The sequence below is a fragment of the Jaculus jaculus genome, chromosome 3 (genome assembly GCF_020740685.1).
Source record: "Jaculus jaculus isolate mJacJac1 chromosome 3, mJacJac1.mat.Y.cur, whole genome shotgun sequence".
Taxonomy (NCBI): Eukaryota; Metazoa; Chordata; class Mammalia; order Rodentia; family Dipodidae; genus Jaculus; species Jaculus jaculus.
The window spans coordinates 81,370,887-81,515,065 of NC_059104.1; the positions used below are offsets into that span (position 1 = coordinate 81,370,887).

The 144,179-nt window shown below is 41.3% G+C and overlaps 2 protein-coding genes and 1 pseudogene across 12 annotated transcripts; 1 reads left to right on the forward strand and 2 right to left on the reverse strand.

The window, feature by feature from the left end:
- The first annotated feature begins 214 nt into the window (after positions 1-214).
- Nfrkb (nuclear factor related to kappaB binding protein) lies at positions 215-72,274 on the forward strand. 9 transcript variants are annotated; one of them, XM_045145677.1, is made up of 27 exons: positions 233-286; positions 1,260-1,283; positions 3,321-3,493; positions 14,037-14,238; positions 18,504-18,631; positions 19,782-19,956; positions 20,472-20,609; positions 21,348-21,421; positions 23,123-23,207; positions 23,681-23,861; positions 24,117-24,225; positions 24,457-24,583; positions 24,776-24,841; positions 39,887-39,966; positions 40,266-40,312; positions 40,745-40,805; positions 41,384-41,558; positions 48,185-48,291; positions 49,272-49,395; positions 50,792-50,871; positions 51,023-51,243; positions 51,341-51,611; positions 52,328-52,540; positions 54,713-55,480; positions 69,459-69,565; positions 70,797-70,932; positions 71,036-72,274. In XM_045145677.1, the coding sequence occupies exons 3-27, from the start codon at positions 3,359-3,361 to the stop codon at positions 71,159-71,161; spliced, it is 3,936 nt and encodes a 1,311-aa protein (XP_045001612.1). In that variant the 5' UTR covers positions 233-286; positions 1,260-1,283; positions 3,321-3,358; the 3' UTR covers positions 71,162-72,274. The 9 variants fall into 9 exon arrangements, with proteins under 9 accessions (XP_004665544.1, XP_045001615.1, XP_045001612.1 ...); XM_045145679.1 differs by lacking the exon at positions 1,260-1,283 and adding an exon at positions 499-625 and having other exon boundaries at positions 244-286; positions 40,748-40,805; XM_045145676.1 differs by lacking the exon at positions 1,260-1,283 and adding an exon at positions 499-625 and having other exon boundaries at positions 245-286.
- Positions 72,275-75,426: 3,152 nt separating this feature from the next.
- Positions 75,427-129,901, reverse strand: Tmem45b (transmembrane protein 45B). 3 transcript variants are annotated; one of them, XM_004665485.2, is made up of 6 exons: positions 129,812-129,901; positions 87,282-87,478; positions 84,473-84,682; positions 77,986-78,170; positions 77,399-77,544; positions 75,427-76,453 (listed from the first exon to the last, which is right to left on the reverse strand). In XM_004665485.2, exons 2-6 carry the CDS (start codon positions 87,460-87,462, stop codon positions 76,342-76,344), a joined length of 834 nt encoding a protein of 277 aa, XP_004665542.1. In that variant the 5' UTR covers positions 87,463-87,478; positions 129,812-129,901; the 3' UTR covers positions 75,427-76,341. The 3 variants fall into 3 exon arrangements, with proteins under 3 accessions (XP_004665542.1, XP_045002202.1, XP_045002201.1); XM_045146267.1 differs by lacking the exon at positions 129,812-129,901 and adding an exon at positions 118,903-118,958 and having other exon boundaries at positions 84,473-84,568; XM_045146266.1 differs by lacking the exon at positions 129,812-129,901 and adding an exon at positions 118,903-118,958.
- An 11,733-nt stretch (positions 129,902-141,634) lies between these two features.
- On the reverse strand, positions 141,635-141,982 carry LOC123459570 (annotated as a pseudogene).
- Positions 141,983-144,179: the final 2,197 nt, after the last annotated feature.

A 144,179-nucleotide genomic window follows, 5' to 3' on the forward strand; every position in this document is an offset into this window, starting at 1 on the left:
TCTGGCACAGCCTCCAGGTCCCGGCCCGCCTAACTAAATCCGCCTTCAGGCCCCGCCTCCTGGCCCCGGCTCGCTCAAACTCCGCCTCCAGGCCCAGACCCCGCCTCCAAGCGCCGGCCCCGCCTCCTCCAGGCCGGGTTGCCCAACCCCTGTCCTTGAAGCCCCGCCCCTTCCGCCCCAGAGCCCGGAGCGTGCACGCACCCCGACGCCTTGCGGGAGCGAGCGCGCCCAGGAGCCCACGGCCCGAGGAGCGCAGCGGGTGGCGACCCCTGCGTCCGCGGCTGAGGTGAGGGCGGGCCTTGGCGTCTGGGCGCTGAGGGTTGGAGGAAGGAAGTGGGCCCCGGGGGCTCGGGGCTGGAGCCTGGCGTTGGCCTAGGGCCGGGCAGGGTGAGGTTAGGGTTAGGCGGTGTGGGGGAGGGGTCCAGTAGGGGCTGTGAGGCTCGACGGGGTTGGAGCCGGCGACTGCTGCGGGGAGGGTTGAACTTGTGCCTCGGGAAGGTCCGGGAGAGAAGGTTAGTCCAGATGCAGAAGAAAGGCCTGTGGGAGACGCCTTCCTGGGTCAGTTAGGAAGTCCAGAACACCTCAAGATTTAGAAATCCATGACTTCCGGGGATCCAGCTCTCGGGTAACTGCCTGCTTTTTATATTTTGAGATCCTGGGTAGAACAGTGTAAGTTCATATGTACTCACTGGACAATATAAATGTGATCTTTAAATAACCATTGTAATTGGAAGAAGCCTATGAGCGAGTTGGGTTAAGTTGTGTACACGTCAGATAGGGTACTGACTGCGTTGTGTTCTCTTTTGTTGGAGGAGTGCATTCTATGCATCAGGTTGCTTTGGCCTTTTGCTTTCCTGTTTTAAAGTATGCTATTAAGCTCGTGGACCATATTCCTTTGTCACCTGCCTCAGCTATATTGGCATCAGGTGCATTCAGAATGTCCTTATTTCACCATGTGCTAAAGGATGTGATCAGTTTGGGGACTGCCCAGCTTCCTCAGTGTAATAATACTAATCTTTCTGCTGTATCTTTCAGAGATCTGAAATCTCTTCAAGAGAACTTGAACTAATCTATTGGAAAGGGGCTTCTTTTCTAGATGTACCACAGGTCTGCTCGGTATGGTTTGAGAATGTTGAGACTGGAAAGTACCTCACTTTTATATGAACTCATTTGTTAGCTAGACATTATTTATTGTAAGATTGCACGGTTGGAAACAGTGGTAGGGAGGCCATATCCAACTCCTCTTTATTATCTTACAGGTAAGGAAACGGACACTTCATGAGGTAAGATTTGGCAAAAGTCATAGAATTAGTGGCAGACCACGGCTAAAAGTCTGGTGTTTTGACTTAGTTCAGTTTTTCTTTTTCTTTTTGTGAGCTTGTAGGTAGGAATAATAGGTACCAGAATACTTGTAGAGTGATGGAGTTCAAGTTCCCTGTGGTATTGATTGGTACTGTTCAGACCTGTGGCCTCCACTTCACACCTAATTCCTGGAGCCAGCTTTGAGATTTCTCTGCAAATGGTTTAGTATTCTAAGGGTATCAGTCCTGTGTAGGTATCACCTGAAAGAGAAAGATACCATTAGTTTACATGGTTATAAACATCCGATTAGCCACTGACTACTAGTTGTCATGGTTAGGTACTTGGAACTTAAAAAAGAGTTTATGTGGACAAATAAATCCTATCAATAAGTTTTCATGATTTAAACTGAGAGTATACACCGAGGTACTGTATACAGTGTTAAGAACATGGTTGTGCAGGCACATAGACATGAGGATTGCCATGGGGGTTGGGCAAGTGACTTAACCTACTTCAATCTTCAGTTTTAGTATATGTAGAATAAGTATAATCAGCACAGTTGTAAGAATGAAATGAAATCAGCTGGGCCTGGTGGTGCAAGCCTGTAATCTCAGCTACCCAGAAGGGTAAGAGGCCGGAGGATTGCAGATTCAAAGCTTGCCTGGACTACAGACTGAATTCAAGTTTCACTTGGGCAAGTTAGTGAGATTTTTTACCTCAAAATAAAAAGTATAAAGAGGGCTGGAGGTGTAGCTCACTTGTTATGTACTTACCTAGCATATGTGAGATGCTGAGTTCAATCACCAGTGTGAAAGCCTTGCACTTGGTAAGTCCTCATGAGGTAACTGTCATATAAGTTAGTGGATGAACTTTACTAAGTTTGTGGATTTCTAATGAACTTTCTAACAATTGCTAAAACATTTATTATTGAAGAAATTATGTTCTAGTAGAGATACTATTTTTAAATTGTTTATTTATTTATTTTAGGAAGAGAGAGAGACAAAGAGACAGAGTGTATGAGCATGTTAGGGCTTCCTGCCACTGCAAACAAACTCCAAATGCATGTACCACTTTGTGCATATGGCATTTAGTGGGTACTGGGAGAATCAAACCCAGGCCATCAAGCTTTGTAAGCTAGTGCCTTTAACTGCTGAGCCATATCTCCAGCCCTTAGAGTTACTATTGACTTTGGAACTCTTCATGGAATATGATCTGTTATTTATTTATTATTATTATTATTATTATTATTATTATTATTATTTTTTGAGGTAGGGACTCATTGTAGCTCAGGCTGACCTGGAATTCACTATGTAGTTTCAGAGTAGCCTCAAGCTCACGGCGATCCTCCTACCTCTGCCTCCCAAGTGTTGGGATTAAAGGCGTGCACCACCACGCCCAGTTTTTCTATTTATTTTTAATTTTTTTTGTTCATTTTTTATTTATTTGAGAGCGACAGGCATAGAGAGAAAGACAGATAGAGGGAGAGAGAGAGAATGGGTACGCCAGGGCTTCCAGCCACTGCAAACGAACTCCAAACGCGTGTGCCCCCTTGTGCATCTGGCTAATGTGGGACCTGGGGAACCGAGCCTTGAACCGGGGTCCTTAGACTTCACAGGCAAGCGCTTAACCGCTAAGCCATCTCTCCAGCCCTGTATTTATTTTTAATTAAAATATTTTGTTTTGTTTTGTTTTTGAGGCAGGATCTCATGCTGTAGCCTAGGCTGGCCTGGAACTCACAGTGGTCCTCCTGCCTCAGCCTCCCAAGTGCTGGGATTACAGGCATGAACTATCATCAAACAATTCAAAACAAGATTTGAAGCTAGGCGTAGTGGTGCATGTTTTTAGTCCCAGCACTCTGGAAGCAAAGGTAGAAGGATCTCTGTGAGTTTGAGTTAGTTAGCCTGGGGCTGCAGAGAGTGTCAGGTCAACCTGGGCTAGAGTGAAACCCTGCTTCAAACAAACAGACAAACAAGGTTTGAGATTGATTATTAGTATTAAATAAAGTTCTGCTTTTGTCTCAGGGTACCTACTGTTCTAGAATAGCTGTGGAGAAGAAACAATGGATTCCCTGGATCACATGCTGACAGATCCCCTGGAACTTGGTCCATGTGGAGATGGTCATGGTTCAGGAATTATGGAGGACTGCCTCTTGGGAGGCACCAGAGTTAGTTTGCCTGAGGACCTTCTGGAGGATGTGAGTAGTACCATTAATAGAAACATTTTCACTCCCAAGGCAGCTGTTCTGAACTTCTGCAAGTATTCAGACCTCATTGCTCCTAGTTAGTGCTCCCTTTTGCTTTGCTGGTTACAAAGCAGAAAGGGTGGGTGATCCCTTTTGTTTTGCTTTGTTTTAATCCCTCCTTTTTTAAAGGTGTGAAATCTAGTTAGTGTTCTGATTAGGGAGGACAGTACATACTACATGTTTAATTACATGTAAGAATAACTTAATAGAATATCAGTCAACTCAATTCTAACAAGATTAATTCTCATTAATTAAAAAAATGCATATTTTAGCCAGGCATGGTGGGCATGCCTTTAATCCCAGCACTTGGGAGGTAGAGGTAGGAGACTCGCCATTAGTTTGAGGCCAGCCTGGGCTAGAGTGAGACCTTACCTCGAGAGAGAAAAAAACAGAAAAAGAAAAAGAAGTGCATCTTTTAAGAGCAGAATTACGTATGTGTTTATCTTAAAATGGTTACCCTGTTGTGAGTCATTAAGCACTCCTTATGTGTCCATAAGGTCAGATAATATGTGCTCAGATAGAACAGCATGCTTCTGACTACTTTAACAGGCCAAAAGTGCAAGTTGTTGAGGTGGCTTTCTTTTTTTTTCATAATTATTTTTGGTTTTTCCTTATTAAGATTTTATTTTCATTCATTTATTTGAGAGAGAGAGAGAGAGAAAGAGAGAGGGAGGGAGGGAGAGGAATGAATGAATATGGGCACACTAGGGCCTCTAGCCACTGCAGATGAACTCCAGGTGCATGTGCCACCTTGTGCATCTGACTTATGTGGGACCTGGAGAATTGAACCCAGGACCTTAGGCTTCACAGGCATGTACCTTAACCACTAAGCCATCTCTCCAGCTCCCCCTTTTTTTTTAAAAAAAAATTTATTGTTCATTTTTATTTATTTATTTGAGACCAACAGAGAATGATGCAGAGAGAGAGACAGAGGCAGAATGGGCGCGCCAGGGCTTCCAGCCACTGCAAACGAATTCCAGACGCGTGCGCCCCCTTGTGCATCTGGCTAATGTGGGTCCTGGGGAATCGAGCTTCGAACCGGGGTCTTTAGGCTTGACAGGCAAGCGCTTAACCGCTAAGCCATCTCTCTAGCCCCAGCTCCCCCTTTTAAAAAAATATTTACTTTTTTGCAAGTAGAGAGAGAGAGAAAGAATGGGCTTCCTAGGGCCTCTAGCTGCTGCAAACAACCTCCAGATACATGTGCCACCTTGGGCATCCAGCTTTATGTGGGTACTGGGGAATTGAACTTGGGTCACCCAGGTCATTATTAGGCTTTTCAAGCTAAGGCCTTAACTGCTAAGCCATCTCTGTAGTCCTGGCTTTCTTCTTTTTAGTGCTTATGTGCATGGCACTGTAATATATTCACTTAAGCAAATTTTTTGTTTGATTTGCCATTTTTTCTAGCATATAGACAGGTGTAAAGTATGGTAAACAAAGGCCTACCTTCACTTTTGCTTTAGGATATAATTTTATTTCATTTTTTTTTTGGGGGGGGGAGTGTGTGTGTGTCCACGCATGCACGTATATACTGTTCCTGTATGTAAGTGCAGGCATGTCTATGGAGGACAGAGGAAAACTCTCAGGTGTCAGTCCTCACCTTGTTAGAGGCAGGATCTCTTGTTCATTCTTTACCATGTTAGTTGGCCTGCAGGCTTCCTGTGGGTTCTCCTGTCTCCACTTCCCCCCTCCTTTTTTTTTTTTTTTTTTTAAATTAATTTGTTAGAGAGAGAGAGGGAGGGAGGGCCGGTGTGTGGGCGGGTGTGTGCATGGGCATGCCAGGGACTCTAGCTACCACAAATGAATGTAGACACATGTGCCACCTTATACATATGGCTTTATGTGGGTACTGGGGAATCAAACCTGGTCCTTAGGCTTTGCAGGCAATGCCTTAACTGCTGAGCTATCTCTACAGCCACTCTGCCTCTCTTCTTGGTGTCGGTTACAATGTTGGCTTTACATGAGTTCTGGTGTTCCAAATTCAGGTTCTCACACTTGTGTGGCAAGTGTTTTATCCATTGGGCTATTTGCTCCTCCCAGGTTCTTATATTTCTTTAAGATTCTTCTTTCATAATATGTCAAACATGATGATAGATAAAATAAGAACCTAGGCTGGGGAAATGGCTCAGCAGTTAAAGGCAATTGCTTGCAAAATAAGAACCACCATTGTACCTCTCTGAGATTCCTCCTGTAGTATCAGCAACTGTATTGCAATTGATTGGGTGTGTGTATGTATGTATATATATTTCCCATTTTCTTTTGTGAGGCGGTCTATGTTATCTAATCTTATCCATATTAAATATATATATGTGTGTGTATATAGATTAAATATATTTAATATGTTAAATATATTTAAAATATTTATTTATTTGAGAGAGAGGAGGGAGAAAGAGGCAGGTAGAGAATGGGCACACCAGGGTCTCTAGCCACTGCAAACAAACTCCAGATGCATGCACCCCCTGTGCATCTGGCTTACATGGGTCATGGGGAGTTGATCCTGCATCCTTTGCAGGCAAATGCATTAACTTCTAAGCCATCAGTCCAGCCCTAAAATGTATATTTTTATTTATTTACTTGAGATAGAAAGAATGGGCATGCCAGGGCCTGTAGCCACTGCAAATGAACTCCAGACACATGCACCACCTTGTGCAACTGGCTTATGTGGGTACTGGAGAATCAAACCTGGGTCTTTAGGCTTCGTAGGCAAGTGCCTTAATTGCTAAACCATCTCTCCAGTCCCTCATCAATATTTTCTTCTTCTTCTTTTTTTTTTTAATAGCTCTCCTTTTTTGTTTTATTGTTTTTTGGTGAGAGAGAGAGAGAGGGAGGGAGGGAGAGAATTGGTGTGTCAGGGCCTCTAGCTGCTGTGATTGAACTCCAGATGTGTGTACTACCTTGTGTATATGTACCACCTTGCACATGTGTTATCTTGTGTGACTGGCTTATGTGGGATGAGGAGTTGAACATGGGTCCTTAGGCTTTGCTGGCAAGTGCCCTAACTGCAGAGTCATCTCTCCAGCTCTTTTCTTTCTTTTTTAGACTGGGCTCATGTTGTTCAGGTTTTCCTTGAATGTCTGATCTGCCTGCCTACAATTCCCAAGTGCTAAGATAATAATGTTAGGATTACATGCTCAGTTTATGCTACGCTGGTGATTGAAGCCAGAGTATCACACATTCTAGTCAAGCACTCTAACAATTGAGCTGCATCTAGAGCCCTCATCCATATTTTCTCTTAATATGCTCTTTTGTCTTTCCTTTTATTTTTACTTTTTATTTTTTTATTAACAACTTCCAAGATTGTAAACAATATCCCATGGTAATTCCTTCCCTCCCCCCACTTTCCCTTTCACATCTCCACTGTCCATCATATCCCATCCCCCTCTCAATTAGTCTCTCTCTTATTTTGATGTCATGATCTTTTCCTTCTATTATGATGGTCTTGTGTAGGTAGTGTCAGGAACTGTGAGGTCATGGATAACAAGGCCATTTTGTTTCTGGAAGAGCACACTGTATGGAGTCCTACCGTTCCTTTAGCTCTTATATTCTTTCTGCCACCTCTTCCACAATGGACTCTGAGCCTTGGAAGGTGTGATAGAGATAGTTCAGTGCTGAGCTCTCCTCTGTCACTTCTCAGCACCATGGTACCTTCTGAATCATCCCAAGGTCACTGCCATCTGAAAAGAAAAGGTTCTCTAACCAAAAGTGAGAGTAAAAAAAAAAAAAGTGAGAGTAGATTAATATATGGGTATGAACATTAAGAGAAGCGCTTACTGGGCAGTTTAATGAGCATAGTACATGCATTTAGCCAGACAGCAGCAGACGTTACACCCCTAGGGCTCATGACTACCCCTATTGTAGGTTTTCAGGATCAGGGATGTATTCCCTCCCATGGAGCGGGCCTCTAGTCCAATTAGAGGGCAGTTGGATTCCCCTGTAACAGATGTGCCACTAATGTACCAGTTGGCTCCTTTGGCCTGGCTGGCAAAATTTAAGGCTTTCAGTGTCCACTGTGGAGTATCTTCACTGGTGATTTCTCTCTCTCTCCCATTGAGCTGCATGCAGAATGGCTTCTTCCAGCTTTCTGTCAGTTGGTCTACATGGAGGAGGTTATCAGCTCAGGTCCAGCAGGATTTCTCAGTGACCTTGCAGCCCAAGTATGTGGAGTCTTTAGCAATAGGGTCTTATCATCTATTCCTGGTGGGAAACCAAGGGCCTTGGCAATGGTCTATAATGTTTTGGGGGCAATAGGGACCTCCCTGGCCAACAACTGACTGGAAGGTATCCCATCCCTGGCACTGAAAATTTGCTAGTAACAATCTATGGCTCCTGAGAGTTACATTGTCCAAAAAAGTAGGTTTCCGTATGACTTATTTATATCTTCTTAGATTTTTTTTTTAAAACAAATACTTTTTAAATTTTATTATTTATTTGAGAGAGAAGCAGAGAGAGAGGAGAGAGAGGAAGAGTGGGCACACCAGAGCCTCCAGCTACTGTAAATAAACTCCAGACACATGCACCGCCGCCTTGTGCATCTGGCTTACATGGATTTTGGGGATCTTCTTAGATTTTGATTAGCCCTCCCTCTACTTTTCCTTTATTTAATATCTTCCCCTGACCTCACTTTGGGCCTTTTCACCCCATTAATCTGTTATTCTACTTATATATATACAATTACATCCTATTAAGTCCCCCCTCCCTCCCTTTCTATTCCCTTTATATCTCCTTTCTAGCTTACTGACCTCTGCTACTGAGTTTTCTTTCTGCTTACACAGAAGTCTTCATATACTTTTAAGGAAATCTTATTTTGATAGTCAGTATATCCTTATCAAGCACCTGCTTCATGTTATAAATGGGTGTTAGAAATAAAATGGAATTCAAAAATAAATTTACAGAATGCTGGGCGTGGTGGCGCACACCTTTAATCCCAGCACTCAGGAGGCAGAGTTAGGAGGCTCACCAGGAGTTCGAGGCCACCCTGAGACTAATTCCAGGTCAGCCTGAGCCAGAGTGAGACCCTGCCTTGGGAAACAAACAAACAAATTTAAAAAAGATTTACAGGGAGCTTGAAGTGGTGTAGTCCCATCACCTAGGAGGCTGAGGTAGGATTTCCATGAGTTAGGGGTCAGCCTGGGGCTACAAAGTGAATTCCTGGTCAGCCTGGGATAGAGTGAAACTCTGCCTTGAAAACACTAAAAACAAATAGATTTACAGGGGAACACACCTCTTGGATAGTTAATCTGAGATATTTTGAAGTACCTATTAGGTACTTTTGAATAGTCTCAAGTACCTAATAGGTTTCTAAGTTCTTTGCTTTTCTCTACTGTCTACTGTTGCACCTACCTTCCTTAGGCTCTAGACAAACATTGTCTGAACTTGTTATTTAAGAAAAAAAGGGATCACACATAAGATTACACAAAATGTATACAACATACATATAAATTGGATGTGAGGGCATGGCAGACATCATCCTATTAAGTATGCCCCTCCCTTTTTTCTCTTCCCTTTATATCTCTTCTAGCTTACTGGTTTTTGCTACTGAGTTTTTATTAGTATTTCTTTGTAATACAGGTTAAAATCAGGTATGGTGATACTATCAGCCTTATTTTTATTGCTCAAAATTGTTTTATATATTTGAGGTTTTTTTGTGCTTCCATTTAGTATTATGTTGGCTGAAGGCTTGTCATACATAGCTTTTATTATGTTGAGATGTGTTCCTTTTAATCCCCAGTCTCTGAAGGACTTATTATTTGTTTATTTATTTATTTTTTTGGTTTTTCGAGGTAGGGTCTCACTCTAGCCCAGGCTGATCTGGAATTCATTATGGAGTTTCAGGGTGGCCTTGAACTCATGGCAATCCTCCTACCTCTGCCTCCCAAGTGCTGGGATTAAAGGCGTGGGCCACCACACCTGGCTGTAGGACTTTTATCATGAAGGGATGTTTGATTTTTGTCAAATGCTTTTTCTGTATCTAATGAGATGATCATGTGATTTTTGTCCTTCAGTCCATTGGGGTGAATGATCTTTCTGATATATTCTTGTATTCTGTTTGCCAATATTTTGTTGAGAATTTTTGCATCTGTGTTCATGAGGGAGATTGGTCTGTAATTTTCTTTTCTTATTCTGTTTGTCTGGTTTTGGTATCAGGATGATAACTGGCTTTGTAGAAGGAGTTTTGTAGAATTCCTTCTTTTTCTATTTTATGGAAAAGTTTAAGAAGCATTGGTGTTAGTTCTTCCATGATGGTCTGGTACAGTTTACCAGTGAATCCATCTGGGGCTGGCCTTTTTTTAGTTGGGAGATTTTTTTTTGTTGTTTTTTGTGTTTTTTGAGGTAGGGTCTCACTCTGGTCCAGGCTGACCTGGAATTAACTCTGTCATCTCAGGGTGGCCTTGAACTCATGGCAATCCTCCTACCTCTGCCTCCCGAGTGCTGGGATTAAAGGCGTGCGCCACCACGCCTGGCTTTAGTTGGGAGATTTTTTGATAACCACTTGGATCTCCACACATATTATAGGTCTACTTAAGTGGTTTATGTCACCTTGCTTTAATTTAGGTAGGTCATATGAATTGAGGAAATTATCTACTTCCTGTTTCTTCTTTGATTCCTTCGATTTCCTCTTTGATTTCTTTGAACATATTTATAATCATCCTTTTGAAATCTTTCTCAGGAATTTACTGTTAAATCAGTTTCATTCACTGGAGGTCATTTCTGATGCATTAATACTTTCTGGGTATTTATATTGTCTTGATTTTTAATGTTTCTTGTGTTATAATGTACATATTTTTGCATCTTGGATTAATTTAATGCTTGGATTTTCTCATTATCTGCAGCATTATGAGATGTATCAATCTGATTTTGTATATCTTCAGGGTAGTAGCTGAAGGTGTTAGGTGTGGCTCTTAAGTCTCTCAGAGTAACTATAAAAGTGACCCTAGGGCTGGAGAGATGGCTTAGCGGTTAAACGCTTGCCTGTGAAGCCTAAGGACCCCGGTTCGAGGCTCGGTTCCCCAGGTCCCACGTTAGCCAGATGCACAAGGGGCGCATGCGTCTGGAGTTCGTTTGCAGAGGCTGGAAGCCCTGGCGCGCCCATTCTCTCTCTCTCCCTCTATTTGTCTTTCTCTCTGTGTCTGTCGCTCTCAAATAAATAAAAAATTTAAAAAAAAAAAAAAAGTGACCCTAGATGTGGGGTTTGCCTGCTATGAAAGGGTTCAGGTAGACTGAGTGCAACAAAATACAGGCAGATTCTAAATTTTTTTTTAAATTTTTTATTTTTTTAAATTTTTATTAACATTTTCCATGATTATAAAATATATCCCATGGTAATTTCCTCCCTCCCCACCCCCACACTTTCCCATTTAGATTCTAAAATTTAACTAAACAGTGTACACATTCAATGAAATATAGCACAGAGTCTTTATGCAAGTGTAAGTATTATGATAAGTAGATCCTCTAACAAAGTCACAGTCCCTTAGGGCATGTGTTGCCCCACACCCTTTATCCTGACAACTAGGAGGCTAAGATTTCTGGTCTGTTGGGGGTTCCAAAGTCAGTTTGTGACCAACTGAGACCCTTCCCTAACAAACAACAGAAGAGGAAACAAAGGCACTATAAATCAGGAAGCAACAAATGACTAGCCCAAAATATAGTTTATTTAAGAATGGCAAATCTGACCATCCATCAGATTTAACATATAGTTTACCCTGACAAGGAATGTGCGATTAGCACTTCCAATTCAAGCCTATGTACCAGGCTTATTTGGCAAGTACTGACCTGGTGTAAACCCAGTTACCTTTTGGGATGGTTTTGTTCTCAATTATGCTGCACTCCTGCTTGGGTCCCTCTATGCTGTGTTGTGGGCTCAGGTAGGCTGGCTGGGTTGCTGGATCGCTGCTCTGGTTGCCTGTGCTGAGTGCTGTGTAGGTGAGCTCCCTTTCCCAGGTCTCTGGTGCTTGCTGGCACTTGTGCTGGTGATGGGGGAGGGGAGGCTGTGGATGGTGGCTGAATTTCTCTCGCTGGTCCTCTCAATCCTCTTCTTCACTGGCTGCTCCTTTGTTGGCTCCTTTCGCCCTCCCTTCATGTTTCTTGAATTTGCAAGCAGGCTGGTATGAGTGTAAAGTCTCCTCACCTGTCTTACAGCTCAGGCCAAGCCTTATGGCTGTGGTCACATGGACCTGGATCTGCCACTGCTGGAGCTGCTTCTGCCTGCCTCTGTGGGCTCTAGATGCTCTGAATCTCTCCTACTTCTCTGCTGCAGTTGATGATTTCTTATACTGCTCACTGTTTTTTATGGGGGGGGTGCTTTTTCTCCATAGAGAAAACCACGCTTTGACGTGGTTCCTACGCTGCCATCTTCACCGGAAGTCTCTAAATGTATTTTTTTTTTTTGCCAACTTCTATATTACAGATAATAAGCCATGATAATTCCCTACCCCACTTTCCCCTTCACAACTCTACTATCCATCATATCCCCTCTCACTCTTCATTAGTCTCTCCTTTATTTTGATGTCATCATCTTTTCCTCCTCTATTATGAGGGTCTTACGTGGGTGGGTATTGCTAGGCACTGAGTTTGTGGATATCAAGGCCAATTTCTGTGTGGACAGTTGCATTGTAAGGAGTTGTACTATTCCTTTGGCTTTACATTCTTTCTGCCACCTCTCTTGTGATGGAGCCCTAAGGATTAGAGGGTGTGATAGGATGTTTCAGTAGTGAACACTCCTCCAACACTTCTTAGTACTATGTTGCCTTTTGGGTCAGCCCAGTGGTCACCGCCATCTGAAAAGAGAAGCTTGATACTTCTCTCTCTCTCTTTTTTAAAATATTTATTTATTTGGAGAGCAAGAGAGAGAGAGAGGAAGAAAGAACGGATGTGACAGGACCAGCAGCCACTGCAAACGAACTCCAGACACATGCGCCACCTTGTGCATCTGGCTAACATGGGTACTGGGGAGTTGAACCTGGGCCCCTTAGGCTTTGAAGGTATGAACCTTAACTACTAAGCCATCTCTCTAGCCCAGTAACCTCTTGTTTTGTGGTAGTATCTTGCTATGTAGCAAAGGTTGACCTCAAACTCATGATCTTCCTGCCTCAGCTTTTTTTTTTTTTTTGGTTCTTCAAGGTATTGCTCTAGCCCAAGCTTACTTGGTATTCACTGTGTAGTCATCTCAGACTGGCCTTCAACTCATGGTAATCCTCCTACCTCTGCCTCCCAGGTACTGGGATTAAAGGCATGTACCACCATGCCTGTCCTTCCCCACCCTTTTTTTCAAGGTAGGGTCTGTCTCTAGCTCAGGCTGACCTGGAATTCACTGTGTCATCTCAGGCTAGCCTTGAACTCACAGTGATCCTCCTACCTCTGCCTCTCGAGTGCTAGGATTAAAGGTATGTGCCACCTTGTCCAGCTGCCCTCCCTTTTTAAAGTATTTTTATTTATTTATTTATTTGACAGAGAAAGTGGGAGAGAGAAAGAGAGTAAGTGGGCATGCATCTGGCTAATGTGGGTCCTAGGGAATTGAACCTGGGTCCTTTGGCTTTGCAGGCAAACACCTTAACTGCTAAGTCATCCCTCCAGCCTGTCCCCCCTTTTTTAAACAAGGTTTTTGGTTTTTTTTAATATTCTTTTATTTATTTGAGAGAGAGAGAAAAAGTGGCAGATTGGGGGTGGTGAAGGGAATGGGCACACCAGGGCCTCTAGCCCCTGCAAATGAACTCCGGATCCATGGGGCTCTGTGTATCTGGCTTTACTACTGCGGAATGAAACTTGGGTTCTTTGGCTTTGAAACAAGAGCCTTAACTGCTAAGCCATCTCTCCAGCTCTCCCCCACTTTTCTTTTCAGGTAGTGTCTCACACTAGCCTAGACTGATGTGGTACACACTCTGTAGTCCTAGGCTAGCGAACTCACAGTGATCCCGAGGTAGGAGGATGGCTGTGAGTTTGAGGCCATTATGAGACTCCATAGTGAATTCCAGGTCAGCCTGAGCTCCTGAGCGAGACCCTACCTCGAAAAACCAAAAACCAAAAAAAGCTGGGAGCGAGGCATGGTGGTGTGGTGGTGCAGGCATGCCTTTAATCCCAGCATTCAGGAAGCAGAGGTAGGTAGGCTAGTCTGAGACTACATAGTGAATTCCAGGTCAGCCTGGGCTGTAGAGAGACCCTATCTTGAAAAAAACAAAAGGAAACAAAAACAAAAATCCCTTCAACTTGGATGGTGGTGACAGTTGCACAACAAATGTGAATGTGTGAGTGATAAAATGGTAAATATTGTTAGTTATTTTTACTATTTTTTTTTTTTTTTGAGGTAGGGTTTCACTGTAGTCCAGGCTGGCCTGGCACTCTGTAGTCTCAGGCTGGCCTCAAATTCACAGCGATCCTCCTACTTGCGCCTCCTGAGTGCTGGGATTAAAGGTATGTGCCATCACGTCTGGCTGATGTTACATATGTTTTGCTTCATACACACACACAAATTTAAGGACTTATTTTTTTCTTTAAATTCTCCCAGCCTGAAATATTCTTTGATGTCGTCAGCCTTTCCACGTGGCAGGAAGTACTAAGTGACTCTCAGCGTGAACACCTCCAGCAGTTTCTGCCTCAGTTTCCTACAGACAATGTGGAGCAACAGAATGAGCTCGTCCTTGCACTGTTCAGTGGGGAGAACTTCCGCTTTGGAAACCCTCTGCAAATGGCCCAGAAGCTTTTCCGAGGTATGTAATTAAGTGTTCTCATTTTGGCGGAGTGGAAGGTGGGGCCACACTCACATATGCCAACGTACCTTTCTTCATTTTCCTCATGCTCGTGTGTATATATGGACCCTGAGGAATTCCTTTCTGCTGATGCTATTTATTTATTTATTGTTTTTTTTTTTTTTTCAAGGTAGGGTTTCACTGTAGCCCAGGCTGACCTGGGATTTACTATGTAGTCTCAGGGTGATTTTGAACTCATGGCAATCCTCCTACCTCATCTTTGAGAGTGCTGGGATTAAAAGTGTACGTGTGCCACCATTCCTGACTCTGATGCTACTTTTAAAAAAGATTGTGTTGACTTATGTAGGAGATATGTAATAGAACTCAGCTGTGTAACCATCACCTGGCACTAGAAATAATACATTTTTAGTGTCCTAGAGATCTTCAATGACTTATCTTTTTTTTTTTAAACATATTTTTTAATTTATTTGAGAGAAGGAGACAGAGGAAGAGGGAGGGAGGGAAGAAGAGAGAATTGGCACACTAGGGCCTCTAGCCACTGCAAATGTATGTGCCATCCTGTACATCTGTACTTATGTAGGTACTAGAGAATCGAACCTGGGTCTTTAGGCTTTACAGGCAAGTGCGTTAACCACTAAGCCATCGCTCCAGCCCTAGGCTAGTATTTTTTTCTACCAAAATTTTTAAATTTTTATTAGCATTTTCCATGATTATAAAAAAATCCCATGTTAATTCCCTTCCTCCCCCCCACACTTTCCCCTTTGAAATTCCATTCTACATCATATCTACCAAATTTTTATTAACAACTTCCATATTATAAAAAATACCCCATGGTAATACCCTCCCTCCCCCCCACTTTCCCCTCTGAAACTCCATTCTCTATCATACCCCTCCCCATCTCAATCAGTCTCTTTTAATTTTGATGTCATGATCTTTTCCTCCTCTTACAGTGGTCTTGTGCAGGTAGTGTTTGGCACTTTGAGGCCATGGATATCCAGGCCATTTTGTGCAATGACTAATCTTTATACTTGGTAAGAAATGGCTTTCTGTTCTGTTTTTTTTTCCTTGCAGAAATCACATTTTACCCTGAGCATTTCAGCACAGCTCTCTCTTTATTTTTCTCTCCCCTTTATTTTATAAATTTTACTTGAAGCCTGGTGTGGTGGCTCACACCTTTAATCCCAGCACTTAGGAGGTAGAGGTAGGAGGATCACTGTGAGCTCAAGGCTGCCTAAGACTATATAGTGAATTCCAGGTCAGCCTGGGCTAGAGTGAGACACAAGAAACCAAAGAATTTTTTTTTAACTTGAGATAAGGTGTTACTGTAACCCAGGCTGGCCATGAATTCACAGCAATCTTTGTGCTTCAGCCTTCTATGCTAGGATCATAGGTACACACATGGCACCTTAACAAGGGCATTCTCCCATATGTGCATAGTTCTGTTAGCTGACCCCAAGAACTCTTTTTTTTTTTTGACCCCAAGAACTCTTACAGCAAGTAAAAAATATAGGATATTCTATGCTTTTGTTTTCATAATTATTCTTTTTTTTTTTCTTCTTCAAGGTAGGGTCTCACTGTAGCCCAGGCTGACCTGAAATTCACTCTATATTCTCAGGGTGGCCTTGAACTCATGGTGATCCTCCTACCTCTGCCTCCTGGGATTAAAGGCATGTACCACTATGTCTGGCTATTTTCATAACTATTCTTTTTTTTTTTAAGTTTTTTATTTTTATTTATTTATTTGAGAAAGAGGCAGAGAGAGGGAGCAAGAGAATGGGTGCACTAGGGCCTCCATCCACTGCAAATGAGCTCCAGACGCATGTGCCCCCTTGTGCATCTGGTTTATGTGGGTCCTGGGGAATCACACTGGGGTCCTTTGGCTTTGCAGACAAATGCCTTAACCACTAAGCCATCTCTCCAGCCCTCATAACTATAGTTGATCATGGTATCTTCTCTGCCAGATGAATATATTTTTGTTACTATTCTTGACATCATAAGTTGCAGTTTACATTCACCATTCACTGTCTGCTTAGAAACCTTGCAGTGTGCTTGGGTTTTATGCATCTTCAGTTCTTTGAATGGAGGATAGTCTGGCTTTTTGTTGTCTTTTTAGACAGTGGCAGTTTTGAAGAGCCTGGGACACTTGTTTTACAATGTCTTCCTTTCTAGGAGTTTATTGTCTTATTGCTTCATGATTAGATTTGTATCAAGTGCATTTGGCAAGAAAACCTTGTGGGAAATTCTATTTGGGTCACCTCCAGCAGCACATGACGTCGGTTTTCTGTCATTGGTAATGCCATTTGTGATCATTTGGTTAAGTGGTATCTGCCATACTACTTAATTATAAGGGCATTTTTTTCCTTTATAATTAAAATGTAATGTGTCATGTGATACTTCAGAATCAAGTCTTATTTCTGTAAAAACTTCTTTTTTACCCAGTGGTTTTGCCTCTACTGGTGATCCTTCCCTGAATCAGTCATTACAAAATGATTTGGGATCACTCTTACCTCTGGCCTATGGAGAGGAGTAAACAAAGTCTCTTTCCTGTTTTTTATTTTATTTTTATTTATTTGAGAGAGTAAGGGGGGGGGGGAGATAATGGGCGTGCCAGGGCTTCTAGTCACCACAAATGAACTCCAGACATGTGTGCCCCCTTATGCATCTGGCTAACGTGGGTCCTGGGGAATTGAGCCTTGAACTGGGGTCCTCAGGCTTCACAGGCAAGCATTTAACCACTAAGCCATTTCTCCAGCCCTCTTTCCTGATTTTGAGGTGACTTTGTTTTGTCAGGACATCCTCAAAAGGCATTTCCTTGAGTTGTGTTAAACTTGACTACTTGATAGTGGCTAACAACTGGAGAGAGTAGGCTTGCCATTTAAAATCTCTTAAGGATTTAAATTTAGAGTTCTCTCTCCGCCCCCCCCCCCCTTTTAAATTGATGTAGGGTCTCTTTCTAGCCCAGGTTGACCTGGAATTTACCATGTATTTTCAGGCTGGCCTTGAACTCACAGTGATCCTCTTACCTCTGCTTCCCAAGTGCTGGGATTAAAGGTGTGTGCCACCGTGCCCAGCTTTATTATTTTTTAAATACATTTATGTAGTAATTTGCAAGCAGAGACCAAGAGAAGGGGGCCAGGGAGAATGGGTGCATCAGGGCCTCTAGCCACTGCAAATGAACTCCAGGTGCATGTGCCACTCTGTGCATGCTTTCTGTGGGTCCTGGGGAATTGAACCTAAGTTGTTGGGCTTTGCAGGCATGTATCTTAACTGCTGAGCCATCTCTTCAGCCCTTGCATTCCCTTTTTGACTGTGGTGGTGGGGATTGAACCCAAGGCCTCTCTCACATGTTAGACAAGCGCTTTGCCACTGAGCTGCAGCTCAAGCCCCCTTTTGTTTGTTTATTTTAATGTTTTATTTATTTAAGAGAGAGAGAGAAAGAGGCAGAGAGAGAGAGAAAGAGGCAGAGAGAGAGAGAAAATGGGTGCATCAGGGCCTCCAGCCACTGCAAACTCCAGACATATGCACCACCTTGTGCATCTGGCTGATGTGGGTACTGGAGAATCAAACCTGAGTCCTTAAACTTCACAGGCCAGCATCTTAATTGCTAAGCCATCTCTCCAGCCTGCCCTCTTTTGTTTATTAAGAGATGAGACTTGTTGTGTTGCCCAGATTGGCCCTGAACTGGGTGCCCAGTCCTTCTGCCTTTGCCTGCCAGGCATCTGAGACTATAGGTGCATCACTGTGTCTGGCTTCTTTGTCTTCTTTCATGAGTTTTTAGATTAAAGAGGAGTTCCTGTCGGGTTGGTAGAGATCTGTTTCAGTGAAGCTGGGGCCTTCTTGGTATGGTTGCATACTGTCTTCCTTTATGGAAGAGAGAGGGGAACCTGGCTGGATTTAGAGCTTGTGTAGGAAACCTTCGGTAACTGAGCAGTGTCAGCACTGGTGCCCCTCAGTGATATTGCCTGGTGAGTGAGTATACATAAAAAGAATATCAAGACAGGGACAGCACTTCTGTGTATTTCACTTACTCGGGCCATAGTTTAGTTTTAGTTTTGCCAAACACAATTGTGTTACTGTGGTTGTTAAGGTTATCAGCCTCAGTTGAGCTATTAGCCATTTTTCATTCTTTCAGTTTTGGTTTTCTTTTTGTGATTGTCTTAAATCACTTTTCCCTTCTGTGCTGCATTCATATCTTACATACTTATGAAATATTTGTGGTCTGATTCATATACAGTTTTCATGTATGTTTCATGTGTGTTTTCAAGATGGACACTTTAACCCTGAGGTGGTCAAGTACCGGCAACTATGCTTCAAGTCTCAGTACAAACGATACCTCAGCTCCCAACAGCAATATTTCCATCGGCTGCTAAAACAGATTCTTGCTTCTAGGAGCGTAAGTAATGCTGGGAAACTGGAATGACAATGTGGGCAATGACGTTATGGATATTGCGACAAGTAGTGGAGCAGGTGCAAAACACAAAAGATACCACTGAGAAAAGATTGGTACTAATTATGTCATGGCACAGCACAGATAAGGTGTTTTGTCCTCTTATGATAATTTTAAGACGTACCTTAATTTTAGAGCTATTAAAACATGAAAAGGTACTGGGAATGGTGGTGCATGCCTTTAATCCCAGCATTCGGGAGGCAGAGGTAGGAGGATTGCCATGAGTTTGAGGCCACCCTTAGACTATATAATGAATTCCAGGTCAGCCTGGGCTAGAGTGAGACCCTACCTTAAAAAAAAAAGTTTTTTTTTTTTTTAAAGTGGATGACATATATACTTTCAATATTTACCAAGAAAAAACAAATGGAATTCAGAGTCATCGTGGGTTAATGTGGAAAGCTAGGATGCTTTGGAATAAGTAAGTGCACACAGGCCTCTGAATTCTGTCACAGATAGTAGAGCACAAGACTTGGTGGCTCTGGATCTCTTCCAGCCTGGCAGTTCTCTGGGGCAAAGTTGTTTTGAGTCTAAGTTTTAGTGTAGACATACTTGGATGTTTAGTATAAGTGCTCATTCTCACTAAATCAATTAAACACTCAGATTTGTATTTTTTCACCATGTAATTCAGATTGAGTATTTTTTAAATGCTACAACTAGAAGCATTTTGAATTTCAGAATCTTTCAGATTTTGTAATATTTTCATATAATTTGGAGATGAGACAAGTCTTAACCACAAAATTGAGTTAATTTCACTTACCCTTTATACAATTGGCCTGAAGGCAATTTTATGCTGTATTTTTAGTGTGTTTGTGTTTTGACTTGAATCTGTTACATATGGTAAAAGGTGGAATTTTCCACTTGTGGTATCATTTTGGTACTCAGGAAACTAGAAATTTGGAGTATTTCAGATTTTGAATTTTTGTATCAAGGATGCTCAACCTATAATTAAATTAAGTCCTTTTTATTTGTACATATTTATGTGTACATCTTAATGCATCTTTGTGATTTAGAAAGGTAAAGAGAACAAAACATAGACTTGAAGAGTGTGCACAGATAAAGATTTGATAACATGGACCTTCAACTGGCCTCTTCCTAGGATCTACTGGAGATGGCACGCAGGAGTGGCCCTGCCCTTCCCTTGCGGCACAAGCGCCCTTCACCATCCCGCAGCCCTGAGGAGCGGGAGTGGCGAACCCAGCAGCGCTATTTGAAGGTCTTGCGGGAAGTGAAGGAGGAGTGTGGCGACACAGCCCTGTCCTCTGATGAAGAGGGTGAGTGTACTTCAGCACTTGGGATAGCTGGGATATTGGAGCCAGTGGTAGCCATGCATCTCTTTGTAAAGTAGTCTTCTATGTGATCTTGTGTGGGGGGTGGAGAGTGGGCCTCCTCAGCTCTTCAGGGTTTAAGATGTTGCTTACAGGTGGGAGCAATTCCATGCCCTCTTTTACCCTTGTGCTCATCTGGCACTTAGGTTAGATGAGAAGCTCTTGGACAGACCCATGCAGGGCAGGGTCTCTCCATAGTAGGCTTCTGGTCCCATTGTGCCACTTGAGAGAACTGCTTTTCCCCTTACAGGAGAGTAGTAGTGACTGTTGGCCTGCTGCAATGCGACCCCATCACTCTGTTGAAGTCTCTCTCCTGGAAGAGCCGTTTAAATGACCTAAGTGTGCTCCAGATCACCTGGGGAAGGGTCAGAAAAGAATGGAACCCTGGCATCCATGTTGTTGGCTTAGCCCTGTTGAACCCAAATGGCCACTTACCCAATCTCCCCTATTGGAGTCCACAGCCACGTTGGATTTACAAGAAAAATTTTCTTTTGAAGATCTCAGCTCATGGCTTCCAAGCTCTCCAGCACGTTCTCCTAGTCCAGCGGTGCCACTGAGGGTGGTGCCCACACTTTCCACCATGGATATGAAAACTGCAGGTGAGAATTCTGAGAAATTACATGTAGAAGTAAAAACTCCTTTTATAAGGAGGTGGGGACTGGATGCTTGCCTGTCAGGAAACAGTATTGCTCCTTAAAAGGGTGAGTGGGAAAAGTGTGTGCACCATTCCATACACGCGCGCGCGCACACACACACACACACACACACACACACACACTTTTTTTTTTTTTTCTGAGGCCTGGGCCTCACTCTAGGCCAGGCTGATCTGGAATTCACTATGTGGCTCAGTGTGGCCTCGAGCTCATGCTGATCCTCCTCCCAAGTGCTGGGATTAAAGGGCTGTGCTACCATGCCTGGCTACCATTCCATATTTTTACGGCTAGAAGCCAACCTTCCCTTTCATTGTGTTGAAAATAGCTTTTAGAAACTGATCAGCTGCTGCTTGATCTTGCAAGCAGGGTCTTGAACTAGCAATAAAGTCTGTAATGAGAACCATAGTTTCTTAGCAACTTGGAAAATAACTTGGATTTGGAATGTGAACCAAAGAAGAGTTAAGATGCTTCAGTGTATTTTTACACCAGCTAAGCAACTAAAGGCATTTATTGGCTAATGTATAGAAAAGTGACTGTGAGGATTGTGGTACCTGAAGTACACAGGAGGCACAAGGGTAACTGAGAAGGAGTATCTTTTCATGTCATAAATGGCCAGGATGATTCAAATTAGAGCGTCATCATAGTGATGGTGTAGCCCATGTGCTTTGGTTCATTTACTTTCAGATAAAATAGAACTGGGGGACAGTGACCTGAAGATCATGTTAAAGAAGCACCATGAGAAACGGAAACATCAACCAGTAAGATTGGGGTGGGAGAGACCCTTGGTTTCTAACTAGATGTCTCTGGTTTGGTGGATGATTGCAGTAACCACCACCTGACTTGTGCTTCCTTGTCATTGTTAAGGACAGTAACAACCAGGGAGGCTAGTTAGCATTAGAGAGGTGGGAAGACAAGGGCTTTAGAAGGCATGTTTGATAGTGTCTGCTTCAGTCTTGATAACTCCTTGGCTCTCCATGCCCAGAGGCTGGCATGTCCTTGGTCCTGTAGCCATTAAGTAGCAGAGACAATAGTCATACCTTGTGTTCTTTTTTTCATTTTTGGTTTTTCAAGGTAGGGTCTCACTAGTCTCCAGATGGCTTTGAACTCGGGGCAATCCTTGTACCTCTGCCGCCTGAGTGCTGGGATTAAAGACACATTTTACCACACCTGCCTCTACTTTTTTTGTTTTTTTTATATTTTTTTGCTTGTTGTGTGTGTTATGTTTATGCATGTGTACATGCTCTCGTGGTGCCCCATGTGCTCACCTGTGATGATTTACTGGACCTGAATGTCCAGCTCGATTGCTCTTTTGCCCATTCTGGTTGTGAGCTAGAGTTTCTGACTGATCCAGGAGTTCCCAGTTTTTTTAAGAACTTCAGTGACTACTGGGTCTGGGTCTCTGCTCCCCGGCAGGGCTGAGGTTACAGGCATATGTGGTCATGTTCAGCTGTTATGTGGGTTATGGAGATTTAAACATGGGTTGTCTCAGGCCTTCATACTTTCTCAGGAAGCACACTTAACAGCTTAGGCATCTCTAGCCCTTCTCTCACTTTTTTTTTTTGGCTTTAAAAAATTACTTTTTTATTTGAGGGGGGGAAGAGAAAGAGAGAAAGAGAATGAGAGTGCCAGGGCTTCTTAGCCACTGCAAACGAACTCCAGATGCACGTTACACCTTGTGCATCTGGCTTATGTGGGTCCTGGGGAATTGAGCTTGGGTCCTTTGGCTTTGCAGGCAAATGCTTTAACTGCTAAGTCACCTCTCCAGCCTTTTTTTTTTTTTTTTTTTTTTTGGCTTTTTTTGAGGCAGGGTCTCACTGTAGCCCAGGCTGACCTGGAACTCACTCTGTAGCCCCAGGTTGGACATGAACTCACAGTGATTATTCTACCTCTGCCTTCAGAGTACTTGTATGCTGGCTAAGACAAGTTTTTATATCTGTATAGTTAAAAAAAATTGTGCATATGCTCACGTGTAAAGTGTATGTGATGTACTATCTGATGTGTATGTATGTGTGTGTGTGCAGGTGCATATTGCTTGTATGTATGGAGGCCAGAGGAGAGGACTTCAGGTGCCTTTATCACTCATCTGTTAACTTCCTTAAGATGAGGTCTCTCCCTGAACCTGGAGCTGCTGTTTTGATTGTTATGCAAGCCCCAGTGATTCTCTAGCCTGTGCTTATTTCCTCAAGACTGGGGTTATAGATGTGCATGGTCATTGCCCAGCTTTTTACATGGGTTCTGAGGATTTGAACTTGGGTAATCTTAGGCCCTCTCAGGTCTTCATGCTTTTTAACCCCAGAGCCATTTCTCCAGCCCTATCCATATATTTTAATTTAACATGATTCCCTCAGGGGTGGCTGTCATTTTATTGTGTCTGTCAGGTAAATTAGCACAATTGGTGACATCAAATTTGGAGTTCTTTTTTGGACCTCTGTAATCAGATTTTTGAATATCATATCTAGGATCACCCAGACCTTCTGACAGAAGACTTGACCCTCAATGATATCATGACTCGAGTAAATGCCGGCAGGAAGGGCTCTCTATCAGGTAAAATACTGGGTCCCCTTTAGGTAGCCTTTGCTTGATTATGATGTTAAATTGTATGGCCTGTCTATATGTAACAAACACAAATGGAACCATAGCTGATCACCTTTTGTTTTGTAATATACCTGTAAGTTTAAACAGTACAGAATACTAAATTTTAAGCTTTTGATTTGTAAAATCACTCACCAAGTTGGGTTTAAAAAAAGTCCAAATCGTCAGGCATGGTGGCACACACTTTTAATCCCAGTACTCAGGAGGCAGAGGTAGGAGGATTGCTGTGCTTTTGAGGCCAACCTGAGACTACAGAGTGAATTCCAGGTTAGCCTGGGTTAGAGTGAGACCCTTCCTCAAAAAACAAAACAAAAATCCAAATGTCAGTTACTGAGACTTTGGTGGGTCTTGGAAGAAGCATGTACAAATAAGACCTCCCTTTCCTGATGCAAAAGTTTTGTGACTTGGTTGATTGTTCTTCCTAGCGTTATATGACTTGGCTGTGCTTAAAAGGAAGGTGAAGGAAAAAGAGGAAAAGAAGAAGAAGAAAATTAAGCTGATCAAATCTGAGGCTGAAGATCTGGTTGAGCCTTTAAACAATTCTGAAGGGGTCCCACCTCTGTCACAGGTTCCCTCTCCACTGGCAGTATCTGCTATCAAGGAAGAGTGAGTGAGCCACTGAGATTACTTACTGTTCTAGGTGGGAGTTGAGCTGAGGCTATACCTAGTCCTCGGGGCTTGTGTGAGCATGTTGACAATGTGGCCACTGAGCCCCTGGGATCCTGTTGGGAAAATGTCAGATGTGCTCTGCTCTTGACCTCTTATGGCTTACCAGGAGGCTCAGGAGACCTGAACCAATTTGGAATGTATTCTTGCTTTTTTTGATTATTTACATATACTGTTATACTTTTTCCTCATCAGGCCCTTAGAAGACCTGAAGCCTTGCCTTGGAATTAATGAGATATCTTCCAGTTTTTTCTCTCTTCTATTAGAGATCTTGCTGCTGGAGAATCAGGCTAGCCTTCCTATGGTAAGACTTTTGGAAAAGTTGTTAGGTCTATGTCAGTTTTGAAATTGTTGATATTTCTGGTAGTCTCTGGCTTGCAAAGTAGAACTCTGCTGGATTTCTCTCAAAGCTCTGCACCTAACTTCCTTTAGGACTTGGGTGAAGTCCACACCTGTTCCCTGCTTTCTCTGGCACATCCTGGGACTGCTAGTGTACAAGACAACCTAACTGGCTTCCTCCTCTTTCCTTCTTCAGCTGGAGGAGCGTGTTTTGGACTGGCAATCCTCTCCAGCCAGCTCTCTCAATAGCTGGTTCTCTGCTGCCCCCAACTGGGCTGAGTTGGTGTTGCCTGCCCTGCAGTATCTTGCTGGAGAAAGCCGAGGTAAGGTCCTTTATTTTAAAGAGTTCTTGCAGTAAAGGAGCTATGCTCATTTGGCCTGTGTGCCTTTGCATGTGTCTGCTGTCCCGACACACTGGGAGACTTAGATGCTCTCCTAGAGCTTAGGGTGCAGGCTGTTCTGATTTTAGCACTCTCTGACTTGTGTGCCTTGTTCATGGTATCCATTTCTTACAGTGGTTCCTTCCAGTTTCTCGCCATTTGTTGAATTCAAAGAGAAAACCCAGCAGTGGAAGTTGCTTGGTAAGTAATTCATATTACCTATCCTCTCATTTCCTCCCCTCAGCCTTGTTTGCCTTCCAATCTTTACAGTCTAGAGACTGGCAAGAAAGACAATGTCAGAGCTTTCTTTGCTTGTGAAGGACTCCTTCAAGTCTCATTTCATTCAAAAGATATGGGGCTTCTCATCCTCAGATTCCAGGAGGACTTTGAGTTAACCATACTAGTGTTTTGTATTAATTTGTCATATAGCTGTTTTTCTTTACTACAAATGGGCTTCCTGTTGAAAATAATATGTAGTAAGATATTTATAGCTTTTTTTGGTGGTTTAAATCAAATGTCTCCCATAAAATTATGTGTTTTGAATGATAGGTTACCCAGCTGGTGGCAATTTGGGAATTAGATCCTTGCTGGAGGAGCTGTCTATTGGGGGTGGCTTATGGGTGTTATAGCCAGCTCCCCATTGCTAGTGTTCAGCTGACTCTCCTGCTGCAGTGTTCCTTCAGCCTCTGCTCCACCATTTTTTCTCTGCCGTCAAGGAGCTTCCCTTCACGTCTGTAAACCAAAATAGACAACTTTGCTCCCATTAGCAGATTTTTACAATAGCTCTAAATAGCTGCTTCTTTTTATTTATTTGAGACAGAGAGGGGGAGGGGAAAGGGAGAAAATGTGTATACCAGGACCTCTAGCCACTGCATATGAACTCAAGACGCATGTTTCACCATGTGCATCTGGCTTAACATGGGATGAATGTGGGTCCTTAGGCTTCATAGGCAAGCACCTTAAATGCTAAGCCATCTCTCCAGCCCCCAAATAGCTATTTCTAAAGACCAGATTGTTCTTTTGTTTTAAGTGTATAAAGCCCTGCTTAGTAATTACTAGCTATCATTACATGCATCTAAAGTTTTAATCTGTTGTCAGTCAAACTGGACATGGTGATGAGGTAGAAATACAGGGGTCAGTTACAGTGACAGATGTGGAGCCCCTGATTGCAGGCTGACAGAAAAGGGCACTGATGGTGTAGTCACTGAGGAGAAGATGTCCAGTGAGGAGAGGGGGCTGAGGATTAAGTCCCAGACATTCCCTAGTACAGGCAGCTGAGTGCAGTATATGTGAGGAGGAAGGGACAAGAGGAAGTCTGAGATTGTTGACTCTAGGATAATAAAAGTCTAAGAGTCTTAAGAAATGGGAAGTAACTTGGGAAGAAATCTTTGTGAGTTCTAGGCCAGCCTGAGACTTCATAGTGAATTCCAGGTCATCCTTGGGCTGGACTGAGACCCTACCTAAAAACAACAACAAATAACAAAACAAAGTGGGAAGGTGGTATATTAGTCAGGGTTCTCTAGAGGAACAGAACTGCTAGAATGAATTATATTAAAAAGAGAATTTATTGTTTAGCTTATTGTAGTCCAACAGCGGTTGCAGATCTGAGAATCAAGAAACCTGGTAGCTGCTCAGTCCACGCGTCCAGACGCCACAGCAGCCCCAATCTAGCACTGAAGGCCTGTAGGCTTCCTGAGGAGCCGCTGGTTTTTAATCCAAATGGGTCTTTAGTCTGTGATGGTCTTCAATCCACGCTGGAAGGCAGCAAGCAGCTCTGGCAGCCAAGTGGAAGGAAGGGGCTCTTTTCATCCAGAGCTTCTTTATATAAAGTTCCCCTCTGAGAGGGGCCACCAGCTCTGGGGGAAGAGCTCACTCTGGGGGAAGGACTTCCTTCTTCAGTTGATCCTTCCTGGAAGTAACTTCAGGGACCCACCTGAAAGGGATTTCTGTGGATTAGTGAACAGATCAAGTTAACAACACCTTAACCATCACAAGTCCACTCCTTGTTAACTTGATACCAAACCATATCTCTACATCATACTTAATTTCCAAATGACAACAGTAACAAACTCATAATTCCTCCTAACATGGTATAACTTTCCCACATACAACTAGAAATGGAAAATCTTGGCCCAACACAAAGCAAGGTTCCTTGAGGAAGGCATAGTCTCTAATATAATAGGTCTAATATAAATTCAACAACAGTTAGCTAGTGATACAATTTTTTTTATTGACAACTTCCATAATTATAAACAATATCCCATGGTAATTTCCTCCCTATCCCTACTTTCTTCTTCACAACTGCACTCTCCATAATACCTCCTCCCCTTCTCAGTCAATCTTATTTTGATGTCATCATCTTTTCCTCCTATTATGATCTTGTGGGCAATGGATCTTTTCCTCCTATTATGGTCTTGTGTAGGAAGTGTCAGACACTGTGAGATCATGGATATCCAGACCATTTGTAAGGAGTCCTACCCTTCCTTTGGCTCTTACATTCTTTCCTCCACCTCTTCTGCAATGGAACCTGACCCTTGGAAGGTGTGATGGAGATATTTCAGTGCTGAGCTCTCCTCTGTCACTTCTCAGCACTGTAATGCCTTCTGAGTCATCCCAAGGTCACTGGCATCTGAAAAGAGAAGCTTCTCTAACCAACAGTGAGAGTAGCATTAATATATAGGTATGAACATTAAGAGAAGTGCTTGATGGGCGGTTTGGTGAGCAAAGTGTATATATTTAGTGAGACAGCAGCAGACGTTACACCCCTAGGGCTCATGACTACCCCGTTGTAGGTTTTCAGTATCAGGGATGTATTGCCTCCCATGGAGTGGGCCTCCAGTCAAATTAGAGGGTAGTTGGTTTCCCCCCATAACAGAAGTACTACTATTGTACCCGTTGGCTCATTTGGCCTTATTGGCCAGATTTAAGGCTTGCATGTCCACTGTGGAGTATCTTCACAGGTGATTCCTCTAACTCCCATTGAACTGCATGCAGCATAGCTTTTTCCAGCTTTCTGTCAACTTACCTACATGGAGGAGGTTTTCAGCTCAGCTCCAGCAGGATTTCTCAGTGGCCTTGCAGCCCAAGTATGTGGAATCTTCAGCAGTAGGGTCTTACAATTTATTCCTGGTGGGAAACCAAGGGCCTTGGCAGTGGCCTGTAATGTTTTGGGGCATCAGGGACCTCCTGGCCAACAACTCACTGGAAGGTACCCCATCCCTGACACTGACAATTTTCTACTAACAGTACATATGGCTCCTGAGTGTTCCATTGCCCAAAAAAGTAGGTTTCCATATCTGAGATTTTGATTAGCCCTCCCTCCCTCTTTCTTTACACATTCTCTTCCCTTGACCTGACTTAAGCCTTTCCACCCCCATTAATTTGTTCTTCTTACGTATATACAATGCCATCCTGTTAAATACCCCCACCCCCTTCCTGTCTGTTCCCTTATATGTCCTAGATTCTAGCTTACTGGCCTCTGCTACTGAGTTTTCTTCCCACTTACACAAAAGTCCAATCATTTGTAGCTAGGATCCACATATGAGAGAGAACATGTGACATTGGGCTTTCTGGGGCCTGAGGTACCTCACTTAGTATAATTCCTTCCAGATCCATCCATTTTCCTGCAAATTTGAAAACTTCATTTTTCAGTTGAGGGACATCTAGGCTGGTTCCATTTCCTAGCTATTGTGAATACAGCAGCAATAGACATGGTTGAGCAAGTATTTCTAAGGTAATGAAATAACTCCTTAGGATATGTCCTAGGAGTGCTATAGCTGGGTCATATGGTAGATCTATTTGTAGCTGTCTTAGGAACATCCATATTGATTTCCACAATGGCTGGAACAGATTGCATTCCCACCAACCGTGTAGAAGGGTTTCTTTTTCTCTGCATTCTCTTAGATTTAGATTAGCCCTACCTTCTCCTTTCCTTTATTCAATCTCTTCCCCTGACCTCACTATGGGCCTTTTCACCCCCGTTTATCTATTCTTCTACTTACATATGTACAATACCAACCTATTAAATACCCTCCTCCCTTCCTTTCTCTTCCCTTTATATCTCCGTTTTAACTTACTGGCCTCTGCTACTGAGTTTTTTCGTACTCACACAGAAGCCCAATCATCTGTACCTAGGATTCACATATGAGTGAGAACATGTGGCGCTTGGCTTTCTTGGTCTGGGTTGCCTCACTTGGTATAATCCTTTCCAGATCCATCCATTTTCCTGCAAATTTCATAACTTCATTTTTCTTTACCGTTGAGTAGAACTCCATTGTATAAATGTGTCACATCTTCATTATCTACTCGTCAGTTGAGGGACTTCTAGGCTGGTTCCATTTACTAGCTATTATGAATTGAGTGGCAATAAACATGGTTGAGCATGTACTTCTAAGGAAATGGGATGAGTCCTTAGGATATATGCCTAGGAGTGCTATAGCAGGGTCATATGGTAGATCTACATTGAGCTTTCTTAGGAAACCCCACACTGATTTCCACAATGGCTGGACCAGATTATATTCCCACCAACAGTGTAGAAAGGTTCCTCTTTTTCCACATCCCCGCTAGCATTTATGATAATTTGTTTTCATGATGGTAGCCAATCTGACAGGAGTGAGATGGACTCTCAACATAGTTTTAGTCTGCATTTCCCTGATGACTAGGGATGTAGAATTTTTTTAGACGCTTATATGCCATCCGTATTTCTTCTTTTGAGAAAACTCTATTCAGCTCCATAGACCATTTTTTAATTGGCTTCTTTGACTTCTTATTTAACTTTTTGAGTTCTTTGTATATCCTAAATATTAATCCTCTATCAGATTGGCAAAGATTTTTTCTCATTCTGTAGGTTGCCTCTTTGCTTTATTCATAGTGTCCTTTGCAGTATAAAATCTTTGTAATTTCATGAGGTCCTAGTGGTTAATCTTTGGTTTTATTGCCTGAGCAATTGGGGTTATGTTCAGAAAGTCTTTGCCAAGACCAGTGTGTTGAAGGGTTTCCCCTACTTTTTCTTCTAGCAATTTCAGAGTTTCAGGTCTGATGTTAAGGTCTTTAGTCCATTTGGATTTAATTCTTATGCATGGAGAAGAATCTATTTTCATCCTTCTACAGATACATATCCAGTTTTCAAAACACCATTTGCTGAAGAGGCTGTCTTTTCTCCAATGAGTATTTTTGGCATTTTTATCGGTTATTAGGTGGCTACCTGGACTTATATCTGGGTCCTCTACTCTGTTCCATTGATCTACATGTCTGCTTTTGTGCCAGTACCATGCAGTTTTTGTTACTATGGCTCTGTAGTATAGGTTAAAATCAGATATAGTGATACCTCCTGCCTTTTTGTTGTTGTTGCTCAGTATTATTTAAGATATTCAAGGTTTTTTTGTGATTCCAAGTGAATTTTTGGATTGTTTTTTTCTATTTCCATGAAGAATGCTTTGGAATTTTGATGGGGATTGCATTAAATGTGTAGATTGCATTTGGTAAGATTGCCATTTTCACAATATTGGTTCTTCCAATCCAGGAACAAGGGATGTTATTCCATGTCCTAGTGTCTTCTGCAATTTCTTGCTTGAGTGTTTTATAGTTTTCACTGTAGAGATCCTTTACTTTCTTGGTTAGGTTTATTCCAAGGCACTTCATTTTCTTTGATGCAATTGTGAACGAGAAGGATGCTCTGATTTCATCCTCTGTGTGTTTATTGTTAGCACATAGGAAGATTTCTGTGTGTTTGTATCCTGCTACATAGCTGTAGGTGTTTATCAACTCTAACAGTTTGCTGGTAGAGTCTTTAGGGTCCTTTATATATAGAATCATGTCATCTGCAAATAAGGATAACTTGATCTCTTCCTTTCCAATTTGTATCCCTTTTATGTGCGTCTCTTGCCTTATTTCTATGGCTAAAACTTCCAGTACTATATTAAATAAAAGTGGGGACAGTGGATACCCTTGTCTTGTTCCTGATCTTAGTGGAAAAGCTTCCAGTTTTTTCCTGTTTACTAATATGTTGGCTGTAGGCTTGTCATAAATAGCCTTTATTATATTTAGATATGTTCCTTCTATTCCCAGACTCTGTAGGACTTTTATCATGAAGGGATGTTGGATTTTGTCAAATGCTTTCTCTGCGTCTAATGAGATGATCATATGATTTTTGTCCTTCAGTCTATTTGCACAATGTATTACATTTATCGATTTACACATCTTGAACCATCCCTGCATCTCTGGGATAAAGCCTACTTGGTCAGGGTGAATGATCTTTCTGATATATTCTTGTATTCTGTTTGCCAGTATTTTGTTGGGAATTTTTTCATCTATGTTCATGAGGGAGATTGGTCTGTAATTTTCTTTTTTTGTTCTATCTTTGCCTGGTTTTGGTATCAGGGTGATGCTGGCTTCATAGAAGGAGTTTGGTAGGATTCCTTCTTTTTCTATTTTATGGAAAATCTTAAGAATCAATGGTGTTAATTCTTCCTGAAGGTCTGGTAAAATTCAGCAGTGAATCCATCTGGGTCTGTGCTTTTTTTAGTGGGAGATTTTGGATAACTGTTTGGATCTCCGTGCTTGTTATAGGTCTATTTAAGTGATTAATCTCATTTTGATTTAGTATAGTAGGTCATATAAATCAAGGAAATCATCCATTTTTTCAGATTTTCATACTTTGTGGTTGTGGAGTATATGCTTTTGTAGTATGTCCGTATGATTTTTTGAATTTCTCTGGAATCTGTTGTGATGTTACCTTTTTCATCTAATTTTATTAATTTGTGTCTCTTCTCTCTTTCTTTTGGTCAGATTTGCTAAGGGTTTATCAATCTTGTTTATCCTTTCAAAGAACCAACTCTTTTTCCATTGATTCTTTGGATTGTTTTTTGTTTGTTTCTATTTCTTGAATTTCTTCCCTAATCTTTATTATTTCTTCACGCCTACTGATTTTTGGTTTGCTTTGTTCTTCTTTTTCCAAGGCTTTAAAGTGAAGCATTAGGTCGTGTACTTGCGACCTTTCTAATTTCTTAATATAGGCACTTAAAGCTATAAATTTACCTCTTAGGACTGACTTCATTGTGTCCTAGAGATTTTGGTATATTGTGTTCTCATTATTTGACTATAAATTTTTTGATTTCCTTCTTGATTTATTCATTGATCCATTCATCATTTAGTAGTGTGTTGTTTAATTTCCAATACTTTGTGTATGCTCTATAGCCTTTCTTGCTATTGATTTGTAGTTTGATTCCATTGTGGTCAGATAGAATGCAAGGAGTTATTTCAATTTGCCTGCATTTGTTAAGATTTGCTTTGTGTCCTATTATATGGTCTATTTTAGAGAATGTTCCATGTGCTGCTGAAAAGAATGTATATTCTGCAGCATTTGGATGAAAAGTCCTGTAGACATCTGTTAGGTCCATTCCTTCTATGACCTCATTTAGTCCAGATGCCTCTCTGTTTATTTTTTTCCTGGAATGACCTGTCAATTGATGAGAGTGGGGTGTTTAAGTCACCCACTACCACTGTGTTTGGTGTTATCTATGACCTTAGTTCTATAGCATTTGTTTGATGAATTTGGGGGCCCCCATGTTAGGTACATATATGTTTAGGATTGTAATGTCGTCCTGTTGGAGGGTGCCTTTAATCAATATAAAGTGAACTTCCTTATCTTTTTTGACTAACGTTGGACTGAAGTCTACCTTGTCAGATATTAGGATAGCAAGCTCTGCTTGTTTTCTAGCTCCATTTGCTTGGAACACCATTTTCCAACCTTTTCACCCTAAGATAGTGTCCATGCTTTGTAGAAAGGTGGGTTTCTTGGAGGCAACAAATTGAAGGATCCTGCTTTTTAACTGTCTGTTAACCTATGCCTTTTGGTTGGGGCATTGAGGCCATTGATATTAAGAGATAATATTGAAAGTTGTGTATTCGTTTTTAACATTTTTTGTAGTTCTTCCAGTTTTGCTTTTGCTCTCTTGTGTTAACTAGTATTTGAGGATGGATTGTTTTTTTCCCGATTCCTTATATGTGTTCTTTTCTTTTTCTTCAGCATGGAGGATTCTTTCAAGTATTTTCTGTAGAGCTAGAGCTGGTTTTGTCTTCAAATACTCCTTTAACTTGCTTTTGTCATGGAATGTCCTTATTTCTTTGTTTATTTGAATGGATAGCTTTGCTCTAACTGCTTTCGATATTTTTTCTTTGGATTGTGTGTGTGGTAGTTTGATTATAATATGGTGAGGAGAGGCTCTTTCCAGGTTTTGTCTGGCTGGTGTTCTAAAGGATTCCTGGGTCTGCATTGGCACTTCTTTCCCAATTTGGGGGAAGTTTTCTTGTATGATTTTGTTGAAGACGCCTACTATGCCTTTGGTGTGAAATTCTTCTCCTTCTACTATGCCCTGAGTTCTCATGTTTGATGTTTTCATAGTGTCCCGAATATCTTGAAATTCCCACTCATACTTTTCTATTAGTTTGTCTTTCTCTTTGTTGGACTGTATTACATCTGCCACCTGGTCTTCTAGCTTAGATGTTCTGTCCTCTCTTTCATCCATTCTACTGGTGAGATTTTCTACAGAGTTTTTTATTTCATTAACTGTGTTCTTCATTGCTAGTAATTCTGACTGGTTTTTCTTTATTATTTCTATTTCCTTATTTAGTGACGTGTATATTCTTAAAGTTTGTCCTTATGGTTTTCTGAACTTCTTTGGTGTCATGATAGTGCCTTTTTCATCTCTGATTTTATTAATTTTTGACGCTTCTCTCTTTCTTTCTTCTGGTAAGATTTGCTAAGTGTTTTTTTTTTTTTTCCTTGTTTATCCTTTCAAAGAACCAACTCTTTGTTTTATTGATTCTCTGGATTTTTTGGGGGGGTTTCTATTTCATTAATTTCTGCCCTATTCTTAATTATTTCATTTCGTCTATTGAGTTTTGGTTTGCCTTGTTTTTCTTTATCCAAGGCCTTTAGGTGAAGCATTAAATTGTTTATTTGTAAACTCTGATTTCTTAATATAGGCACTTAGAACTATAACTTGCCGTCCTAAATGTTTTTTTTTTTATGTTGTACTCTCATTATCATTTGATTCTATGAATTTATTGATTTTTAAAAAATTTCTTTAATGACCATTCATCATTCCATAGTGCCCTATTTAGTCTCCATGAATTTCTAGATGCTGTGTTTTTCTTTTTGCTGATTTGTAGTTTAAGGTGCTAAGTGTAGCTCTTGTACTCCAGTCCAATTGCAGAAGTAATCATTGTTGAGTTTGCCTGCTATTCAAGTATTTTAGTGGGCTGGGTGGAGCAATTTACTGGCAGATTCTAAAATTCAACTGAGCAATATACACATTAAATAAAAATCAGCCCAGAGTATGCAAGTGTGGGGATTGAAGCAAACAATCTTATAAAGCCACACTCCCTAAGGGTGTGTGTTGCTCTACATCCTTTTTAAAAAAAATATTTATTTGAGAGAGAGAAATAAAGAGAATGGGCATGCCAGGGCCTCTAGCCACTGCATACGAACTTACATGTGCCCCCTTGTGCATTTGGCTTACATGGGTCCTGGGGAATTGAACTGGGGTCCTTAGGCTTCGCAGGCAAATGCCTTAACCACTAAGCCATTTCCCCAGCCCTCTCCATTTTCTTTCTTTCTTTTTTCCCTCTATACCCTTAATCCTGTCAGCTGGGAGGCTGAAATTTTGTTCTGAAATAGGTTCCAGAGCATGTCCCCAATAATGACTGAAGGAAAATACAAAGGCCCCATTAATCTGTAAGCATTAAAGGCAACAATAGTCAACCCCCTTATACAGCTTAATTGAGAATGGTAAAGCCAGCCAAAATTATGTAACCCATAACCTGCCATGATGTAGAAAGAGAAATTAGGACTACTAGTGTAGGCCTATATACCTGCTTTTTGTCATCTGGCCTTGTTACCTGTTTTTTTTTTTTTTGTTGTTGTTCTTCATTTATTTTTATTTATTTAGTTGAGAGTAACAGCCAAAGAGGCAGAAAGAGAGAGAGAGAGACAGAGAGAGAGAGAGAGAGAGAGAGAGAGAGAGAGAGAGAGAGAGAGAGAGAGAATGGGCACTCTGGGCCTCCAGTCACTGCAAACAAACTCCAGATGCATGCGTCACCTTATGCATCTGGTTTATGTAGGTCCTGGGTAATTGAGCCTTGAACCGGGGTCCATAGGCTTCACAGGCAAGTGCTTAACCACTAAGCCATCTCTCCAGTCCTGGCCTTGTTACCTTTTGGGGCGGCTTCAAATCTCCCCGATGCTGAGTGCCCACTTAAATCCTTCCATGTTGTGCTGTGAATCTGGTACTCTGATCAGCTGTGCTGGAGGCCTTGCCGCTGGAGCTGAATGCACAAGGTAGCACAGGGCCTCCAGAGGGTTGCGGTTCTGTCAGTTGGGGGATGGGAGAGTGCTGGAAGCCTGGAGTTGTGTTGGAACTCATTTGTACTGAGTACTGCTCAGTTCCTTGTCCCACATGTGTCCAGCTGTCTCCCCTGTGTATATTGCTCAGTTGAAGCCTCTGCTCCTTGCAGCTGGGCCGTATCATATCTGGGTCCTCAAGCTCCTCGGTGGGATTCTGGCAGATTTCCTCTTTTCTGATAGATCTTAGTCTCTCCTGTGGCCGATAAAAACCTATATTAACCATCACTTTTAATATGAAGAGGGTTTTTTTTTGTTTTGTTTTGTTTTGGTTTTTCGAGGTAGGGTCTCACTTTGGCGAGGGCTGACCTGGAATTCACTATGTAGTCTCAGAGTGGCCTCAAACTCTCGGTGATCCTCCAACCTCTGCCTCCAGAGTGCTGGGATTAAAGGTGTGCGCCACCACGCCTGGCTTAACCGAAGAGGGTATTTTGTTGTGGTTTTGCTCAAATCCCTCCCTAGGCTGGATTGGTGTGACTTCTATGCAGCCATCTTATGTGGAAGTCCGACCATGCCTAGTTTTTACTTGGGTGCTGGGGAGCGGAACTCAGGTCCTCATGTTTGTATGGTAAGCACTTTACCCACTGAACCATCTCTCTAACATTGCTTCTTGATTTCTTGAACTCTTCATACTGTTTTGTTTTATGACTCCCATAGTTTCGAGTACCACCAATAGGTAAAAAGGATTCTCTCTTTTCCACATCTTTGCCAGCACGTTTTATCTTTCGATTTTTAAAAAATATTTATTTTTATTTATTTGAGAGTGGTAGAGAGAAAGAGGGAGGGGGAGAGAGAGAGAGAATGGGCACGCCAGGGCCTCCAGCCACTGCAAATGAACTCCAGGCTCATCCGCCCCCTTGTGCATCTGGCTAATGTGGGTCCTAGGGAATTGAGCCTTGAACTGGGGTCCTTTGGCTTCACAGGCAGGCGCTTAACTGCTAAGCCATCTCTCCAGCCCATCTTTTGATTTTTTTAAATTTTTTTTTTTGAGAGCAACAGAGAAAGAGGCAGATAGAAATAGAGAATGGGCACGCCAGGGCCTGCAGCCACTGCAAACGAACTCCAGACATGTACACCCCTTGTGCATCTGGCTAATGTGGGTCTTGGGGAATCAAGCCTCGAACCGGGGTCCTTAGGCTTCATGGCAAGTGCTTAACTGCTAAGTCATCTCTCCCGCCCAGATTTTTATTTTAATATTCGCTATCCTGACAGGTATGAGAGGGTATCTCAGAGTGATTTTGACTTCCTTGGTGATAATGAGTAATGTTTTAATTTGCCTGTTGGCCATTATGTTTTTCTTTTTTCTCTTTTGTTTTTTTGAGGTAAGATCTCACTGTAGCCCAGGCTGACCTGGAATTTGTTATATCTCAGGGTGGCCTCAAACTCATGGTGATCCTCCTACCTTTGCCTCCCAAGTGCTATATGTTTTTCCTTGTAGACATGTCTTCAGGTCCTTTTCTAGTTTAAAAAGAAAATGTTTTCACTTATTTATTTGTAAGCACAGGGAGGGGTGGATGGTAATGGGCACACAAGGGCCTCTTAACCACTGCAAGCAAGCTCCAAATGCATGCACCACTTTGGGCATCTGCCTTTATGTGAGTCTGGGGAATCTAACCAAGGCTGCCAAGTTTGTTTTTTTTTTTTTAAAGAAAATTAGTAATTTTATTAATATCCATTATTAATATCCATTATTAATAATTAGTGACTCCCTATAGTGCAATAGGATTTATGGGAAAGGTCAAAGAAGACCAGAAGGTCAAAGTCTCAGTTTGCCTCGGGTAAACACACGCATTCTTGTTTCCAGATCATGTCAGGCATTCCATCGTCTCTGTCATCTTTACCCATCAGCTGGCACACGGGGAGCTGTAGAAAGCCTCCATTTTTCTGGTGTTCTTTGTGGTGAGTTCAAGGCTGCCAAGTTTTGCAAGCAAGTGCCTTTACCCACTGAGCATTGCTCCAGCCCCTGTTTTCTTTTGTTTAAATTTCTTAATTTTTCAATTTTTTTAAATTTTTTTTTAAATTATTTATTTGAGAGAGACAGACACAGAGGGAAAGACAGACAGAGGGAGAGAGAGAGAATGGGCACGCCAGGGCTTCCAGCCTCTGCAAACGAACTCCAGACGCGTGCGCCCCCTTGTGCATCTGGCTAACGTGGGACCTGGAGAACCAAGCCTCGAACCGGGGTCCTTAGGCTTCACAGGCAAGCGCTTAACCACTAAGCCATCTCTCCAGCCCAATTTTTCAATTTTATTTAAGGGAGGGGAAGAAGCAGATAGAGAATAGGCACACCAGGGTCTTTAGCCACTGCAGATGAGCTGAAATGAAATGAAATGAAATGAAGATGCATGTACTACCTTGTGCATCTAGCCTACATGGGTCCTGGGGAATGGAACCTAGGTCCTTTGGCTTTGTAAGCAACTGCCATCTCTTAAGCTCTCCCATCAGTTTTTTTGTTTGAGTATATAGATTTGTATATTGTATAAATTCAACAAACAGATAAACAATGATATAACAAATACAGGCATTATAAAGATTATGTATAGTCTTTTTTTAAAAAAAAAAAGTAAATGCTTGTTTAGAATAGAATGCTACTATCCCAAAATACAGAATTGGATCCCAGTAAAACAAATTGATAAAATAGGGCGCAATGTTTAATAAGGCAGAATTCACAAGGAGGTTATATAAGGTTAATATATAAAATCACTTTTTTTTTTTTTTTTCAAGGTAGGGTTTCACTCTAGCCCAGGCTGGCCTGGACTTCACTACAAACTTAGTTTTTGAATAATATTCAAAATCACATTGTTACCATTTTAATTACATATATATCTATATAGATATTCCTTATTCCAAGACTGAAAATATAGAACATTAAGAAATTGGATCATAAATAATTTGACCAAAGTAAAAGTAGCATATATTTCCAGAATCCTTTGTTGCTATTTTTTTATTTTTTAATTTTTATTAACATTTTCCATGATTATAAAATATATCATATGGTAATTCCCTCCCTCCCTACCCCCATACTTTCTCAATTGAAATTCCATTCTCCATCATATTACCTCCCCATTACAATCATTGTAATTACATATGTACAATATCAACCTATTAAGTATCCTCCTCCCTTCCTTTCTCTTCCCTTTATGTCTCCTTTTTAACTTACTGGCCTCTGCTGCTAAGTATTTTCATTCTCTTGCAGAAGCCCAATCATCTGTAGCTAGGATCCACATATGAGAGAGAACATGTGGCGCTTGGCTTTCTGGGCTGTTGCTATTTTGAAGTCCCCAATATTATAAAGTTAAAATACTGGTTATTGTAGAAGTTTCTCTCATATTTTGTTTTTCATGAATACAATTTGTGCTCAGAACCCAAGCCTCAACATGACTTTTGTTGCTCAGTATTATTTTAGATATTTGAGTTTTTTTGTGATTCCAAATGAATTTTTGGATTGTTTTTTCTATTTCCATGAAGAAAGCCTTTGGAATTTTGATAGGGATTGCATTAAATGTGTAGATTGCTTTAGGTAAGATTGCCATTTTCACAATATTGATTCTTCCCATCCAGGAACAAGGGATGTTTCTCCACTTTCTAGTGTCTTCTGCAATTTCTCGCATGAGTGTTTTAAAGTTCTCATCTGTGTTGGGTTTTGTGTATGGGATGACATAAGACTTGCAAATGTGGAGGTCCAGTTTCCCCAGCATCTTCTTTTTGTACATGCTGTCCTTGTGTGTTGTTGGCACCCTTGCCAAGAAAAAAAAAAAAAAAAAAGAGATAATATAGGTGTGTCTTTATTTGTGACCTATTTTGGAACTTGCTCTTTTATTTTATTTTATTTTTCTTAAATTTGTGTCCATGCACCAGCATTTTTTCTACTGTAAATGAATGATTTTCTGCCTTTCTGTAGGTGGCTGGGAAAGTGAACCTAGTCTAGCATGGTTTCCATGCAAGCAAGCACCTTTAACTACTGAGTTATTTCCTCAGTCCCTTTGTTTTGCTTTTCTTTAGATTTTTCCAGCAGAGCTAGTGACAAATGTCTAAAACCAGCTATAGAACAAAGAGAGAACTTACTCTGCCTCCTGACTCTAGGACACAGCTATCAGAGGACAGATAGCATCCCCACGATTAAGGATCTAGGGAGAACTCAGTTCCACATGTGTAAAACTAGAGGGAGTATGGAGAGAGGAAGATTACGCTGTAGAAGAATTGACTGGTTATGAAGTACCTTTTGTAAAAGGTGTAAAAGGTAGCTTAGGAATTAGAGAGGAAGTTCCTGGGGGAGGGTTTTACTGTGTGTGTGGTTTAGTGAAAATGAAGATAAGTGTTCTGGTGGTCTCTGAGGTTCTAGGAAGTTGGGCTGAGTTCTCACACTCTGTAGTCTCAGGATGGCCTTGAACTCATGGTGATCCTCCTACCTCTGCCTTCCAAGTGCTGAGATTAAAGGCATGAATCTCCATGCCTGTCTATGGTCCAGGTTTTGTATATCCTTCCTGACATACCTCTTTTAGAATTGGTTTTTTATCAAATATAAGCTCTTTCCTCACTTGATGTGAATTTATGAGGGCAGAGTGAGTTCATTCAATGGTTCCAGCTAAGTATGAGTGACTGGTGCCATTATAATTGGTACTCAGCAAACGCTTGAGTGAATGATCTAAAGAAGTGACATCCCGGGGTACTGAGTGGTTCAGTCATTGCCTCCAATCATTGAGGCAAATGGCATCTCACATGCAAAGGATCATTGCAATAGGCCCTCATATGTTCTCTCTGGCATAGATAAAATAGGGAAAGAGAAAGTAGGATTCTGAATCACACCTTAGGTTTATTGATTTTTGTACTCCCTACCCCCATAGGTCAATCCCAAGATAATGAAAAGGAATTAGCTGCCCTCTTCCATCTGTGGCTAGAGACCAAAGACCAGGCCTTCTGTAAGGTATGTATATTTATATATGTATATATTATTTATTTGTTTTTGGGGGTTTGTTTTTGAGGTAGGGATTCATTCTAGCCCAGGTTGACCTGGAATTCACTATGTAGTCTCAGGGCGGCCTCAAATTCACTACTTTCCTTCTACCTCTGACTCTTGAGTGATGGGATTGAAGACATGTGCCACCATGCCCGGCTCTCTCTATATGTTTTAAATTTTACCTCTTTGTCACTGGGTTTCCAGAGCCCTCAAGTTAGTGAAAATTTATTAGTCTATTTACCTGTGAATGTTTTCTTTTTCTCCAGCAAGAAAATGAGGACAGCTCAGATGCCACGACACCTGTCCCTCGGGTGTGAGTATAATGTTCTTAAAATGGGTGGTGTCCCATGAGACCATGACTTACTTATGACTCACTTGGCACTTCATACCTGAGTAGGGTAGTGTGTCTGTCTGTGAGAGGGGCTTCTTGTGGAGGAAGGGCCTCTTATTGTATAGGACAGTGTGAAGTAGGAATTCTGTGGGGACAGTGGGCATAATTTTCCATGTGTACCCTTTATAATTTCCCACTTGAGAATGGTTCAGCCAATTCACTTTCCTCATTTTGCCTGGAATACAGTAAGGATGTGAAGTTCAGTGCTGGGGTGTGGACTTGCTAGGAGTTGAATACTTATGAAGGGATATTGCTCCATGTTGCCAGGGGGATAGTTGTGAGTACTATGAAAGGGTGATGGGTCTATGACCCAGCTTCCTGCTCTCAGGGATGATGCAGAATTCTTTGTTCCAGAAGAACTGACTACGTGGTGCGGCCCAGCACGGGGGAGGAGAAGCGGGTATTTCAAGAGCAGGTAAGACAGTTCTAGAAGCCAGTGTAAGTCTCTACCTCTATGAGGTCCTATAGAGAGAAGCACTGAGCCTGATTCACCTTGGCTTTTTGAAGGAAATTCACACCCTTTACTCTAGATATTTGTTGGTTGAGATTGCTTGTTGAGGTAGAAATGGTATGATGAAGCCGGGTGTGGTGGTGCACACCTTTAATCCCAGCACTCAGGAGGCAGAAGTAGGAGGATCACTGTGAGTTCAAGATCACCCTGAGACTACATAGTGAATTCCAGGTCAGCCTGGGCTAGAGTGAGACCCTATCTCAAAAAAACAGAAAAAAAAAAAAAAATAGAAATGGCATGATGATGAAAGGGAATGAAAGCTACTTTTTACCATATTTTTTTCCAGAGAGCAAAATGCATATTACTTTCTTGTCTGTTCCAGAATAATAGCTCTGAGGACCATCTTTTTCCCATTGTGGCTGGCTCATCATTCTTATTGTGCCTTGTTTCCATCCTGTTTTAATATCTCTCTTTTGTAAGGCAGCTCTAGAGAGAACCCTACTAATTCTGACTTGGTAGTTTTCTGACTTTTTTCTTGGTAGGAACGTTACAGGTATAGCCAACCCCATAAGGCATTCACCTTTCGCATGCATGGCTTTGAGTCTGTGGTGGGACCAGTGAAGGGCGTGTTTGACAAGGAGACCTCCCTCAACAAAGCTCGAGAACACTCACTGCTGCGTTCTGATCGGCCTGCTTATGTCACCATCTTGTCCCTTGGTATGTGACACATATTTATTATCAGGATTTTTATTTTAATTTCATTTTTAAAAAAAATTTGAGACAGAGTTAGAATGAGGCAAATAAGAATGTTTATGAGCATGCTTCTTTTTTAAAACAAATTTTTAAACTTTATTTATTAGAGAGAGAGATAGAGAAAATGGCATAGCTAGGGCCTGCAGCCCCTGCATATGGACTACAGATGCATGAGCCCCCTTGTGCATCTGGCTTATGTAGGACTTGGAGAATTGAACCGAGGTCCTTTGGCTTTGCAGGCAAATGCCTTAACTGCTAAGCCATCTCTCCAGCCCTCAAGATTTTTTTTATTATTGACAACTTCCATAATTATAGATAATAAACCATGATAATTCCCTCTCATCCTCATTTTCCCCTTCTTGTGTAGGTAGTGTCAGGCACTGTGAGGTCATGGATATCCAGGTCATTTTGTGTCTGGAAGAGTGCATTGTAAGGGTGTTACTGTTGGTTCCTGGTGGGAAACTTGGTAATGGCCTGTAATGTTTTTGAGGTATCAGGGACCACCTTGGTTAACAACTCACCAGAAGGTATCCCGTCCCTGGCACTGAAAATTTTCTAGTAATAATCTTTGGTTTCTGGATGTGCCACTGTTCAAAAAAGTAGATTTCCATATGAGTTATTCATACCCTCTTAGATTTTGAGTAACCCTCTTCCCACCCTTCCTTTACTCAGTCTTTTCCCCTGACCTTACTTAGGCCTTTTCACCCCCCAGTAATCTGTTTCTCTACCTACATATTCAAATACCATTCCTTGAAGTCCTCCTCTCCCCACCCTCCCTTTTTGTCCCTTTCTAGCTAACTGGCCTCTGCTACCAAGTTATATTCCAACGTACATACAAGTCCAAACATTTGTAGCTAGGATCCACATATGAAAGAACATACGACGCTCGGCTTTCTGGGCCAGAGCTTCTTGCCACTGTAAATGAACTCCAGACACATGTACCACTTTGTGCATCTAGCTGTACATGGTTACTGGGGAACTGAACCCAGACCAGCAGGCTTTTCAGGCAGGTGCCTTTACCTGCTGAGTGATCTCTGCAGTCTCTTTTCTTTCTTTTCTTTTTTTTTATGAGTGTGTGTGTGTGCGTGTGTGTGTGGATTGGTACATGTGCCACAGCATGCGTGTAGAGGTTAGAGGAAGTGTCTTTGCTTCACCTTATTTGAAACAGGGTCTTTTGCAACTGCAGATGTTTTGCCAAATTGCAAACAAGCTCACCCGTGAGCTCCAGAATCTCCTAGCTCCACCTCCCTATTGTTGTAGGTGTTGGGTTCCCAAATGTGTACACCACTTTGCATCCAGCTTTACATAGGTGCTGGGAATTGAACCCAGGATTACAAGCTTTAACCACAGAGTCATTTTCCCAGCCCAGAAATTCTTTATTTTTATCCAAAAGCTTTTCTCAAATTAATGTTCTACTCCATGTACAAAAAACTCTTACCTGTTGCACTCTCTATCCATGTGTGGAATTGAGGGCAAGGCAGAGTGTTGGAAGCTTTGGAATCTGAGATGATGGGGAGATTCTGCTCTGGCAGATAGATGCTAGGAATCACTCTCTCTTCCTGAAATCATACTCATATTTAATATTCATTCAGGAACTGCTTATAGGCTAGCTGTATAATTGGGTAAAATGTAGGTCTTTGCTTACTTAAAGAATTTTTTGCTGAGTGTGGTAGTGCATGCTTATAAACCAAGCACTTAGGAGGCTGAGGCAGGAGGAGAGCTGCAAGGTCAACACCAGTGTGAGTCATATAGTGAGAGATTGACTCAAAAAAAAAAAAAAAAAGACAACAGGGCTGGAGAGATGGCTTAGTGGTTAAGGTGCTTGCCTGAGAAGCCAAAGGACCCATGTTGACTCCAGACCCCATGTTAGCCAGATGCACAAAGGTGACGCAAGTGCAAGGTCACACAGGCCCACTAGGTGCTGCAGTTGTCTGGAGTTCTATTGCAGTGGCTGAGGTCCTGGTGTGCCAATTCTCTCTGTAATTAAAAAATTAAAAAAAGGCACACAACAGAAAAATAATTCTTTGTGCCAAAAGTCCCTTTTATTGACAACTTCCATAATTATAGAAAATAAACCATGATAATTCCATCTCCACACTGAGTCCGATTGATAGTCATGAGTTTAAATGCATAAAATAAAATGCTTAGTGTTACCAAAAAAAAAAGCCAAACATGTTGCAGTAGTTCTGAAGATGTTAAAATAATGTGTATATGTATATGTATGTATGTATGTATATATGTGTGTATATATATACATACACACACACACACACACACGTCTTTGTGGTAGTTTGATTCAGGTGTCCCCCATAAACTTAGGTGTTCTGTATGCTAGGTTCCCAGCTGGTGGAGATTTGAGAATTAACGCCTCCTGGAGGCAGTGTATTGTTGGGGGGTGGACTTATGGGTATTATAGCCAGTTTCCCCTTGACAGTGTTTGGCACACTCTCCTGTTGCTATTGTATACCTGATGTTGGTCAGTAGGTGATGTCCACCCTCTGTTCATGCCATTGTTTTCCCCTGCCTTTGTGGATCTTCCCCTCAAGTCTGTAAGCCAAAATAAACCCTTTCCCATAAGCTGCTCTTCGTTGGGTGATTTCTACCAGCAATGTGAACCTGACTGCAACTGTAAAGCTGGTACCGAGAGTGGTGTCATTGCTGCTTGAAACCTGACTGTGTGGCTTTGGCCTTTTGGAACTGATTTTCAAGAGGAATGTGGATGAATTTGAAACCTTGGCTTAAGAGATGCCATGCAGTGCTGCAAGTACAGTTTGATGGACTATTCTGGTCAGAGTGGAAAGACCTGAATGTAGTAAGAACTAAGGACTGTGAGGTTTGGCTTATGAGGATGAGAAAGAGTTTTGCTTGGACTGGGTTAGAAGCAGTTTGTGTGAGAGGCTTGCTGTTAAGACTGTGTCCTGAGAATTTGCAGGGTGGCATTGCATAGAAAGAACTATTATGTGCAGAGGGATATGGCACAGAAAGAAATCTTTCAGCTAAAGTTTCTGCTTGTTCAGCTGCAATTGTATAAAAGATTACAACCATTGTGATTGGGCCAGCTGACCTGCATTGGGACAGCAAAAAGAAGATAGACTCTCTTGAAGAGGAGTGTCCATTTCTTCAAAGTCTGCTTTATTTCCCCCTGGATTAACCATTTGGCACCACCTGGTATTAAGGAGTATAAGAAATGCAGGAAAAGAGATGGTCATTGAATTTGCAACACGGTCTTGTGTTTTGGAAATGGCATGGGTAGTGTGAAGCAGGTTTTCTGGATTGCCTGCATACAGACTCAGTGGAGCTGTGAGGGTGGACCATGGGTTATAGTGGAAACCCAGTGGAAATGCCAGGACCATGAGACAGCTACTAAGGGGAACTGCTGCTGGCTCTGTATGAAGTTTTTTCTGGACTGCGAGTAGCCTAGCTAGAGGGGTGGAACTCCAGAGACTTGTTGCTGGTTAGAATTATTGGACTTGGAGACTTGTCACTGGCTAGAGTAGTTGGACTTGGCTCTACAGAGTTTGGTATTTGCCCTGTTTAAATCTTGTATTGGGGTTGGAGAGATGGCTTAGCAAGCACTTGCCTGTGAAGCCTAAGGACCCCAGTTCGAGGCTCGATTCCCCAGGACCCATGTTAGCCAGATGCACAAGGGGCACACATGTCTGGAGTTCGTTTGCAGTGGCTGGAAGCCCTGGCGTGCCCATTCTCTCTATCTCTATTACCCTTTCTCTCTGCCACTCTCAAAGAAATAAATAAAAATGAACAAAAATTAAATCTTGTATTGGCTGAATATTTTTACTGTGTCCACTGGTGGTGTTTTCAGTGTGAGTGCTTATTCTGTGCCATTATGTTTTATTTTGGGGGGTAGTATTTTTTGGTATTTTGGCTCAGTTAAAAGACCTTGAATTATGGGGATGTCTGAACATCATTAGGATTGATAAAAACTATGGGGACTTTTAAAGTTGGAGTGAATGCATTGCATTTTATGTCATGGATGGTTACCAGTTTATGGGGGCCAGGGGTGGAATGTGGTGGATTGATTCAGGTGTCCCCCATAAACTTAAGTATTTTGACTGTTAGGTTCCCAGCTAATGGAGATTTGGGAATTAACACATCCTTGAGGGAGTGTATTACTGGGTCAGGCTTATGGGTATTATAGCCAGTTTCCCCTTGCCAGTGTAGGATACACTCTCCTGTTGCTGTTGTCTACCTGATATTGGGTCAGGAGGTAATGTCCACTCTCTGCTAGTGCCATCGTTTTCCCCTGCCATTGTGGAGTTACTGCTTGAGTTTGTAACCCAAAATAAACCCTTTTCCCCCACAAGCTGCTCTTGGTCGGGTAGTTTCTGCCAGCAATATGAACCTTTGTACAGCAAGCTGGAAATTACTTTTTATTTGAATTTTTTAAGTTGACCACTTCCACAGTTATAGGCAATAAACTATGATAATTCCCTCCCTTCCACCACTTTCCCCTTCAAAAATCCACTCTCTATCATATTCCCCACCTCTCAATTAGTCTCTCTTTTATTTTGATTTTATCATCTTTCTTGCCTGTTATGAGGGTCTTGTAAAGGTAGTGCTAGGCACTGTGAGATCATGGATATCAAGACCAATTTCTGTCAGAACAATTGCTTTGTAAGCAGTTCTGCCTTTCCTTTGGCTCTAACATTCTTTCCACCACCTCTTCTGCAATGGACCCTAAGCCTTGGAAGGTGTGAGATGTTTCAGTGCTGGACACTCCTCCGTCACTTCTTCTCAGCACTGTGTTGCTTTTTGGGTCATCCCAGTGGTCACTGCCATCTGAAAATAGAAGCTTTTCTAACCAAAAGTGAAAGTAGTATTAATATATGAATATGAACATTAAGTGTAGTGCTTTCAGGGTAGTTTGGTGAGCATAATATATGCATTTAGCCAGACAAGAGCAGGCTTTACACTCCTAAGGCTCATGACCTCCCCTGCCATAGGCTTTTGATTAAGTTTACAGTACCAGGCATGTATTTCCTCACATAGAGTGGACCTCCAGTCCAACTAGAGAGCAGTTAGTTTCCCCCATAACAGACATGCCAATATTGCACCCATTTGGTCATTTGGCCTGTCTGGCCAAACTTGAGAGGCTGTTAGTGTCCACTGTTTTCACTGCTGCTGACTTCTGTTTCCTACAGGGCTTCATGCAACATAGCTTTTTCCCACTTTCTGTCAGCTGGTCTATAGGGAGGTTTTCAGCTCAGCTTCAGCTGGATTTCTCAGTAACCTTACAGCCCAAGTATGTGGAGTCTTCACCAGTAGGGTCTTACTGTCTATTTCTAGTGGGCAACTAAGAGCCTTGGCAATGGCTTATAATATTTTGGGAGCATCAAGGACTTCCTGGCCAACAACTCACTGGATGGTATCCTGTCCCTGGCACTAAATTTTTTCTAGTAACAGTCTGTGGCTTCTGGGTGTGCCGTTATTCAAAAAAGTAGGTATCTGGGCTTGAGGGATGGCTTTGTGGTTAAGGTGTTTACCTGCAAAGCCAAAAGACCCAGGTTCAATTCCCCAGGACCCACGTTAGCCAGATGCACAAGGGGTCACACACGTCTAGAGTTCATTTGCAGTGGATGGAGGCCCTGGCGTGCCCATTCTCTCTCTCTTTCTCTGGCAAATAAATAAATAAATAGATAAAAATTATATATATAAATAAATTTAAAAGTAGGTTTCCGTATGACTTATAATACCTTGAATTTTGATTGCCTCTCCCTTCACCTTTCTTTAACTTTTTATTGGCAATTTGCATAAATATTAACAGTATACTATGATCATAGTCACCTCCCACCACCCTCCCTTTTCCCCCTTTTCAAATCTACAAACGAACTCCAGATATATGCACCACTTTGTGTTTCTGGCATTACATGGGCACTGAGGAATTGAATCCAGGCCATCAAGCAAGAGCCTTTAACCCGTTGAGCCATCTCTCCAGTCCCCAAAATATGTGGTTTTTAAATGATTTTAATGATAGGACCTACTAGTGGGTGTAACCTTTACAACTTTCAAATTAGAAGAGAGTATATATATGATGAGTTGACCTTTCACACATTACATTACATCATGGTGCTACCAATATAATGTTTATAACCTTTGTTGATAATTGAAGGAAATGTAAAATTTCAGCTGGGACGTGGTATTTGTACCCAATTCATAGTGTCACTGAGTAGGGTGAATAGGTGGTGTATAGGAGTGTAAAGTTTAGGAAAGGTTGATGGCAGTGTCTGGCCACTAGAGGGCAGTGTCCCCCTGGTTCAGCAGACAGATAAGACTTAGAAGTGCTGAGTCAGGGGATCATTCCTCAGTGGAAGCCTTGCTTCACCCTTAAACTTTGCTTTAAAAAAATTACTTGTGAGGAGAGAGAATATGAATGAATGAGAGAATGAGAATGAATGGGTGCTACAGGGCTTCTTGCCATTGCAAATGAACTCCAGACACATGTGCCACTTTGTGCATTTGGTTTTATGTGGGTACTGGGGACTCGAACCCAGGTCAGCATACTTTGCCAGTAAGCACCTTTAGCTGCTGAGCCATCTCCCCAGCCCCGACTTCGCTTTTTTTGATGTTGTCAGTTCGGGATGCTGCCGCTCGATTGCCTAATGGAGAAGGCACCCGGGCAGAGATCTGTGAACTGCTCAAGGACTCTCAGTTTCTTGCACCAGATGTCACCAGCACTCAGGTAAATTGGAGAAATAGCTTTGCATGACTTCATTCCAGAATGTATCTGAGAAAAATTATTAGGAGTTATAAATTACACTTTATTATTGTGGTACCAGGGAGTTAATCCAGGACCTTCCACGTGCTAGACAAGTGTTTACCAGTTAGCTGTGTTTGTAACACTTAACATAAATTCTTAATTGTTTGTTTATTTGTGAGGAGGGGGACAGGGTCTCACTCTAGCCTAGGCTGACCTGAAACCCACCCTGTAGCTCAGGCTGTCCTTGAACTCATAGTGAGCCTCCTACTTCAGCCTCCTGAGCGCTAGAATTACAGTTGTGAACCACCACACCAGACTCCTTGCATAAATAATAATAAAAATACTGAATGAAGAAAAGTGAGGCATGGTAGCATATACCTGTAATCCCAGCTGTTTTAGGAGGCTGCGGCAGGAGGGTTTTGCATTTGAAATCTATGCCAACGTATTAAAATTGAAAAACAAGACCATAACCCAATAAAACAATGAGGGGAAAGGACTTTTTTTTTTTGTCTTTTGAGGTAGGTTCTCATTCTAGCTCGGGCTGACCTGGAATTTATGATGTATTCTCAGGGTGGCCTTGAACTCACTGTGATCTTCCTACCTCTGCCTCCCGAGTGCTGGGATTGAAGGTGTGTGCCACCACATGCGGTGGAAAAGGACATCTTGAAAAATGTAGACAGCGATGACCAAAAGTCCTGGCTATCAGCAAAGCACAAATTGGCTTTAAACTTTACTTTTTCTTACAGTACAGACAACTACAATTAATGAACTCACAGTATCCTTACAGTGACATTAGATACTGTCTTAAGAAGATTTTATATTTTTTTGTTTTGCTGATAGACTGGGTGAGCCAATTTAAGGTCACAGCTAGACTGAGATAGAATATGTTATCTATTGTGGTTTTCTATGGTGTGCAGATGACTTTGGTTGGCTTGTCCCTACCTCCTTTGCTCTATTCTTAGGTAAACACGGTAGTGAGTGGTGCACTAGACAGACTACATTATGAAAAAGACCCTTGTGTGAAATATGACATTGGACGGAAACTGTGGATCTACCTGCATCGGGACCGGAGTGAGGAGGAGTTTGGTATGTTAGGCCTCTGGGTATGTGCTGACTGGAGAAGGGTCTGAATTTTGTGATAGTTCTGTTTTTCTTTTTTGTTTGTTTTGTTTTGAGGGAGGGTTTTACCTTAGCACAGGCTGGCCTCCAATTCACTCTGTAGCCCAGGCTAGCCTTGAGCTCATGGCAATTCCTCTTCATTAGCCACCTGAGTGAAACACCATGCCTGGCTTTCTATTGTTCTCTTCATTGTCATTTAGCTGGGATAGAGGTAGAATCCAATATGTCAATAAGGTTTTGAGTTGTCTTTTTTATTTTTTATTTTTAAAATATTTATTTATATGGGTGAAAGAGAGAGAAAGGCAGAGAGAGAGTATGGGCACAACAGGGCCTTCAGCCACTACAAATGGCTTATATGGGTCCTGGGGAATTGAACCGGGGTCCTTAGGCTTTGCAGGCCTTAACTGCTAAGCCATTTCCTCAGCTCGTTTTTTTTTTAATTAATTTCGTATTTGAGACAGAATGTAGCTATGTAGTCAGTTGGCCTGGAACTTGCTATGTTGTCTAGGCTGTCTGTGAACTTGAGATTCTTTTCTGCCTCTCCAGTGCTTGCTGGGATTTTAAGTGTATGAAATCATGGCCAGCTGTTTTTTCTTCTCTTTGTTCTGAGATGGTCTAGTCTTCTGCATAGCCTAGGCTGACCTTGAATTTATTGTCCTCCAACTTTAGCCTCCTGAGTACTTAGGTTACAGCCCTTGGAAAGGCCTTGTTTATTTTTATTTTTTAAAATGTTTTATTTATTTGAGAGAGGCAGATGGTGGGGGGAGAGAGTATGAGCATGCAAAGCCCTCTTGCCACTGCAAACCAACTGTAGATGCATGAGTCACTTTGTGCATTTGGTCCTATGTGGGTACTGAGAAACTGAATCCAGGCTGTTAGGCTTTGCAAGCAAGTGCCTTCAACTGCTGAGCCATTTCTTCAACCCAAGGCCTTATTTTTTTAGTGAGAGAGAACTGGTACTGCAGAGCCTCCAGGCAGCACAGTTGAACTCCAGATGCATGTGCCACATTGCACGCATGTGCAGCCTTGCATGCTTGAGTCACCATGTGCGTCTGGCTTACGTGGGACCTGGAGAGTCAAACATGGGTCCTTAGGTTTTGCATGCAAGTGCCTTAACTACTAAGTCATCTCTCCAGCCCAAGGCCTTGGGTCTAACTCTAGCCCAGGCTGACCTGGATAGAATTCACTATTTAGTCTCAGGCTGGCCTCACACCCACAGCAATTCTCTTATCTTTGCCTCCCAAGTGCTGGTATTAAAGGTGTGTGCCACCACACCAAGCTCCAAGGCCGTGGTTTTCAATGGTCACCTTCATTTGCCTGCTAAGGTTAACCTTTGCTTACCACTGTAAACTCTTGTTTATAGAGCGGATTCATCAAGCTCAAGCAGCAGCAGCTAAAGCCAGAAAAGCCCTTCAACAAAAACCGAAGCTCCCACCCAAGGTGGTAAGTGACCTTGTAAAACCATCTACCTTAGAGATCGTGGGGCAGGCAAGGCAGGTAGGTAAAGATACTCAGTTTTCACCTAACTCAGGGCCTGTACCTTCTTCTGTGGAATTTTCATGATGCCTGAAATGAGTTCCTTTTTCCTTTCTAGAAGTCCATTAATAAGGAAAGCTCCATGAAGGGCCTTAGTAGTGGGCCTTCTGAGCAGAACCAGATGAGCCTCAGTGACTCCAGCATGCCACCCACCCCAGTCACACCTGTAACTCCTACCACACCAGCATTGCCTACTACCCCTATCTCTCCTCCACCTATGTCGTTGGTGAACAAAAGTAGCTCTACCACTGTCTCAGAACCAGCTAAATCTAGTTCAGGGTAAGTGTCTGCATTTTTTTGACCAACTTTTCCCCTTCAAAGTCCCTTTGCCTGTGTGTCCTAAGTTTTTGTTTCTTTTCCCCTGTTTTCCTCATAGTGTTCTTCTGGTATCTTCACCAACAATGCCACAGCTAGGAACAATGCTTTCCCCAGCCTCTAGCCAGACTCCACCTAGCTCTCAGGCCACTGCCCGCGTCGTGAGCCATTCTAGCTCAGCTGGACTGCCTCAGGTTCGGGTGGTGGCCCAGCCTAGCCTTCCTGCTGTTCCCCAGCAGTCACCAGGGCCAACACAGACACTGCCATCAATGCCAGCAGGACCACAGATCCGGGTGCCAGCCACTGCTACACAGACCAAAGTAATGCCCCAGGTAAACAGGAGTGCTGTAGTTCATTAGCAGACCCAGAGTGGGCTTATGAGTCAAATGGGCAGAGTCTAAGGAAGGCCTGGGAGTCATAGATTGCTGCCATTGATAGCAAGTTCATTGAAATAACTTATTTAATGTTCAAAACTGGGCAAGAATGTTTAGGTCTTCTTTACATATTAGAAACCAGACCTTTATTCCCACATCAGGGCCCTGCTAGAGGGATAAAAACTGAAGCTCTTAGCCAGGTATGGTTGTATACGCCTTTAATTCTGACACTTGGGAGGCAGAGGTAGGAGAATTGCTGTGAGTTCAAGGCCAGACTGAGACTACAGAGTGAATTCCAGGTCAGCCTGGGTTATAGTAAGACCCTACCTTGAAAGAAAAACAAAAGTCATAGCTCTTGAGTTGCAATCTCCATTGTGTCTCAGCCATACCATTGGTTATTTGTGTGAAGAGTTGCATCCTGACCTAGTTTCCATTCCTGTATATGAGATGGATAGAATAGGAATAAAATGAGATGTTAAATGTAAAGATAGTGTGAAAATTAAGTGCAAAGATTTGCAGTGTCCATTTCAGAGCTTCATGGATCATAAACTATTGAAAGCAGGGTACTTTCAGAAGAAGCAGGGTTCTTTTGTTAGAGACATGTGGGCCATGCTTGTAGGGCTGCTGTCCATCTTGGTGTCTAATTGGGTTCTTGGCCTCCCATCCTGAACTAGGCAGTCATGGCCACTGTTCCAGTCAAGGGGCACACTGCAGCAGCCACTGTGCAACGGCCTGGTCCTGGGCAGACAGGGCTTACTGTGACGAGTCTCCCTGCTGCAGTCAGCCCAGTGAGCAAGCCAGCCTCAAGTTCTCCTGGGAGCTCTGCCCCAAGTGCCTCCACAACAGCTGTCATTCAGAATGTCACAGGACAGAACATCATTAAGCAGGTAGGTGGACCTGATTCCTAACATTTAAAGCAAAGGGTTGCTTGGGCAGGAGGTTCCTGGACAGTGGATGCCTATGGAAAAAAGATTTCCTGTCTTACAGTTTGAAGGAACTCCAAGGGTGAGTCCCTGCTAAAGGCAGTGAAGCCTTTGTGTGTACTAAAGAAAATTTTCCATTTCTTTTCATATAATTCAGCCTTTGGTAGTTGAGTTTCTGGAGTTCAGTCCCTATGAAAGTTTTTGCTGGCTTTTCAGTTTGCTGTATTTATGCTTTTGTAGTTGTAAAAATGCAAGGAAAACCATTGCATTTCAAAAAATTGTGAGGCATGGGCTGGAGAGATGGCTTGGCAGTTAAATGTACTTACTTAACAAAGCCTTGTGGCCCAGGTTTAATTTCCCAATATGCACGTAAAGCCAGACACTCGAAGTACACATGGATCTGGAGTTTTGTTTGCAGTGGCAAGAGGCCCTGGTGTGCCCAGTATGTCTTTGTTTCATTCAGTCATTCATAAACAAACAAACAAAACAAATAAATAAAACACATACATTTTAAGGCAAACTGGCAGCTAGTACTAGGACAGTGCTCCCTGCCTACCTCACTGTCCTGTGTGGTTTATAGATGTTAGCCAGTCTTCCTAATAGTACTGTGGGTAGACACCTCCACAATGATAAAATAATATTTTTCATTCAGTAGTTCTTTCTTTTCTTTGGGAAACTTGGGGTTATACTAAGTTTGTGCCTTTGTGGAGCTCATACTTCATAGGGATAGGAGGCAGATGACTAGGTCATTGTCAGATACTAAACACTGAGAGTTACTGAACATTAAGAGTAGAGTGGTCATGTGTTGTTTTAGCTTTACAATCGGAGACAACTTCTTAAGAAGACTGAAGCCATGGCATATCATGGTGACCTGGAGATAAAGCATTCCTTGCCTAGGAATGGAAAGTAATTATCCTATGTCAGGAATAAATTTGAGGAGCAAGAAAAACCATGGTGGCTGAAGCTTAGCCATAGGCATTGAGTTGGGGAGAAGCTGCCAGTGTTTGGATTGTGTTGAACTTTGATTCCAAATCAAATGTGAGGGGGGAGTCATTGGCAGGTAGTGGGCCAGAGTGACTTGATCTGGTTTACAGTTAAATCCCATGCTGCTAGATTCAGTAAACTGTACAAGGAACAAGAATGGAAGCAGGGAAACTATGTGGGAAGCTGCAGCAGCCCAGGTGAGAGGTAAGGAGGGATGCTGAATGTAGCCAGAGTGGCTTGCTAGAGGTTTGAGTGTGAGTCTGAGGGAAGGAGTTGAGAATGGCCCCATGGACTTGGCTAGAGTGATGCAGTAGACAGTGGTATCATTTGCTGAGATGAAAGAAAATTGGGATTTGGAACAGATTACTTTGTGCAAGGGGAGCAGTTGCCTATGTGGTATATGGTGAAAGTATTGTTGAGACTTGCTGCGTAGCTATCCAGTAGACATGACTAAGCCCAGGGGTTCAAGACAACATAAGGTAAGGAAGCAGAAGTGGTAAATATACATAAATTTTTAAAGAATTTTACTTCTGAAGAGAGCAGATTTGGGCTGGACTGGTATGTCCAGGGGAATGGAGTAGGGCAGGAGGTGTAAATGGTTAGACTAACTGTTTTTTGGGGGGATAGCTAATATTGTTTGTGTTTACTTGCCTTGGCAATGGTCTAGTAAAAGTTCCACCAAAAATCCTTTTCTGGGTTAGAGGTGTATGCATGTATTTAATCAATAAAATGATATATCTGGATTTATTTTAAAATATTCTAGTTTTTATGGGCTGAGGATATAGGTAGGTGTAGCTCAGGGGTAAGGCTCTGAATTCAATCTCCAGCATTCTTTTTAGGCATCTCTGGTTCCTTACACTTCACTTCTAATTCTATCAATGCTACTGATAGCCATGTCAAAATTACAATTTCTGTCTCTCCACTCCCTCCAAAGGACAGAGAAGGATTGATAAACAAGATGGACAGAGTAGTTACTTTTAAAGCTGGGTGGAGGAGTTTGTTGCATTTTTTTCTACTTTCTTCATGTTTACCATTTCTCAAACAGTTCAAGATTTATGAAGTATATACTCATCAGTAGAGTTCTCTTTATTCTGCTATGTAACCAACTTAGCATTGTGAATCCCTTCATTGGTGTTTTGTCTCCCCATTCAGGTGGCCATCACTGGGCAGCTTGGTGTGAAGCCTCAGACAGGCAACAGCATTCCACTTACAACTACTAACTTCCGTATCCAGAGTAAGGATGTATTGCGTCTGCCACCCTCTTCCATCACCACAGATGCCAAGGGCCAGACAGTTTTGCGAATCACGCCTGACATGATGGCCACGTTGGCCAAGTCTCAGGTTACCACAGTCAAATTGACCCAGGACCTCTTTGGGACAGGAAGTGGCACTGCAGGCAAAGGCATCTCTGCTACCTTACACGTCACTTCCAACCCCGTCCACACAGCTGACAGTCCTGCCAAGGCCTCTTCAGCCAGTGTTCCTTCATCCTCTCCAGCAGGTACCACTGTGGTCAAAGTAACTCCTGACCTCAAGCCAACAGAAGCCTCAAATTCAGCTTTTCGTCTGATGCCAGCCCTTGGTGTGAGTGTGGCAGATCAGAAGGGAAAGAACACAGTGGCCTCTTCAGAAGCGAAACCAGCTGCCACAATCCGCATTGTGCAGGGCCTGGGAGTGATGCCTCCTAAAGCAGGCCAGACCATCACTGTTGCAACACATGCCAAGCAGGGGCCCTCAGTTGCTAGTGGGTCTGGAACTGTCCATTCTTCAGCGGTATCCTTGCCCAGTATGAATGCCACTGTGTCCAAGACTGTGGCTGTGGCTTCTGGAGCCACAAGCACCCCCATCAGCATTGGTACAGGAGCCCCCACTGTGCGGCAGGTCCCTGTCAGCACCACGGTCGTGTCCACATCCCAAGCTGTGAGTAACATCTATGATAAAGAGTACCCCTTTGTTCAGGAAACTTAATCTTGGGTGGAAGACAGAGTCTTGCTACATAGCTGAGGCTGGTCTACAATGTGCTGTGTGCCAAGCTGTTCTTTTCTTGATCCTTAGCCTTCCTATGCTAGCCCACAGAATACTGAGATTACAGTCACATGCCACCATACCAGGCCTGGGAAACTTTTTTCAAGATTGTTCAATATCATCCTTCAGTAGACTTTGTCAGGACTAGGAAGCTTCTTGAGGAAATGGGAAGTTGAGACCCTGTCCACATCATCTCATTTGACCCAAAGAGATTTATTTAATGATAGAATTTTTTGTTGTTTTCTTTAAGAAGTAGTTTGTAAATACATGCACACATTCTTAAAAATATTAAATAACAGTAGCAAGTTCAGGGTAAGAAAAAACTTACCAGTTTACAAGGGCTAATTAGTAATGCAGCATTTACCCTTCAATCCTTCTCCTGAGCACTTCCATGCATATGAAAACAATTTAAGGAAAAAAAAATCCATAAAAACCCAACTATGAGAGCCTTGACTATATATACTGTGATTTGCTTATTTATGAAAACTTTCAGAAAACATTTCTAGGTCACACTCCTATTATGCATGCCCTTTTTAGTGATACAGTAATTTATAAGAAGGGAATCTGTTACAAGGCCTATTGCTACTGTTACCAGTGTTTAAGCAGAGATCGTTAGGGTGACACTAATTTTGCTCTCCAAAAGACCATGTAAGCTTACATTCTCATTAGTAAGCCTTCTGTTTTTCCCAGTCTAGCCACTGCTAGCTGGTTTAAGGGAAAAGTCTACTTAACTTGGTTTCCTGTATTATTGGAGGGAAGGGAATTATTATCTGTTTTGTGTCCCTAATTCTGAGTGAAGTTAAGCCTCCATGCATGTGGAGATATGCTCTGTAGTGTTGAACAATTTTTTGTTAGTTGTTTTTTGGTCTGGGGAGAGGAAATATTTAGGTTTTTCATATTGTTTGAAGTGACCCTTTATATTTTATATGTACAGAAAGTATTATCTTCTAGTCAGTGCTCAAGCTCCCTGCTTATGGCTTCTAAAACTTCAGGGAAAAAAAAATTCTTACATTCTGTCATCTAGTTCTATTTTGTTTCTTTGAACCATGGTTTTGCTATGCATTCCTGTTTGACCTGTAATTCACAATGTAGAGCAAACTGGTCTCATTCTAACAGTGGTTCACCTCTTAGCTTTCCAAGTTGTGGGGTTGCCAGCTTAGTCTGTCATCTTTTTAACTTTGTGTTTGGAGCCTCTTGCTCTACAGGTATTTAATTTTACGTGGTTAGACCTATTGACCTTTTTTTTTTTTTGTAATGGTTTCAGTGTTCTGTATCTCTGCCGTGTTTCTGCCTTCCTTACCCCATGATTCTAAAAATATTAACTTTGATTTTCATAAATTTTTTTTTTTCGAGGTAGGGTCTCACTCTGATCCAGGCTGACCTGTAATTAACTCTGTAGTCTCAGGGTGGCCTCGAACTCATGGCGATCCTCCTACCTCTGCCTCCCTAGTGCTGGGATTAAAGGCATGCGTCACCACACCTGGCTTAATTTTCATCAAACTTTGACTGTAAAAAAAGTAAAACTTTATACTACATTTGAGATAAGGTTTTATGGGATAGGGTTCTCATTTCATATTTTTATAATTATTCTCAAATTATGAACTTAACTTTTCCCAATAATTTAAAATGCCTCCTCCCACAAACCCCATACTCACATGTGTTTGTGTTTTTCTTAGCTTCAAGGTAAGGAGCACTATTGTAGTAGGGGGTGTGTAGTGAGAATATAAAACATGATCCTCCTTTAAGCAAGTTATACAGGAAAAGCCTCAGTATTGTGAGATAAAAGCCAAGGGGAAAAACACCCACATTAAACTCAAAAAGTCATGACATAGTATGGTATAAAGAAAGTAATTTTTAAAAATAAATTTTATTTATTTATTTGCAAGCAGAGAGAGAGAGAAAGAGAAGAGAGACAGAATGGGCATGCCAGGGCCTCTAGCCACTGCAAACAAACTCCAGACACATGTGCCCCTTGTGCATCTGGTTTACTTGGGTCCTGGAGAATTGAACCAGGTTCCTTTGGCTTCACAGGCAAATGCCTTAACCACTAAGCCATGTGTCCAGTCCCCAAAGTAGTTATTTAGGTTTCTGTAGCACAGAATGTGAAATAAGGAAATGAAGAAACTGCTTATCTGATGTACTTGTGCCCTCTTGAATCCTTTTCTGACATAGAAAGGTTCTGCCCAGTGGTGTTGCCTTGTTACCCTCAATCTAGGCAAATATAGCTAAGAGCATTTATGGGTCAGGAAGTAGTGAATTTTTCTTTTCTTTTCCTTTCCTTTCTTTTCTTTTCTTTTCTTTTCTTTCTCTCTCTCTTTTTCTTTTCCTTTCCTTTCTTTTCTTTTCCTTTCCCTCTCCTTCCTCCCTCCCTCCCTCCCTCCCTCTCTCCCTCCCTCCCTCTCTCTCTCTCTCTCTCTTTCTTTCTTTCTTTCTTTCTTTCTTTCTCTTTTTTTCTTTGTAAGAGAGAGAGAGGGCGGGAGGGAGAGAATGGGCATGCCAGGGCCTTCAGCTGCTACAAATGAACTCCAGAAGCATGTACTACCTTGTGCATCTGGCTTATGTGGGTGTTGGGAAATTGACCCTGGGTCCTTTGGCTTTGCAAGCAAATGCCTCAACTGCTAAGCCATCCTTCTAGCCCAAATTGTGCTTTTTTGATGAGCTAGTCCCACTAGTTCCAGTTAGTATATTGGTCTGAGAAGTTAACATTTTTCAGCAAATGAATCCATGAATGACTCCATGTATAGGTAATCATATTGAGGTATTCTGCTATATAGTGACAAATTCAAAGTGCTTTTTAGTGGGCTACAAGCAGTGAATAAACTGTAATGAAGTTGGAGCAGGAGCCAGCAGCAATGTGCTGCAGAGTTCCTGGCTTCTTTACAACTGACTTGCTCCCAAGGAATGGCCATTGGTTTAGCATGCTATCATTGTAGAGCACCTGCTCTGCATGTGGTTGGCCCTGGGTTCCATCCCTAGCACTGGGGGGAAAGATATTTGAGATATTTGTATTATCAGTCAAGCATGAGAAACTTGGCAGCCTAAGGAAGCTCCTAAGATACTTGACCTTTGTGCTCTTATAAGTGCTTGCTTCCCTTTTCTCCACTCTCTCATCTGTTTCTTCACAGCCTTACTAACTTTAGAGTTGGGCTTTTTTGCTTGGTTGTATATATTTATCTTTTCTTAATTTTTAAATATATTTTATTTTTCTTTCTTTATTTGAGAGAGAGAAAATAGGCATGCTAGGGTCTCCAGCCACTGCAAACAAACTCCAGATGCGTGTGCCCCCTGCATCTGGCTTACATGGGTCCTGGGGCATTGAACCTGGGTCCTTGGCTTGGCAGACAAGCACCTAAACCACTAAGCCATTTCTCCAGGCCCATTGTGTTTATTATTAGAGTCTTCTAACTCCTCTTATCTCTGGTTGAAGAAGCATCTGGAGAAATGTGATTTGTTCCTAACAGTCTGTCCTGCTATGTGTTTACCCCCAGAAAGCTTATATTCCATGGGGGTGCTGTCCACTTTCTTGGTTAACTTAGGGCCTTTGCACATTTGTTTTATCACCTCGTTCATGTGTTTCTTGCACTACCTTTTTTTTTTTTTTTTTTTTTAAATGGGATACCCAAACAAGTAGGACTGTCCCATCCAAGGGGATCAGAATCTGGGATTACGACAAATACATACCCTTTGTGGTTCAGGTGGTCCCCCCCCCCCCCCGTTGATAGATATAAATTTTCAGTCATGGTAAGAGAAATGGGTAAAAATATTCTATTATTTATTTGAGAGAGAGAGAGAGAGAGACTGGGCATGCCAGCTACTGCAAATGAACTCCAGACACATGTACCACCTTGTACATGTGGCTTACATGGGACCTGGGCAGTTGGATTGAGGTCCTTTGGCTTTGCAGGCAAACAAATGCCGTAACCACTAAGCCATCTGTCCAGCCCTGAGAAATGGGTAATTTAATGAATTTTTTCCAATAAAGAAACTGAATCAAAACTTTTTCAATGAAATGCAAATGGTTAATTGGTTCCATTGATGAATTCTACCAAACATTTGTGTAAGCAATGGTAATAGTCCAAAATTACTTCCAAAAAGTAGTAAGTGGAATTGCTTAATTCATCTATGAATCCTCATAACAAACAAGACATAGGTATTTCAAGAAGGAAAAACATCAGGCCACTGTCTTTTCATGAACCTAGATATAGAAATACTTAAAAATCCACCGTTACATAACAAATATATTGTCTTGCTATGTTAGTCAAAGTTTGTATCATCATAACAAAATATCTAGCATAACTTAATGAAGAAGGATTCATTTCAGCTCATGGTTTCAGAGGGCTCATTCTCAGTCCTCAGCTCTGTTGATTCTGCTCCAGTGATGAGGCAGAAAGTCATGGTATTGGGCCATGTGATAAAGGCTACTCACCTCTTGGTAACAAGAAGAATGAGCAGGAACCAATTCCTAACAAATTCCTAATTCCTTCAGCTAGGCCCCACCTCCTAAAGTTTCCAAAACCTCACAAAATAGTGTCACTAGCTTGGAACCAAGCATGTAGCGTATGACCATTTCCTATTCAAACCATAACTTGTACTTCTGGCCTACAGTGCTCCTGTAACCTCATAAAGTGGAAAATACATTGTTTTCCAAAGTCTTTTATGCACACATATACACACACATATATTTACTTCTATACTTACAGACAACAAACCATGGTATTTCCCTCCCTTCCCCCACTTTCCCCTTCATAACTCTGCTCTCCATCATATCCCCTCCCTCTCTCCATTAGTCTCTCTTTTAATTTGATGTTATCATTTTTTTTTCTCCTATTATGAGGGTCTTGTGTGGGTATTACTAGGCACTGCGAGGTCTTGGATATCAAGGCCAAATTCTGTCCGGACATTTGTATGTAAGGAGTGGTACCCTTCCTTTGGCTCTTAAATTCTTTCTACCACCTCTTCTGCAGTGGACCTTGAGCCTTGGAGGGTGTGAGATGTTTCAGTGCTGGACACTCCTTCGTCCCTTCTTCTCAGCACTATGTTGTCTTTTGGGTCATCCCAGTGGTCATTGCTATCTGAAAAGAGAAGTTTATCCAGAAGTGAGAGTAGCATTAATACATGAGTATGAACATTAAATGTAGTGCTTTCAGGGCAATTTGGTGAGAGTAATATATGCATTTAACCTAGATAAGAGCAGGCTTTATACCCTTAAGACTCATGACCTCCCTTGCCATAGCCTTTTGATTAGGTTTTCAGTACCAGGCACATATTCCCTCCCATAGAGTGGGCCTTCAGTCCAATTAGAGAGCAGTTGGTTTCCCCCAGAGCAGATGTGCCACTATTGCACCCGTTTGGTCATTTGGCCTGTCTGGCCAAACTTAAGGTTTCTAGTGTCCACTGTTTTCACAGTTGATGACTTCTATCTCCCATAGGACTGCATACAGTGCAGCTTTTTCTAGCTTTCATTTGGCTGGGCTTCATGAGATTTTCTGCTCAGCACCAACTTGATTTCTCAGTGACTTTGCTGCTCAGGCATGTGAAATCTTCAGCAATAGGGTCTTACCCTGTCTTACTCATGGGGAACCAAGGGCCTTGGCAATAGCCTATAATGTTTTGGAGGCAACAGGGACCTTCCTGGCCAACAACTCACTGGAAGGTATCCTATCCCAGGCACTGAAAATTTTCTAGTAACAATCTATGGCTTCTGGATGTGCCATTATTTAAGAAAGTAGATTTTCATATGTCTTATTTAGAATATCTTGACCCTCCCCCCACCTTTCTTTTATATAATCCCTTCCCCATCCTCACTTAGACCTTTTCTCTCCCTGTAATCTGTTCTTCCACTTAACATATATACAATACCATCCTCTTAAGACCTTCCATCTCCTCCCTCCCTTATAGCCTTTTTTCTAGCTTATGGGCCTCTGCTACTGATTTTTGGTTCCAGATCACACATGTCTATACATTTGTAGCTGGGATCCCCATATAAGAGAGAACATGTGATGCTTGGTTTCTGGGCCTGGGTTACCTCACTTAGTATAATCCTTTCCAGATCCATCCATTTTCCTGCAAATTTCATAATTTCATTTTTCTTTACCGCTGAATAGAATTCCATTGTACCACATCTTTATTATCCATTCATCAGTGAATGGACATCTAGGCTGTTTCCATTTCCTAGCTATTGAGAATAGAGCAGCAATAAACATGGTTGTGCATGTAACTCTAAGGTAGTGAGAGGATATATGCCTAGGAGTACTATAGCTGGATCATATGGTAAATCTATTTTTTTGGTTTTATTTATTTGTTTGAGAGCGACAGAGAGAGAAAGAGGCAGAGAGAGAGAGAGAGACAGAAAGGGAGAGGGAGGGAGGGAGGGAGGGAGGGAGAGAATATGGGCACACCAGGGTCTCCAGCCACTGCAAACAAACTCCAGAGGCATGCGCCCCCTTATGCATCTGGCTAACGTGGGTCGTGGGGAATTGAGCCTTGAACCAGGGTCCTTAGGCTTCATAGGCAAGCGCTTAACCGCTAATCCATTCCTCCAGCCTGATAACTCTATTTTTAGCTGTCTCAAGAACCTCCACACTAATTTCCACAATGGTTGTACCAGATTACATTTTCACTAACAATGCAGAAGGGTTCCCCTTATACCAACCATATCCTTGCCAACTCTTATTGTCATTTGTTTTCTTGATGGTAGCCATTCTGATGGGAGAGAGCTGGAATCTCAAGGTAGTTTTAGTTTGCAGTTCCCTGATGGCTAAGAAAGGACGTAGAACACTTTTTTAGATGTTTATATGCTATCTGTATTTCTTCTGGTGAAAACTCTGTATTTAGTTCCATAGCCCCCCCCCCTTTTTTTTGAATGGGTTGATTTCTTATTGTTCTGTTTTTTGAGTTTTTTTAATATATATATTCTGGATATTAATCCTCTGTCAGATGTGTAACTGGCAAAGATTTTCTCCCATTCTGTAGGTTGTCTCTTTGCTTTATTCAGTGTCCCTTGCTGTACAAAAGCTTTGTAATTTCATGAGATACCAGTAGTTGATTAGTGGTTTTATTTTCTGAGCAATTGGGGTTATATTCAGAAAGTCATTACCTATGCCAATATGTTGAAGGGTTCCCCCTATCTTTTCCTGTAGCAATTTCCGAGTTTTGGGTCTGATACTAAGGTCTCTGATACATTTGGATTTGACTCTTGTGCGGGGAGAAAGATAAGGATCGATTTTCATCTTTCTACATACAGATACCCAGTTTTCCCAGCACCACTTGTTGAAGAGGCTGTCTTTTCTCCAATGAATATCTTTGGCATTTTTGTCAAAAATCAGATGGCTTTAGCTGCCTGGATTAACATCCGGGTCCTCTGTTCTGTACCATTGATCTACATGTCTGTCTTTGTGCCAATACCATGCTGTTTTTGTTATTGTAGCTTTGCATTACAGCTGAAAATCTGGTATGGTGATGCCACCAGTCTTATCTTTGTTGCCCAAAATAGTTTTGGCTATTCAAGGTTTTTTTTGCTTCCAAATTTTTGGGATTATTTTTTCTATTCCTGTGAAGAATGTCATTGGAATTTCAATGGGGATTGCACTAAATGTGTAGATTGCTTTTGGTAAGATTGACATTTTCATAATATTTATTCTTCCAATCCAAGAACATGGGATGTTGTTCCATTTCCTTGTGTTGAGTATTTTAAAGTTCTTATTGTAGAGTTCCTTCATTTCCTTAGTTAAGTTTATTCCAAGGTACTTTTTTTTTGAGATTCCCTGATTTCAGTCTCCGCATGCTTGTTGTTAGTATATAGGAAAGCTACTGATTTCTGTGTATTTATTTTGTATCCTGCTACACTGATAAAAGTGTTTATCAGCTGTGCATGGTGGTGCACACCTTTAATCCCAGCACTTGGGAAGCAGAGGTAGGAGGATTGCTGTGAGTTCAAGGCCACCCTGAGACTCCATAGTGAATTCCAGGTCAGTCTGGGCTAGAGTGAGACCCTACCTCAAAAACAAAACAAAAAGTGTTTATCAGCTGTAACAGTTTGATGATAGAGTTTTTAGGGTCTTGTATACAATCACATCATCTGCAAATAGTGATAATTTGATCTCTTCCTTTCCAATTTGTATCCCTTTTAGAAGTGTCTCTTGCCTTATTGCTATAGCTAAGACTTCCAGTACTATATTAAATAAAAGTGGGGACAGTGGACACCCTTGTCTTGTTCCTGAATTTAGTGGAAAAGCTTTGAGTTTTTCACCAGTTAGTAATATGTTGGCTCTAAATTTGTCATAAGTAGCTTTTTTTATGTTGAGATATGTTCCTTCTATTCTGTTTCTGTAATACTTTTTACCATGAAAGAATGTTGGATTTTGTTGAATTCCTTTTCTGTATTGTTTTTTTATTTTTTTAAAATTATTTATTTATTTATTTGAGAGCGACAGACACAGAGAGAAAGACAGATAGAGGGAGAGAGAGAGAATGGGCACGCCAGGGCTTCCAGCCTCTGCAAACGAACTCCAGACGCGTGCGCCCCCTTGTGCATCTGGCTAACGTGGGACCTGGGGAACCGAGCCTCGAACCAGGGTCCTTAGGCTTCACAGGCAAGCGCTTAACCGCTAAGCCATCTCTCCAGCCCTTCTGTATCTATTGTGATGATCATATGATTTTTGTCCTTCAGACCATTTATATGATGTATTACATTTATTGATTTGCATATGTTGAACCATCCCTGCATCGTTGGGATAAATCTACCTTGGTCAGAGTTGATTAATCTTTTTGATATATTCTTGCTTTCTGTTAGCTAATATTTTGTTGAGAATTTTTGCATCTATGTTCATGAGGAATATTGGTCTGTAATTTCCTTTTTTGTTCTGACTTTGTCTGGTTTTGGTATGAGGATGATGCTGGCTTTATAGAAGGAGTTTGGTAGAATTCTTTCCTCTTCTATTTTAGGGAAAAGTTTGAAAGTAATTAATACAGCAGTAGCATTATTATGTCTTACTGCTATTTTTTTTTTATTTTTTTTGCTCATTTTTATTTATTTGAGAGTGACAGAGACAGAAAGAGGCAGATGGAGAGAGAGAGAGAGAGAGAGAGAGAGAGAGAGAGAGAGAGAGAGAGAGAGAATGAATGGGTGCGCCAGGACTTCCAACTACTGTAAACGAACTCCAGATGCGTGCGCCCCCTTGTGCATCTGGCTAACATGGGTCCTGGAGAATCGAGCCTTGAACCGGGGTCCTTAGACTTCACAGGCAAGTGCTTAACCACTAAGCCATCTCTCCAGCCCTGGGCCTGGACTTTTATTAGTTAGAAGACTTTTTATAACTGCTTGGATCACTGTACTTGTTATAGGTCTATTCAAATGGTTTATCTGATCTTGATTTAATTTTGGTAGGTCATATAAATCAAGGAAATCATCCACTTCTTTCATATTTTCAAACTTAGAGCCTCATATGTTCTTAGTTTTTTCGTTATTTATTTATTTATTTGAGAGTGACAGAGAGAGAGAGAGAGAGAGAGAGAGAGAGAGAGAGAGAGAGAATGGGCACACTAGGTCCTCTAGCCACTGCAAACAAACTCCAGAATGCATGTGCCGCCTTGTGCATCTGGCTTATGTGGGTCCTGGGTAATTGAGCCTCGAACTGGGGTCCTTAGGCTTCACAGACAAGCACTTAACTGCTAAGCCATGTCTCCAGCCCACTTATATATTCTTAAAGTATGTCATTATAATTATTGAATTTCTTTGGTATCTGTTATAATGGTGCCTTTTTCATCACTAATTTGCTAAGAATTTATCAATCTTGTTTATCCTTTCAAAGAACCAACTCTTTGTTTCATTGATTCTTTGGATTGCTTTTTTGTTGTTGTTCTTGTTTGTTTTTATTTCACTAATTTCTGCCCTAATCTTTATTATTTCTTCTCATCTACTGATTTTTGGTTTGCCTTGTTCTTCTTTTTCCAAGGTCTTAAGGTGAAGCAATAAATTGTTAATGTGTGAACTCTCTAATTTCTTAATATAGGCATTTAGAGCTATAAATTTCCCTCTTAGGCCTGCCTTCATTGTTTTGGTATGTTGTGTTCTCATCATCATTTGATTCTATGAATTTATTGATTTCTTCAATGACCCATTGATCATTCAATAGTGTACTAGTTAGTCTCCATGAGTTTCTGTATGCTATGTAACTTTTGTTGTTGCTGATTTGCCATTTAATCCCATTGTGGTCAGATGGGGTACAAGGGATTATTTCAGTTTTTCTGTATTTGTTGAGATTTGCTTTGTGTCCTAATATATTGCCTATTTTAGAGAATGCTCCATGTGCTGCTGAGAAAATGTATATTCTGCAGCATTTGGATGGAATGTTCTGTAGATGTCTGGTAGGTCCATTTGTTCCATGACATCATTTAATTCAGACATCTCTCTGTTTATTTTTTTCCAGGATGACCTGTCAGTTGATGAGAGTGGGGTTGAAGTCTCCCACTACAATTGTGCTTGTTATTATCTGTGACCTTAAGTCTAATAGTGCTTGTTTGATGAAACTGGGAGCCCCCTGTTAGGTGCATATATGTTTAGGATTGTACAGGAGTGTTCCTTTAATCAGCATAAAATGACCTTCTTTATCTTTTCTCACTCATGTTGGTTTGAAGTCTATCCTGTCAGATATTAGGATAGCAACCTTGTGCTTGTTTCCTAGGTCCATTTGCTTGAAATACCATTTTATGTCCTTTCATCCTAAGGTGGTGTCTATCTTTTATTGAGAAATAAGTTTCCTGGAGGCAACAAATGGCAGGACCCTGACTTTTAATCCCGTCTGCAAGCCTGTGTCTTTTGCTTGGAGCATTGAGGCCATTGATATTAAGAGTTATTATTGAAAGGTATGCATTTATTCTCACCATTTTTCTTTTTTTTTCTCCTATTCTCACCATTTTTCTTATTTTGTAGTTATTCCTGTTTTCCTGTTACTCATTTCTTTTAAGTGTTGAGTGTGGTTTATTTTTTCCCATTTCCTCCTGTGTGTGTTTTGCTTTCTCTTTGGCATTAAGAATTCCTTCAAGTATTTTCGGTAGAGCTGGTTTAGTTGTCATAAATTCCTTTAGCCTGTTTTTGTTGTGGAATGTCCTTATTTCTCCATCAATTTGGATAGATAGCTTTGCAGGATAAAGTAATCTTGGTTGACAGTTGTTATCTTTCAGAACTTGGGTTACATCATTCCAAACCCTTCTGGCTTTTAAAGTTTATGTTGAGTAATCTGCAGTTATTCTGATGGGCTTGCCTTTGTAGATGACTTGCTTTTTCTCTCTAAATGCTTTCAGTATATTTTCTTTGGTTTATATGTTTAGTTGTTTAATTATAACATGGCACGGAGAGGTTCTTGCCACATTTTGTCTGTTTGGTGTTCTAAAAGCTTCTTGTATCTGCATTGGCATTTCTTTCCTAATTTGAGGAAAATTTTCTTCTTTGATTTTGTTGCGAACACCTACTAAGCCTCTGGATTGAAATTCTTCTCCTTCTATTGTGCCCTGAATTCTTATGTTTGATCTTTTCATAGCGTCCTGGATATCTCGGAGTTCCCATTCATACCTTGCTATTATCTTGTCTTTCTCTTTGTTGGGCTGTATTAGGTCTGCCACCTGGTCTTATAGTTTAGATATTCTGTTCTCTCCTTCATCCATTCTACTAGAGATATTTCAACAGACTTTTAAATTCACTGACTGTATTCTTTAGAGCTAGGATTTCAGCCTGGTTTTTCTTCAATATTTCTATTTCCTTACTCATGTCTTGTAATTACCTCCTTATTTCATTAAGCTGGTTTCCTGTGTTCTCTTTCAGAAATTTGTTCTTTAATTCCTTTATTTTCTTCTTTGATTCCTTTCATTTTTTTCTCTTTTCTTTGAGCATAGATGCCATCATTTTCTTGAAATCTTTGTCAGGCATTTCATCTAAAACAGTCTCCTTGGTGATCATTTCTGATGGATTTATAGTTTTTGGTGGGACTGTATTGTCTTGATTCGTTGAGTTTCTTATAATGTAGCGACTTTTGCATCCTGAATTGATTTGATGCTTGGGTTTTCTACTTACCTGCAGTGTTTTCATAGGTGGCACTCCACCTCGAAATACCCTCAGGATATGAGTTCAAGGTGTCAGGTGTAGCTCTTGTATCCCAATCCAGCTGCAGAAGTAATCCTAGATTGAGTTTGCTTGCTAAGCAAGTATTCTATTGGGCTGGGTGGAATAATTTACTGGCAAATTCTAAACTTCAACCGACACAACATACACAATCAGTAAAAACCAGGACAAAGTATGCAGTTGTGGGGATTAAAACAAACCTATAGTCATATAAAGTCAAAATCCCTAAGAGGGTGTGTGTTGTGCTACACCCCTAACCTTGTCATCTGGGAGGTGGAGATTCCTGTTCTGAATTTGGTTCCAGGTCAACCTGGTTCTGTATCAGACCCTGCCTCCAATAATGACAGAACTAAAAGACATAGGCCCTATAGATACGAAAGCATCAAAGGCAACAAAATGCAACCCCCAAATACAGGTTATTTGAAAATGGTAAAGCCAACCAAGAATATATACCCCATAACCTGCCCTGACAAGGAAAGAGAAAGGATCTCTTGCAGGCCTGTGTACCTGTTCTTTTTTTGTCAGTCATCCTTGTTCCCTTTTGGGGTGGCTACCAATCTCAGCATTGCTGAATGCCCGCCTCGATTTCTCCATGTTGTGCTGTACAGCTGTACCTCTGAACCACTCTGTTGGCCGTGCTGCCCCTGTGGGTTGAATATTGGAGGTTCTTGGTTCTGATGGTGGGGATGGGAGAGTTCAGACTTCTGGAGTTGTTTTCACTTTCAGTAGCTCTTTAGTTGATCTCAGCTGTCTTTCCTTCAGATTTCTTAACTTTGCAAGAAGGCTGAGGGAGTTGAAAAATCTGTTGCTTGGTCTCTGCTGCTGCTGCCACCTGGTGGGACTGTGCTGGGTGGCTGCCTGGGCCACGAGCACCTCAGTGAGATTCTGGGCATTTTCCTTCTTTCTGGTGAATCTTGGCTTCTCTGGATTCTCCACTATGTCTAAGAATAACCTACACTCCTTCACTTTTCAGAAGAAGAGTGTATTTTACTTAAATCCCTCCCTAGGCTTGTTTGGCATGGCTCCTATGCTGCCATCTTACCCGGAAGTCCCAGATTTTATTTCCAAAGTCTTAAAACAGTTTCAACATTGTTCCAAAGTCCAAGTCCATTACCTGGCCACTGTGGAGCATACCTGCAATCCTACTTTCAAAGCTGAGGCAGAAAGATGGTGTGTTTGCTGCCAGTGAGACCCAGTTTCAAAAGAACAAACAAACAAAATCCAAGTCCAAAGTCCCTTTTAAAAAAAATTAAATTAAAATTTTAAGAAATATTTTTATTTACTATGTATTTGACAGAGAAAGAGGGGGAGAGTGAGATAATGGGCATGCCAAGACCTCTAGCCACTGCAAATGAATTCCAAACATGTGCACCCCCTTGTGCATCTGGCTAACATGGGTCCTGGGGAGTAAACCTGAGTCCTTCGGCTTTGCAGGCAAACGCCTTAACTGCTAAGCCATCTCTCCACCCCCCAAAGTCTGTTTTGAGACTCAAGGCAGACTCTTAGCTGTGAATGTACAGTTGTTGCTTTTTAGTTTGTGAGAAAGAAGAAGATAGTAAATCACATGACCCAAACTGATTAAAAAAGCCATTTTCTTGTGAGGGCTCTATGTGCTAAAACCCTAGGAATGCTGGAATCCTTCTGGGAATGAGCACTACAAGCATCTTTAGTGCTTGTTCTCATTTCTTACCCCGGTAGGTGATGCTTGGTGGGTTTTTGTGTCCTGTCTCACAAAAGGTGATTGTTCTTTTTCTGTAGGGGAAGCTGCCTACACGGATCACAGTTCCACTCTCTGTTATTAGCCAGCCAATGAAGGGCAAGAGTGTGGTCACAGCCCCCATCATCAAAGGCAACCTTGGAGCCAAGTAAGTGCTATTTGAAGAAGAGCAAACTTGAGGGAAGGAAACAGGGTGTAACTCTCAGCCTTTGTCACAGATGGATAGGTGGATGCCTTTGTCAAACTCATCAGTAATAGTCATTGAGTACCTATCACTGATCCAGATGCAGTAATTAAAGCACAAGTTAGCCGGGCGTGGTGGTGCATGCCTTTAATCCCAGCACTCGGGAGGCAGAGGTAGGATTGCTGTGAGTTTGAGGCCACCCTGAGACTCCATAGTGCATTCCAGGTCAGCCTGGGCTAGAGTGAGACCCTACCTCCAAAAAACAAAAAACAAAACAAACCAACAACAACAAAAAAGAAACACAAGTTCACTCTGTCTTCAGTGTACACTGCAGAGTAAGGAGACAGTAATAATATATTAGTGGTCGAAAATAAAGAATTGGGAGGGTCCTGGGATGGAGGTAGTAAACAAGTCTCAGGTGGATGTAAATGATCTCCACCCCCCTTTGATATTTGAACTCTGAACCCATGGCAGTGCAAGGGCTGATGGTTTTTCTATGGCCTTGACTTTTAAATAGAGATAAGGAGTTGGAGAGATGGCTTAGTGGGTTAAGTGTTTTCTGCACAAGCATGAGAACCTGATTTTGCATGTCCAGCACCCATGTAAAATGCTGGGTATGCTGGGTGTGCCTGAATTTGTAGCTCTGGGGAGGCAGAGACAGGAAGACCCTTGGAGTTTGTGGACTGGCTTGTCTAGCCTAGTCAGTAATCCTTGGGTATAGTGAGAAAATTACCTCAGAAAGTAAGGTGGGTATTGATCAAGTAAGATGCTCAGTGTTGACTTCTGACCTCCACACAAATATGCAAATGTGCACACATACATACACACACATACCCAAAGGGAAAAAAGGCCTAATGCAATCAGTTGGACAGTCTCAAGCAGTTGGGGCTATTTTAGTGTGGGTCTTAAGTGACTGAGACTGACCCCACAAGGCCAGTCTCCTGGGCCCTGTCCCACTTGTGCTGGTCAGGGCATTGAGCTTAGCACTATTTTATCCAGTGCCTTAGAGTGTAAAAACTTAGAAGAAAGGTGGTCTAATCACTAGGTTTTGTTTGAATCCAGAATGCTGGGACTTGCTGGGCACCCGACCTCTTTGCTGTCCTTTGTACAGTGTGTACCCTCACTCTGAGCCCAAAAGACATTTATCTCACCATATGGCCATACCTTACATCTTATTCCTCCTTTTCCCCCACAGCCTAAGTGGGCTGGGCCGCAACATTATCCTCACAACCATGCCAGCAGGTACCAAACTCATTGCTGGTAACAAGCCGGTTAGTTTCCTCACTGCCCAGCAGTTGCAGCAGCTTCAGCAACAGGGTCAGGCTACACAGGTGAGATACAAATAAGTCTGTTGGCCTTTTTTTTTTGCTGTTCTTAACTGATGAACCAACCCATTTGCATTGTGCTGACCAGGCTGCTTCTCTTTGCAAACAGGTGCGGATCCAGACTGTCCCAGCATCCCATCTCCAACAGGGCACAGCTTCCAGCTCGTCCAAAGCTGTCTCCACTGTTGTTGTGACCACAGCTCCATCTCCTAAACAGGCACCTGAGCAACAGTGACTGAGAGAGGTGGCTGTATAAGAGACCGGGCTAACTGCATTCTGGCTGACAGAGCAGTGAAGTCGCACCATTTTCTCTGAGCTTTTCTGCTCAAGATAGGCTGGTGGGGGCTGATGGCAATCATGGCTGAGATTCTCCGGTCACACTCCACAGTGAAGGCCTGAGAAGGTCATCTCCAGGATCCCCAGGACTGCTCTCTGCTAGTCCAGGAGGAGAGTCTGTTAGAGTTGTGAGAAGTCACAGATAGTCATACAAGCCAAAGTTTCCTCCTGAGAGGGGGATGCCAGGAGAAGAGCCCTCTCCGTTGCAGAGGGGCCAGGCAGTGAAAAAGCCTCATTCTGTGTGAGGATTGGGCTTTTTTTTTTTTTTAGCTTCTGATCTCTGTGACTTGTCTAGATGTGAGTTTTGTGTCCAGAAGATTTTGTGTAACTTATTTTTTTAAAGAATTTATTGTACCTCTTTTATGAGACAGAAACCTGGGCTTTAATGCCCCTAAACTGATTATTTACTCTTTTGCCCAAATTAGAGTATCAAGACTTTTTAGCAAGTTGGTGGCTGACTTAATGAATTACATAGTAAATGAGAGGCGACATAATAGGGACATGTAGACAGTGAGGTAGAATGGATCTTCTAAGGTGGACTGCCTTGGAACTACTTCCCAAGCATGGGTATTGGGATCTGGATTGTGTGTATACTTTCACCTGCCAACATTGTCCTCTACAAGCCTATTCCTGTGGACGTCCATAGTGGGCAGAGTGGGGGATGGTTGCTGTGCATCTTGCCGCAACTCAGACATTGTTCATCTGTTTTGCTGTAGAGCAGGACTGCAAACCAGGCCCTTGTCACTGACCACACAGAAAAGAGAGTAGGGATGGGGGCCACAGTCAGGCACTGCCTGGAAGTGCTGAGGTAACTGGGTTCAGAGTTGTCTATTCCTAGCTCTTTTACTCTTTTCAGCCACCACCCACCATAGACAGCTCCGAATGATATCTTTTTTTTAAGTCCTAAGTACTTAAAGCACTGGTCATTACAATGTATGTCTCTTACTGTGGGACAGGGGAGGGTGGGAAAGCTTTTCTGTGGGGATGAGGCTTCCCTATCTCTTCTTAAAAGTATCCAAATTATTAAAAATTCTTGAATCCATGGACCTCTAGTGGTTATCTTTTATGGGGTCTGAGTAACAAAGTAGACCTGGAGGACAAAGAACGGATGTGGCTTCGTCTAGGAGGGAGCTGGATCAACAGTGGGTTATTTTGATAAGTTGCAGAGGAGCAAGAAAGGGTTAGAGTGCTTTTTGGGTACACAGTGGTTTTACAGTTGCATTTGATTCCTGTAGCAATTCTGTCTAATAGATGTTGTCATCCCCTTTTAACTGTGAGAAGGGTATAAGTGAGTGGAAGGCTAGGGATCCCAAGTCAGGTTACCTTTGTGTTCTTAGGACATGGTAAGCTTTGTCATGGTTAGCCTTGGGGTGATCATGTATAGTATGGTAGAAAGCCTGGCTGTCCAAGTACAGAGGGGATAGTCTACAGTGAGATTGCACTCTATGTTATTTATTTTTACTTTATTTGCAAACAGAGACAGACAAAGAATGGGCATGCCAGGGCCTCTAGCTGCTGCAAACAAACTCCGGATGCATGTGCCACTTTGTTCATTTGGCTTTATGTGGGTACTGGGGAATTGAACCTGGGTGGTCTGGCTTTGCAAGCAAGTGCCTTAACTGCTGAGCTATCTCCCCAGACTCAAGATTGCACTTTTTTTTTTCTTTGAGGCAGTGTCTTGCTCTAGCCCAAGCTGACCTGGAATTCACTATGTATTCCCAGGCTGGCCTGAAACTCACAGTGGTCCTCTTACCTCTGCCTCCTGAGTACTGGGATTAAAGGCATACACTACAACACCCAGTTTAAATTGCCTCTAAATATTTATGTTTAGAGCCGGGCGTGGTGGCGCACGTCTTTAATCCCAGCACTTGGGAGGCAGAGGTAGTAGGATCACAGTGAGTTCGAGGCCACCCTGAGATTACGTAGTGAGTTCCAGGTCAGCCTGAGCTAGAGTGAAACCCTACCTCGAAAAACAAAAAATAAAAATAAAAAAAAATTATGTTTATGCCAATATATTAATGCAGCTCTCTCGCTCGCTCTCTCTTTTTGAGGTAAGGTCTCACTCTAGCTCAGACTGACCTGGAATTTACTATGTAGTGTCAGGGTGGCCTAGAATACCATGTTCTTCTATTCTCACTTTTGGCTAGAGACACTTCTCTTTTCAGATGGCAGTGACCAATGGGAAAGACTCAAAACATGTCAAAGTGTTGAGAAGTGATAGTGGAGACATTCTCTATCACATCCTTCAAGTCTCAGGGACCATTGTGGAAGAGGGGGCAGAAAGAGCATAAGAGCCAAAGGATAAGGAGGAGTGTTTTAGAATGCTGTCTTCCAGACAAAAAGGTCATAAAAATCATGATAGCACAGTGGCTGTTGCTGCCTACACAAGACCTAGTAGAGGAAAATGATCACATCAAAACAGAATAGGAACTAATTGGAAAGAACAAAAGGAGGGGATGTGGAAAGGGGAGAAAAGTGGGTGTTAGGAAGGGATTATGATCATGGTGCATTTTATGTATATATGTAGGTTGTCAATAAAAAGTTAAAATAGGGCTGGTTAAGATGGTTAGTAGTTAAGATGTTTACCTGCAAAGCCTAAGGATTCATGTTCGACTCTATAGGTCCCACATAAGTTGATGCACAAGGTAATGTTAGTATACAAGGTTGCACATGTGCAACAGGTCATCTTGAGTTTGATTGTAGTGGCTGGAGACCCTGGCATGCCAATTTCTCTTCCTCCCTACCTCTCGTTAAAAGAATTACAAAAATAGGGGCTGGAGAGATGGTTTAGTGGTTAAGGCACGTGACTGTGAAGTCTAAGGATTCAGGTTCAACTCCCCAGTACCCACATAAGCCAGATGCACAAGGTGGTACATGTGTCTGGAGTTTGTTTGCAGTGGCTGGAGGGTGCACCTATTCTGTCTCTCTTTCTGTCAAATAAAATTTTTTTAAAAAAATTACAAAAAATAAGTTAAAATAAATTTAAAAGAATATACCTTTCATTAAATGTGGAGCTTTAAAAAAAATCTTATTTATTTATTTGCAAGAGAGAGAAAACAGACTCACCAGGGTCTCCAGCCACTGCAAATGAACTACAAACACATGTACCATTTAGTGCATCTGGCTTACATGGGTACTGCAGAATCAAACCTAGGTCCTTAGGTTTTTCAGGCAAGTGCCTTAACTGCAGCCCAAATGTGGATTTTTCTATGTAAGTGAAACAGGAAGTAAGTTCCTCTTTATCTCTACTTCCTAAGAAAAGAGCACATTTAGTATTAATTTGCTAGTGGGTCTTCTGGTACTGCTGAATGAACAAATGAATTCTTGCTCAGTAGGTAAAACAAGGGGGCATAGTTCTCTAATTGTTCTCTAATAACTAATGTTTTTAGGTCATTCTTTTGTGTTTGTGTGGTGTGATGTGTGTGTGTGGTACATGCTCCTATGTGCACACACATGCATGCAGAACCCAGAGAAGAATGTTTGAGGCTCTCTTGCCTTTCTTGAGACAGTCTCTAATTGAATCTGGGACTGCTGTTTTTTTTCGTTCTTGCTGACCAGCAAACTCTAGTGATTTTCCATGGAACTGGGGTTACAGGTGAGCATGGCCATGCTAGCTTATTTATGTGGGTGCTGGAGATCAGATGCAGGCAGCCTCAGGCCCTCATGCTGGTGCAGAGAGAGCCTGTGGAGCTATCTCCTCAGCCCTCTAGGTCATCTTTCATTCTTTTTTCTTCGTTTTTTGAGGTAGGGTTTTACTCTAGCTCAGGCTGTCCTGGAATTAACTATGTAGTCTCAGGATGGCTTCGAACTCATAGTGATTCTCCTACCTCTGTCTCCCGAGTGCTGGGATTAAAGGTGTGCGCCACCATGCCTGGCTTCGGTCATCATTCTTAATCCCTTTGAGTGACTTGACTTGGAAAGGTTGGCTGACCTTTTACTTTAGTACTGTTTCTTCCAAAGAGCATGCAGAATTTTATGTAAATTATCTTTGTTGGAGCTATGTTAAGGAGCAGGGTGTGAAATGTGAGAAAGACACCAGGTGTGCAAGTCACAGAGTAGATGGGCTTTGTCACTTGGTGGCTGTGTGACCTTAGGCTGACCGAGCTCTGGAGGACCTTATCAGCTTAAATTTTAAGGGGGTTGTGAGAATCAAATGAGATAGAATACATTTCAAGTTTGAACATTGTTGTACAAATGAATGGTATTCTTTCGTCTTTAAGACCCTTCAACATCAATTAGCACAGAAAGTTCTTTTCACATAGAAACTCATTGTATATACATAATTTTCCATGACTAGGTGTGCTTTTTCTATAGGGCCAACTCCCCATTTCCCTCTGCTCCTTCCTCAGTTTGTGCCTACCTCCCACATCCCCCGTCACCACACATCATCCTGTGGACTCCTCGTTGGACATCTCATTAACCTTTATATCCGTTTAAGTACTCATGAGAAGTAAATGTTAACCAGGAGTTGAGTCAGGGCTCTGCTATTAATTCAGAATTTATATCCTTTGCTTTCTGTGCTAAAATTCAAGGCCTTCATAAACTGACTTTGTTATTTTTATTTTTTGGTTTTTTTCTGAAGTAGGGTCTCACTGTAGGCCAGGCTGACCTGGAACTCAATGTAGTCTCAGGCTGCCCTCAAATTCACAGTGATCCTCCTTACCTCTGCCTCCCAAATGCTGGGATTAAATGCCAGCAGTCTATCTTTCTGAGAAGAAAGCACCTGCTTTCTTGAGGGAAGAGGGGAAACTATCAGGCAGCAAGGTATCCCACAGAATACATAGCCTGTTTCATCCACAAGGTAACTTCCTGTCATAGGTTGTTGACAGATGTTCATTTTTCCACATGTAGGATATTACTCTAATACAGACTTTAAGTTAAATTATGCTTAAAAATCCAAACAACAAGGTAACAAAATACCCAAGTTCTGATTTCCTGTATTCTAGCCTCAGGCTTTGTATTAAACAAGGAGGTACAAATGTATGGGCTCCTAGGAGCACACCAGGACGAGGCTTTAAGTGGAGGGACAAGCTATGTTGTGGCCCAAAGGAGGGAAAGCTGTCATCCCATGGTTTGATCTCATTCTTCATCTGAAGCATTCAGAAGGGCAGACTGGTAAGTGTGGTCAGACTTCAGCTTCTGGATTCCAATGATTTCTCCTTTCCCATGTCTCTTCACCCGAGTTAGAAAGCTGGAATGGACAAGTCATACGAATCAGCCATAAAAGTCCTTTGTTCCCACACTCAAGGATGCAAATACATGTTAGAGCTTTCTTAGATCTCTATTAAACATGGTTACATGTCTACACATCTGACTCCTCAGGTGTTTATTTGTTACAGAGAAAAGGACTCATGGTGACTGAAATGTTATAATTGAGACAAAATTTAGGTCTCTTGCCATCCAGCTAGTTTATTGGCCAGGAAGTAGAGTGGGAAGACACTCCCTTGTGCTTGGTATGTGTGGAGCTTTTCATTAGGGAAGTATATCTGCTTTGGGTCTAGGGAAATAAAAATCTGGGGGAGAAGGCAGAGGCAGCACCAGCAGCAACAGAACGGTAATAGCACATGATGATAGTCAGCCTTTCACTAGCTGACTCGCCTTGGTCAGGTTACTCAGCTTTCTAAGCCTTGATTTCTCCATGTGTAAAAAGTTACATAATAAAATGATGAGGGCTAAATGGGGTGATACAGTGTACATGCTTTCCATGGTACCTGGAATACAGTAAGTGCAGAAGGCACTCTGCTCTTATATATATTTTGATACCTCTGTTAAGTGAGCAAGTCTCCTCATTCTGTGATGGGTTCAGGAAACCAGTAACTTCAGGGACTCCAACTCAGTGTCAGTTTCTAGTTTTGGGTTTCCCCCTGTCATGCCACAGACTTAGAATCTATTAGAATTGCATTTTAAACCTGAGTCTATCAGGTTAATGTGACCCAGTCAAGTTGTTTAACTTTGCAAAGCCCAACGACTCAAATTCACAAATAGGAGTTATGATACCAACCCCGTAAGAAGAGTGCATTGCGCAGTTTTACAAGTAGTTGGCAGTCATTAAACAGACATTAACCAAAGCCTATGGGCTAGTTAGGAGGAAGAAACTGGATGCAGTTTTTTGTTTGTTTTTTTTTTTCCAACATACCAGTAAACGAGAGAGTAGTTCGTGGCCATAATGCAAAGGGTGGCCAAGTAGTGCCAGCAGAAGCACATGGTGACAAACATGATGTTGTCTTTGTCTTGCTGGTCCCATTCAGGTGTTCCAAAAGGGGGAAACAGCACAAACCCAATCTGGTGGAATAGAGAAGTTGTCTTTGAGTTGGTTGTCCTGAAAAGCAACTGTGTGTTCTTCCATGGCTACCAGTGGCTTGTATGCTCCCTGGTACCTCACAGTAGCTCCCACACTTCAGTTGGACCAGAAACCCTTAGTACACAGCATAGTTGCTCTGTGTTAAATTTTGTGTCAGTATAAGCTGATTTAAAAACAGTAAAACTTTAGGGCCTGTCTTTCATGTGAGTGGTTCAGCAAATGGTGCCTGTGCAGGTGCCAACAAGTACACCAGCAGGTGGTTAATGGAAAAAGTCACAGGTCCTGGGGTAGGTGTGGGAAGAAAATGTCCTCTAGACACATTCTGGCATTTTCAGGCACAGGTCACTTTCAGGACTTCTCTTTGGCACCATCGAGGGGCTTCTTTACTCAGTCTGTGTGAGGTGTATGGGATAAAGAATCACCTGCCAGAACCAGGTTCCCTGAAGAATGAGGAGACTGGTTCGGAAGAGTTCCAGCACAATGTTGTCTCTCAAGATCACCTCTAGGGAGACACTGACACTCCCTCCAAACAGAGCAAACAGCAGGAGTGAGTGGATGTGCTGGTCCAGTGGAGGTCGGTTGTGAACATGGTAGTAGAAGAGAAAACCTGCCACAAATCAATGATAGCCATCAGAAATTTGCTTGTTTCTACTTGAGAGGGTTCACACTGAGCTTTTCACCCTGCCTCAAAGCTAGATTCTCCAATTATCAGAAAGCCAGTTTACAGGACATTACAGGGCAACAAGAACATGCATACTAGGAGACTTCCGGTTAAGATGGCGGCTTAGGTACCACGCCAAAGCAGCCTGGGGGGGGGGGGGAAAGACCAAAAAAACTCAGCAAAATACACACTTTTACTAAAAAGGGAGGTGTATAGGAAATCGAAATGGCAGTGGAGAAGTAGAAGAGATCCAGAGCCCGCACAGGCTGGCAAAAGTGGCCCCGGCAGGTCACCGAACATGGGAGTGGCAGCACACCGGAAAGCCGCCAGGCTCAGCTCCAGCCGCAAGAAAAGCCAGGTGAGGGGAGCTTCCACTCACACCGGCGCTGTCCGCAACTCAAACGTGAAGGGAGAGCGGCAGCGAGTAGCGGAGGAGCAGAACACAAGGTAGAAGAACACGTGGAACAGTGAAGAACTAGAACAGCTGTGGCTCCCTCCCCTCCCCCACCGCCTGTGCCCAGTTCCAGTAAACAGAGCAGCGGTCCTGGGACCCAGCCACGCCAACTTGAGTGAACAGCGGGACCCAAGCAGGAGCAGGGTCCCTCAGCAACATCAGCGGCTTTGGCACCAGTACCAGTGGCCCCAGCAGCGGTGGCAGATCCAGCAGCAGCAACTTCAGAGGCAGCAATCGCAGATCCAGCAGCAGCAGCGTAGGATCCAGCAGAAGTGACAGACCAAGCAGCAGCAGCTTTAGCAGCAGTGGCGGTTCCAGCAGTGGGGGTGCCGATCTACAGGGCCACAGTTGCCAGGCTCCGTTTGCCCCGCAGGAAAAGCCAATGCCCAGCTCCAGAAATCAGAACAGCAGCCCGACGACCCAGGCATTAACTTGACTGAGACCAAAATCATCCAAAAAGGTAACTGGGATTAATTGCACCAGGGAAGGTTCGCACTAGGTCACAAGCTAACTTGGATCCCTCAACAGACCAGAAATCTTAACCTTTTTGTTGATAGAGGATCTGGTTGTTATAATAACTACTATTGCATAAATATTTGGTGCTGTTTTTGATTGAATGTGTACAGTGTTTAGTTAAATTTTAGAATCTACCTGTATTTTCTTCCACTCAGCCAACTTGAATACTCCCATAGCAAGGAAACTCAACCCCTAGGAACACCTTTGTACATACTTCGAGAGCCTTAAGAGCCACACCTAATACCTTAAGCTCCTATCCTGAAGATATATAATATCAAATCAATTGATACAGCTAAGAATACCTAGCTAACAGAAAATCCAAGCACTAACTTAATCCAAGATGCAAAAATATATACATTATAACACAAGAAACACTAAAAAGCAAGACAATATAAATCGACCTAACAATATTAATGCATCAGAAATGACCTCCAGTGAGAACAAGTTAGAGGAAATGCCTGAGAAAGATTTCAAAAGGATGATGGTAAATATGTTCAAAGAAGTCAAAGAACAAATCAAAGGAATCAAAGAAGATGCAGGACACCAATTTCATGAAATAAAGAAGGCAATACAAGACATAAATAAGGAAATAGAAATAATAAAGAAAAACCAGGCAGAATTACTAGCAATGAAGAACACAGTTAATGAAATAAAAAACTCTGTAGAAAATCTCACCAGTAGAATGGATGAAGGAGAGGACAATATCTAAGCTAGAAGACCAGGTGGCAGATCCAACAAAGAGAAAGACAAACTTATAGAAAAGTATGAGTGGGAATTTCAAGATATTCAGGACACTATGAAAAGATCAAATATAGGAATTCAGGGCATAGTAGAAGGAGAAGAATTCCACTCCAAAGGCATAGGAGGCATCTTCAACAAAATCATAGAAGAAAATTTCCCCCAAATTGGGAAAGAGGTGCCAATGCAGATACAGGAAGCCTTTAGAACCCCAGCCAGACAAAACCTGGAAAGTACTTCTCCTTGCCATATTATAATCAAACTTCCAAACACAAACCAAAGAAAAAATATTGAAAGCAGTTAGAGAGAAAAATCAAGTTACCTACAAAAGCAAGCCCATCAGGATTACAGCAGATTATTCAACACAAACTTTTAAAGCCAGAAGGGCTTGGAGTGATATATTCCAAGTTCTGAAAGATAACAACTGTCAACCAAGGTTACTTTATCCTGCAAAGTTATCCATTCAAATAGATGGAGAAATAAAGACATTCCATGACAAAAGCAGGTTAAAGGAATATTTGAAGACAAAACCAGCTCTACAGAAAATACTTGATAGAATCCTCCATGCTGAAGAAAAGGAAAAGCACACATATAAGGAACCTAGAAAAAACAAGCAATACTCAAATACTAGTTAACAGAAGAGAGCGCAGGTAGAACCAGAAACACACACACACACACACACAAAAATGGCAAACACAAATACACACCTTTCAGTAATACCTCTTAATATCAATGGCCTCAATGCTCCAACAAAAAGACATAGATTTGCAGACTGGGTTAAAAAGCAGGATCCTACAATTTGTTGTCTCCAAGAAACTCACCTTTCTACAAAGGATAGACATTATCTTAGGGTGAAAGGTTGGAAAAAGGTGTTTCAAGCTAATGGGCCTAGAAAACAAGCAGGGGTTGCTATCCTAATATCAGACAGGGTAGACTTTAGTCCGACGTTAGTCAAGAAAGATAAGGAAGGTCACTTTATATTGATTAAGGGCACACTCCAACAGGAGGACATTACAATCCTAAACATATATGCACCTAACATGGGGGCTCCCAAATTCGTCAAACAAACACTATTAGAACTAAGGTCACAGATAACACCAAACACAGTTGTGGTGGGTGACTTTAACACCCCACTCTCATCAATTGACAGGTCATCCCGGGAAAGAATAAACAGAGAGGCATCTGGACTAAATGAGGTCATAGAAGGAATGGACTTAACAGATATATACAGGACATTTCATCCAAAGGCTGCAGAATATACATTCTTTTCAGCAGCACATGGAACATTCTCTAAAATAGACCATATATTAGGACACAAAGCAAATCTTAACAAATTCAGGAAAATTGAAATAATTCCTTGCATTCTATCTGACCACAATGGAATTACACTACAAATCAGTAGCAAGGAAGGCTATAGAGCATACACAAAATCATGGAAACTAAACAATACACTACTAAATGATGAATGGGTCAATGAAGAAATCAAGATTTATAGCGTCAAACGATAATGAGAACACAACATACCAAAATCTCTGGGACACAACCAAAGCAGTTCTAAGAGGTAAATTTATAGCCTTAAGTGCCTATATTAAGAAATTAGAAACATCACAACTAAACGACCTAATGCTTCATCTTAAAGCCTTGGAAAAAGAACAAGGCAAACCAAAAATCAGTAGACGGGAAGAAATAACAAAGATTAGGGCAGAAATTAATGAAATAGAAACAAACAAACAAAAGAAAATCCAAAGAATTAATTAAACTAAGAGTTGGTTCTTTGAAAGGATAAACAAGATTGATAAACCCAGAGCAAATCTGACCAAAAGAAAGAGACACAAATTAATAAAATCAGAGATGAAAAAGGTAACATCACAATAAATTCCAGAGAAATTCAAAAAATCATATGGACATACTATAAAAGCATATACTCCACAAAGTATGAAAATCTGAGAGAAATGGATGATTTCCTTGATTTATATGACCTACCTAAATTAAATGAAAATGAGATTAATTACTTAAATAGACCTATAACAAACATGGAGAGCCGAAAAGTTATCAATAATCTCCCAACTAAAAGAAGCCCATGCCCAGATGGATTCACTGCTGAATTTTACCAGACCTTTAAGGAAGGACTAACACCATTGTTTCTTAAGCTTTTCCAGGAAATAGAAAAAGAAGGATTTCTACCAAACTCCTTCTATGAGGCTTGTATCACCCTGATACCAAAACCAGGCAAAGACAGAACAAAAAAAGAAAATTACAGAGCAATCTCCCTCATGAACATAGATGCAAAAATTCTCAACAAAATATTGGCAAACAATTGTGGAAAACAGTGTGGAGGTTCCTAAAACAGCTAGAGATTGATCTACCATATGACCCAGCTATAGCACTCCTAGGCATATATCCAAAGGACTCATGTCATTTCCTTAGAAGTACGTGCTCAACCATGTTTATTGCTGCTCAATTTATAATAGCTGGGAAATGGAACCAACCTAGATGTCCCTCAACAGATGAGTGTATAATGAAGATGTGGCACATTTATACAATGGAGTTCTACTCAGCGGTAAAGAAAAATGAAGTTATGAAATTTGCAGAAAAATGGATGGACCTGGAAAGTATTATACTAAGTGAGGTGACCCAGACCCAGAAAGCCAAGCGCCACATGTTCTCTCTCATATGTGGATCCTAGCTACAGATGACTGGGCTTCTTTGTGAGAATGAAAATACCTAGTAGCAGAGGCCAGTAAGTTAAAAAGGAGACATAAAGGGTAGAGAAAGGAAGGGAGGAGGATACTTAATAGGTTGATATTGTATATATGTAATTACAATGATTGTAATGGGGAGGTAATATGATGGAGAATGGAATTTCAAGTGGGAAAGTGTGGGGGTGGGGAGGGAGGGAATTACCATGGGATATATTTTATAATCATGGAAAATGTTAATAAAAATTAAAAAAAAATATTGGCAAACAGTATAGAAGAATATATCAGAAAGATCATTCACCCTGACCAAGTAGGCTTTACCCCAGAGATGCAGGGATGGTTCAATATATGCAAATCTATAAATGTAATACGTTATATAAATGGGTTGAAGGACAAAAATCACATGATCGTCTCATTAGACACAGAGAAAGCATTTGACAAAATCCAACATCCCTTCATGATAAGAGTCCTACAGAGACTGGGAATAGAAGGAATATATCTCAATATAATAAAAGCTATTTATGACAAGCCTACAGCCAACATATTACTAAATGGGGAAAAACTGGAAGCTTTTCCACTAAAATCAGGAACAAGACAAGGATGTCCAATGTCCCCACTTTTATTTAACATAATTTTGGAAGTCTTAGCCATAGCAATAAGGCAAGAGATGCACATAAAAGGGATACAAATTGGAAAGGAAGAGATCAAGTTATTATTTGCAGAAGACATGATTCTATACATACAGGACCCTAAAGACTCTACTAGCAAACTGTTAGAGCTAAGAACATGCATATTAGGTTTGTTGAGAGTATCAAAGGATGTTTCTCATGCACACCCCATACGGGGGTTCCTGCAGGATGGGTGGGTGGGTCGGTGGTGAATTATGGTGCTGATTTATAACAAGCTGCATGTACATATACTTCAACTCTTACTAAGGTACTGAAGTGGGTAAGGTTGTTGGATTACAAAATACTTTTAAATTCTGCATCAGTGACATAAAGCATAAAGGTAGCTGGGCCTTGTTTGTATAGTGCCTTACAGAGGTTTGTTTATTAAGGCTTCACAAAGGTAATACTAGGGGGTACTATGGTCTTACGTCACTGGGGTGTGTCCTCAAAACTGGTACTCCATCGCAGTCTGTTCAAAATGTGATCCTTACTCTGCAATATGCTTTGGCCGTGATGTCCTCACCAGAGGCTGAACCACTGGGGCAACCCAGTCTTGTATGTGAATCTCAGAGTAAACAAACCTCTCTTCATAGTGTATGTGAGGACATGCTGCAGACTGGCTCTGAGTTTGTCTACTATATCTCCTTTGCTTGAAGAGTGTGTGAGATCCATTTTGTTATATAGGGTGGAAAGCTAATTCAGTGGTCCTTCTTAGATTTGTAATGGGAACCAGAGAAAAGCACACTCTGGGCCAGGGTAGGGTATAGAGTTTCTCATCCTTAACTAAAAGGACTTATCCCCCTGCATGGTAGCATTCAACCAGTCTTGAGGATTTTATGTGTATGGGAGTATATTCACACATGTGAACCTAGACACAGGAATGCACACATGAGTCTGGCGTTAGGGCTGGGGCAGGTTGTATGATGGTGTTAGCCAGAAGCTTTGAGAATTTTTTATAAGCCTCAGGCTTTCTTGGGCTGCTTTATGGAACATGTCATGAGGGCTTCCCAGAGCATAGAACCACTCCTATGCAGGTTTTGGAAGTCCTCTGAGAGTTGATTTTCTGAGGATGGATACTCATTTCCAATATTTCTTGTCTTTTGTATTTTGGTCCCTCATAAATTCAACTTGTTTACTCCTTCCTCCCTTTCTCCCATCCATCCACTCAGTTACCTTCACTGAAGACTGCCATAGCCAAAACCAGTCTGTCCAATCCCAAGGGCACGAGGTGGGAGCAGAGGTAGGTAAGCATGTCAGTGATTCCTGAGACTGCAAAGAACAGGTACATGGTACTGTGCTGCCAGTTCATTAGCTTCGTCCAGTGGTTTTCATGATAGAGATGGAGATGGGGCCCATCTGGCACAAACTGCTCTGCCAGGATCCCTGCCAGAAGCACAGTGGAAAGTAAGGAAGAGTGGCTTCAAGACAAACAGTGGGCAGTGAAAATAGCCCTAGGCACAAGCCAAACCCTGATGTGTTTAACAGGAGGCATTTGCTGAGCAGCCCAAAGTTGATGCCTGGCCCTGACTGCTCCTTAGGGGCACAGCAAAAGATAAAGCACAGCATTACTGGGTGACAGCTTTGGGCTATCTACCAAGTGAACAGTGTAGAGATCCTGGAGAGAGAAGGGCTAAAGGGACACACTGAGCAGAGGCCACTGTGATGAAGACCTTGTGCATACCTGAGAAAGGTGAACAAGCTTCCAGTGCATATTGGAGCTGGCTTCTAGTAAGTAAGTGCCTTTGCTTAGCATGGAGTAAGCTCTGACCCTGGGATTAAAGCTCCAGCATAGAGAATAAGGTAAAGGTCTTTGGCTGCCTCTGATCTTACCCTCTGGATATGGTCTTGCTGTTTAGTCCTGGGTGTCTTTGAACTTACTATCTTCCTGATTCCCAAGGGCTGCTATTATAGGCCTGTACTATCACTCCTAGCTTTTGTCCCTTCTATTTTTTAATTTAAATTTAAACTTTTATTTTTTGGTTTTTAAAAAATATTTTATTTATTTATTTGACAGAGAAAGAGGGAGAGAGAGAGAAAATGTGTACGCCAGTGTCTCCAGCCACTGTAGACAAACTCCAGATGCGTGCGCCCTCTTGTGCATCTGGCTAATGTGGGTCCTGGGGAATTGAATGTGGATGCTTTGGCTTTGCAGGCAAACACCTTAACCACTAAGCCATCCCTCCAGCCCCCCACCCCCCGTCTTTTTTTTTGAGGCAGGGTCTTACTCTAGCTCAGACTGACCTGGAATTCACTGTCTTTTCAGGGTGGCCTGGAGTGCTGGGATTAAAGGCATGTGCCACCATGCCCTGCTTGTCTCTTCTACGTTTTTTTGGCTTTTCAAGGTAGGGTCTCACTCTAACTCAGGTGACCTGGAATTCACTTTGTAGTCTCAGGGTGGCCTCAAACTGAGGGCAATCCTCCTCCTTCTGCCTCCTAAGTGCTGGGATTAAAGATGTGTGCCACCATGCCTGGCTGATTCAGAATTTTTGTGTGTGCATGTGATTTAATGACAGGTACATTTTTCTATTAAGATTATTTTTTTAACTTAAAAAATATATATATTTGTGAGAGAGACAGAAAAGAGAGAAAGCGAGTATGTATGCTTCAGGACCTCCTGCCACTGTAAACAAACTCTATGTGCATGCACCACTTTGTGCATCTGGCTCTATGTGGGTATTGGGGAATCAAACCTGGGCTTAAAGGCATAAGCCATCATGTCCAGTGTCCCTTCTATTTTTATCATCTCTTTTAGAAGGCAGATTTATCTTTGTGCCTGGTATCCAAAATGTTTTTTGGGGGAAGCCTGGAAGTCCTCCAGGGCAACATTCTTCCTCCAAGTTCAAATTTGTTTGAATTTGTATGTAAGGGATTGGGAAACTTGTGAAGTGACCCAGGAAAAGTGCCAGTTATACTAGAATGTGTTTCCCACTGTGTCTCTGGTACTCAGAACTGAGATCCTGATATTTACTGGGAACACAAGAAATAGCAGCCAAGATGCCAAATATAATTTAGGGTTTTTTTTTTTTTCAAGGTAGGGTTTCAGTGTAGCCCAGGCCGACCTGGAACTTACTCTGTAGTTCCAGGCTGGCCTTGAACTTGCAGTCATCCTTCTATCTCTACCTACCTGATGCTGGGATTAAAGGTGTGTGCCACTACGTCTGTCCCCTTTCCCCGCCTTTTTCTTTTTTTTAAGTGAAAGTGGTGCCATTCCTTACCACTGAGGCATATGGTCCCTGTCATTCAGCTCCAGAAAGATGTTTGAACTGAGGGCAGGAAAACTTGACTAGAAGGTTAGTGTTCTGAGCTCTTGGAAAATTGTGGGCCAAGGACAAGTGGCAGGATGTAACCTGAGAATATGACCCCTCACTGCCCTCCTAGGTCTGATCTGAGGAAGAATATGCTCCCTTGTCACCATTGCTGCTTCCTCACTAGCCATCAATGCATGGGGCTGGTGACAAAGGAAAGACAGTAGGGAGTTTTCTTTGGGGGCCTTTTCAATCTCTCTCACTGCTGCTTTATTGGCGTCTCTCTTGATTTGAGGGAGGAAGATCTGCCACTGAGTCCTGGGTTACTTAGAGATTCTAGGAGGGATTATGGAAAACAGAAGATTTTTCTTAAAGCAAACCCTACTTTGTACTTTTATGTAAGGTAAGCCTACTCTTGTTTCTTTTTTCCTTGTTTTTATTTGTGCTTCCTCTTTTTCATACAATATGTATATATATCCTATAACTTACTGTATTTATGTTCTTCTAGGACAAAGAATAAAATTTATTTGGTAGTTTTTCATAGTGCATATAAAAGAAAGTTCTATTATCTCTTAATATAAAGCTTTCTTAGACAATGGGTGTTAAGTAATAGGCTAATAGTCACCTAAAACTTTGTCTTCTTTCAGTATGGAGACATTGATTTCACAGGGTCTAGAAAGGGGATAAGTTTCTAGTGTGAAGGGGAGAATCCTTGAGCGAATGCCTTCTGCTCTTACCAATGATTGAAAACAACGTCTTGATTGCACCTTCAATGACCTCAATACGCTGCTGCTGCTGGCTTGGTCTGTTCTTCTTCCCCTTCTGGTGGAAGTACTTGAGTGGGTACTTCACTGACCACCATAGCCCAATTATCAGGAAGAAACTCCCTGGAAGAGCATGGCCTTTGAAGTTTGCCATCAGTGCTCTAGGACACCTAAAACAAATTCAGACAGCTATTAGATGGCTGAATGCTAAAGACATACAAATGCCTGTCTTAATTCAGGCACAGTGGTGCACTGGGTACCTGTAATCCCAGCACTTGGTGGGTGGAGGCAGGATTAAGGAGTTCAAAATTATTCTTGGGTACATAGCAAATTCAAAGATAACTAGAGCTACATGAAAACCAGTCTCCAAAAAGCAAAGCAAACCCCACCATATTTTGGTCAAAAAGCAAAAGAAATGCCTAGGAGATTCCAAGTTATAAATCATACCATTGGTCAACTTGTCATCATAAAAGGACCTTTCCTATGATCTTGTCTGTTGAATGAGTTATGGGATGGAGAGACTTTTACTGGCTCCAATACTTTTGTACCTTAACTGCTGAGCCAGCTCTACCAGCCTGACCTTTCTTCTTTTTAAATAGATAATTTCGGGTATTTTGTTATAGTAACAGAAAGGTACTATAGATGTGTACTTGTATTTCCATCTACTGTGCCTGTTTTATCTATTGTGGAAGAGCTATATGGCCTCTCCCCATCTTCATGGTCTGTACATCCTGAATGCAGGGATTACATGTGAGCTACATGCGTACCTAGTACCTACATGGGTACTAGAGGTCTGAGTTCCAGCCCTCATGCATGTACAGTGAGCACTTTAAATGAAGGGACTAGGGTAAAGGAATTAGAGATCAGGCAAATAGTGAGTTCAGGATAGAGAAACTTCCTAAGCAAAGACAGAAGGAGGGAGTTAGAAAAGAGAAATTCCACACATAAGCATATTTTACACCAAAAAAGGAAAATGTACAGGTATATGATAAACTATCTTTTAGACAGCCGTTACAAATTAATAAGGAAAAAGTAGAACAAAAGACACAGATGGACAATTCACAACATAACACAAACTGATGACCAATCTAGAAAGACACAGATGCAAGTACAATGCCATTTTCATCTCATTGGAAAGGTTTAGTGTGGCGTGCATATGACAAATATGGTCAATATTCAAGTTTTGTAAGTAAGTCACTTATAAAAACATCACCTTATTTTTATTTATTTATTTATTATTTTTTATTAACAACTTCCATGATTATAAACAATATCTCCTGGTAATAACCTTCCCTCCCTCCACTTTCCCCTTTGAAACTCCATTTTCCATCATATCCCCTCCCCCTCTCAATCAGTCTGTCTTTTATTTTGATGGCATGATCTTTTCCTCCTATTATGATGGTCTTGTGTAGGTAGTGTCAGGCACTGTGAGGTCATGGATATCCAGGCCATTTTTTATCAGGAGGAGCATGTTGTAAGGAGTGCTACTCTTCCTTTGGCTCTTACATTTTTTCTGCCACCTCTTCCTTAATGGACCCTGAGCCTTGGGAGGTATGATAGAGATATTTCAGTGCTGAGCACTGTCACTTCTTTTCAGCACCATAATACCTTCTGAGTCATTCCAAGGTCACTGCCATCTGAAAAGAGAAGGTTCTCTACCAAAAATGAGAGTAGCATTAATATATGGGTATGAACATAAAGAGAAGGTCTTCCTGGGAAGTTTGATGAGCATAGTATATACATTTAGCCAGTCAGCAGCAGACATTACACACCTAGGGCTCATGACTACCCCTGTTTTAGGTTTTCAGTATCAGGGATATATTCCCTCCCATGGAGCTGACCTCCAGTCCAATTAGAGGGCAGTTGGTTTCCACCATGACAGATGTGCCACTATTGCACCCGTTGGCTCCTTTGGTCTGGCAGACAAAATACAAGGCTTGCAGTGTCCACTATTGAGTATCTTCACTGGTGATTTCTCTTTCTCCCCCTGAATTGCATGCAGAATGGCTTCTTCCAGGTTTCTGTCAGCTGGTCTACATGGAGGAGGTTATCAGCTCAGTTCCAGCAGGATTTCTCAGCATCACCTTATTTTTAAATGTTTTCTAGGCTGGGGAGATAGCTCAGTTAGTAAAGTGCTTGCCTTGCAAGCATGAGGAACTGAGTTTAATATCCAGAACTCATATAAAAGTTTTGGGTGTGGGGGCTGGAGAGATGGCTTAGCTATTAAGGTGCTTGCCTGCAAAGCCTAAGGACCCATATTCTATCTTCAGATCCCACATAAGCCAGATACACAAAGGTAAGGCAAGCATAAGGTTGCACATGCCCATTAGGTGGTGCAAACATCTGGAGTTTGATTGCAGTGGCTGAGGCCCTAGTGTGCCAATTCTCTCTATCTAAAAAAATACTTTTGGGTGTGGTGATGTGAGCTGTAATCCCAGTGCTGGAGAAGCAAAGACAGGAGGCTATCCTGGGGCCCACTGGCCAGCCAGTCTAGTCAAATTGGTGAGCTCCAGGCCAAAGGGAGGTGGCATATCAAAAATAAATAAAAGACAGGTGCATGCCATTAATCCCAACAGGTGGGAGGCAGCAGAGGGAGGAGTATCACTGTAAGTTCTAGGCCAGCCTAGGACTACAGGAGAGTGTTCGAGGTCAGCCTGGGCTACAGTGAGACCCTACCATATCTGAGAATGCATCTGAGGTGGTTGTTTGGCTTCCACATGCATGCATGTACATTACATGTGCATGCACACCTACTCACACACATGTATACCCATACACACAGGAATATGCTAAGAAAGGATTCAGGCATGATTTGATGTTTTCCTATTTATGGAATAAGATTATAGGATCAAAATTGAAAATACTAGCTAAGATTTATTCAGATGAAAAATTTTTCCCCTAGGGGTATGGTAGTAACCTGAAGAATATGTACCAATAGGAGAAAAATCCCAAAAGCTCCTTAATTACCTTCATATGAGCATTCAGAATCACTACTTACTTTTTAAAAAATATGATTATTAATTTATTTGCAAGCAGATAGAAGAGAGAAAGAGAATGCGGGTGCTAGGGTCTCCAGCTGCTGCAGACTCCAGCTACATGAGCCATTTTGTGCATCTGGCTTTATGTGGGTACTAGGGAATTGAACTCTTGTTTGTTAGGCTTTGCAGGCAAGCACCTTAACTGCTGAGCCATCTTTCCAGCTTTCACTACTCACTTTTATAGTATGTAATGGATAGTGATGCTTAGACTATTCAAAAACTCAGAGATGACAGTAAAGTTCACAATTGTGGCCAGTCCCAGATTCAGCCTTTTCTTTCACTATAACAGTCATTTTACTTTATCCATGCTTGTCATAGCACTGAAAGGAATACATCTTTGTATCTGGTTTTCTATCCAAGTCACTGGAAATTTATGTTAGAGGCTTTGGTCTTATGGAATTCAGTGAAGTAGCTCCTTTAACATCATCAGCCACTTTGTTCTTCAGGGTTAGAGCTGAGGTGAACTGTCACATATCTGAGTCACAGAGGTGGACCCCAGTCAGGAGTAGGAGCAATGGTGGTGAGTCCTTGTCCCACCTTTCCCACCTGATTTCATTTTAACTTTGTGTTGCCTTTTCACATTTGTAGAATCAGTTACCTCTTATCTTTACTGACTGTCTTTGGGAGATCAATGCCTTCACCAATAATAATAATAATAAAATAAATCTAAAAATTTATTTAATTATTTATTTGAGTGACAGGAAGGGGGGTGGGAATGGGTCCAGCTACTGCAAACAAACTATAGAAGCATGTGCAATTTTTTGTTTGTTTGAGGTAGGGTCTCAGGCTGACCTGGAATTCACTCTGTAGTCTCAGGGTGGCCTCGAACTCTTGGCGATCCTCCTACCTCTGCCTCTCAAGTGCTGGGATTAAAGGTGTGCACCACCACACCCAGCTGCATGTGCTACTCTTGTGCATCTGGCTTTATATGGGTACTGGGAAATCAAACCCAGGCTGTCAGGCTTTACAAGCAAGAGCCTTTAACCTCTGAGCCATGTCTTCATTTTCCAGAGCTTCTCTTTTTCTCTCTTTTCCTCTTTCCTTTCTCCTTTCCTTTTCTCTTTTCTCCTTGTCACAGGTTGGGTCAAGGGGATGTGGAATGGAGTCTTATCCCCCATCCATAATATCATTCATCATGTGGATCATTTCAGTCTTCCTGAGGAGAGAGAGAGAGAAGTGAGCCTCCTGGGCAGTATCTGTCATGGGAAAAGAAGCTGGGTTCTCATTCACTACATTTTTGCTTTTCTTCATGAGAAAACTTGCAGGTTCTTAGAACTTCTCATGACTCTGAATTGTATCATTTTTGGAGAAAGGTTATAGTACACTCAGTGAAACTGTTCTTAGCCTCTCATGTTAGTGTTCTGTTACTATAACAAAATACCAAAAATAACTGTTAATAGAAAAGGTTTATTTAATTCATTGTTTGGAGGTTTGAGTCCATGGTCAAGGGGTTTCCTTGTTGTGATGGGGATGCTAGATGGCAATGGTAAGAGCACATGGTAAAGGGAAGAGGGAGAGGGAGGGAGGAGAAAGGGTGTGAAGGAGTTAGGAACTTATAGTCTCATTAAAGGGGCCTCCCAATGGCTAAGGTCCTCCCATTAGGCCTTAACTCATAAGAATTCTACCACCTCCCAATAATACCACACTGGGAACCAAGATTTTAACATGAACTTTTAGGGGCATTGCTCCCTCTCAATGCTGGGTGGCCAGAGGTTGAATGAGTTCTCTGGAGGCTCACAGCCCTGACTGTTGGGGGATGGGAGACTATGCAGGGTTCCTGGAGTTGTACCAGAGCTGGTCAGCTGGTCCCATTTGTATCACCTTCAGGAGCTGCTCAGCTGGCCCCTGCTGTCTTCTTTAGGCTTCTTGGCTTTGTGAGAAGAAAATTCCTTCACTCTGTTTCTGCCCCTGCAGCTCAGTACCATTGGGTGGGCGGGTGGGCACTGGGACTGGGGCTGCTGCTGCCTTGGTGGGATTCTGGCCAGTTTCCTCCTTTCTGGAAGATCTTGATCTTTCCTGCTTTTCTTCCATGGTTGGTAATAACTTATACACCTTCACTTTTTGGTAGAAGAGTGTATTTTGGTGTGTTTCCATTTATTTTCCTCCCTAGGCCACTTTGGTATGGCTAATCTGCCACCACCTTACCCGGAAATTTTGTGGTAGGGTTTTGCTGTAGCCCAGGCTAACCTGGAAGTCACTTTGTAGTCTAAGGGAGGCCTCAACTCACAGTGATCCTCCTACATTTGCCTCCCGAGTGCTGGGTTTAAAAGTCTGCACCAAAGACTTCCGGTTAAGATGGCGGCGTAGGTACCACGCCAAAGCAGCCTAGGGGGGAAAAAGACCAAAAAAACTCAGCAAAATACACGCTTTTACTAAAAAGTGAGGTGTATAGGAAATTGAGGCGGCAGCGGAGAAGTAGAAGAGTTATAGAGCATCCAGAGCCCGCACAGGCGGGAAAAGTGGCTCCAGCGGCTCAGGCAGCTCGGCCAAACGCCGCAGCCATGGCGCAGCAGAAAGCCGCCAGTCTCTCGGCTTGAGCCGCAGGAAAAGCCAGGTGCGGGATTTTCCCCTCACACTGTGCTCTCCGCAACTCGGGAAACGTGAGGGGAGAGCGGCAGCGAGCAGCGGAGGAGAAGACCGTGAGGTAGAAGAACATGTGGAACAGCGACACAACCAGAGCAGCCGCGGCTCCCTCCCCTCACCCACCACGTGAGCCCAGCTCCAGTGAACACAGCAGCGGCCCGGGACCCGGCCACGCCAACTTGGGCTGACAGCGGGACCCAAGCAGGAGCACAGTTCGGCAGCAACTTCAGCGGCTCCAGCACCGGTACCAGCGGCCCCAGCAGCAGCGGACCCAGGAGCGGCAGTGGCGGCAGATCCCGCAGCAGCGGCTTCGGGGGGAGCAGAGGCGGTGGTCACGGCAGCGGCAGCTTCAGCAGCGGTGGTGGCTCCGGTGGTGGCAGCTATGGGAGCAGCAGCAGTGGCTCGGTTTGCCCCGTAGGAAAAGCAAGTGCCCAGCTCCAGAAATCAGAACAGCAGCCCGACGACCCAGGCAGCAACTTGACTGAGACCAAAATCACCCAAGGTAACTGGGATTGCACCAGGGAAGGGTCTCACTTGGTCACAAGCTGACTTGGATCCCTCAACAGACCAGAAATCTAAACCTCTTTGTTGATAGAAGATCTGGTCATTATAATAACTACTCTTGCATACATACTCAGGGCTGTTTTTGATTGAATGTGTACAGTGTTTAGTTAAATTTTAGAATCTACCTGTATTTTATTCCACTCAGCCTGCTTGAATACTCCTATAGCAGGGAAACTCAACCCCTAAGAACATCTTTGTAGATACTCTGAGAGTCTTAAGAGCCACACCTAATACCTTAAGGTCCTACCCTGAAAATATATTACATCAAATCAATTGATACAGCTAAGAATACACAGCTAGCTAGAAAATCCAAGCATTAACTTAATCCAAGATGCAAAAATATATACATTATAACACAAGAAACACTAAAAAGCAAGATGATATAAATCCACCTAAAAGTATTAATGCATCAGAAATGTCCTCCAGAGAGAAAGAGTTAGAGGAAATGCCTGAGAAAGAGTTCAAAAGAATAATTATAAATATGTTCAAAGAGGTCAAAGAACACATGAAAACAATCAAGGAAGAAATCAAAGAGGAAATCAAAGAGGAAATCAAAGAGGAAATCAAAGAGGAAATCAAAGGAATCAAAGAAGAGGCAGGACACCAATTTAATGAAATAAAGAAGGCAATACAAGACATAAATAGGGAAATAGAAATAATAAAGAAAAACCAGTCAGAATTACTAGCAATGAAGAACACAGTTAATGAAATAAAAACCTCTGCAGAAAATCTCACCAGTAGGATGGATGAGGGAGAGGACAGAATATCTAAGCTAGAAGACCAGGTGGCAGACCTAATGCAGTCCAACAAAGAGAAAGACAAACTTATAGAAAAGTATGAGTGGGAATTTCAAGATATTCGGGACACTATGAAAAGATCCAATATAAGAATTCAGGGCATAGTAGAAGGAGAAGAACTCCACTCCAGAGGCATAGTAGGCATCTTCAACAAAATCATAGAGGAAAATTTCCCCCAAATTGGGAAAGAGGTGCCAATACAGATACAGGAAGCCTTTAGAACCCCAGCCAGACAAAACCCAGAAAGAACCTCCCCTCGCCATATTATAATCAAACTTCCAAACACACAAACCAAAGAAAAATTATTGAAAGCAGTTAGAGAGAAAAATCAAGTTACATACAAAAGCAAGCCCATCAGGATTACAGCAGATTATTCAACACAAACTTTTAAAGCCAGAAGGGCTTGGAGTGATATATTCCAAGTTCTGAAAGATAACAACTGTCAACCAAGGTTACTTTATCCTGCAATGTTATCCATTCAAATAGATGGAGAAATAAAGACATTCCATGACAAAAGCAGGTTAAAGGAGTATTTGAAGACAAAACCAGCTCTACAGAAAATACTTGATAGAATCCTCCATGCTGAACAAAAGGAAAAGCACACATATAAGGAACCTAGAAAAAACAAGCTATACTCAAATACCAGTTAACAGAAGAGAGCACAGATAGAACCAGTAACACACACACACACACAAAAATGGCAAACATAAACACACACCTTTCAATAATATCTCTTAATATCAACGGTCTAAATGCCCCAACGAAAAGACATAGATTTGCAGACTGGGTTAAAAAGCAGGATCCTACAATTTGTTGTCTCCAAGAAACTCATCTTTCTACAAAGGATAGACATTATCTTAGGGTGAAAGGTTGGAAAAAGGTGTTTCAAGCTAATGGGCCTAGAAAACAAGCAGGGGTTGCTATCCTAATATCAGACAGGGTAGACTTTAGTCCAACATTACTCAAGAAAGATAAGGAAGGTCACTTTATATTGATTAAGGGCACACTCCAACAGGAGGACATTACAATCCTAAACATATATGCACCTAACATGGGGGCTCCCAAATTCGTCAAACAAACACTATTAGAACTAAGGTCACAGATAACACCAAACACAGTGGTGGTGGGTGACTTTAACACCCCACTCTCATCAATTGACAGGTCATCCAGGGAAAGAATAAACAGAGAGGCATCTGGACTAAATGAGGTCATAGAAGGAATGGACCTAACAGATATATACAGGACATTTCATCCAAAGGCTGCAGAATATACATTCTTTTCAGCAGCACATGGAACATTCTCTAAAATAGACCATATATTAGGACACAAAGCAAATCTTAACAAATTCAGGAAAATTGAAATAATTCCTTGCATTCTATCTGACCACAATGGAATTAAACTACAAATCAGTAGCAAGAAAGGCTATAGAGCATACACAAAATCATGGAAACTAAACAATACACTACTAAATGATGAGTGGGTCAATGAAGAAATCAAAAAGGAAATCAAAAAATTTATAGAGTCAAATGATAATGAGAACACAACATACCAAAATCTCTGGGACACAATGAAGGCAGTTCTAAGAGGTAAATTTATAGCCTTAAGTGCCTATATTAAGAAATTAGAAAGGTCGCAAGTAAACGACCTAATGCTTCGCCTTAAAGCCTTGGAAAAAGAAGAACAAGGCAAACCAAAAATTAGTAGACGGGAAGAAATAATAAAGATTAGGGCAGAAATTAATGAAATAGAAACAAAAAGAACAATCCAAAGAATTAATGAAACAAAGAGTTGGTTCTTTGAAAGGATAAACGAGATTGATAAACCCTTAGCAAATCTGACCAAAAGAAAGAGAGAAGAGACACAAATTAATAAAATCAGAGATGAACAAGGCAACATCACAACAGATTCCAGAGAAATTCAAAAAATCATAGGGACATACTACAAAAGCATATACTCCACAAAGTATGAAAATCTGAAAGAAATGGATGATTTCCTTGATCTATATGACCTACCTAAATTAAATCAAAATGAGATTAATCACTTAAATAGACCTATAACAAACATGGAGATCCGAACAGTTATCAATAATCTCCCAACTAAAAAAAGCCCAGGCCCGGATGGATTCACTGCTGAATTTTACCAGACTTTTAAGGAAGAGCTAACACCATTGCTTCTTAAGCTTTTCCAGGAAATAGAAAAAGAAGGAATTCTACCAAACTCCTTCTATGAGGCCAGCATCACCCTGATACCCAAACCAGGCAAAGATAGAACAAAAAAAGAAAATTACAGACCAATCTCCCTCATGAACATAGATGCAAAAATTCTCAACAAAATATTGGCAAACAGAATACAAGAGTATATCAAAAAGATCATTCACCCTGACCAAGTAGGCTTTATCCCAGAGATGCAGGGATGGTTCAACATACGCAAATCTATAAATGTAATACATTACATAAACGGGTTGAAGGACAAAAATCACATGATCATCTCATTAGATGCAGAGAAAGCATTTGACAAAAACAAACATCCCTTCATGATAAAAGTCCTACAGAGACTGGGAATAGAAGGAACATATCTCAATATAATAAAGGCTATTTATGACAAGCCTACAGCCAACATATTACTAAATGGGGAAAAACTGGAAGCTTTTCCACTAAAATCAGGAACAAGACAAGGGTGTCCACTGTCCCCACTTTTATTTAATATACTTCTGGAAGTCTTAGCCATAGCAATAAGGCAAGAGACACACATAAAAGGGATACAAATTGGAAAGGAAGAAATCAAGTTATCATTATTTGCAGATGACATGATTCTATACATAAAGGACCCTAGAGACTCTACTAGCAAGCTGTTAGAGCTGATCAAAACCTACAGCAATGTAGCAGGATACAAAATAAATACACAGAAATCAGTAGCCTTCATATATGCTAACAACAAACACACAGAGGATGTAGTCAGAGAATCACTCCCATTCACAATTGCATCAAAAAAAATAAAGTACCTTGGAATAAACCTAACCAAGGAAGTAAAGAATCTATACAATGAGAACTTTAAAACACTCAAGCGAGAAATTGCAGAAGACACTAGAAAGTGGAGAAACATCCCTTGTTCCTGGATTGGAAGAATCAATATCGTGAAAATGGCAATCTTACCTAAAGCAATCTACACATTTAATGCAATCCCTATCAAAATTCCAAAGGCTTTCTTCATGGAAATAGAAAAAACAATCCAAAAATTCATTTGGAATCACAAAAAACCTCGAATATCTAAAATAATACTGAGCAACAAAAAAGAGGCTGGTGGTATCACCATACCTGATTTTAACCTATAACAGAGCCATAGTAACAAAAACAGCATGGTACTGGCACAAAAACAGACATGTAGATCAGTGGAACAGAATAGAGGACCCAGATGTAAGCCCAAGTAGCTATCGCCACCTGATATTCGATAAAAATGCCAAAAATACTCATTGGAGAAGAGACAGCCTCTTCAGCAAATGGTGTTTTGAAAACTGGATAAATATCTGCAGAAGGATGAAAATAGATTCTTCTCTCTCGCCATGCACAAGAATTAAGTCCAAATGGATTAAAGACCTTAACATCAGATCGGAAACTTTGAAACTGCTAGAGGAAAAAGTAGGGGAAACCTTTCAACATATTGGTCTAGGCAAAGTCTTTCTGAATACAACCCCAATTGCTCAGGCAATAAAACCACAGATTAACCACTGGGACCTAATGAAATTACAAAGATTTTGCACCGCAAAGGACACAGTGAAAAAAGCAAAGAGGCAACCTACAGAATGGGAAAAAATCTTCGCCAGCTATATATCTGATAGAGGATTAATATCTAGGATATACAAAGAACTCAAAAAGTTAAATAATAAGGAATCAAACAAGCCAATCAAAAAATGGGCTATGGAGCTAAATAGAGAGTTCTCAAAGGAAGAAATACGAATGGCATATAAGCACCTAAAAAAATGTTCTACGTCACTAGTCATCAGGGAAATGCAGATTAAATCTACATTGAGATTCCATCTCACTCCTGTCAGATTGGCCACCATCATGAAAACAAATGATCATAAATGTTGGCGGGATGTGGAAAAAAAGGAACCCTTCTTCACTGCTGGTGGGAATGCAATCTGGTCCAGCCATTGTGGAAAACAGTGTGGAGGTTCCTAAAACAGCTAGAGATTGATTTACCATATGACCCAGCTATAGCGCTCCTAGGCATATATCCAAAGGACTCATCTCATTTCCTTAGAAGTACATGCTCAACCATGTTTATTGCTGCTCAATTTATAATAGCTGGGAAATGGAACCAGCCTAGATGTCCCTCAACAGATGAGTGGATAATGAAGATGTGGTACATTTATACAATGGAGTTCTACTCAGCGGTAAAGAAAAATGAAGTTATGAAATTTGCAGAAAAATGGATGGACCTGGAAAGTATTATACTAAGTGAGGTAACGCAGGCCCAGAAAGCCAAGCGCCACATGTTCTCTCTCATATGTGGATCCTAGCTACAGATGACTGGACTTCTGTGTGAGAATGAAAATACTTAGTAGCAGAGGCCTGTAAGTTGAAAAGGAGAGATAAAGGGTGGAGAAAGGAAGGGAGGAGGATACTTAATAGGTTGATATTGTATATATGTAATTACAATGATTGTAATGGGGAGGTAATATGATGGAGAATGGAATTTCAAACGGGAAAGAGTGGGGGTGGGGAGGGAGGGAATTACCATGGGATATATTTTATAATCATGAAAAATGTTAATAAAAATTAAAAAAAAAAAGTCTGTACCACAGTGCCCAGCTTCAATAATAACTGTTAACATCAATGTCCTCAATGTCCCAACCAAAAGACACAGGCTTTCAGATTGGATTAAAAGGCAGGATCCAGCTAGGCATTGTGGTGTACACCTTTAATCCCAGCACTTTAGAGGCAGAGGTCGGAGGATCTCTGAGAGTTCAAGGCTACCTTGACACTCCATAGTGAATTCCAGGACAGCCTGAGCTAGAGTGAGACCCTATGTCAAAAATCCAAATAAATAAGTTAAAGTAAAATACAAAGCAGGATCCTTTTGTTTGTTGCCCCCAAGAAACTCACCTCTCCAAAAAGTCAGGCAATATCTTAGGGTGAAAGGATGGAAAATGGTATTTCAAGGAAATGGGCTTAGGAAATAAGCAGGTGTTGGTATCCTAATATCTGGCAGGATAGACTTCAAAGCAACATTAGTGAGGAAAGCTAAAGAAGGTTACTATTGATTAAAGGAACAATTCAACAAGAAGGCCTCACAATTCTAAACATACATGCACCTAACATGGGGTCTCCCAATTTCATCACAGATATAACACAATTTTAGTGGGTGACTTCAGTACCTCACTCTCATCAATCAATTAGGCATCTCAGCAAAAAAATAGAGTCATCTAGATTAAATGATGTCATGGAACAAATGGACCTAACAGATATCCAGAGAACATTCCATCCAAATGCTGTAGCATACACATTTTTCTCAGTAGCACATGGAATATTCTCTAAAATAAACCATATAGTAGGACACAAAGTGAATCTTAACAAATACAGAAAATTGAAATAATTTCTTGTACTCTGCTCACAATGTGATTAAACTATAAATCAGTAACAAGAAAAATTACAGAGCATACACAAAATCATGGAGAATAAACAGTATACTACTGAATGATGAATAGGTCAAATAGGTCAATGAAGAAATCAAAAAGGAACTAAAAAATTGATAGAATCAAATGATCATGAGAAAACAACATATCAAAACCTTTGGGACCCAATGAAAACAGTTCTAAGAGTGAAATTTATAGTTTAGAGTGCTATATTAAGAAATTACAAGCTGGGTGTGGTGGTGCATGCCTTTAATCCCAGCACTCAGGAGGCAGAGGTAGGAGGATTACCATGATTTCAAGGCCACCCTGAGGCTCCATAGTGAATTCCAGGTCAGCCTGGGCTACAGTGAGACCCTACCTCAAAAAACCAAAAAAAAAAAAAAAAAAAAACCAAAACAAAAAAAACCCCACAAAGGTCACAAGAGTACTGAGTGAATTCCAGGTCAGCCTGGGCTAGAGCAAACTCTACCTCAAAAAAACAAAATTCATAGAATCAAATGATAATGGGAACACAACATACCAAAACCTTTGGGGACACAATGAAGCCAGTCCTGAGAGTGGAGTTTATAGCTTTAAGTACCTATATTATGAAATTAGAAAGGTCACAAGTAAAGAACTTAATGCTTCACCTTAAGGCCTTGCGAAAAGAAGAACAAGGCAAATCAAAAATCAGTAGTGGGAAGAAATAATAATGATTAGGGCAGAAATTAATGAAATAGAAACTAAAATGACAATACAAAGAATCAATGGAACAGAGTTGGTTCTTTGAAAGGATAAACAAGATTGATAAGCCTTTCACAAATCTGACCAAAAGAAAGAGAGGAGAGGCACAAATTAATAAAATTAGAGATGAAAAAGGCACCATCACAACAGATACTAGAGAAATTCAAGAAATCATATGGACATACTATAAGAACATATACTCCACTAAGTCTGAAAATTTGAAAGAAGTGAATGATTTCTTTGATTTATATGACCTACCTAAATTAAATCAAGATGAGATTGACTGCTTAAATAGACCTATATATCAAGTATAGAGATCCAAGCAGTCATCAAAAATCTCCCAACTAAAAAAATGTCCAGGCCCAGATGGATTCACAGGTGAATTTTACCAGACCTTCATGGAAGAACTACTACCACTGCTCCTCATCAGTTGAGGGATATACAGGCTGTTTCCATTTCCTAGCTATTATGAATAGAGCAGCAACAAACATGGTTAAGCAAGTATCTCTAAGATAGTGAGATGAGTCCTTAGGACATATGCCTAGGAGTGCTATAGCTGGGTCATAGGGTAAATTTATATTTAGCTGTCTTGGACCACACTGCATTCCCACCAACAGTGTAGAAGGATTCCTCTTTCCACATCCTCACCAGCATTTATGGTAACTTATTTTCATGATGGTAGCCATTCTGACAGGAGTGAGATGGACTCTCAACGTAGTTTTAATTTGCATTTCCCTGATGGCTAAGGGTATAGAACATTTCTTTAGATGTTCTTATGCCATCTGTATTTCTTCTTTTCAGAACCCTATTTAGTTCTATAGCTCATTTTTCACTGAGTTGTTGGATTTCTTATTATTTAGTTATTTGAGTTTTTTGTATATCCCAGATATTAATCCTCTCCCGTTCTGTAGGTTGCCTCTTGCTTCTATGCACAGTGTCCTTTGATGTACAAAAGCTTTATAATTTCATGATGTCCCAGTGGTTGATCAGTGGTTTTATTTTCTGAGCAAATGAAGTTATATTCAGAAAGTCTTGCCAGGTATGGAGGCACATGCCTTTAATCCCAGTACTCAGGAGGCAGAGGTAGGAGGATCACCATGAGTTTGAGGCCATCCAGAGACTACATAGGGAATTCCAGATCACCCTGGACTAGAGGGAAGTGAAACCCTACCTCAGGGAAAAAAAAAAAAAAAAAAAAGGAAGTCACTCTTTGCAGAAGCCTTATTTTTCCTCTAGCAATTTCAGAGTTTCAGGTCTAATATTAAGCTTGTGGATCTATTTGGACTTAATGACTGTACATGGAGAAAGATAAGGATCTATTTTTATCCTTCTACAGATATATATCCAGTTTTCCCAGAAACATTTATTGAAGAGGCTGTCTTTTCTGATTATTTTTGGCATTTTTATTGAAGATAAAGTGACTGTAACTACCCAGACATACATCTGGGTCCTCTACACTGTTCCATTGATCTACATGTCTGTTTTGTGCCAGTACCATGCTGTTTTTTGTTACTATGGCCACGTAATATAGGTTAAAATGAGGTATGGTGATACCACCAGCCTTACTGTTGTTGCTCAAAACTGATTTAGATATTCAAGGTCTTTGTGCTTTCAAATGAATTTTAGAGTTGTTTTTTCTATTTCCATGAAGAATGCCATTGGAATTTTGATGGAGATTGCATTAAATGTGTAGATTGCTTTTGGTAAGATTGACACTTTCACAATATTGGTTCTTCCAATCCAAGAACATGGGATGTCTTTCTATTTCCTAGGGTCTTCTACAATTTGTCTTGAGCATTTTAAAGTTTTCATTGTAGAGATCCTTTCCTTCAGTAGCTTTCCTGTATACTAACAACAAACACACTGAGGATGGAATCAGGGAATCATTCCCACTCACAATTGCATCAAAAAAATAAAAATAGCCCTGGCGCGCCCATTCTCTCCCTCTCCCCCTATCTGTCTTTCTCTCTGTGTCTGTTGCTCTCAAATAAATAAATAAAAAAGTTTAAAAAAAATAAAAAAATAAAAATAAACTGGGCATGGTGGCACACGCCTTTAATCCCAGCACTCGGGAGGCAGAGGTAGGAGGATTGCCATGAGTTCAAGGCCACCCTGAGATGACAGAGTTAATTCCAGGTCAGCCTGGACCAGAGTGAGACCCTACCTTGAAACCCCCCCCCAAAAAAAAATAATACATAAATAAAAATAAAGTACCTTGGAATAAGCCTAACCAAAGTGAAGGATTTCTACAATGTAAACTTTAAGACAATCAAGCAAGATGTTGTAGAAGACATTAAGAAATGGAAAGACATCCAATGTTCTTGGATTAGAAGAACCAATGAAAATGTCAATCTACACATTTACCAAAAGCAACCTACACATTTAATGCAGTCCCCATCAAAATTCCAATGGCATTCTTCACAGAAATAGAAAAAAAAATCCTAAAGTTCATTTGGAAGCACAAAAAACCCCTCAAATAACCAGTACAAATTTGAGCAACAAAAATAAGGCTGGTGGTATCACCATACCTGATCTTAAACTATATTACAGAGCCATAATAACAAAAACAGCATGGTACTGGCACGAAGACAAATATAGATCAATGAAACAGAATAGAGGACCCAGATGTAAATCCAGGCAGCTACAGCCATTTGATTTTCAATAAAAATAACAAAAATATTCATTGGATAAAAGATAGCCTCTTCTTTAAGCGGTACTGGGAAAACTGGATATCTATATGTAGAAGGATGAAAATAGACCCTTATCTCTCTCCATGCACAAGAATCAAGTCCAAATGGGTGAAAGACCTTAATATCACTCTTAAACTCCTAGAGGAAAAAGTAGGGGAACCCTTCAACATATTTGCATAGGCAATAATTTTCTGATCCAGTTGCTCAGGAAATAAAACCACTAATCAACTACTAAGGCCTTAAAAAGCTTTTGTACAGCAAAGGACACTATGAATAGAGGAAAGAGACAACCTATAAAAAGGGAGAAAAATCTTTGCCAGCTATATATCTGACAGAGGATTAATATCCAGGATATAAAAAAAAACTAAATAATAAGAAACCAAACAACACAACTAAAAATGGGCTATGGAACTAAATAGAGAGTTCTCAAAAGAAGAAATACAGATGGCATATAAACATCTAAAAAAAATGTTCTACATCCTTAGCCATCAGGGAAATGCAAATTAAAACTACCTCTATCTCACTCCTGTCAGAATGGCTATCATCAAGAAAACAAATGACAAGTCAGGTGTGGTGGCACATGCCTTTAATCTTACCATTTGAGAGGCAGAGGTAGGAGGGTCGCCATGAGCTTGAGGCCACCCTGAGACTACAGAGTAGATTCTAGATCAGCCTCAGCTAGAGTGAAGGGGAAAGTGAGGCAGGGAGGGAATTATCATGGTTTATTGTCTATAAGTATGGAAACTGTCAAAAAAAAAAGTTAAAAAAATACTAGAATAGGGCTGGAAAGCTGGCTCAGCAATTAAGACATTTGCCTGTAAAACCTAATGATCCAAGTTTCATTCTCCAGTTTCCATATGCCAAATGCACAAAGTGGTACATGAATCTGGAGTTCATTGGCAGTGGTTAGAGGCCATGGTGTACCCATTATTTCTCTGTCTGTCTCTGTTGGGCATGGTGGTCATGCACACCTTTAGACACAGTACTTGGGAGGCTGAGGTAGGAGAATTTCTGTGAGTTTGAGGCCAGCCTGAGACTACATAGTGAATTCCAGGCCAGTGTGAACTGGTGTGAGACTCTACCTGAAACAAACAAAAAGAACAAATTATATATATATTGGTTTTCCAAGGTTAGGGTCTCACTTTGGCTCAGGCTGACCTGGAGTTTACGATGTAGTCTCAGGGTGGCCTTGAACCCACAGCAGTCCTCCTACCTCTGCCTCCTGAGTTCTGAGATTAAAGGCATGTGCCACCACTCCCAGCTCAAAAAGAAATTTTATTTTACTTTTTAAAAGAAAAACATTGTTGGGAGGATCAGCTTCCTATGGCTGGTCTTCTTGATTAGCAAATGACTGTCCTCTTGCACCCTTAATAGACCTTTCCTCTGTGTGTGTCTAACACCCCCCTTTTTGAGAAATAATCTCATTTTATAGCTCAAACTATCTTGGAACTTACTATGTAGCCCAGGTGATTTTGAACTCCTGCCTTAGGCTTCCAAATGCTAGGATACTGGGATTATAGGCATGAACCACCATGCATAGTTTACCATTTCACTTTTTACAAGGGACACCAGTCTTATTGTATTAGTATTCTAGTGACCCTTTTCTTGCACGTTTATGTATGTGTGGTGTGCATGCATGTGCATATGCATGTTTTTATATGTGTGGGTACAGGCATGTATGCATGTGAGTATGGAGGCCAGAGGTTGACATCAGATGTCTTCCACCTTATCCATTGATCAGGGTCTCTCATCAAACCCAGAGCTCACTGAAGCCAGCTTGTCCTGGGACCCACCTGTTCGATACACAGTCTGATAGCTATGGAAGTCAGCTTCACATGGTTGTAGAAACCTCAGTGCTTTTTCTTTTATTCAATTTGATTTTTATTTCCTCAGTGCTTTCTTGCAATTACTCTTTTACTTCAAAGCAAAAGCATAACAAAACCATCAAACAAATCCTTATTGAGTTATAACTCACATTTCATAAAATTCATTCTTACAGCATATAATTTGGGCTGGAGAGATGGCTTAGCAGTTAGAGGTGCTTGCTTGCAAAGCCTAATATCAGCCTGGGTCTGATTCCCTAGAACCCACATAAAGCCAGATACACAAGTGGCACATGCATCTGTAGTTCATTTGCAGTGGCAAAAAGCTCTGGCGTGTCCATTCTTCTCTCCCTCTTTCCTTTCAAATAAATAAATAAATAAATAAATAAATAAATAAATAAATAAATAATTTTAAAGCCTATAATTCAATGGCTTCTGATATATACAGATGTGCAATTATTCCACTATCTAATTTTAGATAAATTGCAATAATATAATCTTGGGACATATTATCCCCACAAGAAGTTTCATACATGTTAGTGGTGATTTCTAATTATTTCCTTCCCAAACATTAGTATACTTTCTGTCTCTGTGAGTTTCCTTATTCTAGACATTTCATATAAATGGAGCCACGCAAAATGTATCCTCTTTCACAGAGCATAATTTTATGGTCCATCCATGTTGTAGTATATATAAGTGTGTAATTCCTTTTTATTTTATTAATTAACTAATTAAGTTTTTTGAGGTAGGGTTTCACTCTAGCCCAGGATGACCTGTAACTCACTCTGTAGTCCCAGGCTGGCCTTGAACTTACAATTCTCTTACCTCTGCCTCCTGAGTGCTGGGATTAAAGGTGGGTCCCCAGTTGTCATTCTTTTACTTTTTTTTAAAAAATTATTATTTATATTTTTGAGAGATAGAGAAGCAGATAGAGACAGATAGCGAGGTAGATAGATAGAGAAAATGGGCATGCCAGGGCTTCTAGCCATTGCAAATGCACCCCAGACACATGCGTCACCTTGTGCATCTGGTTTACATGGGTCCTGGGGAATTGAACCTGGGTTCTTTGACTTTGCAGACAGATGCCTTAACCACTGAACTCTTTCTAGCCCTCTTTTGTTTTTTTTTGGTTTTTCAAGGTAGGGTCTTACTCTAGCCCAGGCTGACCTGGAATTCACTCTGTAGTATCAGGGTGGCCTCAAACTCACAATGATCCTCCTACCACTGCCTCCTGAGTGCTGGGATTAAAGGCGTGCACCACCACGCCTGGCTAGCTCTCTTTTAATATTATTTATTTTAAAGCAGAGAGAGATAGAAAAAGACAGAGTGAAATGGGCATGCCAGGAAGTCCAGCTACTGCAAATGAACTCCAGATGCATGAACCACTTGGTGCATCTGGCTTTATGTCAGTGCCTTAATCACTATGTCACCTCTCTAGCCCCTGTCATTGCTTTTTTCTTTTCTTTCTTTCTTTTTTCTTTTCTTTCTTTCTTTTTTCTTTTTTTTTGGTTTTTCAAGGTAGGGTCTCTCTAGCTCAGGCTGATCTGGAATTTACTATGCAGTCTCAGGGTGGCTTCAAACTCATGGTGATCCTCCTACCTCTGCCTCCTTAGTACTGGGATTGCTTTTTATTGACAAGCAATATTCCAATGTTTCTTCCAATATGTTGCTTTTTGCATATCAGTTGGTGGACACTAAGGTTGTAATTAATGAAGTCATGCACATTTGTGTTCACATTCTTATTTCTCTGAAAATATTCCTAGTAGCAATAGTCATATGGTGTCAGACACAGGCAGGGTCCTGGGTTAAAGCAAGCCTAAGCTGTCAGACGGGACTAAGGGCCCCAAGCTATGGAGAAGTCATAGCAGCCTGAACTGCTTGACATATCTCGGGTCCCAGACTGTCAGGGAGGCTCCTCCCAAATTTTCAGGGGTTGCAGTGAGCCTGGACCCCCAGACAAAAGTCTCGGGCCTCAATATCAGCATGAAGTAGGGCCACTCCCTCTCCAGCCCAAGGCACCTGGACATCCTGATAAGACTTAGGTTTTGCTCATAGCCCTGTGACCTTTGACCTGTTGCCTAGGAAACTCCTTATATGGTATCAGCCAGCAGCCTTCACACAGCCCATCCCACTGCAACTCATACCCCATACCTTTTCCCACCACTACATAGATCACCTAACTCCCAATGTGCTGGAATGAATGTCCCTAGGCATCGGCAAGCAACCTTTGAACCCACCAATCCCCTTAGGACCCTCTTCCCACTCTTTCTCAACTGCTTATAAAAACTCAGTCCCCTGACAAATAAACAAGCTGTTTTCTGAGGCTGATTCCTGGGTGTTTCTTCCCATCACACTCACTGCTACTCAAGACCCTGCTCCACAGTTGCCTGGATGCTTTCAGGGAGCTGGTGTGCAATCATACCCTGAGGAACCAGGGACCCACAGCTGGCACCTGAACAGAGACCCTCTGAGCTGCACCAGGGTAGGTGAGTGCTCCCTTGCAGTGACATCATCCCCCTGAGGGATATCAGCCCCCTGTGGCCTTGCCTCCACGTTCTGAGGACTTGCAGGTTTCTCTCTTTCCTCCTTTACTTTTGGTTTGTGCCATTGCAAGGGACTGGACATAATGAACTGGAAACTGGTGTCGCTTGGCTGAGGTCACTCTTCAGCATTGACTAAAGGCCACTAATCCTCTGCTTGGACCCCAACAGCTCATTTGGGCATTGCCAAAAACCTTCTATCTATTTCTCGCCAATACAAACAGTAATGCATTGACCTCTTAAAAACCTGTAGGGAAGGTCATCAGTCTCTTAAATTTGTGGACATGCTTGCATCCAGACCATTGGTGAATCCCCCACAGCATTCAGCCCTTGGGAACACTGCCCTCTGGTCTTGGAGTTTCCACTCTTTTTCTATCATGGGCAATATTGCCTCCCACCAAAAGGAATCACAGATTTGTGGATTAAGGGTTCTCCTGAAAGTTAGGGGAGTTAAGCTCTCCCAGAGAGAGGCTATCTCCTTCTGGGAAGAAGTCCTCCAGATTGCCCCCTGGATGATTTCTGGAGATCCATATGACCTAGACACATGGACCTGCATAGTTTATCTAGCCAGGAGATGGGAGGTTCAGAAAAGGAACCCCATCTCTTTTCTATCAATCATAGCAGCTGTTAGGCAATGTATTAGCCCCCCTAAGACCACCTCCACTCAAAAATCAGATGATGAGGGCTGGAGAGATGGCTTAGTGGTTAAGCGCTTGCCTGTGAAGCCTAAGGACCCTGGTTTGAGGCTCGGTTCCCCAGGTCCCACATTAGCCAGATGCACAAGGGGGCGCATGCGTCTGGAGTTCATTTGCAGAGGCTGGAAGTCCTGGCGTGCCCATTCTCTCTGTCTCCCTCTATCTGTCTTTCTCTCTGTGTCTGTCTCTCTCAAATAAATAAATAAAAAATTTTTAAAAATCAGATAATGATTCTGATGAGGAGAGTCCTGAGGACAGGCCAGTGGCAGACTTTAGTTCCTGTCACACTCATGGCTTCTCAAAACCCTGCTCCACACTTGCCTGGATGCCTTTGCAGAGCTGCTACTCAATAGCACCCTGAGGAAACAGGGACCCACAATATAGTAACCTCTTGTTTGGGCAGTGCTAGGGAACTCAGGCTTTGAGCAAGCTAGGGAAACATCCTACCTCTGAGCTGTATCTTCAGCATTTCATTTAGCATTTTGAGGAACTGCCAGCTTTCCAAAATGGCTTTACCATTTTACAATCCTGCCAGCAATATATGAGGTTTCCTGTGTTTCCACATCCTTGCTAACACTTATGCTTTTTTTTTCTAACTTTCAGCCATTCTAAAGAGTGTGTGATTGTACCTCACTGTTTTGCCATGTTTCTCTAATGATCAGTGATACTGAGGATCTTTTTCATGTGCTTATCTATTACTACTATTATTATTTTGTGTGCAGTGTGCATGTTTGTGTGTGGGTGAGTACATGCACATTTGTGTGCATGTATGTAGAGGTCAGAGGTTGATGTTGACCATCTCTGTTTCATTTTCTAAATCCAGAGCTTGCCAATTCAGCTAGTTTAGCTAGCCAGTTTGTGCAGGGGATCCTGTCTCTACCTCTCAAGTGCTGGGAATAAACCACATAGCATTTATGTGGGTACTGGAGATTCAAACTCTGGTGTTTATCCTTGTTCATGAAACAGTTTCCTGACTGAGGCATCTCCCCAGCCCTTTCACTGTCTTATTTATTTATTTATTTATGATAGAGACGGGGGGGGGGTGGGAGAGAAAGAGTATGGGCATTCCAGGGCCTCAGGTCACTGCACACAAACTCCAGATGCATGTACTACCTTGTGTATATGGCTTACGTGGGCACTGGAGAACCAAACCTGGGTCTTTAGGCTTCGCAGGCCTTACTGCTAAGCCATCACTTCAGCCCCCATTGTCCATTTTTAATTGGATTATTAGTCTTCTTTATTACTGAGTTTTTTTCACTGAAAATTTTATTTATTAGAGACAAAAAGAGGGACAGAAAAAGGGAGAGGGAGAGAATGGGTGTGCCAGGGCCTCCAGCCACTGCAAACGAACTCCAGACTCATGCACCACCTTGTGAATCTGGCTTAGGTAGGATCTGGAGAATTGAACCTGGGTCCATAGGCTTTGCAGCCAAGTGCCTTAACTGCTAAGCCATCTTTCTAGCCCTATTACTGAGATTGAATATTGATGAATATATTCTAGACACACATCCCCTTATCAGATGATTTACAAAATGTTTTTCTCCTATTTTGTAAATTGCATTTTCATTTTTTAAATATTTTAAAACATTTTATTTATTTAAGAGAGGCAGATAGAGATAGGGAGAGGGAGAGAAAGAGAATTGGCATGCCAGGGCCTTTAGCAACTGTAAACAAATTACAGATGCATGCACCACTTTGTGCATCTGGCTTACATGGGTACTGGGGAATCAACATTTATCCTTAGGCTTCACAGGCAAGTTCCTTAACTGCTATGCCATCTCTCCAGCCCCTCTTTAACTTTTTTATTGAAAAATTCAATAATTACAGAGAATAAACCATGATAATTCCCTCTCCTATCTTCCCCTTCACAAATCCACCCTCCATCATATCCTCTCCCAGTCTCAACTAGTGTCTCTTTCATTTTGATGTCATGATCTTTTCCTCCTACTATGAGGGTCATGTGTAGGTAGTACTAGGCACTGCAAGGTCATGGATATCCAGGCCATTTTGTGACTGGAATATTGCATGTAAGTAGTCCTACACTTCCCTTGGCTCTTACATTTTTTCTGCCACCTCTTCAGCAGTGGACCTTGAGTCTTGGAAGATGTGTTTTCACTTTCTTGGTGGTTCCCTTATGCACAAAAAAATTTAAAATGTATTCAAAAATAATTTATTTATTCATTTGCAAACAAAGAGATAGAGACAGAGAATAACTCATACTAGGGTTTCTAGCTACTGCAGATGAACTTGAGATGGATGCACCACCTTGTGCATCTGGCTTTATGTGGATATTGGGGAAATGAACCAAGGTTGTTGGGCTTTGCAGATAAGTGATAAGTGCCTTAACTCCTGAGCCATCTCTCTAGTCCTTAAAAACATTTTTCTTTATTTATTTGAGAGAGAGAGAGAGAGAGAGAGAGAGAGAGAGAGAGAGAGAAGGGGAGAGAGAGAAGGGAGAAAAGGCACACCAGAGGAGAAAGGGCATACCAGGGCCTCTTGCCATTGTAAATGAACTCTAGACACATGCCCCACTTTGTGCACCTGGCTTTATGTGAGAAGGGAGAATTACACCTCAGCTTTCAAGTTTGTAAGCAAGTACCTTTAACACTGGGCAATTAATCTCTCTAGCTCCTAATTATCTTTCTTTTTTGTGCGGTGTAAAATCTTCTGATCATAGGTGTGAAATGAATGTGGCATGACCCTGAAATTTGCTAAGGCCCCTCCCTCCTTTCCTATTGATCTGAGACACCCATATATATCTGGAGTGCATTGTCCTGTTTCAAATCAGGCAATTATTACTGACTGTTGTATTGTCTACCCATGGTACTTACAACCAACAAAATTGGAAGGAGTGAGAGCAGAACTACACTAAGCAAGGAGGGTGAAACTAGCTGGCCAGTGAGCGCAGGGGTCCATCCTCCCTGCTTTCCAAACAGGATCATGGTACCATGCCTGGCATTTCTACAGTGGTTCTTGGGACAAGAACTCAGGCCCTCATGCTTGTGAGGCAAGTATTTCGCTGATTGAGCTTTCTTCTAAGCCCTCTTTTTTAAAAAAAAATAGATTCTGCCTATTAGAGGAAACAATATCTATTTTTATAAGCCTGGGTTATTAAAAACTTTTAAATATTTTATTTATTTATTTATTTATTTATTTGAGAGAAAGAGAGTGGAGGCAGATAGAGAGAATGGGCACACCAGGGCCTCTAGCCACTGCAAACTCCAGACACAGGCACCACCTTATGCAGCTGGCATTATGTGGGTACTAGGAAATTGAACTTGGGTCCTTTGGCTTTGCAGGCAAGTGCCTTAACTGCTAAGCCATCTCTCCAGCCTGATTATTTTGTTTAATATAATGACTTCCAGTTCTATCTATTTTCTTGCAAATGACATAATTTCAGCTTGCTAAAACTTCATTGCACATAAATACTACATCTTCTTTCACCTTATACTTGTTGATGGATACCTATATAACTTGGTTTTTGTGAATATATGCTTTAAACATGGATGTACAGGTTATTTCTGAGTTGACTTACATTTTCAGTATACCCAGGAATACTACAGTTAGATCTTATTTTTAGGTTTTTGAGGAACTTCCATCCTGATTTCCATAGTGGCTACACTAGTTTTTTTTTTTTTTTTCACCTGAAGTATATGACAATTTTCATTTCCTCTACATCCTTGGTTGGGTTTATTGTTGTTTTCTTTTCTTTTTTTTTTTTTTTTTAGTTTTGAGGTAGGGTCTTGCTCTAACCCAGGCTGACCTGAAATTTACTATGTAGTTTTAGGCTGGCCTTGAACTCACAGCAATCCTCTTACCTCAGCCTCCCAAGTGCTGGGATTCATGCTGTGTGCTACCATGCTTGGCCTTTTGAAGTATTTTTAATTTTTATTAGAGAGAGGGAGAGGGAGGAATTGAAAGAGGGAGGGAGGAAGAGAGAAAGAGAGAAAAAGAAGAGAGAAAGGGATAAAGAGAGAATGGGGGTGGCCAGGGTCTTACTGCTGCAAATGAACTCTAGATGCATTTGCCACTTTGTGCATCTGGCTTTGTAAGCAAGTGCCTTTAACTTCTGAGTCACTTCCCAGCCCTATTGTTGTTTTCTAGTTAAAGACTAGAGTGAGATAAAATATCAGAATATCTATAATTTGCATTTCCCTGATGACTAAATATGTTGAATATTTTTTCATGTATTTACTGGCCATTGCTATAGCCCAGGCTGTCTTGAATTCACTACATAAACCAGGCTGATCTTGAACTCAGGGAGATCTGCCTGTTCTAGCTTACTGAGTATGCTAGGATTATAGGTATGAGCCACAATGTCCAGTGTTTTTTTTTTTTTTTTTTAAGAAATTTCTATTCTGTCCATTTATCTATTGTATTATTTGTTTTTGGTTTTGAGTTTTACTTTTTAGTTTTTTTTTAAACTGCTATTTTTATTTTTTTAAAAATTTATTTTTATTTACTTATTTGAAAGTGATGGAGAGAGAGAGGCAGATAGAGAGAGAGAATGGGCACGCCAGGGCCTCCGGCCACTGAAAACGAACTCCAGACCTGTGCGCCCCCTTGTGCATCTGGCTAACGTGGGTCCTGGAGAATTGAACTGGGGTCCTTAGGCTTCACAGGCAAGCACATAAGTGCTAATCCATCTCTCCAGCCCATACTATTTTTAACCACTAAGCAATCTCTTCAGCCCATACTTTTTAGTCTTTTTGAGACAGTCTTGCCATGTGGTCCAGCTGCTCTGGAACTTGCTATGTAGGCAAGGTTGGTCTTGGGTTTGTGGTGTTCCTCCTGCCTCTTGGAATTACAGGCATATCCCCCAGATCTGGTGTCAGCTTTTATGAATTCTTTTATATGCTGGATATTAACTCCTTGTCAGATGAATAGTTGGCAGGGGGTTACTCTCATTCTGCAGGTGGTCTTTTTACTTAATAACAGCTCTTATCATGTGCAAACTCTTACTTCTATTTCCTGTTCTGAGAACATAGGGGACCATTTCATGCCTAGGGGAGAAAAAGCCAAAAAAATCTCAGCAAAATACACACTTTTACTAAAAAGTGAGGTGTATAGGAAATTGAAATGGCAGTGGAGAAGTAAGAGATATCCAGAGCATTCAGAGCCCACACAGGCCAGCAGAAGCAGCTCCGGCAGGTCTGCCAAATATGGCTCACCAAAAAGCCGTTAGGCTCAGCTTGAACAACAGGAAAAGCCAGGTGAGGGGAGATTCCACTCACACCAGAGCTCTCTGCAAAATCAAGAAACATGAAGGGAGAACGGCAATGAACAACAGAGGAGCATATCACAAGGTAGAAGAACAAGTGGAACAGCAAGAGAAATAGAGCAGCATCGGCAGCCTCCCCTCCCCCACCACCAGTGCCCAGCTCCAGCGAACAGAGCAGTGGTAACAGGGATTATACCAGGGAAGGGTCTCACATGGTCACAACCTGACTTGGAACCCTCAACAGATCAGAAATCTTAACCTCCTTGTTGTCAGGATTAAGGGTGTGGGTGAGGCATCACACACACTAAGGGACAGTTAGAGGATCTGGTTGCCATAATACCTACTCTTGGATAAATACTTGGAGCTGCTTTTCCTTGAAAGTGTACATTGTTTAGTTAAATTTTAGAATCTGCCTGTATTTAGTTCCACTCAGCCTACTTGAATACTCTCATAGCAGGCAACCCCAACACCTAGGGTCACTTTTGTAGATACTCTTGAGAGTCATGAGGGCCACAAATAACACCTTAAGCTAAAATAGACCATATATTAGGACACAAAGCAAATCTTAACAGATACAGGAAAACTGAAATAATTCCTTGCACTCTATCTGACCACAATGGAATCAAACTACAAATCAGTATCAAGAAAGGCTATAGAGCATACACAAAATCATGGAAATTAAACAACACACTACTAAATGATGAATGGGTCAATGAAGAAATCAAGAAAGAAATCAAAAAATTTATAGAGTCAAACGATAATGAGAACACAACATTCCAAAATCTCTGGGACACAATGAAGTCAGTCATAAGACATAAGTTTATAGCTTTAAGTGCCTATATTAAGAAATTAGAAAGGTCACAAGTAAACGACCTAATGCTTTTCCTTAAAGCCTTGGAAAAAGAAGAACAAGGCACATCAAAAAATTAGTAGATGGGAAGAAATAATAAAGATTAGGGCAGAAAGTAATGAAATAGAGCAACAACAAAAAAACAAAACAAAACAAAAAATCCAAAGAATCAATGAAACAAAGAGTTGGTTCTTTGAAAGGATAACCAAGATTGGTAAACCCTTAGCAAATCTGACCAAAAGAAAGAGAGAAGAGACACAAATTGATGACATTAGATCTGAAAAAGGTAACATCACAGCAGATACCATAAATGTTCAAAAAATCATAGAGACATACTATAAAAGCATATACTCCACAAAGTATGAAAATCTGAAAGAAATGGATGATTTCCTTAACTTATATGACCTGACTAAATTAAATAAAGATGAGGTTAATCACTTAAATAGGCCTATAACAAGCATCGAGATCCAAACAGTTATTAAAAATCTCCCCCCTGCCAAAAAAAAAAGCCCAGACCCAGATGGATTCACTGCTGAATTTTACCAGACCTTCAGGGAAGAACTAATGCCCTTGCTTCTTAGCTTTTCTATAAAATAGAAATAAAAGGAATCCTACCATAAAATAGAAAAAGAAGGAATCCTATCAAACTCCTTCTATGAAGCCAGCATCACCCTGATACCAAAACCAGGCGAAGACAGAACAAAAAAAGAAAATTACAGACTAATCTCCCTCATGAACATAGAGGCAAAAATTCTCAACAAAATATTGGCAAACAGAATACAAGAATATATCAGAAAGATCATTCAACCTGACCAAGTAGGCTTTATCCCAGAGATGCAGGGATGGTTCAATATGTGTAAATCAATAAATGTAATACATTGTGTAAATGGACTGAAGGACAGAAATCATGATCGTCTCATTAGATGCAGAGAAAGCGTTTGACAAAATCCAACATCCCTTCATGATAAAAGTCCTACAGAGACTGGGAATAGAAGGAACATATCTCAATATAACAAAGGCTATTTGTGGTAAGCCTACAGCCAACATATTAGTAAATGGGGAAAAACTGGAAGCTTTTCCACTAAGATCAGAAACACTGTCCCCACTTTTATTTAATATAGTACTGGAAGTCTTAGCCATAGCAATAAGGCAAGAGATACACATAAAAGGGATACAAATTGGAAAAGAAGAGACCAAGTTATTATTAGCAGATGACGTGATTCTATATATAAAGGACCCTAACGACTCTACCAGCAAACTGTTAGAGCTGATAAACACCTACAGCCATGTAGCAGGATACAAAATAAATACACAGAAAACCAGTAGCCTTACTATATGCTAACAACAAACACACAGAGGATGAAATCAGAGGATCATTCCCATTCACACTTGTATCAAAGAAAATGAAGTACCTTGGAATAAACCTAACCAAGAAAGTAAAGGATCTCTACAGTGAAAACTATAAAACACTCAAGCGAGAAATTGCAGAAGACGGTAGGAAATGGAAAAACATCCCTTGTTCCTGGATTGGAAGAATCAATATTGTGAAAATGGCAATCTTACCAAAAGCAATCTATACATTTAATGCAATCCCCATCAAAATTCAAAGCATTCTTCACTGAAATAGAAAAAAACAATCCAAAAATTCATTTGGAATCAAAAGACCTCAAATATCAAAATAATACTAAACAATAAAAATAAGGTAGGAGGTATCACCATACCTGATTTTACCCTATACTACAGAGCCATAGTAACAAAAACAGCATGGTACTGGCACAAAAACAGACATGTAGATCAGTGGAACACAACAGGGGACCCAGATGTAAGTCCAGGTAGCTATAGTCACCTGATATTTGATAAAAATGCCAAAAATACTCATTGGAGAAAAGACAGCCTCTTCAGCAAATGGTGCTGTAAGCTGTATATGTATCTGTAGAAGGATGAAAATAATTCTTTTCTCTCTCCATGCACAAGAATTAAGTCCAAATGCATTAAAGACCTTAACATCAGACCTGAAACTCTGAAACTGCTAGAGGAAAAAGTAGGTGAAACTCTTCAACATATTGGTCTTGGCAAAGACTTTCTGAATACAACCCCAATTGCTCAGGCAATAAAACCACAGATTAACCACTGGGACCTCATGAAATTACAAAGATTTTGTACTGTAAAGGACACAGTGAATAAAGCAAAGAGGCAACCTACAGAATGGGAAAAAATCTTTGCCAGCTATATATCTGATAGAGGATTAATATCTAGGATATTCAAAGAACTCAAAAAGTTAAATAATAGGAAATCAAACAAGCCAATTAAAAAATCGGCTATGGAGCTAAATAGAGAGTTCTCAAAAGAAGAGATATAGATGGTGTATAAGCATCTAAAAAAATGTTCTGCATCTCTAGTCATCAGGGAAATGCAGATTAAAACTACATTGAGATTCCATCTCACTCCTGTCAGATTGGCTACCATCATGAAAACAAATGATCATAATTGCTGGCGGGGATGTGGAAAAAGAGGAACCCTTCTACACGGTTGGTGGGAATGCAATCTGGTCCAGCCATTGTGGAAATCAGTGTGGAGGTTCCTAAGACAGCTAAAAATTGATCTACCATATGACCCAGCTACAGTACTCCTAGGCATATATCCTAAGGACTCATCCCATTTCCTTAGAAGTACATACTCAACCATGTTTATTGCCGCTCAATTCATAATAGCTGGCAAATGGATCCAGCCTCAATGTCCCTCAAGTGTAGAGTGGATAATGAAGATGTGGCACATTTATACAATGGAGTTCTACTCAGTGGTTAAGGAAAATGAAGTTACAAAATTTGCAGAAAAATGGATGGATCTGGAAAGGATTATACTAAGTGAGGTAATCCAGGCCCAGAAAGCCAAGTGCTGCATGTTCTTCTTAATATGTGGATCCTAGCTACAGATGATTGGGCTTCTGTGTGAGAAGGAAAAAACTCAGTAGCAGAGACCTGTAAGTTAAAAAGGAGATATAAAGGGAAGAGAAAGGAAGGGAGGAGGGTACTTAATAGGTTGGTATTATATATATGTAAATAGAAGAATAGATAAATGGGGGTGAAAAGGCCCCAAATGAGGTCTGGAGAAGAGACTGAGTAAAGGAAAGGTGCAGGGAGGGCTAGTCAAAATCTAAGAGGATGCAAATAAATCATATGGAATCCTCTGGTTTCAGACAGTGGTGTTCCACTCATGAGCCATAGATCATTGTTAGAAAATTTTCAGTGCCAGGGATGGGATACCTCCAGTGAGTTGTTGGCCAGGAAGGTCCCTGATGCCCCTAAAACACTATAGGCCATTGCCAAGGCCCTTTGTTTTCCACCAGGAATTGATGGTAAGACCCTATTGCTGAAGACTCCACATACTTGGGCTTGAAGGCCACTGAGAAATCCTGCTGGAACTGAGCTGATAACCTCCTCCACCTAGACCAGCTGACAGAAAGCTGGAAGAAGCCATTCTACATGTAGTTCAATGGGAGAAAGAGATACCACCAGTGAAGCCACTCAACCTTGGAAACTGCAAGCCTTATAATTGGCCAGCTAGGTCAAATGAGCCAACGGGTGCAATAGTGGCAGGTCTGTCATGGTGGGAACCAACTGCCCTCCATTTGGACTGGATGCCTGCTCCATGGCGGGGGGGGATACATCCCTGATACTGAAAACTTAAAACAGGGTAGTCATGAACCTAGGGGTGTAACATCTGCTGATGTCTGGATAAGTGTATATACTATGCTTATCAAACTGCCCAGTAAGCACTTCTCTTAATATTTATACACTTATATTAACGCTACTGTCACTTTGTATAGAGAATCTTCTCTTTTCAAATGCCATGACCTTGGGCTGACTCAGAAGGTATCATAGTGTTCGAAAGAAGTGGCGGGAGTACAGAGTAACATCTCGATCACACCTTCCAAGGCTCAGGGTCTAATGTGGAAGAGGTGGCAGAAAGAATGTAAGAGCCAAAGGAAGGGTAGGACTCCTTACAACATGCTCCTCCAGCCAGACACAAAATGGCCTGCATATCCATGATTTCATAGTGTCTGACACTACCTACACAAGACCATCATAAGAGGAGTAAAAAATCATGACATCAAAATAAAAGAGAGACTGATTGAGATGGGGAGGGGATATGATGGAGAATGGAATTTCAAAGGGGAAAGTGTGGGTGGGGGAGGGAGGGTATTACCATGGGATTTTAAAAAATCTTATTTTATTTTTTTCTCAATTTTTAAAAAACATTTTCCTTGATTATAAAAAATAACCATGAGATTTTTTTTATAATTATTGAAAATGTTAATAAAAATTGAGATAAATAAATAAATAAATAAATAAATAAATAAATAAAAACCCTAAAAAAAAAAACTGGTAGGGCTCAGTGAGAGGTCATTATTTGGCCTTTGTCCCACTCTGGTTACCTTTTCTGCCATAGTGATGCCATCCACCAAGGTGTCCTCACCAAAGTCCAGCTCTTACTGGTGTCCTGTCCTTAAACTTTCAGAATTGTGGGCTAAAAAACAAACACTTTTACTTATAAGATTGCCAGCTTCAGGAATGTTATGATAGTAATAAAATGAATCAATGTACTATATCATATTGAAATTTTATCCTTATGCATGTCTGGCATAAGTATGTATAGCCATTATGCTATATGTTCCTTAAGAACAGAGACTTTATTAACTTCCTGAAATGAACCAAACTGGTATAAGTTAGCCTTAATTTTGAATCATGAGGACATCATTTCCTAAGTCTAGATCTGGTGAGGTTGTAGATGTTATCATTTTCTTGTGTAATTTGTAGAGATCATTGAATCCTTTCATTATCATAGGTACTGTGACTTACAGACTGGTGTGTGGGCTTTTGTAGCCATGTCTTCTCATTTGAAACAACCCTGTCTAGAGGGAGGACAGAGGCTCAAGTGACTAATAAACCCCAAGGAACTCATACAATGTCCCAGGCTCAGGAAACTCACAGTTACAAGTTCACAAGGCCCCTTCCTAAGGTTATACATGCGGTAATAACTGCTGGAGAGAGAAGATGCTTCAGCCAGCCTAACTTCCTCCATGGATGTAGGTTTCATGAGTCTTCACCCATGCTGAAATGGGCTTATTGGTGATGCAATTGCCTTTGAGTCACCCTTGCTCCTATTATTCCAATACAGTTACTCATTCACTAAGTGAGACTTAGGTGGAATTGTGTCTTTTGTTTGTTATTGGTGCCAATATCTGGGGTAAAGAGACATTTCTTCATATCTTCCTAGCACAAGTTATACAATAGGAGCTGAGATCCTCTCACCTGTAAAGGACATCAGATATTGGAGCTATTCAGCATGAAAGTAAAAACTGGAAATATAATGTCCCGAGCCTGTCCTTGCAGTATGGAGTTCCTTCCCTAGATCAGTTTGTCCTTGGACTCAACCAGAGTACCTTCCTAGAAAGGGGTTTCTCCCTCGAAAAAATAATTGCTGCCTTCCCAGAATGCTACACTCTTCATGAAAGACTGAGAATCCCGAGATGACACCCAGAAAATCCTAGAAAAATGTCCAATCTGGTTCTCTAGATGGCTTCTCAAGCCTCCTCTTGTCTCCTTAGGCAAAAGTTCTGCATTTCTTATGTTCTGGACTTCCCCATTTCAGAGAACCCCATTCATGGCCCCTAATGGGCATGAACTATCTCCTTCCTTCTCTTAAGTTCTATCTATAATGTAATAAAACCTGCCGACTTTACACTCTGGTCTGTGGATGTCAGCTCTTCAAATTAATAAGAAAGAATCCAGAGACACTCCAAAATTCCAGTATCATATTGGTGCATTGGCAGAGGAAAACCTAATGACCTGGGTTCAGTCCCCATTACCCACATAAAGCCAGATGAACAAAGTGGTACATGTACCTGGAGTTCCTTTACAGCAGCTAAAGGCTCTTGCATGTTCATTCTCTCTCTCTTTCTCTGTCTTTCTCTGCTTGCAAATTAATAATAAAAAATTGGGTATGAAAGTGGCTATGTACCTAAATGAGAAAAAAAAATCACAACAAACTGTGACAATGGTTTTCAAGATTCTTAAGACCTCTTTAGAAAATTTACCCAAATGCTTCTTGGTAGCAACCAGGCTCTTCTCCTCTGCAACACAATGGAACCAGGTCACAGCACCCATGAGCTCCCTGACTTGAGTACATGTTTGCTTCGGTTTCATGTGCTCTTTCTCAGAAACCATGTTCAAACAAGAGGGGAACCCAGCACAATTTCCAGGCTGATAAGGTGAGACCCAAGAAGAACTAGTCCCAGAGAATGGAAGTATAAACAGGATTGCTTGTCAGAAAAAGTAAAGTAAAGATTAACTTGATACCTAACTTTATTGAAATAAACTTTTAAATGAGTTGTTGTCATATTAAAATTATTTATTTATTTGTAAGCAGAAAGAGATAGAGGGAAGAGAGAAAGAGAGAGGGAGAGGGCATTCCAAGACCTCCAGCTGCTGCAAATGAACTCCAGATACATGTGCCACTATGCAGCTGGCTTTACATAGGTACTAGGGAATCAAACCCAGGTCTTTAGGTCTTGCAGGCAAGTGTCTTAACTGCTGAGCCATCTCTCCAGCCCTTATTAGAATTAATTTTATTATTATGTCAATGTTTGAGCAAGAATCAGTGATGAATACTCAACACACTAAATAAGTGAAGAAACTTTAGAACTACTAGCTCCAGAAGAAGCAAAAGGTTTGTGAAGAAAGGAAGGGCAGAGATCAGAGTATATTACGTGCCTTGGTTGTGAACAATAGTCATTATGTCATAGTCATCATAGGTAGTTATTAGTCATAATCATTATTACATTAGTCATTGGGACATTAAATTATATTATGAGCTTCTGAAAGGTTAGTACTATGAGATGGCATGCTGGGAGTGTAAAAGAGCTCAACCCTCATCCTCCAAGGTAGCATGTCAATGGATGTGTTGGTTTGATTCAGGTCTCTCCCATAAAATTATGTGTTCTGAACGCTAGGTCCTCAGCTGGTGGTAATTTGGGAATTAGAGCCTCCTGGAGACAGTGTATTATTGGGGGTGTATTATTGGATGTTATAGCCAGTTTCCCTTGCAAGTGTTTGGTATACTCTCCTGTTGCTGTTGTCCACCTGATGTTGGCCAGGAGGTGATGTCCACCCTCTGCGCATGCCATTGCTTCCCCCTTAAGATTAAGCCAAAATAAACCCTTTCCTCCCACAAGCTGCTCTTGGTCAGGTGTTTTCTGACAACAATTCAAAGCTGACTGCAAAAATGAATGTCACCTGGATTGGAAAAATGAAAATGAAATGAGCAGTAGTAGCATGTTATTTAGAACTATGGTGATAAATATAAGAACACACCAAAGGCCATGCAAGGAGAGGCAACTCAGTGCACACTCAGAGTTAGCTACTCCTAAGACTACACATTGGTTTACATAAGCCAACATATATAATTAAAAAGGAAGGAATAACCTCAAGAGGAGTGAGGCCAAAAGCTGCTGCAAATGCACCAAAGGCACCTTTGTTAAACTACTCAAAAGTTAGTGTGTCTCAAAATGTGGTCCTGCATTCAAATTACTTGAACCTGGCTGTGGTGGCACATGCCTTTATTAATCTCAGCACTTGGGAGGGATTGAGGTAGGAGGATTGCTGTGAGTTCAAGGCCAGACTGAGACTAATTCCAGGTCAGGCTGGGCTAGAGCAAGACCCTACCTCAAAAAACAAAAAACAAACAAAAATATTCAAAGACTTGAAATGCCATTGGTAATTCAGATTTATACATTTGTCTCAGATTGAAGTGGTCTTCCCTCAGAAATCATGGGAATTAGTTCCGGAATCCTACATAGATACTAAAATCTGCACAGCCTCAAGTCGTTCATGTGAAATGGTTTAATATTTCCATAGAACTTGCAACATCTTCTTTCATACTTTAAATCACCTCTACCTTAATGAATAAAACTTAATACAAGTGAAATGCTAGATAAGTGGTTGTTATGCTGTTGTTTTTGAGGGAATAATGGCAAGGGGAAAATTTGTACATGTTTAGTATAGTTACTATTTTTTGAGGTTCTTTTTATTTGATATTGTTTTTAATCTCTGGGTGTGGAGCCCCCAGATAGGAAAGTTTGTCATAATCAGCATTTTTTGGGTTAGCCCTCCAAATGTACACTTTTAAAATTATATCCATCACATTATTTGTTACTTTCTTTGTAAAACAAACAAAAATAACTTGTTAAGAAACAGAGACTGTGACTTACAAAGCATAGGAGGGGTGATATTGCTAGATGCCTACCTGATACTCACTTTCTCCAATTCCTCATGAGCAGAATTCCCATTTTGTTGTACTGGCAACATGTCTAAGTAAAACATAAGATTTTCTTATGTTCCCTTGCAGTTGATATGTCTATATGACATGGTCCTGGCCAGTGAGATATAAGCATGCTACTGGGTAAGGTTTCCAGAAAAGCTATTTTAATAAATATCAGACAGGATAGACTCAGTTGGCACATGCCTTTTGTATTTCTTTCTGCTTGAATGCAGAAGGGACTTAAATACCTCAGTAAGGCCCACATGAGACCAACACTTTGCAAACAGCAGTGCAGACAAAGGACCTGTTCAAGGTGATATTCTGGAATACTTTTTCTAGCCCCAAACTTACCCCAGCCTTCTAGTTAACTGAGAAAAACAAATTACTTATGTGTTTAAGGCACCCCAGAAAGGTTTACTGTCATGTATAGCTAAATAAAATTTTAATGTTATCTCATACTTGTTCAAACATTTATTTAACATATACTGGGGCTGGAGAGATGGCTCAGTAGGTAAGAACACTTTGTAGGAAAGCATGGGGATCTGAGTTTGATCCCCATATCCACATAAAGAGATGAACATGGCCATGCACACCAGTAATCCCAGTGCTGAGGGGAGACAGGAAGATCATTTGGTTTGCTGGTCAACCAGTGTAGTCAAAAGAATAAGAGCTCCACAGTCAGTGAGAGACCTCTGCTTCAAGAAAATAAGGCAGAAGAGTGATAGAGAACACCTGATATCCTCCTCTGGTGTCTGCATGCATGCTCATGGTGCACACACCACAATACCATACCACACATGCCACAACACACATAAAACACATATTGAACACACCTAGTGCATACTATGAGCACTGTGGTAGGAATCAAACATGAATACAGAATTACAAAACACAGAAAACAACAGAAAATGTATAGACACATACAGTCTACCTTATGATGGTTCTGAGACAGATTAGGTTAACTCACCTCTTGGGCATTGGGGATAGAAGTTAAGCATTGTTAAGACAATGTTAAATATCATTATGGCATTGTTAACACTGATGGTAAGCCTTTATGGCAAGTATCCAATTGCATGTTTATTTTTCCTTCAGATAAGTAGGATGTTGGGGGCTAGGAGAGCTTCATTACCTAATTGGCAATTGGTAGAGCTCTTCCTGATGCTCTGCTTTGACTGCCAAGCAGCTAGTTGGTTTGCTGTCATGTTAGCACTGGCATCCATGGGCATCTTGTGGAGGCTATATTGTAAACAGTTGCTTATTGCCAGAGCACATCTCTGGAGTCAGAAGGCACTGTTACTGTACTATATTACTATATACTATACTAATTCAGACAGCTGGTGATGTTTTGCTAACATAAACCTTGTGAACTCTAGCTGGCCCTGCTTATCCTGCCAACATTTTCACCCAAGTCAGAGGGGGACTACATTCCCTGGCAGCACAGTAGAAAGACTGTGATTGTTGCAAGTGGGGTCCTTCATTTGCCTGAGGTACTGCGTCATGATCAATGCCAACACAGGTGTTCATTTGCATGAAGATGTCATGATTACTGCAGATACCCTTACCTCACCCCCTTTGTGGCTATATTAGAGGGCTGTTCTGCTCACTTCGTCAGATACCCACCTATGCTTCTCTCTAGTGTTGCATCATTAGACCTCCACCCAAAGTATTTCCTCTAGTGGTCTGAGCTGGTAACACGAAGAGAGAAAGGTAGCAGTAGTGGTGGTGGATGAGTAGCAGCAGCGACAGTGGAGTAATGATTCCTACTACAGTGCTCTCTAGAGGGTGGTTGGAGCTGAAATGACAAGAAGCAGAGCTTATGAAGATGAGGACTATGTATGGCTAAAGAAGGGAAGCTATGGGCTCTGGTCACTGGAGGAATTTCTGAGAGCTATCATACCTTGAGGACCTAGGACCTCAGACACTTGGGTTTAAGAGCTTCAATACTAGCTGTTTCCATGGGTTGGGGATTCCAGTACTCTGGGACTGAGAGTTGTAATGTGTCACTGCACAGTGGAGGGTCCCAGCATCCACAGTCTAAATGAGTGCTATAATTCTAGAAAATGTTGCCTATTGCCACTGCTACTGAAAGTAAAATATTATAATAGCCATCGAATGCTGAGGCCACTGTTTGTTAAAGACCAGAGAAGTAAGCCTCCAACCTGAGTGCCTAGAACTCTGAGTCTCTGGATTTAGTATTTTATTTTTATTTATGAGAGAGAGAGAGGGAGGGAGGGAGAGAGAGAGAGAAGAGTACCAGGGCCTCTAGCCATTGCAAACTCCAGATGCATGTGCCATCATGTGCATCTGGCTTGCGTGGGTTCTAAGGAATCAAACCCGGGTACTTAGGCTTTGCAGACAAGTGCCTTAACCACGAAACCATCTCTCCAGCCTGTCTCTGGCTTTAGAAGCCACCTCTACCTCTCAGGGTTTGGTGCTAAGTTCTAGGTCCATAAGTCTAGCCCCTAGGTCTGGAGCAGTCAAGAGCCCAGGACTACCAGTCCTGGAAGAACTTCTTATCTACCCACAGTTCCTATCAAGTTAAGTGAAAGGACCCCAAACCAGCTGATTGATAACAGTTTGACACAGGGGTTTTTATTTTTTTGAGACAGGGTCTTACTCTGGACTTCAAAGTTTTTGACTTCATGATGGTGTGAAAGAATTCAGCAGACATCAGACTTTAGATTTTGAATATCGATCTCTTGGGCTAGCCATATGCGTGCAGTATGATCCTCTCCTGCATTGCTGGGGAGCAATAGCAAGTTACAGCTACCAGTCATCCATGTAATTACAAGATGGAAAAAAACCATACTGTACAGTGTTTTATGCTGTTAAGCAAGGTGTTGTAAATGCATGTTAGACTTATAAAATTTTCAGTTTACAATGTGTCTATCAGGACACATACCCCATCCCAAGTCAAGAAACATCTACATTTAAGTCCAAAGTTCAAGGAGGATATGCTTGCTATTGCAGCCCTCAAACCAACAGAATATATCAAGGTAGAGTAAATCACTTGCTTTACCTATTTAGGAAACAGTCAAAGAATTACATGTTGGAAATAGCAAAAGTGTGGAGTTCATGAGACGCAGGCTGTGCTTGCAATTCTTTAAGGAAGTAGGTTTGGGGAGGCAACGTGGGGTACTTGTTTGATTTTTCCTGAGCCTAGTTTTCTTCTTTGAAAAACAAGATTATTGGGTATGATAATCTTTAAGATTATAAACAGCTCAAAATATTCTTATTATCACATTGAGCAAAGACAAGCATGAAATAGACTAAAGTGTCTCTAAATGTAAGTTCTAATACTTTAAGGCAAGAGTAAATGGCCAACATTCCATTGACAAGCTTACATTAAACTTCCAACAAATAAGTTTATGATACATTAAATATTTTTATATGAGTCAATGATTTTATAAGGACTTTGAAAATGACTAATTTCTAATATCAACTTTTCTCTGCATGTAAGTGGCTTTCTTTTATAGGCTAGAATTTTTCACTGTTAACTATGTGGTTCTCAAAATAGTTAATTTAAGAAAAAAATTAGAGCCATGCATGGTGGTGCATGCCTTTAATCCTGGTACTCAGGAGGCAGAGGTAGGAACACTGCCATGACTTTGAGGCCACCCTGAGACTATATAGGGAATTGCAGGTCAGCCTGGGCTAGAGTGAGACCCTTCCTCATAAAACCAATAAAATAAATTAAAAAATTAAAAATTAAAAAGAATAAACATTCAGTAGACAACCAAGTATAGTGGTGTTTCCTTTAATCCAGTGCCTGGTCTACTGAAAGTTTGAATGAAGAATGGACTGAATAGCCAGACTTTGTTTCAGAAACAAACCAACAAATAAATCAGTGGAATGCTTTGGAGAAACAAATTATTAACTTCCATCAGAAATTAAACAAATAACAATAAACAATAACAAAAGCACTTAGAAATATTCTGTTGTTTAATTTTTTTTGTTTTTTTGAGGTAGGGTTTGACTCTAGCCCAGGCTGACCTGGAACTTACTATGTAGTCTCAGGGTGGCCTCAAACACATGGCGATCTTCCTACCTCAGCCTCCCAAGTGTTGGGACTAAAGGTGTGTGCCATCATGCCTGCCTATATGTAGTATTCTGGAAGAAATTCTGGCTGGAGTTCTTGGTTTGCCATGTAATAATTGAACAACCCTGGACTAGTACCCATGGCTTGGTTTCAGTTTCTTTGTGTAAGCCAGAACCACTGCTCTTATCTCATGGTGCTGCCTGCCGAAATCTCTGTGCCCTCCACAAAGCTCCATTATACTCTGTCTGCCAACATGATATGATAATGGTGGCTTATCATCTCAACTTCTGGCAATCTATAGAGGAACTCTGCATTGAATACAGGAACAAGCAGACCTTTTGTGTTTCTTTCTGGCTTCTGTAATGTGCTTTGTGCTTGTCTAAATTTTATAGAAGAGGACAGCTAAAAGAAATCAAGGTCACTAAACTTTAAATATCTGTATTTGTTTCTAATTGCAGTGAAGATCTGGAGAGAGCCATCTGGGCAGATGCTCAGAGTTTAGACAAAGTGTGAGGATCACAGCCCTTGTGTGTCACCTGATTGTGACCATTCAATGTGGTCACACACTGTGAGATTTAGTGTTGGTCTTATGGCCTGACTGCAGAAGGAAATACAGAAAGAAAACGTGTCTACATAGACATCTATTTGCTGATGACACACACGTGACTTTAGTTTTTTTACAATTAAAAAGTTTTATAGGGCTGGAGAGATGGTTTAATGGTTACAGCACTAAGGACCCAGATTTGATTTCTCAGAACCCATGTAAGCCAAATATATATGGTGGTGCATGCCTCTGAAGTTCATTTGCAGTGGCTAGAGGGCCTGATGTGCCCATTCTCTCTCTCTTCCTTATTTATTAGAGACAGAGGAAGGGAGGGAGGGACAGGAAGAGGGAGGGAGAGATAGATAGATAGATAGATACAGAGAGAGAGAGAGAGAGAGAGAGAGAGAGAGAGAGAGAGAGAGGAGGAGGAGGGAGAGAGGGAGGGAGGGAGAGAAGAGAGAATGGGAGGTCCAGGGCCTCTAATCACTGCAAATGAACCCCACATACATGTGCCACCTTGTGCATCTGGTTTACATGGGACCAGGAGAATTGAACCTGGGTCCTTAGGCTTTGCATGCAAGTGTCTTAACTGCTAAGCCATCTGTCCAGCCCCCTTCTCTTCCTCCCTCCCTTTCTTTCTTTCTAATAAATAAAAATAAAAAGTTTTTTTAAAAAAAGTTTTGTAATTTCAGAGTCTTTGGCTATGGGAATGGCTTTACATGTGGTAAAACTGCTCTTCAACAAGCAAAAGAAACAACCTTTTGATTAGACCCAACATAGAGGACACCTGTACTTTTGATTAGACACAACATTGATGACATCTGTACTTTGAACAATTAAGCAATGCAGCAGGTTGTCATCATGAAGTGATGAGGAGAAGTCTTTTTCTTTACCTCTTTTCTCTGCAGGTTTTGCCAACTTCTACCTTAAAGTGCCATTTACCAATATAATCCATAGCCAAGAGTATGGCAGGGAGGACTCAGAAGAGAATCGCTTCACCTTGGCACAGTCAACATGTGCAGAAAGGGTAGGAAAGTCTGAAGATAAATGCTGCTATCTCCGCTTTCTGTGGGAGAACTGAGGGCACCCCAGTTCTTCAGAATAAAGGAAACGAATGGTTATTCCCTAGAATACAAATGATGTGTAACCAAAGGGAATGGCTGCTTTTCACCGGCACGCCCCCTCTTTTAAAACCAAAGGGCCATAGTCAATGGAGCCTTAATATCAATTCTGTTGTTCACCAGAAGGTATAAGAACCTAAGGTGACCACATGATTAAGCCAACAAACTATCAGGAAGAGCTGAGGTGTCCCTGAGCCTCAGACCCACGTGCGCTGGGATTCTCCACCTTATTGCTCCACATGGTTCAAAACACACATCTTGTTAAAACTAAAACACATTTCTTTTTTTTTTTAATTTTTAAAGTTTTTATTAGCATTTTCCATGATTATAAAAAAAATCCCATGGTAATTCCCTCCCTCCCCCCTCACACTTTCCCCTTTGAAATTCCATTCTCCATCATATTACCTCCCCATCACAATCATTGTACTTACACATATACAATATCAACCTATTAAGTACCCTCCTCCCTTCCTTTCTCTTCCCTTTATTAAAACACATTTCTTGTGAAGAAACTACCTATTAAAATGAGTGTATGGATTCGAATAAATGCTGGCTGCTAAGGAGCCTAGAAAGTTATGCCAATTCAGGAGTCAAACAGAGGCTAGGGTGGGGCCACGAGGAAGTGATGCCTGGCCAGGGGAAATGACAGGCCCCGGAAGAGAACACAAGAGAAATGGCGGTTGCTGTGACCTGTGCGAGAGGGGTCTGCCCTCAAAATTTAGTGATTTCCATTTTATAAAGCACTCCATTTCCTCCAAATGAAGGACAAATCTTTCTGCCGTTTAGGGTGGGGTATCTCCAGGGCCATCCCTGGCTCCAAGCCCCCCCTCCCACTCCAGGGCCTGTCCTTCTGCCTCTTCAAGGTTCTGGAAGCAGAGGGCCAAGTCAGTCCCCTCGCAGGATCCCAGGGCAGACTTCATTTCTAGGGGACGTGTGTGGGTCGCGTCCGGATAGCAGATCAGAGATCACAAGGAGCGACAGCGGGGGTACAAGTGTCCACGAGCCATGCGGACCCTAGACCTCCGCGGGCGGGTGCTGCTAGCACCTGCGGCGGGATGGAGGGCGGGTTCCCCTTCCGGGCCCCAGGCAGAGTGGTCCTCATTCCCTGGCCTCCGCGGGCACGCACGCCCCGCGCCTCGAGGGGGCGCCCGGAGGCGGGGACAGCAGGGCCCCTCTCCATCCCAGCGCCCTGGTCCATTTCAGCTCGAGTCGCCCCAGACCTGAGCGCTGGGTCCGCCCAGCACCCTCCTAGCCGAGCCACCGCACTGACCCGGTCCCTCCCTCCAAGGTCGAGCCCCCGCCGGCCCGCAGCCAGCCCGACCTGCGCCGAGAGCCTCCGGGGTGCCGCTGCCGCCGCTGCTGCTGAGTGTCGCCGCGACGCCCAGCAGGTGCGCGGTCCGAGTCCCGCAGGTGAAGGCGTCCCCGGCCGCCCCGCCCGGCCCTGGCAACCCTTGACCGCCACTCCCAGTCCCTGTCAACTAGCAGGGCCCCCGAGAGCCCGCCCGCACTTCCCTCTGGGTGGACTCTTCCTCAGAGACGTCCCTGTCCCGGGCACTCCCTAAGGCGTGTGCTGCAGTAGTGGCAGGTTTCTCTCCTGTCTTCCAAGTGGACTGCGACCTTTTCCTGACCGTATGCAAAGCAATCACAGGGCCCGGGAGGCGGGGAATATTCTGAAAGGTTGCAGATCTGAACCAAGGAACCATGGCGAGCACACTGAAGAAATCAACACGATCACCTTCCCACTAGGGACATTCCAGCGGTACACACAGTAGTACAAATCCTCTTTCTCTCTTGGCGCTAGGGTGTCACATAGTTCAATCCACCCACCCACCCACCCATCCATCCATCCATCCATCCATCCATCCATCCATCCATCCATCCAACAAACCTGCTATGTGCTTTTCTGATAACAGATCCGACATATGAGTGCAATTCTAGAGGCTCAGGGGAGCTCACTTCCTACCTAAGAAAGAATAATTTTCTTTGTGGCATCTAAGATGCTACGAGTCTTACTAGGTACTTTTGCCCTTGCTCTGCTATCTTGTATGTCTCTCCTTATCCCCTGAAGACATCAGGAGCACACAAAGCTAAGGCTTTGCCTCAGACCCTAGGAGTGCTCAGCACTTGCCTGCAAAGCGTAAGGACACATGTTTGACCCTCCAGATCAATACCACATAAACCAGAAGCACAAAGGTGAGGCAAGCGCAAGGTGGCACATAACCACTAGGTGGCGGAAGCATTTAGAGTTCGATTGCAATGGCTGAGGACCTGGCGCACCAATTCTCAATCTCTCTTTCTCAGTGTGTCTCTCTAAAAAAATTAAATATCATAATGAAATCCATTATGCATAATTAATATATTCTAATAAGACGCAAAACAAAAAACAACACTTTCATAAGAACATTCAATAAACTAAGAATCAAAAGCCATTCATAGGCATCAGCTATATCATGAGTTAAAAGCCAAAGTAGACTACATGAGTGTGTAAGACTGCCTCAAAAAGAAGAGGAGAAGGAGGAAGAGATGGAAAAGAAAAGGAATGAATCTTTGGGGTTGGAGAGGTGGCCCAGTAGAACCTGGGCTCCCTTCATGTATGTGCTCTACTCTTGGCCCATGATGACTTGCCACTGTAGTCCAACATGGTCTTGCTGCCATGTCCTGGAAGAGGGAAAGGAGAGAAGACAGGCACATCTCCTTCCTGTCAGAACATGTGCTAGACGTTGTCTGTCTCACTTGAAACCTCAGTCCATTGGCCTCAACTTAGTCATCTAACACTCCTAGCTAAGAGGTAAGTTGGAAAAATAGCACTTGCGCCGGGCGTGGTGGTGCACACCTTTAATCCCAACCTTCAGAGGCAGAGGTAGGAGGATGGCTGAGTTCATGGCCAGCCTGAGACTACATAATCTACATAGTGAATTCCAGGTCAGTCTGGGTTAGAGCAAGACCCTACCTTAAAAATATCAAAAGTAAATAAACAAACAACCAACAACACATGGTGGGAAGTTATGTACTGGGACTTGGGAACCTTCCAGTGGTTATACAACTGAAGAAAACGTCTCTCCCTCCCCCCAGGAAGCATTAACTGCTTCTGCATCCTCATGGAGGGGTGAAGGCTTGTGTGACCTCCCTTCCTCACTTTTTTACCCCTGTGTTTCAAGGTAGTTGTCTATGTTATCTAGATTATTATTATTTTTCTCAAATATATATATATTTATTATATATAATATAAAATATATATTATAATTATATATATATTAATTTGTAATTTTATTTTTATTTTTGCTTAATTTTTATTAAAATTTCCATGATTATAAAAAATATCCCATGGTAATACCCTCACTCCCCCCCACTTTCCCCTTTGAAATTCTATTCTCTGTCATATCCCCTCCCCATCTCAGTCTCTCTTTTATTTTGATGTCATGATCTTTTCCTCCTCTTATGATGGTCTTGGTAGGTAGTGTCAGGCACTGTGAGGTCATGGATATGCAGGCCATTTTATGTTTGGAGGGAGCATGTTGTAAGGAGTCCTACCCTTCCTTTGGCTCTTACATTCTTTTGGCCACCTCTTCCGCATTAGACCCTGAGCCTTGGAAGGTGTGATCGAGATGTTACTCAGTACTCCAGTCACTTCTTTCCAGCACTATGATACATTCTGAGTCAGCCCAAGGTCACTGCCATCTGAAAAGAGAATATTCTCTATTCAAAGTGAGAGTAGTGTTAATATAAGTGTATAAATATTAAGAGAAGTGCTTACTGGGCAGTTTGATAAGCATAGTATATACATTTATCCAGACATCAGCAGATGTTACACCCCTAGGTTCATGACTACCCCTGTTTTAAGTTTTCAGTATCAGGGATGTATTCCCCCCCCCCCACTATGGAGTGGGCCTCCAGTCCAATTGGAGGGCAGTTGGTTTTCACCATGACTGACATGCCACTATTGCACCCGTTGGCTCATTTGACCTGGCTGGCCAATTATAAGGCTTGCAGTTTCCAAGGTTGAGTAGCTTCACTGGTAGTATCTCTTTCTCCCATTGAACTACATGTAGAATGGCTTCTTCCAGCTTTCTGTCAGCTGGTCTACATGGGGGAGGTTATCAGCTCAGTTCCAGCAGGATTTCTCAGTGGCCTTGCAGCCCAAGTATGTGGAGTCTTCAGCAATATGTTATCTAGATTATTATATTTGCAAGCAAATGCCTTTAACTGCTGGGCTGTCTTTCTAGCCCCTATGTCCTCGTTTTAATCATCTCTAAGTAACTTCTAAACTCTATTATTGTTTCTTTTTTTAATGAACCATTTTTTATAATTAAATTTATTTTATTTTTTTATGAGAGAGTAAGAGAGTGTGAAAGAGAATTGGCACATCAGGTCCTCTAGTCACTGCAGTTGAACTCCAGACGCACGTACCACTTTGTATGCATGCATCACATTGTGTGTCTGGCTTGCATGGGTTCTGGAGAGTGAAACCTGGGTCCTTAGGCTTTACAGGCAAGCACTTTAACCACTAACCCATCTACCCAGCCCTATTTATTTATTTTATTTATTTATTTTTATTTGAGACAGAAGAGAGAGAGAGAGAGAGAGAGAGAGGGAGAGAGAGAGAGAGAGAGTTGGTACACTAGGGCCTCCAGCCACTGTAAACAAACCCCAGATGCATGCTCCACCTTGTGCATCTGGCTTATGTAGATCCTGGGGACTCTAACCTGGGTCCTTTGGCTTTTCAGGCAAATGCCTTTAACCGCTAAGCCATCCCTCCAGCCCTACATTTTTTTTCTGTTTTTTTTTTCCCTACATTTTTAATCATTAAAAATATTTCTTGCTGGGTGAGGTGGCACACACCTTTAATCCCAGTACTTGGGATTGCCATGAGTTTGAGGCCACCCTGAGTCTACGTAGTGAATTCCAGGTCAACCTGGGCTAGATTGAGACCCACCTCAAAAAACCAAAGGGGAAAAAAAACTTCACTCTCTTTGTACATACATAAAATAAGTGTGTTTACCACATTGGAATTTACAAATTTGATTATTGCCTAGAAAAGAAAATCATTACTAAAATGTGTATATCCTGGAATTTAATTTGATTCTTAACCTCTATAAAGATGAACATCTGATGACAGACTGATTCACATCTGAACCTTCCCTCACCACCATTAAGTAACCCTTCTCCAACCCAGAACAGTAGTATACTTCTTGTCAGCAACCATTAAACAATGTCCACTGGGACTTCTACCATCTTCTCCTGTAGAAACTGAGGATATGTTTCTGGGACATCTTGGGCATTGAGCAAGATGTCATGGAAGGTCATCCTCAAACAATGATTGTGGCTGGGATGTTCTTGATAATTTTCTTGACACCCATGTCCAGGCTTGGTGACTTTAGCCTTAGTCACCTCAGCTGCTACCTCAGCCTCCCTTTTCTGGGCCCAAGGGACTTTAAAGGAGGGAGGAGTCACCTCCGATCAGGCTGTGTATTAATGTAATCCACTGGCTGTGTAAGAGCATATTTTTTCCTTCTTTTTAAATGTCAGATGACTTTAATAGTTATATGAGTATATTGTTGCACATACTAACAAGCTATTTCTTGTATGAGGAAATAGTTACTATTGACATGAGACTTACAAATGACTTTATATATGTGCTCATATAAGCATTTTAATTTTTCAGTCAAAGCCTCAACATAAAATTCAAAATATTTATTCTATTCAACTGAATGTTTAATATAACTGTTTCAGACTAAGCATTTTCCTGCAAATTTACCAATTTCATTTTTCTTTACTGCTGAGCAAAATTTCATTGTGTACATATGCATTTTCATTATCCATATAGTTGATAGGTATTTAGGCATTTCTTTGCTATTGTGAATCACATTCTGGATGTCATTGGAATCTTTGTAACATCTTTTATTTTGTGAAATGGGGTCTTCTCTGTTTGTTAGCTTAGCTAAGGGTTTATCAGTACTGCTAACTTTCTCAAAGAATAAACTCTTCATTTGATAGAATCTATGCAAATTTTTTTTTTTTTTAGACTCTATGCCATTAATTTCTGCCCTAATTCTTACTTAATTCCTACTAGGCTTGGGATTGGCTTCTTGGTTTTCTAGAGTCTTAAGGCAAACTATTAGGTTGTTTATTTTTAAAATCTTTCTGATTTTTTTTATTAACATTTTCCATGATTATAAAATATATCCTATGGTAATTCCCTCCCTCCCCACCCCCACACTTTCCCATTTGAAATTCCATTCTCCATCATATTACCTCCCCATTACAATCATTGTAATTACATATATACAATATCAACCTATTAAGTATCCTCCTCCCTTCCTTTCTCTACCCTTTATGTCTCCTTTTTAACTTATTGGCCTCTGCTACTAAGTATTTTCATTCTCACACAGAAGCCCAGTCATCTGTAGCTAGGATCCACATATGAGAGAGAACATGTGGCACTTGGCTTTCTGGGCCTGGGTTACCTCAGTTAGTATAATACTTTCCAGGTCCATCCATTTTTCTGCAAATTTCATAACTTCATTTTTCTTTACTGCTGAGTAGAACTCCATTGTATAAATGTGCCACATCTTCATTATCCACTCATCTGTTGAGGGACATCTAGGCTGGTTCCATTTCCCAGCTATTATAAATTGAGCAGCAATAAACATGGTTGAGCACGTACTTCTAAGGAAATGAGATGAGTCCTTTGGATATATGCCTAGGAGTGCTATAGCTGGGTCATATGGTAGATCAATCTCTAGCTGTTTTAGGAACCTCCACACTGATTTCCACAATGGCTGGACCAGATTGCATTCCCACCAGCAGTGCAGAAGGGTTCCTCTTTTTCCACATCCCCGCCAACATTTATGATCATTTGCTTTCATGATGGTGGCCAATCTGACAGGAGTGAGATGGAATCTCAATGTAGTTTTAACTGCATTTCCCTGATGACTAGTGACGTAGAACATTTTTTTAGATGCTTATATGCCATTCGTATTTCTTTCTTTGAGAACTCTCTATTTAGCTCCATAGCCCATTTTTTGATTGGCTTGTTTGATTCCTTATTATTTAACTTTTTGAGTTCTTTGTCTATCCTAGATATTAATCCTCTATCAGATATATAGCTGGCGAAGATTTTTTCCCATTCTGTAGGTTGCCTCTTTGCTTTTTTCACTGTGTCCTTTGCGGTGCAAAATCTTTGTAATTTCATTAGGTCCCAGTGGTTAATCTGTGGTTTTATTGCCTGAGCAATTGGGGTTGTATTCAGAAAGTCTTTGCCAAGACCAATATGTTGAAGGGTTTCCCCTACTTTTTCCTCTAGCAGTTTCAGAGTTTCCGGTCTGATGTTAAGGTCTTTAATCCATTTGGACTTAATTCTTGTGCATGGCGAGAGAGAAGAATCTATTTTCATCTTTCTGCAGATATATATCCAGTTTTCAAAACACCATTTGCTGAAGAGGCTGTCTCTTCTCCAATGAGTATTTTTGGCATTTTTATCGAATATCAGGTGGCTATAGCTACTTGGGCTTACATCTAGGTCCTCTATTCTGTTCCACTGATCTACATGTCTGTTTTTGTGCCAGTACCATGCTGTTTTTGTTACTATGGCTCTGTAGTATAGGTTAAAATCAGGTATGGTGATACCACCAGCCTCTTTTTTGTTGCTCAGTATTATTTTAGATATTCGAGGTTTTTTGTGATTCCAAATGAATTTTTGGATTGATTTTTCTATTTCCATGAAGAAAGCCTTTGGAATTTTGATAGGGATTGCATTAAATGTGTAGATTGCTTCAGGTAAGATTGCCATTTTCACAATATTGATTCTTCCAATCCAGGAAGAAGGGATGTTTCTCCACTTTCTAGTGTCTTCTGCAATTTCTCGCTTGAGTGTTTTAAAGTTCTCATTGTATAGATTCTTTATTTCCTTGGTTAGGTTTATTCCAAGGTACTTTATTTTTTTTTGATGCAATTGTGAATGGGAGTGATTCTCTCATTTCATCCTCTGTGTGTTTGTTGTTAGCATATATGAAGGCTACTGATTTCTGTGTATTTATTTTGTATCCTGCTACATTGCTGTAGGTTTGGATTAGCTCTAACAGCTTGCTAGTAGAGTCTTTAGGGTCCTTTATGTATAGAATCATGTCATCTGCAAATAATGATAACTTGATTTCTTCCTTTCCAATTTGTATCCCTTTTATGTGTGTCCCTTGCCTTATTGCTATGGCTAAGACTTCCAGTACTATATTAAATAAAAGTGGGGACAGTGGACACCCTTGTCTTGTTCCTGATTTTAGTGGAAAAGCTTCCAGTTTTTCCCCATTTAGTAATATGTTGGCTGTAGGCTTGTCATAAATAGCCTTTATTATATTTAGATATGTTCCTTCTATTCCCAGTCTCTGTAGGACTTTTATCATGAAGGGATGTTGGATTTTGTCAAATGCTTTCTCTGTGTCTAATGAGATGATCATGTGATTTTTGTCCTTCAACCCGTTTATGTAGTGTATTACATTTATAGATTTGCGTATGTTGAACCATCCCTGCATCTCTGGGATAAAGCCTACTTGGTCAGGGTGAATGATCTTTTTGATATACTCTTGTATTCTGTTTGCCAATATTTTGTTGAGAATTTTTGCATCTATGTTCATGAGGGAGATTGGTCTGTAATTTTCTTTTTTTGTTCTATCTTTGCCTGGTTTTGGTATCAGGGTGATGCTGGCCTTATAGAAGGAGTTTGGTAGAATTCCTTCTTTTTCTATTTCCTGGAAAAGCTTAAGAAGCAATGGTGTTAGCTCTTCCTTAAAAGTCTGGTAAAATTCAGCAGTGAATCCATCCAGGCCTGGGCTTTTTTTGTTGGGAGATTATTGATAACTGTTCGGATCTCCATGTTTGTTATAGGTCTATTTAAGTGATTAATCTCATTTTGATTTAATTTAGGTAAGTCATATAGATCAAGGAAATCATCCATTTCTTTCAGATTTTCATACTTTGTGGAGTATATGCTTTTATAGTATGTCCCTATGATTTTTTGAATTTCTCTGGAATCTGTTGTGATGTTACCTTGTTCATCTCTGATTTTATTAATTTGTGTCTCTTCTCTCTATCTTTTGGTCAGATTTGCTAAGGGTTTATCAATCTTGTTTATCCTTTCAAAGAACCAACTCTTTGTTTCATTAATTCTTTGGATTGTTCTTTTTGTTTCTATTTCATTAATTTCTGCCCTAATCTTTATTATTTCTTCCCGTCTACTGATTTTTGGTTTGCCTTGTTCTTCTTTTTCCAAGGCTTTAAGGCGAAGTATTAGGTCGTTTACTTGCGACCTTTCTAATTTCTTAATATAGGCACTTAAGGCTATAAATTTACCTCTTAGAACTGCCTTCATTGTCTCCCAGAGATTTTGGTATGTTGTGTTCTCATTATCATTTGACTCTATAAATTTTTTGATTTCCTTTTTGATTTCTTTATTGACCTATTCATCATTTAGTAGTGTATTGTTTAGTTTCCATGATTTTGTGTATGCTCTATAGCCTTTTTTGCTACTTATTTGTGGTTTAATTCCATTGCGGTCAGATAGAATGCAAGGAATTATTTCAATTTTCCTGAATTTGTTAAGATTTGCTTTGTGTCCTAATATATGGTCTATTTTAGAGAATGTTCCATGTGCTGCTGAAAAGAATGTATATTCTGCAGCCTTTGGATGAAATGTCCTGTATATATCTGTTAAGTCCATTACTTCTATGACCTCATTTAGTCCAGATGCCTCTCTGTTTATTCTTTCCCGGGATGACCTGTCAATTGGTGAGAGTGGGGTGTTAAAGTCACCCACCACCACTGTGTTTGGTGTTATCTGTGACCTTAGTTTGACGAATTTGGGAGCCCCCATGTTAGGTGCATATATGTTTAGGATTGTAATGTCCTCCTGTTGGAGTGTGCCCTTAATCAATATAAAGTGACCTTCCTTATCTTTCTTGACTAACGTTGGACTAAAGTCTACCCTGTCTGATATTAGGATAGCAACCCCTGCTTGTTTCCTAGGCCCATTTGCTTGAAACACCGTTTTCCAACCTTTCACCCTAATATAATGTCTATCCTTTGTAGAAAGGTGAGTTTCTTGGAGACAACAAATTGTAGGATCCTGCTTTTTAACCCAGTCTGCAAATCTATGTCTTTTCGTTGGGGCATTGAGGCCATTGATATTAAGAGATATTATTGAAAGGTGTGTATTTGTGTTTGCCATTTTTTGTATGTGTGTGTGTTTCTGGTTCTACCTGCGCTCTCTTCTGTTAACTAGTATTTGAGTATTGCTTGTTTTTTTTAGGTTCCTTATGTGTGTGCTTTTCCTTTTCTTCAGCATGGAGGATTCTATCAAGTATTTTCTGTAGAGCTGGTTTTGTCTTCAAATATTCCTTTAACCTGCTTTTTTCATGGAATGTCTTTATTTCTCCATCTATTTGAATGGATAACTTTGCAGGATAAAGTAACCTTGGTTGACAGTTGTTATCTTTCAGAACTTGGAATATATCACTCCAAGCCCTTCTGGCTTTTAAAGTTTGTGTTGAATAATCTGCTGTAATCCTGATGGGCTTGCTTTTGTAGGTAACTTGATTTTTCTCTCTAACTTCTGTCAATATTTTTTCTCTGATTTTTAATATGAGCATTCACAGCTGCAAACTCTTATTTAGATGCCTGAGCTATGTCCAGAGAAACTTGCACTATCATTTTCATTTGTTTCTGGTGATTTTTAAAATTTTCTTCCTGATTTTTCAATGACCTTATATTCTTCTTTTTCTAAAAGATTAATGTAATTGAAGAAATCAGATAAAATTAAAAACTTCCTAGAATTCAAAAGAAATGAAAACAGCACATTGTCAGGGTATGAGATATAGCAAAAGCAGTTCTAAGAGGGAAATTTTTAGCTATAAATGCTCCATTAAGAATTAGAATGGGGGGCTGGACAGATGGCTTAATGGTTAAGGTGCTTGCATGCAAAACCATTGCTTCTTAAGCTTTTCCAGGAAATAGAAAAAGAAGGAATTCTACCAAACTCCTTCTATGAAGCCAGCATCACCCTGATACCAAAACCAGGCAAAGATAGAACAAAAAAAAGAAAATTACAGACCAATCTCCTTCGTGAGCATAGATGCAAAAATTCTCGGGCTGGAGAGATGGCTTAGCGGTTAAGTGCTTGCCTGTGAAGCCTAAGGACCCCGGTACGAGGCTCGATTCCCCAGGACCCACGTTAGCCAGATGCACAAGGGGGCGCATGCATCTGGAGTTCGTTTGCAGTGGCTGGAGGCCCTGGTGTGCCCATTCTCTCTCTACCTGTCTCTCTCTCTCCCTCTCTCTCTCTCTGTCACTCTCAAATAAATAAATAAAAATGAACAAAAAAAATTAAAAAAAAAATTCTCAACAAGGGCTGGAGAGATGGCTTAGCGGTTAAGCGCTTGCCTATGAAGCCTAAGGACCCCGGTTCGAGGCTCGGTTCCCCAGGTCCCACATTAGCCAGATGCACAAGGGGGCGCACATGTCTGGAGTTCGTTTGCAGTGGCTGGAAGCCCTGGCGTGCCCATTCTCTCTCTCTCCCTCTATGTGTCTTTCTGTCTGTGTCTGTAGCTCTCAAATAAATAAATAAATAATGAACAAATTAAAAAAAAATAGAAAAAATTCTCAACAAAATATTGGCAAACAGAGTACAAGAATATATCAGAAAGATCATTCACCCTGACCAAGTAGGCTTTATCCCAGAGATGCAGGGATGGTTCAATATACGCAAATCTATAAATGTAATACATTATATAAATGGGTTGAAGGACAAAAATCACATGATCATCTCATTAGATGCAGAGAAAGTGTTCAACAAAATCCAACATCTGTTCATGATAAAAGTCCTACAGAGACTGGGAATAGAAGGAACATATCTAAATATAATAAAAGCTATTTATGACAAGCCTACAGCCAACATATTACTAAATTGGGAAAAACTGGAAGCTTTTCCACTAAGATCAGGAACAAGACAAGGGTATCCACTGTCCCCACTTTTATTTAATATAGTACTGGAAGCCTTAGCCATAGCAATAAGGCAAGAGACACACATAGAAGGGATACAAATTGGAAAGGAAGAAATCAAGTTATCATTATTTGCAGATGACATGATTCTATACATAAAGGACCCTAAAGACTCTACTAGCAAACTGTTAGAGCTGATCAAAACCTACAGCCATGTAGCAGGATACAAAATAAATACACAGAAATCAGTAGCCTTCATATATGCTAACAACAAACACACAGAGGATGAAATCAGAGAATCACTCACATTCACAATTGCATCCAAAAAAATAAAGTACCTTGGAATAAACCTAACGAAGGAAGTAAAGAATCTCCACAATGAGAACTTTATTTTTTTAAATTTTTAAATTTTTTATTTTCATACTTTTATTGGTGCTGAGGAACAGTACACAAACATTTCAATAGTACACAAGTCTTAACACACGTACCAAAAATCTAAAGACCATGTATTGTTTCTTTAGAAGTTATTCCAGTGACACCCAGCTTCAATCTTAGAGGCATTTTTCCTTATTAGGCTCTTGTGTACAAACATCTTCAAATGCTCACAATCTCTACTCAACTCCCACTGGTTCACAATTTTAGTATCATATACACTGCAAATGCAAATTTTTCATCTCACAGTACGTTATCAAAATTATTAAGAACACTGGACTACCATGACTAGAGATGTCACAGAGGCACACAGTGCTGACACAGGGCAGTGACCAAGGACTGGTTTTTTGTTTTTTTCCTTCGGAAATGGCTCTACTAAAAACACAGACTAGGAGTAATTGAAAATATTCAAGACATATTCAATGCACAAATGTGACTCCAAATTGCCATTTAGTATGCTTTGTATTGTAAGATATAAAACTAACCCCCACCTATGGAATGTTAAGCTGACACCCAAGACAGTCAAAGCTTCCCATAATTCAATATCCCACTATTTTCTGGTTGTACCAAAAAATAAACAACCAGCAAATGGTTTCACCTCTTAAAAAAACTCATTTACACTTAAAAAATGGGATGAGGTGGGATTCCCTCCTTTTAAAAAATGTTTCTAGAGCTACTAAAAAACTTGCATTTACAAAATAGTTGATAAAACATATTCCTCTGGATTGTACAAGAGGGAGACAGGGATGCTGATGGACACGGAGGATGACTACTCAGCCTTGGCGTCTTCCTCTCCCGCTTCCTCAGAGGCTGGACTCTCCTCGCTCTTCGCCTCTCCGTTCTAGGCAGGTAGGTCTTCTTTAGTCTCTGGCTTAGTCATTTCAGCCTGCTTGCCCTTTGCTGCCCTCTTCCCTTTTGCTTACACTTTTTTGTTTGAAGGTTTATCCTTTCCCGCTGCTTTGTTTGGCTTTGCTTCCACTTTCGCAGGAGCCGGTTTAGTGGACAGCCTGGCTGACCTGTGCTTGGGCTCGTCCTTCGCCCTGAAGTGGGCCGAGCTCACCTTCCTCTTGGGCATCTTGGCGGCAGGTGAGGATGCTACCGGCTGGTGCGCGAGAACCTTCCGGAAGCTACTCTGCCTGCCCCCCACCACAGATCTGCCTCCCGCAGCCCACAATGAGAACTTTAAAATGCTCAAGCGAGAAATTGAAGAAGACACTAGAAAGTGGAGAAACATCCCTTGTTCCTGGATTGGAAGAATCAATATTGTGAAAATGGCAATCTTACCAAAAGCAATCTACACATTTAATGCAATCCCTACCAAAATTCCAAAGGCATTCTTCATGGAAATAGAAAAAACAATCCAAAAATTCATTTGTCATCACAAAAACCTGGAGTATCTAAAATAATACTGAGCAACACAAATAAGGCTGGTGGCATCACCATACCTGATTTTAACCTATACTACAGAGCCATAGTAACAAAAACAATGTGGTACTGGCACAAAAACAGACATGTAGATCAGTGGAATAGAATAGAGGACCCAGATGTAAGTCCAGGTAGCTATAGCCACCTGATATTCGATAAAAGTGTCAAAAATACTCATTGGAGAAAAGACAGCTTCTTCAGCAAATGGTGCAGGGAAAACTGGATATGTATCTGTAGAAGGGTGAAAATAGCTTCTTCTCTCTCTCCATGCACAAGAATTAAGTCCAAATGCATTAAAGACCTTAACATCAGACCTGAAACTCTGAAACTGCTAGAGGAAAAAGTAGGTGAAACTCTTCAACATATTGGTCTTGGCAAAGACTTTCTGAATACAACCCCAATTGCTCAGGCAATAAAACCACAGATTAACCACTGGGACCTCATGAAATTACAAAGATTTTGCACGGCAAGGGACACAGTGAAAAAAGCAAACAGGCAACCTACAGAATGGGAAAAATTCCTTGCCAGCTATATATCTGATAGAGGATTAATATCTAGGATATACAAAGAACTCAAAAAGTTAAATAATAAGGAATCAAACAAGCCAGTCAAAAAATGGGCTCTGGAGCTAAATAGAGCATTCTCAAAGGAGGAAATATGAATGTCATATAAGCATCTAAAAAATGTTCTACATCCCTAGTCATCAGGGAAATGCAGATTAAAACTACATTGAGATTCCATCTCACTCCTATTAGATTGGCTACCATCATGAAAACAAATGATCATAAATGTTGGCGGGGATGTGGAAAAAGAGGAACCCTTCTACACTGTTGGTGGGAATGTAATCTGGTCCAGCCATTGTGGAAATCAGTGTGGAGGTTTCTAAAACAGCTAACGATTGATCTGCCATATGACCCAGATATAGCTATAGGCATATATCCGAAGGACTCATCTCATTTCCTTAGAAGTATGTGCTCAACCATGTTTATTGCTGCTCAATTTATAATAGCTGGGAAATGGAACCAGCCTAGATGTCCCTCAACAGATGAGTGGATAATGAAGATGTGGCACATTTATACAATGGAGTTCTACTCAGCGGTAAAGAAAAATGAAGTTATGAAATTTGCAGAAAAATGGATGGACCTGGAAAGTATTATACTAAGTGAGGTAACCCAGGCCCAGAAAGCCAAGCGCCACATGTTCTCTCTCATATGTGGATCCTAGCTACAGATGACTGGGCTTCTGTGTGAGAATGAGAATACTTAGTAGCAGAGGCCAGTAAGTTAAAAAGGAGATATAAAGGGAAGAGAAAGGAAGGGAGGAGGGTACTTAATAGGTTGGTATTGTGTATATGTAACTACAATGATTGTAATGGGGAGGTAATATGATGGAGAATGGAATTTCAAAGGGGAAAGTGCAAGGGGGGGGGAGGGTATTACCATGGGATATTTTTTATAATCATGGAAAGTGTTAATAAAAATTGTGAAAAAAATTAAAAACTTCCTAGTATTCAAAAGAAATGAAAACAGCACATTGTCAGGTGTGAGATACAGCAAAAGCAGTTCTAAGCTGGAAATTTTTAGCCATAAATGCTCCATTAAAAATAAGAATGGGGGGCTGGAGAGATGGCTTAGCGGTTAAGCGCTTGCCTGTGAAGCCTAGGGACCCCGGTTCGAGGCTCGATTCCCCAGGACCCACGTTAGCCAGATGCACAAAGGGGCGCATGCGTCTGGAGTTCGTTTGCAGTGGCTGGAAGCCCTGGTGCGCCCATTCTCTCTCCCTCTCTCTCTCTCTCTCTCTCTCTGCCTCTCTCTCTGTCTGTTGCTCTCAAATAAATAAATAAAAAT

Coding starts and splice junctions, on each gene's coding strand:
- Nfrkb (XM_004665487.3), top strand. CDS start 3,359: ATGGATTCCCTGGATCACATGCTGACAGATCCCCTGGAACTTGGTCCA. Junction 23,208..23,680: donor CAGGAAGGGCTCTCTATCAG/GTAAAATACTGG, acceptor TGTTCTTCCTAG/CGTTATATGACTTGGCTGTG. Junction 24,226..24,456: donor ATCAGGCTAGCCTTCCTATG/GTAAGACTTTTG, acceptor TTCCTTCTTCAG/CTGGAGGAGCGTGTTTTGGA.
- Tmem45b (XM_045146266.1), bottom strand. CDS start 118,925: ATGGCATCACTATGGCAGAAAAG. Junction 87,479..118,902: donor GCATCACTATGGCAGAAAAG/GTAACCAGAGTG, acceptor AATTTGTTTTAG/GTGTCCTAGAGCACTGATGG. Junction 78,171..84,472: donor TATGGCAGTCTTCAGTGAAG/GTAACTGAGTGG, acceptor GATTTGTGGCAG/GTTTTCTCTTCTACTACCAT.